General features: G+C 44.9%; 1 protein-coding gene and 1 pseudogene across 3 annotated transcripts; one reads left to right on the forward strand and one right to left on the reverse strand.

Annotated features, from left to right (window-relative positions):
- The first annotated feature begins 19,770 nt into the window (after window positions 1-19,770).
- Slc38a4 (solute carrier family 38 member 4) lies at window positions 19,771-88,363 on the forward strand. 3 transcript variants are annotated; one of them, XM_037197409.1, is made up of 16 exons: window positions 19,771-19,886; window positions 60,988-61,227; window positions 65,371-65,461; window positions 65,986-66,101; window positions 68,690-68,763; window positions 69,158-69,250; window positions 71,543-71,624; window positions 71,711-71,793; window positions 71,909-71,967; window positions 72,727-73,002; window positions 73,129-73,208; window positions 74,317-74,417; window positions 77,466-77,590; window positions 83,335-83,479; window positions 84,466-84,563; window positions 85,868-88,363. In XM_037197409.1, exons 2-16 carry the CDS (start codon window positions 61,100-61,102, stop codon window positions 85,967-85,969), a joined length of 1,653 nt encoding a protein of 550 aa, XP_037053304.1. In that variant the 5' UTR covers window positions 19,771-19,886; window positions 60,988-61,099; the 3' UTR covers window positions 85,970-88,363. The 3 variants fall into 3 exon arrangements, with proteins under 3 accessions (XP_037053304.1, XP_037053305.1, XP_028715626.1); XM_037197410.1 differs by lacking the exon at window positions 19,771-19,886 and adding an exon at window positions 25,139-25,287; XM_028859793.2 differs by lacking the exon at window positions 19,771-19,886 and adding an exon at window positions 47,626-47,813.
- On the reverse strand, window positions 22,284-22,791 carry LOC114685180 (annotated as a pseudogene).
- Window positions 88,364-144,179: the final 55,816 nt, after the last annotated feature.

The following is a 144,179-nucleotide window of genomic DNA, read 5'->3' on the forward strand; positions in this document are numbered from 1 at the left end:
CTTTGCACTCTAGGGCTAGAGGTGGTAAGAAATGCTTGCAGCCTGCTTCCTAGAGAGAACTTGTGTCCCTGATGGTCTACAGACAAGGGAGCCCCACCTTCTCAGCCTTGTCTCCATCATACAGTTTCCATGATTCTTCCACAGCGGACACATCACAGACTATCATTATTCATCCTGAGATTTAGTGGACTCCCCTGAGGAAACAGTTCTTCACTGGCTGTATGTCTTTTTTTTTTTTGAGACAGGGAGACAGGGTTTCTTTGTGTAGCCCTGGCTATCCTAGAACTTACTCCTAGAACTGTAGACTAAGCTGGCCTTGAACTTCGAGATCTGCCTGCTTCTGTCTCCTGAGTGCTGGGATTTAATGTGTGCACCACCACCGCCTGGCTTGTATGTTCTTACGACCATTTCCAGAGCCTGAGTTTTGTTGTTTTTCATTTTACTTTGTGATATTTTTAACTAGGATTTTTATTTCCTTGGAGTAGGGCTGTAGAGCTCAACATGCCAATGTTGAAATAAGTTCTCACACTGTTTTTAAGTCTTTGGGGTGCGGCATTAAGGACATTAAGAATAATGTTTCCTATTCTCAGTGAACTCACTCATTGTAGTAGATTGAGTATGGTCTCCACGTTTGAACACTCAGGCCATAGGGATAAAGGCCAGGCTCAACCTGTCCAGTCAACCCTGATGGAGGTGATTCTGTACCATTTCCAGGTCCTGATAGAAGAAATCAGTGGTTTCCAAAGAAATCACCATGGTCAAGCCCATGAAGAGAAAAACTGGTCTTGGGACCATGGCTGTGCAAGTCAACTTTCTGTTTATGGCAACATCTGGAATAACCAGTTTAAAAAAAAAGGAAGGATTCATTGTGGCTCACTTATTAGAAGATTGCTCGTCTGTGATCAGTTGGCTCCATTGCTTTTGGGCCTGGGGCAAGATGGTGTATCAGGGCAGAAGCACATGGTAGAGGGAGGTGCTTACTTCATGATATCCAGGAAGCAGCAATAGACATAGACAGATGGTAGGTAGGCAGATAGATGGATAGATTAGATAGATAGATAGATAGATAGATAGATAGATAGATAGATAGATAGATAGATAGATAGATAGATAGATAGATAGATAGATAGATAGATAGATAGATAGATAAAGAAACAGAAAACAGACAGACAGAAAAGACAGACAGACAGAAAATAGATAGATAGATAGATAGATAGATAGATAGATAGATAGACAGATAGATAGATAGATAGATAGATAGATAGATAGATAGACAGATAGATAGATAGACAGATAGATAGATAGATAGATAGATAGATAGATAGATAGATAGACAGAGTAGATAGATAGATAGACAGACTAGATAGATAGATAGATAGATAGATAGATAGATAGATAGACAGACTAGATAGATAGATAGATAGATAGATAGATAGATAGACAGACAGACAGACAAATTAGATAGATAGGCATATACTCAATCTTCCAATGGCCTAAAACCTCTCACCAGGCCCTACCCGTTAGCATTACTTATAGTAACAGTATGCTGAAGAACAAGCCTAGGCTTTTCAAAGACACTTGCAAATCTGAACTACAGTAGCAGCCACAGCCTAATTGCTGTGGGCAGTCAACACCCATTTGCTACCACATGTTAAGTCATCCTAGACATGAATCCTCACTGTTGATGCTATATAAGGCCCAGGTGAGCTGTCCCCAATGAATAAGTTTGTATGCAGAATAAGCGACTAGTTTATTTTAAACTACTAAGTTTGGAAACAGAACAATCTGGTAGGTAGCATCAGAAAGCAAGACCATTTAAGAAACTCACTCACTGAACATAGTACGCAGCTCTCCATCAGGCTCACTCCTTTGTTCTCTTTTCTACACCGTCCTTGGTTTATCTGGAGAGCAGCCACACAGCAGGAGCTCACATGGAATTGGAGAAGGAAGAGGATTATTAATACTGCCATATCTACCACTTCACCATGGGTTCACCTTTCTCAGAATGCAGAGATAGGGGAATACTGATGAGTGTCAAGGATGTTATCATCTCCTTGGCTAAAGAGTAACCAAGAAGCGCGATGGTGATGGCGCACGCCTTTAATCCCAGCACTCAGGAGACAGAGGCAGGCAGATCTCTGTGAGTTCCAGGTCAGCCTGGGCTACAGAGTGAGTTCCAGGAAAGGAGCAAAGCTACACAGAGAAACCCTGTCTCGAAAAACCAAAAAAAAAAAAAAAAAAAAAAGAAAAAAAAAAAAAAAAAAAGAAAGAAATCCCACACAGAAAAATAAGACATCATAGTTCAATTTATTGCTTGGCAACAATTTCCAGTTGCATCCAAGAGCCCAACATTTATGTATTCTGGCCACATCCTAACAAACAGTGTGACTTTAGGTTAGTCTTACCTTTATGAACCTCAGTTTCCTCATCTATAAATGACGAAATTAGACTAAATCATTTATAAGAACTCTTCCTGCTCTAGAGTTTCCATTTTGTTTAAAAACATGAATCATCCCTCTAGCACTGTTAGTTCAACCACCCATTCACTAACTAGAATTAAGTAGATGTCTACAGGCTATGTGCTAAAATTAAAAGGATGAACAAGATGTGGTCTCTTATCTTAATGAGTTCATAGTTATTAAGAGATAATATAAGTAACTATAATGTAGTTTAATAAATGATATTAAACATGCACAGAACAAATTATAGTTGACTCAAATGTTTGCTCACATCTCCCAGGAATAGTGTCTTACTACAAGCACAGGTCCTCAAGAGAACTCACTTTCATAACAAAGCCATTCCCATAATAGTCCACTAGTCCATAACTCTCAGTGAGTTAATCCACTCATCATACAACCTCCCTCTGAGAACCTTCTCTCTCAATATGGCTCCACCAGGACCCAGGTTTCCAGCACATGAAGTGTGGGGAGTATACTCAAGCCTTAACTCTAAGCAGAGTCACTGGTCTCTCTGTTGTTATTAACTATTGCCTTCTGCCATCGGAAGTCGGCTTCCTTTCCATCCTAAGCAAGTACCTTCCTTGGGCTTTCTGTGCCTAAAGACTCTGTAAGTCTTTATTCATATTCATAACCGCTTCGAAATCTTTCCTGATCCACACTGTATTTTAGATGACAGTGCACAGACGTGAACACGCGGCACAGCCTACAGGTAGCACGACAGCCTGGAAAACATTGTTCCCAGGAAGTTCAGCTGGTCTGAGCCAGACAGCTCAAAGCTCTGCCTCCTTCCAAGCCACTCAGCTGGTCTGTGCTTCTTGTAGACAGCTTGTTTAGTCTTAGAGTGTCATTCAGCAGTTTTTAAGCCTATAGGTTTGGGAGGGAGGGGTCTAGTGTGTCTGGTCAGTTTCAGAGACTTCCTAGAGTCACTGAATTGTTTCCTTCCTGACCTTAAGCAGCTTCCCTGCAGGATGAAATGTTTCACACACACACACACACACCCTTAGAACATCCTATTGCTTCACCTCCCTGTAAACATTCTCTGTCTCAAGGAGCTGTCTTCCAGAATGGAAGGTTTTAATCTGGAGGAAGTTGCTATGAAACAGCTCTGTTTTCATCATAGATAACCTGTCATGCCTTATCGGGAAGACCCTCACCAGAAGCCAAGACTATCGGACATCTCAAGCTTCCAGAACTAGGAGCTAAGTAAACCTGTGTTGTTGTTTTAATTATCCAGCCTGTAGTATTTAGTCATAGCAACAGAAAATGGACTAAGACGCTAAATACTTACTACATGCAAGGTACCATTTTATTGTAGGTTAGGTATTTTTAAATTCTATACATGACAGCCTCATGAGGTACATTATTGGTACCCTAATTTTATTGCTAGAATCATATAGAACAACTTGCTTAGGTATTAAGTAATGGGAGCAGGGACAAGCCCAAGCTGTGTGCTCCTGAGGTGCTGTATATTTGGATGAAGAGTCTCCAGTGTGGTCATATACGAAAAGTTTCTTTTTAAACTGGGAGATGGATACATTTGATCTACTAGCAAAAGGGGGAGGTGTTTAAAATATTAAAATAATTTGATATGATAAGGTAAATAGTGTTGAAGAGTTATGCTTAACCTTCCTACTGTAGCCTAGAAGAGAGAAGGTGAGGTGTTCTGGTGCAAATGCTGGGTGGGCCTCTGTCTATCTCTAAAATAGACCAACAAAGCCCAAGGCTCATGGACTAAGTCATAATGAAGTCAACTGCCCAGGAGGTACCCAGGCATCTCACGATACTACACAAGAGATGCTAGTTTGTAAGCGCTTGTGCCACAGGGCTATTGAAGAGCATCAAAGATGGAAAGAAAGAATGCACGTTCAAAGCACCCTGGGAAGGACAAAGCACAGGAAAGCGTTGCTATCATCTATAAGCAGCACATACAAACTAGAAAAAAAAAATTCATCACAAAAATATTCATTCAACTTTCCATCGGTATTTCTCTTACCCACTGTTTTCACTTTCACAACCCTTTGTCTCGGTCACAAAGCTTCCTCATGTGTAGTTCCATTGGCAGGTCATTAAGAGACCAATCCTGGGACTAATTTGATGAAATCCGAGTGTGTGCCATGGAAGTGCACTCGTGGGCCAAAAGCAGTCCTTGACCGGATACCAAAGTTCTGAGCTGTTCTGTAGATCTCTGATCTGAAAGCCCCAGGTACCCTGTCTTAACTGAGCCTCATCTGTTTGGAGACTGCACAGCTGTGCATCTCCATGTTCACGGTTCACCAGGTTCCACGTTGGTCTGCAGGAAACCTCTGTGCCCTTCCTCTCTGCTGGGGGGAGCACAGGCCCTTTGGGTGCACACTTTATCCTCAGTTCACCTGTGCCTGGTGTGACTCATGGTATCACTCATGTCTGCCAGGCTCACAGGCGATGGGCTCGTTCATCATGCTTGTACTGTGTCTCCGGTGGAAAGAAGTCACATGCTGAAGACATGTTCATGGAATATATGTGAAACCCCATCTGTTTACTTTGTGAAACAGGAGATAACAGGGAACCATCTTGTTGACTCCACAGGTCCCTCCTCTTCCCCACGTGTGTGTTAACAGCCTCAGTACTTCCACAAAGAAGGAGTCAAGTGGGATGCCAAGAAGGCACCTTGAGAATTCCCTCCACAATGTTGACACACTTTTCTGCACAAGGTTGGGTACTTAATTAAACATTATCACTAGGACAGAGCTCCAAATCTCCTCTTAGTGCCAAATGACATGGAAGAAATACTCCAAATCATGAAATTCTTACGTGTTTTTGGTCAGGGAACTCTGAGGAAGACCCCATTCTTTAAACCTATAAACATCATTTCCCCAATTATTTACCATGTCTTATTAATTACCTCAAGGGCACAGCTGGGCCTAATCTTTAGTGCAGGGGAGTAGATTCCTCCATTGAGGAATAGGAAAAGTTCCAGGAGTTATATGTAGGTGTGTTCCTCCTCATCACAGAGAATCTGAGATGGTTTCTCAGATGCCTGAGGCCATCAGCCTGACATTAGCAGAGCAGTATACCCATCCCCATCCTGTCCTCTGTCCTACCCCTCCCAGAATCCTATCCACCCTGTGGTTCTCATGCCATCGCTCAGGTCTGCAGACCTACCAGTACACGCTTTCTCTTCAGATTCTCAAAATGCTCGAGATAGGTCCCATGGTGACCAACTAACTCTCTTGTCACAGCTCAGTCCCAATGTATTGTGCTTATGTATAAGCTGCCAATATGCAATGAGAGGACATGATGTTCCCTGTATCTTTAAATTAAATTTTCCTATCAAATTATTTTTATGTCTTTCCCAAAGCAATGATGACAGGTATTTTTACTAGGAGAACAAAATTCACATAGCAACTGCCAGCATCATGACTGAGCACCCCCAGTCCATCTGCCCTTTTCCCACCCAAAGAGAATTACAAAAGTTCTTGACTAAAAGCAGAATTTGACTCCAAGGCCTTAAAGGGTGGGAGGCATTGCTCCTTGGTAGCTACCTTAAACATCTTCAGGAAGAACTGAAGTCTATTTAAGAAGCTTGGCACCAAAAGGATTGACTTCTTTGGCCCACCACCCAGGGCTGTGTGTTAGGGGGTAGCTGAAAGACCTCCAAGTCTGTCTTGCTATATTTTACCCAGCTAATACTCGGGAAATCTGGCAAGTACAACACTTTACGTAGACTATGGAATGATTGGTGTCCTGGCTAGTTTTCTGTTGACTTGACACAAGCTAGCGTCTTCAGAGAGGAGCAACCTCAGTTGAGAAAATGCCTCCATGAGATCCACTGTAGGCCAGCCAGCCAGTAGAGCATTTTCTTAATTAGTGATTGATGGGGGAAGGGCTCAACCCATTGTGAAGGAGCCGCCCCTGGGCTGGGGGTATTGGGTTCTATAAGAAAGCAGGTTGAGCAAGCCAATTGCAGCACCCCTCCATGGCCTCTGCATCAGCTCTACCTCCAGGCTCCTGCCCTGCTTGAGTTCCTGTCCTGACTTCCTTCAGGGACCACATGTCGGCCAAATAAGCACTTTCCTTTTCAAGTTGCTGTGATCATGGTGTTTCATCAGAGCAATAGTAGCCCTACGACAGTTGGGGTTTCAGTTAAGGGATCTTCTGGATCTTCATTTGCTGTGGGCTGTTTTGCCATAGCGTAATAGCAGGGTACATGGTTAAATACTCCTTTTTGTTAAAACAACTAAATCAAAATGTTCAAATCTTCCACTAAAAAAAAAAAAAAAAAAAAAAAAAAAGTCTTCAGGAATAACAACAACAACAACAACAATAATAGTTGCTCTTCTTTCTCCATAGTGCTAACCCCTAGTCCAGCCTAGATTCAACAGTTAACGAAAAATGTACTGGCCATTTTGGCCTTGGATCTTGTCTCTGTAGGGAATGCCTGGCCCTGGCCCCTTTTCTCCCTTGCCCCCAGTAATTTTTGTCTCTTCCTTGTGTAGAAAACTTTTAGGGCAGGAGGGGATTTGGGCAGGAGGAAGAGGGACAGGAGGAGGAGGAACAGGAGGAGGAAGAACAAGGAGCTGAGGGCCTTATCCTTCCTAATACTGCAGCAGCCCATCCAGGTCATGGACCCTTCCTTGGAATGAATCTTGAACATCCCTACATGTCACACTCTGGGTGTGGAAGGATGTCCCTCTTTCAATTTTTCCCAATTGTCGTTCTGATTCACTGTGCTAAGGGAGATGCCAGAATATAGGAGGAGATGCTCAGATGGACGTAGTTGGTCTGAAGGTGTTGGGATGTTCTGAGTGAGCCCTTTAGACATGCTCAGAAGTGATTGAAAGTGCTTTGAAAGAGAAGAGACAGCTTCTGCTGTACTTAGATCAGAAATTTTACATATATATGTTTATAAGTAAAATTATATTATTATATCATGTCTTTCTAGACCATAAAAAAGCATCGTATTAGCCTACATTCAACTTAAGGTGAAACTTCATGTATTAGAAGAGGTAGGCAATACAGAGTTATAGGCAGCATTTAGACATTTAAAACATTTTTATTATAATTCACATGACAAGGTGCTGATAAAATTTCGGTTTTCCTAAAGCATCTCCAGTGTGAGGTTGTTCTAACCGAAGTTCATTTGGTCATTTACCGTCCTTCTCAGGCTCATGTCACTTCCTTTTGCCATTGAAACAGGCAAAAGTCATGCAAATTAATTTCATTGCCTGCACAACACAGCTGTTCTTGGTAAGTGAAAATGGAAATGAATGCTTTTCTTGCAACTCATCAGGGCTCTGTTTCCTCTCTGGTCATTTCCTCCTAAGGCCGAGGTCAGGAGAGGCAATCTTCTGATGGATGGTTTGCAGCCGAGAGCTCCGGTCCGTGACTTTCCCTGGGTGTCATCACTTCTGCCTTGCCCCATCGCGTTCTCTCTCCGGGCACAGCTGTCTCTCAGAGCCGCCCCGACAGTGCCATCCCAGTCTAGGTGAACCCCACATTCAGGGATCCCACCTTGAGTCACTTGGGTTCTCAGAGTTGACAATGGGTTGGTTTCTTCATATTTTTCTCCTGTCCAAATTCTTTCTTTGCAGCTTGCCCTGGGCCCAAGTATTCTTGGAGACACTGGCACCTCCCATGGTTCCCGATGCCGTGATCAGAGAGCTCTGTGGAAAAACATTCTATGGGAGCAGCTCTCCTTCACTCTCTCACCCTGCCCACTAGGATTTCCAAGTTCATCCTGAAGGCAGGATGTGTAAGTTATACCCAGGTTAGGTCATGTTAGACCTCATAACAGCATACTATCACTGGACCCTTCAGGTTCAGTGTCTGCTGCCACCCTCAATATATTCCCCTCAAATTTACTTCCTCAGTGGGTGAGCCTGGTCTATATAGTCCTATTCTTTTTTCCAGAGCTAAGGACCGAACCCAGGGCCTTGCGCTTGCTAGGCAAGTACTCTACCACTGAGCTAAATCCCCAACCCTATAGTCCTATTCTTAACAAGGACAAGAGCCACAGAAGAGCCTGTTACAGCCTATCTGTTCCTGCGGCACACTGCTCAGATTTTGATTCTTTAGGCCTAGGGCAAGATTCAGGAATTCCTTCTCCTCACTCAGTGAGGGGGTGGGGTGGGGGAGGAAAGCCTGCTTCACAAAACTATGGCTTGTTCCGGCCAGTTGGCTCCAGCATGCTGAGTGAAATTCATGGGCCTGGTCTCTGGAGGCTCCCTGAGAGCTGAGTGAGGAAGAGAGGGATTTCTTAGCACCCATAAACAGGAATGAGCCCTGAACACCAAGAACTTAACTGAACCTAGGCCGTTCACTGTCGTCGTCGTCGTCGTCGTCGTCGTCGTCGTCGTCGTGAGGGCTTTTGGAAAGGGCAGAAACTGGCCTTCAAACAGGCCCAGCTGGCAGCAGGAGCTTCTAGAATTTCAAGAGATAAAGACGTGTTTTCTAAACTGGGTGACACTTGAGATCGGTGGTGCTCAACCTTCCTAATGCTGCGACCCTTTAATACAGTTCCTCGTGTGTGGTGACCCCAACCATAAAATTATTTTTGTTTCTACTTCATAGCTGTAATTTTGCTACCGTTATGAGTTGTGATGTAAGTATCTGATATGCGGCCTCGGTCATTTGATCCCTAAAGGGGTCACGACCCACAGCCTGAGAGGTGCTGCTTTGGGTTGATGGTGGTGTGGTTGGTGTGTGTAACTAAAATACAGATTCAAAGGCCACAGTTCAAATTACTAATGAAGTGTCTCCGTTAGGATGAAGTCTTGGGGGTTTTGTTCTACTTCGTGGTCCAGATGACTCAAGTCAGCCTCTGGTTCCCTTGTCTACAGTTGGAGACTATAGAGTTATGTACATTTCTTCCCCATTGCTTGGAATTCCATAGAGATTCATTCATTATTTGGTCTATAAAGTGATCTTATTTTGCTGCTAAAAATACAGGCTTTCACTCACCAACCTAAGACAGAGCACCTGTGTGGCCTGGGCAGGCATCTCCATGACGGGTAAGGTGACCTGCTGACGTCCCACGCAACCCAAGTCAGAAGCTCACTTTTTAATGAAAGGGGGACCTGCAGGTCCCTGGCCCCCGTTTTGGGTAACTGTTGCCTTGCTTGCGGACCTTGACCTTGATATTCTCCCAGTGTTAATTCCCTGCCAGATTCCACCCTCCTGAATGCTGAAGGGAAGTTCCTTGTCTGTGTATCCTGAATAATGGGCTTAGATGCAAGATTGTAAAACATCAGTAGCGAACTTCTGCCCTCCAGGGTCCTCCCATTGTGCTGTAAGCCTGTATTTAAGACCTCCTACCCCCTTCAAGAAATTACATTCGAATATATATATATATACTCGAATGAATGAATACTGCGAATGTAATCTATGAATACCACAAATGTGATTAATATCATGACTGTAAGTAATGAAAAAATACAGGCTTTCCTCAGAAAGCAGCATCTTTCTAATATTAAATAATAGGAACAATTAACATCAGCTGTAGCAACTGTGCTTTGGAGAAGGGACATTAGATGCACTCAGACATAGTCTCCATGGGGCAGCTTTCCTCATATTCCTTCACGTCTACCCTTTAACCCTGGCCTCTCAGCTATCTCTTTACTCAGCATGCTTTATTTCATACTTCTCTACTAGAAGGCAAATGCTTAAGAACAAAGGTGTCTTGTGTCTGTCTTTTCCTCCAAAGTATTGTTTAATCACCAATGGGACCCTAATCTGTTCACCCCTAAATACCAGTGGGTCTCATGCCTTGCCTCCCAGTGGGTTCTGTGTGGAGAGGGATGGCAGTGGGGTAAGGGAAAGCTAAGGACCTGTTACATAGATGTCTAAATGGCCGTCCCCAACCCCACTGGGGGGTGCCCCGTAGAGGCAAAGCCTCTCTGCCATCAGGAAGAGTGTATAGGCTGCCATGATATAATTCTTGCCCACGTTTGCTCTGTAGGAAAGCAGGAGAACTCTTATGATGCCTTAAAGCTTGCCTGCCCTAAATATTCAATCTACTGAGACCTAAATAAGATTAAAAACAAGAATGACTTGGTTTTGGTCTGGACAGTATAAAGCAGGGCACTTACTTTTACATTTGGGTAGAATAATCTTTCTCTCTCTGTGTCTCTCTGTCTCTCTCTGTCTGTCTTTGTGTCTCTGTCTCTCTGTCTCTGTCTCTGTCTCTCTCTCCTCCTCTCCAATGAGGTGTCTGCAAATACCAGGGCCATCAGAGTAATAATCCGAATGAAGCAAGAAGGAAATCGGTTCAACAAGGCTCAGTAGCAGGTGTTGGTTCAAACTTCTGGAGCAGTGGTTCTTGCTCAACCTGTGGGTCTCAACCTCTTTGGGGGTCGAATGACCCTTTCACAGGGCTCACCCAAGACCATCAGAAAACAGATACTTACATTATGATTCACAACAGTAGCAAAACTGCAGTTATGAAGTAGCAACTCAAATACCTTTATGGATGGGGGTCACCACAATGCGAGGAACTGTATTTAGAGGGGTGCAGCATTAGGAAAGTTGAGAACCACCATTCCAGAGCCTGATACCAGGCAGTTTATTGTAAGCATATTTAAATACGATACAATTTGGGGGAAAGTTTCCTGGTGTAACATAATCCCTTGTGCACAAGGAGACATAATGACACTGAAACTCTTCTCTGAGTACATGCCATTTCTTGCATGAAGATGGGTTCTACAGATAGGCTGCATGTGTTATCTTAAGGGCCTGGGGGAGGATCTGGTGTGGTCTTAGTCATGCAGATAGTGCAGAGGTCACCTGGGATATCAGCCACCTTTGGTCCTGGTTGTGGGAGCTTGGAGGAGCCCTGGGCCATACAGATAGCACAAAGGTCACCTGGGCTATTAGCCACCCCCAGTCCTGGTTGTGGGGACTTGGGGGAGCCAGTTATGAGATGGCCCTCCAGATAGACCAGGGGTTAGCTAGGCTCTTAGCCACCTCCACCCCCAGCCTTCTGTGTGGGGAACAGGTCATACGTCTTTTTCCTTGCTGACAAACCCTGCGTGTCTAACATTCTTGGCTTCCCTAGTACCATCTTCGATCAGAACCTTTGGGATCTCAGCATAGCCTCTTTCCCTCCTTCCCTTCCCGTGTGTGTGTGTGTGTGTGTGTGTGTGTGTGTGTGTGTGTGTGTGTGTGTGTGTTGTGTGGTGTGTGTGTGGTGTGTGTGTGTGTGTGTGGTGTGTGTGTGTGTTCATGTGTGTATGCATGTGTGTGTATGGGTGTGTGGTGGCCAGAGTTCAATCTCAGGTGTCTTTTGTAGCCACATTCTACCTTTTTTTTTTTTTTTAAGAGGGTTTCTCATTCAACCTGGAGTTTATCAATTCACCCGCACTGGCGGACCAACAATCTCCAGGCCCCTCCCGTGTAGCTGGAGGGCTTCTCTCCAGGTTCCCCAAGCCCCGCAGTCCCACAATCCACTTATAAAATAATCACTCAGACACTTATATCACTTATAAACTGTATGGCCGTGGCAGGCTTCTTGCTAACTGTTCTTTTATCTTAAATTAACCCATTTCTATAAATCTATACCTTGCCACGTGGCTGGTGGCTTACCAGAGTCTCTACATGTTGCTTGTCCTGGCGGTGGCTGCAGTCTCTCCCCTCCTTCTTCCTGTTTCCCCAATTCTCCTCTCTCTTTGTCCCGCCTATACTTCCTGCCTGGTCATTAGCCATCAGTGTTTTATTTATATAGAGTGATATCCACAGCACTTCCCCTTTCTTCTTTTTTTAAAAAGGAAGGTTTTAACTTTAACATGGTAAAATTACATATAACAAAACAATTACCGAGCAAGAATTATAGTTACAATATTAAAGAAGATGTCTTATCTATCTTATATTTGTGAGTTTAAGGTTTTATAGCTAACTTATCTTTTATCATAACTGAGGAAATTACGACTATCTAGTCTTCAACCACATCAAAGACCTGAGAAGGAACATAATGGTACCTGAGAAATGGTAGATGGATGCAAGCAACTTTCGGGAATCTTGCAAGAGTAGACCAAGACAGCTGGCAGCCTGGACAGTCACCTAATGTTTCTCAGCATTGTTGGTGCATTCAAATTGGCTACAGGCCTAGAGTATCTGACAGACCATTTTTAGAAGCAGGAATTTTAAGAGACCATCTTACCCTGTCTTGGCAGAGTACAGTGGTCGCTTTCCTTGTGTCCCGCTTGTCCAGAAAGGACAGCATTGCATTTGTACTGCCAGCCATCAAGGCAAGGGCAGTTCTTTGCCCAGTAGGCCATTTTGTGCCAAAAAGACAAACTTCCAAATGGAAATGTCTTAGAAGCCCAACATTCTCTCGGGATCAAATTGGTGTAGCCAGGAGCAATTGTGTCTCACGTCAACAGAATTCTAAGTTATTTAAATGCCATATTCTCCAGGTCTATGAAGTGTTTGAAGATTACCTATCTATCTGAAATATATCTATGTATACCTAGAAGACTTAACTAACATGGCTACAGATATGATTATCATAGATGACTAATTATTAATCTATTTTTTAATTATCCATTACAATTTTAAATGAATTACACAAACATAATACCTCAAACAAGAATAGAAATATATATATACACAGTACAACAACATCAACCTCAAGCCTGTATCAACAAACCAAAATTTATACCAATGCAAAACATTTTAAACATAAACTAAAATCTATACCAATGTAAAACATTTTAAACAAGTTGTTCTTTAAAAGTAGGTTCATTAATCTACCCTTTTATCTTATCATCTCCATATCCTCCTATATATCATATCCCCTTTTGTTTTTTAGAAAGAGATCACATTTATAATCAACCTGTTTTAAATAAAAATATTGGTTTTTCTCTGTCCCACACCAGAGGGCTCTTCTGATTTGGGACACAAGAATCACTTAACCATTTTTTTTTTTTAAAGCAATATGTCTGGGTTTAGAGGGGGAGTGAGCCAATTCCACCTCTAAAGCCAGCTTGGTATATTTGGGAATTTGGGCGTAGCATCTCTTACTACTTCCTGCTGGAGGGGGGCGCTGTATCTTATGGGGACGCAAAGAAAATTTTAGACCTATGGGGTAGTCCGTGAGGCTGTATTGTGTGAACCAGTTGCCTTGAAACTGATCTGGATGTTGGATCATCTGGGCCATGGTGTCATCGGAGTCCTTTCAGGGGGTCTTGGCTGGTGAAACCTGATGTATCTTAATCTGGAACAAGTCCACAGCCTCTGGCTTTCTGTGGAAACAAAAGCAGAACCTCTTTTCCAAAGTAACATATCCTTATATCCAAATTTTGAAGTCAAGGTACCTTTAAAATATACATTTTGGCATAACTCAACAGGTTTTGTAATCAAATGTTTTTCTTTAGTTATGAATATCAAAGAGAACATAATCCAGATTCTCTGTGTGGTAGCCATCTTTATGTGGCTTATGTTTTATATTACCTTGAGCCTTGAGCCTATTGCTTTAAACTGTACCATTGTAAGCCTGAAACGGCACTGTGGCTGCTGGCTCCGCCCACTTCAGCTTCCCAACATGGCAGTGGTACGTTTTCCGCCAGCTCTGGGAGTCATCAAGTCTCAGAAATAGTGGGTCTAAGCTTTTATCAAAGCAGCGTGTAGCCCAGAAACCTCTTTTTTTTTTTTTTTTTTTTTAAATACTAATAAAGACTAAATCTACCACACAGCTTAATTTGTCGCTGGCAGATGCCTCATTTCCGCCATACTGCCGGTCAAACGCACCCGCCAGGAACCCGCCAGTGTCCAAACTTGCGTTTTGCCGCATCTAGCTGCCATATGAGACAAGAAGCAGGAACCTGGTTTTGGCTCTGTTTAGAATTGGTTATTAAATATTCTCAGGTTTAAGGTGGAAACTCGAGCCGTTGGGCGCCATTTGTAGCTGGAGGGCTTCTCTCCAGGTTCCCCAAGCCCCGCAGTCCCACAATCCACTTATAAAATAATCACTCAGACACTTATATCACTTATAAACTGTATGGCCGTGGCAGGCTTCTTGCTAACTGTTCTTTTATCTTAAATTAACCCATTTCTATAAATCTATACCTTGCCATGTGGCTGGTGGCTTACCAGAGTCTCTACATGTTGCTTGTCCTGGCGGTGGCTGCAGTCTCTCCCCTCCTTCTTCCTGTTTCCCCAATTCTCCTCTCTTTTTGTCCCGCCTATACTTCCTGCCTGGTCATTAGCCATCAGTGTTTTATTTATATAGAGTGATATCCACAGCACTCCCGTCTTTGCCCAACCTTGAGGTTTCAAGTGATGCCTGGCGTTTTATGTGGGTGTTCAGGATCCAGACTCAGGTACTCATGCTTGTAAGGCAAATATTTCACTGACTGAACCATCTCCCTGTCCCCAGGAGAGACTTTCTTGCCTTGTAAAAGAGACTAGGACAGTGAAGAGGCATGCTGGGATCGGAAGGAGAGGAACATCTAAGGCGGAAGTTAGAACAGGGCATCAACACCAAATTCTGTTCTACGTGCTTTCCTGCTTGTCACCAATTTAACTTGCCTAGAGGTGTGATTAGCAAGAGATCAGGACCCTGTGTCGTGGGATTGTTTCAAAGGGAGAGCAAGGAGACCGAATCATGAGTTAATGGACAGAAGACACAAAGTGATGAGGATGTTTGGAATTTATATCCAGAGACCCAAACGTCAAGGCATCTTGACAAACTCACTAATTCATTCTGTTGACTAGGAATGGTCGAATTTATCCGATTGGATTTCCCCTGGATGCTATGAATTCAGTTGGTGGCATGGAAATTGGTGGCATTAAGCTACCAGCAGAGCCATGAGTTCAGATACGACTTTGTCCTTTACTCGTTAAATATTGCAGAATCTTGCAACACTGCTCTCCTCGCATGCACAGCTTGCTGCAATTTGTCAACACTGAGAAGAGATGTGGGGCTGACTGTAAATCACAGTCTCAAATCGACTTTCCCATGGTTTTGCTTGTTTGTTTAAGGTTTAAAGGAATTTCCCTCAGCTTTACGTGGTGTACCCTTCTTAAAACGGAGATACCCAAGTTCTCCACATCAGACCCAACTCTCTCAGAGACCCTCTCCAGTTCAACTTCTTATTGCTCTAAAACATTCTCCAAACTCTTTGTGGAAAGCTGGGGTCAAAAACTTCCCTTGTCTTTCGGATCAATGGAAGAGTCCACATTAGAAAGACCCCCACCCCTTCCCCCCACCCCCTACACATACACACACACGTGAGAGCATTTCCCCTCGGAGGGCAGAGGGTGAGTGAACTGCGGCGCTCAGTCGGATGAGGCCACCCAGGCAGCCTGGCAGGAGGGCAAACATGGAACCTGTCCCACTTTGACCCTGTTTGGACGCATGTGCTTGCCAGGCTCTGGGGAGACTAAACAGCGAGCCCCTGAGCAGGTGAGGTGTTCTTCCTGGCCCAGAGGCCACGGCTTCAGAAGGATGGGCTGTGGGCTCCCACCACCTCGGGAGTGCTAGCCCTACAGAGCTGCCTCTCACAGGCCTGTGTGAGCATGCCGAGCCACAGCCGGCCGGCCGAGTCCAGCAGTCTCACACTCCTCGTGGATGTTCCCGTGCCGGAGCCTTCCCTTCAGAACAGTTGTGACGTTTCCTACACATCAAGTACTTTCTCCTAACAAATTACAGTCTCCTTGAGGACAGAGCTGCACCCGTTGACACGTCCTCTCTCACGGCTTTCAGGAGGCCCCCCGGTCGGTCAAAATCGGTCAAAATCGGTCAAAATCGGTCCACTCCGTCCTCTCTCAAGCCTTTCAGGAGGCCCCCCGGTCGGTCAAAATCGGTCAAAATCGGTCCACTCCGTCCTCTCACGGCTTTCAGGAGGCCCCCCGGTCGGTCAAAATCGGTCCAAATCGGTCCAAATCGGTCCAATAGGAGAACCAGTGAGTGTGGTTTTCAGAAGAAAGGGATGGGGGAGGAGCCACAACACACAAAGCCGAGGCTGCTTATGGCCTGACAGAGTCCGGAAGTCCCAAGGGAAGGCAGCAGCTAAGGGACCTGACCTCTTAAGAGTGATCTTTTAAGCCAGGCCATGGTGGCGCAAGCCGATAATCCCAGCACTCGGGAGGCAGAGCCGGGTAGATCCCTGTGAGTTCGAGACCAACCTGGTCTACCGAGTGAGATCCCGAACAGGCACCCAATCTATACAGAGAAACCCTGTCTAAGAGCGCCTCTTTGTACTTTAACTTTTTTATTTCCTGCTAAAAGCACTCTTCTGAGAGGGCTCACCCTCCGAGTTTGCTGGAGGCTCCTGAGTGTATGGGCTCTTGAAGGCTGACCTGCGAGGATGAGAAACAGAATAGGGAATTCTGGTGGGTCAGTGGCAGTTGTGTGGAGGGGCAGTGAGGTGAGATTTTGAGATTCACACTCCTCCATGTTTGGGGTAGGTTAGGAGATTTCCCCCTTCCTACCGAAGCAGTATAAACCCCCCATAACCTCTGCCAAGAGAAACCACCCTAGCACTAACGTGAGCTCAGGCTTGAGGGGCGAGGAAAAGAAAAGGTGACAGAACCCCATAGCAAGGGTTTGTGGGAAGAGAAGGAGTGCTGAGAAGCACTGAGGTATGGAAGGACACTGGCCATGGGAAGCTGGGGACCACAGAAGGCTTTATAATACCAGCGGTTAGGAAGCATATGGTGGGTGCCCTAAGGGTCAGAGCCAGAAAAGAGAGTAGAGGATTTGGTGCATTTGACTGGTGGTTTGCACGCAGAGTCGCTTCCAGATTTTTGAGTGGAGGTGTTTTAAGCGGTGAGGCCTTACACAGCAGATCTCAGCTTTTCTATCTTCCTTCTCCAGCACCAACGGTTTCTTTTCCTTTATCACCCAGTGAGTTTGTTTTTTTTTTTTTTTTTTTTTTTTTTTTTTCGAGACAGGGTTTCTCTGTGTAGCTTTGCGCCTTTCCTGGAACTCACTTGGTAGCCCAGGCTGGCCTCGAACTCACAAAGATCCACCTGGCTCTGCCTCCTGAGTGCTGGGATTAAAGGCATGCGCCACCACCGCCCGGCCACCCAGTGAGTTTGTGATCCTGTCTGAAAAGAATTTATTCCGGGCAAGCAGTGTAGGGCAAGCGGTGTATCAACTTTTATCCTGTATTTCTCAGGGAAACCAAGTCACTAGAATATAACTCATTTATCCCAGGGTGGTGACTGTAGAATTAGGGTAGACGCTGTCTAACCCAGAGCCAGTGAATGATCTTACACTAAACCAAAGTGTGTTTCAGAGAGTGTGGTCCTTCAAGGACATTCATACCACTAGTCAGTTGATTTCCTGTCCCTGCGAACACCGGTTTAGACAACGCTTGAAGAACTGGGTCATTGCCGCATGGCCTTTCATGGTCAAGTCTTCATGGAGATGTAGGCTTTTGAGTTGCCTCAGACTCTTCCACACTGCTGTGAGGTCTTCTGCAGCTCCGTTGATGAACAGTCACCACAAAGGATGAGTGATTCGAACTTTAATCAGAATGCCACCGCTTTATAGATGAAACCAGCACCATTTTCCTCCAGTCCACAACCTGATTCACACTGCCAGCTTCTATAAATGAATAACCCATAGTTTCCTACTAAATCAGGCACTGTCAAGAGCTTTTGATCTTTTTTTTTTTTTTTTTTTTTTTTTTTTTTTGGACTAGCTAAGGTACAGATGCCCAGAACTGATTAAATAAAGGGTTTATTAAAACGTTGGCTGGAGAGATGTCTCAGTGTTTTATAAGATCACTTGCTGCTCTTGCAGAGGACCTGAGTTAGATTCTCGGCCCTCAGGTGGTGGCTCCCAACTGCCTGTAACTCCAATTCCAGGGAATCTGAAACCATCTTCTGGCCTCAGGGCATCGGGCTTGCTCACGCTGTACAGACATACATGCAGGCAGAACACCCATATACACAAAATAAATAGAATTTTTTAAAAAAATTGAGAAAGGAGCCGGCGGTGGTGGCACACGCCTTTAATCCCAGCACTTGGGAGGCAGAGGCAGGCAGATCTCTGTGAGTTCGAGGCCAGCCTGGGCTACCAAGTGAGTCCCAGGAAAGGCGCAAAGCTACACAGAGAAACCATGTCTTGAAAAAACAAAACAAAAAAAAAATTGAGAAAGGAAAGAAAGATGGATGACAGGATTTTTGTTTCTTAAAAGTTGGGTGGTTGCGTGCCGGGTGGTGATGGCGCACGCCTTTAATCCCACTGCACTCAGGGAGGCAGAGGCAGGCGGATCTCTGTGAGTTCGAGGCCAGCCTGGTCTACAGAGTGAGTCCCAGGAAAGGCACAAAGCTACACAGAGAAACCCTGTCTCGAAAAACCAAAAAAACAAAAAAAGTTGGGTGGTTGCTCCTGTCGGGAACTCTTCCATCCCTCACTCCTCATTATCAAAAACCCTTGGGTTTTCTCTCTGCTGATATTTTGCCTATAAGCCCGGCTTAGCTTTTAGTGTGTCTCAGGTTGGGCACTGAGACATTCAAACCCGCTTGCTGCCTCTACCTCTTTTCTCCTGTTCCCCCCTCTCCCACCTGTGGGTGACTTTCTACAAATTCCTACTTACATTTCATTAAAGAAGAATCAACAGAGAAATACTGTAGTTTAAATAAAAATCCAATTTTACCAAGCTGAAAGGGACTTCAAAAATGATTCTGCTACGTTTTAACTCCGCAGAATATGAACTTCTTGCCAGGAGAAACGAAATAAGTGTCTTCAGAATTCAGAAAGCATTTCGTGTCCCCGGTGAGTCTGTTAAATCCTCTGAGGGCAAGTCTCCATTGGTGAACCCCGTACCCCCCCCCAAAAAAACCCTGATGACTATTATTAAATAAACACGAGCTTTCTTTGAAATGAGCTTATGCTTAGTATTAGAAAATGGCTTTATAGACACACTTTTCCTTAAGATGATAGGTAGAGCCTCTGACGAGCAGAATATGATTACACCTTCATGTGTACTGGGGATCATAGTTGTTCGGAGCCCAGGAAGAGAATTACCGGAAAGGTTCTTGTTATTTGTTTTGAGTAAAGTGATGTTTACCGAAAACTATTTGTTTGTGTTCTGTCTGTTTTTGCTTTACATGACAGCTTTGTGGTCTCTGAACAGAGTTGTATACTGAATACGCCGAACACTTTCACCTACTTAAAGATGGATAGCAACAGACGTTCCTGTAGGCGGGAAATTCAGAAATTCAAGATCATTGGTGACAAGGGACATGGGAGCCCTCTAAGAGAACATTTAAACAGCTGGCGTCCACCTGGAGGATGCTCTGTTGACATCTCAGGTTGCCGCCCTGCCATTGGCGGCTGGGCTGGAAGGGAGGGTCCACAGGAACTAAGACTTGGATGCTGCCCCTATCACAATATGGAAATTTCCACTCTTTAGGGAGCTAAAGGAAGGGTCTCTCCGTCTACTCTTGACCGCCGCTTCTCTTGGATTCCAACCCGAAGAGGGTACGAGAGACAGTCGAGTGAGTGAAATGTATATTTTCTCTTACAAATGTGTCAGCGTGGAAACTTAGGGAAACTGCGTGGGTTTATGTATGTGTGCGCGCGAGTGGGAACAGACGCACGTGGGCAGAAAGCTCTCCAACTTTTCTAGGGTCTGAATTTGTTCTAGGCAACTGCAAACTAATGGGTTATTTTAGGCTAAAGACTAGAAACTAAAGTAAACCAGGACAGACGAAGGGAAGCCCTTGACCGCGATGCACGGTGGGTCGCCGTTCCCGCATGGCTGCTGGTTAGGCTCAGATTTGCCCAGGCTGGAGGTCCCTCGACCCCCCGGGATTTCTATCTGGGACCACCTTGCCACCAAAGAGGGTCGGACCCTTTCATGGCGATCTCTGCACTGCTTGGAATCGGGCCAGCAAGGAGTTACCGGAGTCGAGTCGCTGGAACCGTGCTCGTGCGGGGTTGGGGGTGGGGAGTGACGGACGCGGGTACAGGGTTTAAAATAGACTCGAAGTCTCTTGGTAGTTAGCTGTCCCAGGGTGTGGGGGCTTGGGGTTAGAAACTCGGTGGAGTCGTTGTTATGAGTCTGGAGCAAATTGAGGGTTTTCCCGGGACTGGCATTGCTTAGGATCCCAGCCTGTTTGTTTGTTTGTTTGTTTGTTGTTTTTTTAAATTTCACATGGGATCCTCTTGATCTGCCGCTCTGGACAGACAGCAGGCACCCAAATCGGCCATTAGTGTGAGGTCGAGGGCATCGGGAAGGGAAAAGATCATGAAGTGGGCGCGGGAGCATGGAAGAAGGAAGAAGGTGGGAGGGCATGGGGAGGAGACGCGCCGAGACAACTTTTCCGGGCAGTGAGCGCGGAACCGGGCGGCCGTCTCGGTCTCTGGACCAACCGTCCGACCAAGCTGGCTCTTCATCTGAGTGGGGATCTGGCCTAGTGTTCGTGGGGACCTTCGGAGAGGGAGAGGCAGAGAAAACGCCCTTTCCACGTGCCCCGGAATGCGATGCTTCTGGGCTGCTTGACCCAGTTGAAGCAAGCGGGGCCATGATCCAGTTGAAGGAAGGGGGTCGAACTGACCCACAGGGATCAGGGATGTATGGTGGGTCGGTGTCAGTCGGTCTAGGTGGTTGCCCGAGCGACTGGAGGGATTCCAGGCTCGGAGAGTCGCCTGCATTTCTTAACCTGTAAATAGGCACAGTGATAGAATCTATCCAATGAGCTAAAGTAGTGATAAGACCACCCAGGCAGCTAAGACTCCCATTTTCAGAGTACCTAAATACTTAATAAAATGGTTCTCAACCCTTGGGTCGCAACTATCCAGGGGATTTTGCCTTTTGTTTGTTTTCTTAAATCTGTCTCCCCGTCACTTTACACAAGACCAAGCAATTCCTATTGTTCAGAAATATTTGTTGAATAATGGAAGAGTCTAGCGGAGGATAAGAAGATGGTTGTTTTCTACAGCAGAATTTGCTTTTATCAGAGGGGATGGGGAGGCGGGCATGGCTCAAGCCTTTAATTCCATCACTTAGGAGGCAGAGGCAGGCAGATCTCTATGAGTTTGAGCACTTCATAGGATTTGGCTTTGGAAAGGGTTAGGAAGGGTCAGAAGACTACGTGAATCTTTTTTTTTTTTTTTTTTTTTTGAGACAGGGTTTCTTTGTGTAGCCCTGGCTGTCCTGGAACTCACTCTGTAGACCAGGCTGGCCTCAAACTCAGAGATCCAAGTGCTGGGATTAAAGAGGTGTGCCGCCATTATCCAGCAAGACTAGTAGGAGTGGTCCAGGTAAAGAATCAGAAGAGGTGAGGAGGGGGACTGATCGTGGACAGCCCAGGCTGAGCAGGAGACAGGAGCCGACGGGAGACGGGAGTGGTTGATGCTCCGGAGTGCAGATGGCTCTGTGGAGGGAGGAGGGCTGAGGAAGGTCCTCTATGATCCCCCTCGGAAGTGTCTATTGGCTCTGTCCTCTCTTGAATTTTGGAAGTACTGGCCTGTATTCACAGAAAACAAATAGCTGAATATGGAAATTAGTAAGCTACTGTGTGGGCTTCACAGTACATCCCGCTCCGGCAGCACGAGGAACTTTTGCAGGGCCCTCTGTGGGAAGCCCAGTTTGTGTTTCCGGTTGCCTGAGGGGTCCGTGTAGCATAGACATGCTGGCGCACAAAAAGATGTCTAAACAAATGCTACTTTCTGTGTTTATATGGAGAACTGGAGGGTGTTTTCTGTCCTGATTTTAGTTTTTAGTGGTTTTATGATTTACCTCAGTGAGCTCTACCCAAGTCACGGTGTAAAAATATTGTTTAAAATATAGTGAAGTAGGAAATGGATACCATCCTTCTACTTCCGCGGACATTCACGGCAGGTAAGCTTCTGGCTCTTCAAAATACATTTTTTTTTTCTCGTGAACAATGTAAGTTTACGTTATTTATTTAAGCCATCTCCTCTGGGAGCAAAGGAATGGAAGATTGGTGTAATGGTCACCTTTTGATACAAGGAAAGATGCGCTTTCGTGGTCCACACACAGAGTAATGGTCCACACCAGTGCTGGGGTCCCTTGCCGTCTGGGGGAAGGTCCAGGTTCTCTTTACTCGTCTTCATAGCCCGTCGGAAGTGGGTTCGTATGAGGGTTGTGGAACAGGGTATGGTTACCATCTCTCCCCAGGGGAAGGGCTTGGTCCTGATGCGGGGATGGGGGTAGGCGACGAACTCAGCCCTCTCGTGCTCTCCTAGCCCCGACGCGAGGAAGGCGTTGAGCATGCTCACTGCCACCCCGGGCAGCGCCACGAAGTAGGTGAGGGCCTTCCACATGCGAGCTGAACCCTCCTCGCCGTGGGAGCCACTCGACGTGGGCCGCCCCACCCGTGGGAGGGCCAGGCCCAGCAGCCCGGACACCCGAGACGCACACACTGCCGCCACCATCTTGGAACTTCAAAATACATTTTTAAAATTAGCTTCTGATATCAATCCTAAAGGACCTTTGGTTTTCAATTTTGCCTTTTCTCTGGGCTCAGGGATCACCTTGCCTCTGTGCCACACCCACACTGGTGAGCTCTTTGGGTGGGAGGTTAGAAGGTGGGAATTCAGAGTTAGAGAAGCATACAGATACCCTGGGATGTTTCTTTTACTGGATTAGACATCACACTTCAGCCTTAAATCTTTGAGCAGGGATTCTTCATCTGTGATGCAGGACCGTGGCGCGTGTCTTAGCGGATTATAAAGAGTGAACAATTTATTCATTGTGGGACGCTTGTGCTGACTTCTGGCACCACCCTAAGCACTCAGTGTGAGATGGCTATTGTTTAGAGAATCCATTGTTTTTAACTACCTGTAGCATTATTTGCGATGTTTAAACGCTAAGTGTGTGTGTTTGGTGGAACTGTGTATATGTACTGGCACGTGGGTGGATATGCATGTGTGTTATGGAGGCCAGAGGTCTTTATTCTTTGAGACTGTTATCTCTCAGTGAACCAGATCTCTCTCACTGGTTTGCTACCCTGGCTAGCCAAGAGATCTGAGCATCTGCCTGTGCCCTCTTGTCTTCCGGTGCTACAGTTATGGGCACGGGTGGCCGTGCCCAGCTTTTATGTCAGTGCTGGGGATCCGAACTCAGGTACCTGTGTTTGCACGACAGGCACCTTACCCACTGACCCATCCCTCTCTCTAGCCGGGCCTTTCAATGTTTGTGCATTGTGTGTGTACGTGTGTGTACGCTTTTGATGGGATGTTTTCCTCTGTGTTTTGTGATTTTTTTTTTTTCCTCCCCGGGGAAATAGGAAAAATGTCTATTCATCTTAGATCAGGACCAGTGATGGGTCAAAGCAGCGATTTCACCCCAGCTTCGCTTCGGGAAACAGTGAGTTTACTGGGACGATTTATTGATGAGAGAGTGCTTACAGGAATGTGGATGAATGAAAGACAGCTGCCTACTGAAAAGCCCACCTTAGCATGTGTAAGGACTCCTGAAAGCTGTGTGTCTGGCTGGAGCTCCCTGCCCAGTTTGTAGGCAGTTCTGCGGAAGAGTCTCCTCCCAGCAAATGCTTACTGTGCATTCTAATCTTGGGCAGGAGTTTGTGAATCTGGTAACTTTCCGAGCTCCTCAGCCTTCCAGGTTTTCTTAGGTTCTGGAGCCTTGTAAGTCTGCCCCTTCCCTCCTAGAGAGAGCGTTTCAGTTCTGAGGGAAAAGCTACGCAAAATAAATAAATAAATAAATAAAAAATGGCCACAACTAAAATGAAGGGAATAAAGGAGAAAATAATAATAATAAAAAAAAGGACTGAATAACTCCCCTGATGGACAGTCCAGCCTAGAGAATGATGCCATTTCCTGAAGGATTCAAAGGCAGTGTGTCCTCTTAGCTGGCCCTTCCTGCTTTTGATCAGTCAAGCACACATCTGTCTTTCAATCTCCAGCCCCTCAGTTTTCTCTCCTTCTAGGCTCTTGCTGACTGCTGTTCCCCGTCGGCCTTCACATTCCAGACACTTGGTACATGTTTGTTGAAGGAATGAAGAAAGGGAAAACCTGCTTCTTTTTTCCAACAGTGTTTGTTCTTCAGATAAGCACTTTGGTATTTAACTCCTGAAGGTCCAGGCAGCGTATGAGTTCATCTGCTATAACACATGGAGCCAATTGCTGCTGACCTTGAGGAGCTCCCGCCTGAGCTGTGTCACTTGGGTGTCCTAGGTTCAGTCTGTGGCTCTTCTGCTTCATACTAGAATGATTTGGGGGCAAGTTAGTCTGACTGCTTCTCTGTTTATCTGTGAAACCAGAGAACACACCTGGGTTCCTGCCTCAAAGGACCTGTGGGAAGCAAACAATTTTACATTTGCAAAGCACTTGGAGTCCTGCACAGGGGGCATAGTAATGCTGGAGCTGTGGAAGCTGAAAAAGCTCTAGTGTTCCTGCTCCACGTAACAGTAGTGAACAGCTCCTAGCTTATAAGGACGCTGCACTTGAGTCTAGCAAACACTGGGCGCAATGTTTGCCCCGGGGCCAGCTCTCTGCAGGCAGCCATGGGGCGACCCAGACTGACCTAGACTTCCTTGTGCTAAGCCATTGAGAGTCTTGGTGTCCCCACCTTACCTTCCTCCTGACCCCTCCACTCGCCCGGAGAGCCCACTGTTTGTCCTGCCCTTTTTACTTTGCATCATCCGCTCTTTTTACACGGCCTGTTCCTCGGGACAAGGACTTTGTTCTTTGTTTTGGCATAATCTTATAACACCGGGCACACTCTGGGTGCTATAAAATGTCGAAGAAGAAAAGGGAAAAACGCAATACACCTGGAGGCAGCTTTGGCCCACAGCTATTTACAGGGCTGCTCCTCTCCCGGCAACATCTGAGATGTCTCCGAGCCCAGCATGAGCCGCAGGGTGGCGCGGGGAGGACCAGAGTCTCTGGCTGGGACACTGCCTGTGACAGGTTCGCCAGCTGCTTTTGCTATGACTGGAGAGAGGGGCCAGCCTGGGAGGAGGGGCACGGAACTTGGCAGGGCAGTGCCCGGAAAGACCTGCAGAGGGGTGTGAGGGAGGCGTTCACTGGACACAGAGGCTGGAGACTCCTGCCCTAGCTTGGGTCTTGTTTGTCCACATGGGAGAGACCTGTTGCACCCAGGCAGGGCCTCCCTAAAAGCTCGAGGACCAGACTGACCTCTGCCCCTAGGTAATCTCACCTAAGGGTTGGAGTTTCAGCTGGGCTTTGTGGGCGCTGCAAAAGCATCCAGTTGACATAGTATTAACTGGACTAGAACTGCTTTGTTCTGGTCCGGGAAACATTGACTCTGCTCTGGCTATCTAAGGAATTTTGTTGTAACAGTACACTTGAGAAACAGGTTGGATACTTCATTGGCACGAGTTGCTTTGCTACCATTTAATTATTCTTTCTGCAGAAAGCAAACGGGATGGGGTGGGGTGGGGAGGGGCCTGGATAACTTCCTCCTCCTCCTCTTCCTCCTCCTCCTCCTCTTCCTCCTCCTCCTCCTCTCAGAATCGTTCTCCCCTCCCTTCTTCCTGCTCTCTCCCACCGTGTGCTGGAGATTGACAGCAGGGCCTTGTGCATGCTAGGGTTAACACTGGATCACAGAACAGCATCTCCAGCTCCCGGGTTTCTGTAGTAGCTGCATCGGACACACTTGAACATAGCATCAAAGCCAGGAACTTGACATTGGTCGGATGGGTGTGGTCTCTGTATCATATCATCACACATAGCTGTGTGTAACTGTACCAGTCAAGATACAGAACTTGCATGGCCATAAAGATGTGGCCTGTGCTGCCTCTTTATTGGAAAGTCCATCCCACACTGCCCCCGAAACCCCTGAGAACTAGGTATTTTCTCTTGTTTACTGTGTCATGTAAATGGAACCATCCTGTATGTTCTTCTTGAGATTAATTTAATCTGCTGTATATACTGCTCTTAAGATCCATTCAAATTGCTAAATAAACCAGTAATTTTGTTTTTTTTTTCATTGCTAAACAATATTCCAGGTCCTTTCCAATGGTGCCACATTAGACACAAACAAACTTGTGAACATTCTTGTGCCGCTCGTCAGTGGAAGCTGCAGATGCCAAGGGAGAGAGATCATTTTCCAACAGTGCCCAGAAGAGTTAGGGTCCCTCCTACTTTCAGCCAGCACCAAGCGGACGGCTGTACACCCCAGTGGGGGAGGGGAAGCTACCCGGTACTGCCCCCAAAGAGTCTGGGTTTTCACCTTGGAGTTTTTAGAGCTCCACATCTGGACTCCAAACTGTTGTCAAGTCATAGACAAATAAAACACCACGTCTGGAGTCTGACCCAGCTTGCCTCCGTGTGACGGCACTTCTTCAGCCAGAGAGCTCTGTCGTGACAGTTTCTGTCACCAGTTAAATGCTCCTTAGTTTACACCTGTGGGCGGAGGCAGGGTGGCGGAGTGGTGATTGCACAGGCTAAACATGGCAGACTGTCACCGCCCAAGTCACATGGAAGTCCTTTTATCAGCCAATCTGCCTTTTCTTTACCCTTCCACGTCTTACCCAGTTTTTGCCTTATTTTTATGTTTTATTTAGAGTAAACTTTAGGGACTGGTCATTTTCCACTGCTCTTCTGGATCATAACTGCTGAGGGGTGTGTGTGTGTGTGTGTGTGTGTGTGTGTCTGTGTGTGTGTGTCTGTGTCTGTGTCTGTGTTGTGTGTGTGTGGTCAGGAGGCCCTCAACCTGTGGCAGGGTAGTTACCTCAGTCCCATAATCTTGCTGCAGGGAACACCTGTGGTAAGTGAGGGCTGAACAAAAGGCCCACTGAATTTCAATTTTCCTATTTCTTGTGTTCAGTGATTAATTAATTGACTAATGATGACAGCCAGCCATTAGGACGACATGATAAGAAATGCAAGTTTATTGACCACAGTCCTAACATCGCAGGCTTTGTTTTTTCTGGAGCATGATGGGAAAGATGGTTGGTTTGGAATGATGGTTGGTTTTTCTTTTAAAGCATTTTATTTAAAGAAAAGAAACAGTTTTCCGAAGTAACCCTGAAACTTCACAGTTACTACATCAGTGTGGACAAAAATCAAGCATAGGCCAAATGCAACCACCCCATTTCAGGCAAAGTAGACCCTTGCTGTTTTAGCAATAATGGGGTCAATCTAATGATTCCTTTTCTCCTGCTGGGACCCCCACTTTCTTCCTGATGAGAGCAGGGACCCAAACATCACAGTGCATGGTCTTTGGGTACCTCCTTTGTGTTGGATGCTGGATAGTTGGTCAACTTTCTGTCCAAGTGTCAACATTACCTAAGACGATAAGCTTACACAAAGGACTCATTTTTGCCTCACAGTTCCGGGGTTTGAAAGAATGATCTCTTTTCCCTATTGCCTTGGGGCTGTGCTGAGGTAGAGCAGCATGGTGTGGACTCTTGTGGTAAAGATACTCGGCCCAAAGAAGCCAGGGAGGAAAGAGGCCTAAAGAAGCTGAGGTCCCAAGGTCCCCGGTGAGGGCTCCTACCAGATCCACCTTCTAAAGGTTCTACCGCCTTGAAATAGTCCCAGCATGCTTCAACGAGGCCATCAGCACCTGGAGTCAAAGTGGTCTCCCCACTCAAGTCTGAGTGCTGAGACCTAAACAAACCATCTTTGGATCTGTAGCTCAGAGCATGGAAGGGTTATTATCAGTGTCGCAGGTAAGAGCACTAATAAACACACCTTCAGTAATCTCTCTTTGTTAAGTGACTGGAAATCTGTGTTAACACCTATGTCCGGTCAAACTCTAGTTTTGGAGTGGGGTCCATGTGGAGATAAATGAATTTTACAATGCTGTTATCGCTGTTGTTAGTGTGTGTGCATGCTGTTGTTAGTGTGTGGAGGGGAAAGGATGACTCTGATTATTTGCTCCTGTCCTCTCCACCGTGTAAGTCTTAGGGGTTGAGTTCAGGTGGCCAGGCTTGTGCAGCAGTCTCCTTACCTGCTTAGCTAGCTCTCTGGTCCTCATGATCATATAAATAGGAAAATCCTAACGACTAACCACAAAAAAAAAAAAAAAAAAGTGTTACAAAATAATTTCCATCAAGTTACAGGCTAAGAAGTCAGCATATGAGCATCAGCTATTAACTACATGACATATGTATACCCAAAAAGAAGGTCCCAACAGCAGCAGCAGCAGCAGCAGCAGCAACAAATCACCCTTAAGACAGCACTTGAGTGTTTAGGCATAAAGTTAGGCAGGAAGATCAAAGGTCTTGCACATAGAAAACATTGACAACAAATTTTAAGACAACCAATTAAATGGAAACATATCCTGGTTTCATGGATGGAACCTTAATGTTACCAAAATGTTCATAAGACCCAAAGTGACAGAGTCCACCCTGGTCCTCTCAAATTCCCACTCACTTCAAAACGAAACAACCACAACAAAAAGGAAAACCCAAACAGAATAGAAGAAAAAACAATCCTGAAATTCATATGGTATCACAAAAGACTCAAAATAGCCTGAGTGACCTTCAGGAAGAACAAAATTAGAGATACCATACTACTTGACTTCAAAATGTTTTGAAAGTGTAAGTAATTAAGACTCTCCAATGCTTGCCATGTAGATAGCCACGTAGATCAACAGACTAGAACAGAGATCCCAGGGTTAAATCCAGGCAACATGGTGGGTTGATATTCAAGATGACTGATAATAAAAAAAAAAAAAAAGATGACTGATAATGAGACACACTGGAAAAAAGATTGCCTCTTCAGTAAACAGTGTTGGGGAAAGTTGGTAACTACATAGTAAACAATAAAATTGTGTTCCCATCTCATACCACACACACTCAAAATGGCTTAAAAACATGACTGTACGTATGAAACTATAATCTTAGAAGAAAACATGGGTTAAAGGTTTTTTGACGTTGGCCTTGGCCTTCAGAATGACATCAGAGAAGCACAGGGAGGAAAAAAATGGGGGGGAAAATAAACCAGGACTGCAGTATCCCAAGAAGCGCCTCTGCGCAGCAAAGAGAATAGGAGAACAGGACAACGCAGAATGGAAGAAGGTGTTTGCAAACTGCATAGTTCATACGTGTCAGTATCCAGACTACATAAAAGAAACAATCCAACTGAAGATGGGCCAAAGACTTGAGCAGACAGTTCTTGAAGGGAGGCACACACCAGGCCAGCAACTCCATGAAGATGCTGGCCTGCCTACTCATCAAGAAAACAGAAGCGTGGTGAAGTTTTGCCTCACGCCACTCAGAACAACTGATTCAGGAGAACCCAGAAGATGGCAAGTACTGGCAGGGATATGAAGAAAGGGAGACTTGGCCATTGTTGCTGATGATATGAAAGTTAGGGAGGGCTTCCCCCATATTAAAAATCGGCCTGCTTAGCAGCCCCACTTCTTGGTATTTATCCGGAAGACTTGAAGTCATGTTCTCCGACAGGTAGCTGTAGCCTCATTTTCATGACAACAGTGTCCACACTAACCAAATTATGAGACACCCTGTTTGTCCATGGACAGGTGAATGGTGGAAGGAAACGTGTCTTTGTGTAAGGTTAAATCTTATTCAGGCTGCCATTTTGACAACGTAGAGGGTACTGTGCTAAGTGAAATACACCCAGTTGCCAAGGCAAGTCCTACAGATTCCACTTGTACGAGGTACCTGAAATAGTTCAAGACCTTAGCCTTGAACGTGCTAGAGGGTTCCTGGGGATATGGGGAAGAGAAAGGTGGGGGACTGAACAACTGATGAGAAGTCGCAGCTCTGACAGACCTCAGGCTCTGCTCTGCAGGCTTACACCTGCGGAACCCTCTAAGAATCATTAAGGTGTTGTCACACTTTAAATGAATCAGCACTTGCTTGATCTTATCTAACATTCAGATAGTGTTCAGATAGCCCTGATATTCCTTTTCCTCCACCCCTCACCCTGTTCAACCCTTAGTTCATTGGAGTCAGAATCCAAGCAGGGCTCTTGATGGTGCTTGATGGGCCTCTCAGGTCTCTTTGAATGCACAGGATCTGCCACCCCACCCCCGACCCCTGGCAGTTTATTTGATGATGGAACTTAGTGATTTAATGGCTTATAGCGTTATCCACATTTTGAAGAAAAGGAAGAATTTGCCTTTCTTTAGCTTGTTGCCTGGAGGACCATTCACCCCAGAGTTCTAATTTTGCCCAACATCGTTCCTATATTAAGTGTGAGATTCTCTTGACAGATCTCCCCCAGGATGCTGCTGACCTGGAGTGCACTTTGAATCCAGTTTCAAAATGTTCAACAGAGGTGTTTGTTGAATTTTCCCAAAGATTGCAAAACATAACCAGTAAATGCAAGGTGTTGTTTGGGCTTAAGACTTGTGCCATGTGGCCATGTTTTAAAAGCACTTTTATGAGTGAAGGTACTGAAACATTTATCCTGAAAATGGAGACTGTATAATTACAGGAGGGGGGTGACGCTTTAGATGGTGTAAGATTGGCCATGGTTAACTGTACCATGGTAGAGCCTATGTAAAAGTGCAGTATTTTATACTATCTACTTTTACACAAATTTGAAAATTTTCACACTAAAAGAGTAAAGCTGAGTCACACTACATTATCCAAATTAATGATGCATTTTGGGAACCTATAGTTTTGCCAAGGATCGTTTAAAAAAGAAAAAAAAAATCATGCCTTAGGAGCAATGAACTTGCTTTCTCACGCTGCAAGCATGTTTTGCCTGAAAACAAGTCAGATTTCAACTTTGAAATAAGCATATAAATATACCAGGATGGAAAAAGTGGCTTGGAATGGGTAAGGCTATGACTCACACACAGGTGGTTGCAGACTGTACTTCAGTTGGGGTGCTTTTGGATAAAGGTTTGGAGGCGTAACAGTTGCCCAGGGATAAGGCTTCAGGTTGCTGAGGAGGGAGCAGTCTCCCTTGAGGTAGGGTTGGCCATTTGTGTCCTGGGATGCCATTTTTCACATTCAAAATAAGAGATCTGCCTTGAGGGGCAAAGGAACAAAAACCTACTTATCCAGGCCTAGTAGGTTAATTAATAAAAGTTTCCAGAAGTTTCTTCATACTAAGCAACCAGCTTAGTCCAGTTCCTGGGCTCACATCTGGAGGGAGGATGTGCAAGCGCCAACAGCTTTAGTCTAGAAGATCTGGGTAGCACCAGATGCTGGGGACGAAAGCTTAGTAGTGGAACGTTTGCCTAGCACATCAGAGGCCCTGGGTTCGACCTTATCATTAAAAGCAGAAGGACAATGGCTGACAGGACCACACCCCAAAAGTGTCTCCCAGTGTGAACTAGCCATTGTCAGAGCTCTGGGTGAGAGAAACCAGAAACGTTTTATCAAGCAAGAGATGGAAAAGTAAACTACTTGTGTTTATTATTGCCATATTGAAGTACGTAAAGAAACTAAAGCTGTAATTCTGTCCCTAATCTTTCAGGAATTTGAGGCTCTAATTTCTCTGCACTGTAACTTCCTACAAAGTCACTCCAAAATTACTCAGAATGAATAAGAAAAGTAACTCATCTGATAAGACTAATAAAAACCACATGTGCATACACACACATTTCAAAGTTCTAATTTCCATCTTTGTGGAATGTTTCATTTTGTAAATTATTAGATAAATAGTGAATGAGAATACATAATAGTTTTTTGATTCCTTTATTCTTCACCAAAATAGACTGGAAAACAAACACACAAACCCTGCAGCAGTAACATACACAGGCAGAGGTGAAGAGGTCAGATGTGGGAGTTGGTGGGCAGGCGGGGTTGGGGTGGGCTGGGGTGGTGCTGGGCTGCCTGACCCGACAATAATGCGGAAATGATTTCCCCATGATAAACTGGAAGAAATGTCCTCTCTCCGTACTTGGAAATATAATGGGGTTTTTGTTTGCTTGTTTTTAAAATCTCTTCAAGTTTTACCTTTTGCAAATAACAGAAAACATTAGGCAAGATAAGACATTCTGTTTACATATACTGTTTTGTTTTTCCCTAAAGTGAGAGTCGCTAACCCAAATCAGGGGATTACTCTGACTGTGTGCTCCTGATCACCATCCAGATATACTTAACATTCAGATTCTATTTGTTTAATCAAAACAACAGATAAAAGAAAGATTTTAAAATCATATGGTCTGATAGTAAAATATCTGCAGAATAACTATTTTACACAGATAAACTAAACTGAATTTGTATGTTTCTTTAAAAATATTCCTCTAGTCTTAGAAATGCACAGGTTTGAGTTGCTGTTGCTAAGGCAAGTTCATATATTTTTTTTAAATATCAGGCCAGAGAAACAGACAACAGCAGTCAGAGTCATTAGACAGCCACTCAGGGAGCCCTCCCCTTACAAATACATATATTTTTTTCAATCTATAAAAGGTTAACTATTCAAGATGTGAATCCGGCCAATGGCTGGAGGGTTTTAAAGCTTATCGGGGAAGCCTTTTGTCCCAAGGATCTGTTAGCATTCTAATTGTCAGAAGTTGGGGAATGATTCATGAAATGTTGTCCTGAAGGCCTGGCGGGCGGTTCAACTCACCATCTGGATTTTCGCCAAGGACGTGGAATGAAATGTTTGAACTGGAATTCAGTGATTTTATGTGTAGTCAGTCACTCAAAAAGAACCTACTACTTAGGAGCAGGCTGGTTTTCTTTAAAATACTCTGTCAAGGCTTGCCACTTTATGGTCCTTACAGAGTCAAACTACATGGTCAACACTAACTGATATGCAGTTAGCTTTTACTGTGCCTACCTCAGATTGCATTTTAATATTTTTACATAAATCATTTCATTACTATACACACACACAGGGTGGAGAGAGAGTGGGCAATATTTTCAGTAACCACTTACAGTCTTTTACTACATTATTTCTGCTCTCAAATCTACTTAATTCACGCATGGTATCTCATAGGTGATTATTCTCAAACAGCATTAGCACATGTAACATATTTCTTTCATTAAAGGATCTTGTGCTGGGCTTGTCCCACTGGGTCGACACCCAAAGTGGATGGGACCAAGAATGATGGCTCGGCAGCCTTAAAGCTCGGCATGCAAGTGACATGGACTTGGGCATTTAGAAAATGTGTCTTCATTCAGCTTTGGATCTTGAAGTTTTTGTCAGACTCAGCGAAAAGAACGATAACCCCAAGCGAGACCAAATACTCCCCGCCCCAAAATCTGCCAGGACATGTGTGTGTTTAAACACTGCTAAGGACAGGTTCCTGGGTAGATTTGCACCCCGGTGCTGTTCTGTTTCACGTGTTGGTTAATATTAAACAAACTCACATTGCAGCCCATGTCTTGTTACAAGGTTGCTTTCTGAGGTTCCGTGGGTCAGGGCCAAAACCTGTCCTTTTCCAAGCTGCGCCAATCAATAGCTGAACAAGTGAAGTCATTAAGAGTCCGCTGAGCAACGCAGAACTTCCAAAGCAGGAGGTGTCATAACTTAGCACCCACTTAGTCCTATTATCAAATTTACAATCATCTCTTAACTCATATAAACAAACAATAAAATACCTTGTTTAGTTAGAATGTAAACCTGCATAAGCTTGTTAGATCCAGGTAGAAAGAGAAAACTGAGGTTCCAGAATATTTACAGGGTTTTGTTTACTTCAGAAACACCTTTTGTTGTTGTTGGGTTTTTAGTGGTTTGTTGTAGCTTGATTTTTTTTTTTTTAATGCAGTCTTGCTATGTAGCCCAGGCTGACCTCAAACTTACTATTTCTGCCTCCGTCTAACCTTGGGATTATAGATGTGTAGCACTATGCCCCAATTAACAAAGCCCTATTAAGCATGTGTGTAGGGCATCAGCAATGCGGACAGTTCTTTAAATGCACATACAAATACACAATCTTCCCCACTCACCAGAGGCCCATCTGAACACTCTACAGATGTTAATTCGGTTAATCCTCATAACGGAAGTGTGAGGTAAGCTTATTGTTTCCTTATAGGAGAGAAAACTGAGGCCTGGGAAAAGGCAAAGAGTACAAGCTGCTCGGTCTGTATATTACTTGTATGTACTGACCGTTTGATATTGGATAACCAATTGATGTACTCCCCCCCCCCCCCCCTGGCCAGGAAAGCTATTTCTTTCTCCTGATCTCAGCATCCTTAGTTGTTTGTGGCTCTTTGTGTAGGGTTGAGCCACAGCGGGCTTCCCCAGCCACATTAGCATGTCTGTTGCTTTTGTTCAGCTCACATTTAGGCAGTCGTGTCGGTGAGACTTTATGGGTGTAGCCTGACATTCCTAGGAGACACAGTCTCACGACAAACTCCCAGATCCTCTGGCTCTTACAATTTTTGCAACCTACCTCCTTTCCAAAATGATCCCTGGGCTTTAGGTTCAAGAATTGTATTGTGGATGTATCAGCCGGGATAGGTAGGGCTCAGCCGGGATAGGTAGGGCTCAGCCCGGATAGGTAGGGCTCAGCCGGGATAGGTAGGGCTCAGCCGGGATAGGTAGGGCTCAGCCCGGATAGGTAGGGCTCAGTAGGGATAGGTAGGGCTCAGCCCGGATAGGTAGGGCTCAGCCCGGATAGGTAGGCCTCAGCCCGGATAGGTAGGGCTCAGCCCGGATAGGTAGGGCTCAGCCCGGATAGGTAGGGCTCAGCCGGGATAGGTAGGGCTCAGCCCGGATAGGTAGGGCTCAGCCGGGATAGGTAGGGCTCAGCCGGGATAGGTAGGGCTCCACAACTCGGCATTTTCCTGGGTTGTGGTTTTCTGGAATTGTCTCTGGCCATTGAAAAGAGGATTTTCCTTGGTTAGCGGCGAAGACTACACTAATCTTTGGGCATAAGGACACAGATTTAGAATGTACTTAGGGAATATACTGGTTTAGTAAAGTAGGTTCTCCTCCAAGATCCAGCACCTCACTCGCTCTGGGCAGTTGGCTGGGTTTCCGGTATGATCTCCCTCTTGCTGAGCGGGCCTTGAGTCTAATTAGCGAGCTGCTGGTGACCACCAAGGTATGTGTACCACCGCTGTACCCTGAGGGTTACTGTGCCATGCTTGTGGTGAGGTTCATAGGCATCATAGCTGGGCAGGACTAGTGGCTGCCTCCCTCCTTTGGAAGCTTGCATGGTTCCTTCTGGCACCGTGAGAGCTAGTCCTCGGGGAGGAGACATTCTGCTCTGGGACCTCTGGGCCCTGTGTCTGAAGTGCACGTGTCTTCAGCAATAAGACCTTACCTTCCACCTCTGAGGGCAACCAGGGCAATCGCAACAGTCTGTAACGTTTTGGGGTCTCTTGGACGACGCAGACCAGCGACTCAGAGGAGGGCTTCTCATGCCTGGTGTTGGGGTTTTGATCAGATAGTCTATGACTCTTGGTGAGAGCATCGTCAGCCCAGATGAGAAAATTTCATTTAAACTGTGTATGTATATTTATACACAGAATTGCGTGTAAGTATTTTAGGTAGGTCGTAATAGCATGATTCCTTAAAACTGTTTCAGACTTGCTGTTAGTTTATTTTCCTTCTGGATTTATCTACCTCCCTCTTCCCTATTAGAGCTTCCCATCATCCCCATCTCCCCCATCAGATCACGTGGAACCTCTGACGCTGTCCATCCCACCCCAGCCTTGCACATCATTTTATACGTGGGGAGATGAAGGCACCGAGAGACTCCTTACACGCTGATAGCACAGCTAATAACTGACGGGTAGTTAGAGCAAATTTCTTCTGAGTCAAATCCAGTTCAATGCTTCGCACCAGCGTGAGTGAGCACCAGAACGGAAGAGCCCTGCTTGGCCGTTCTCCTCCTTGGCATGTCCGACCCCACCTCCACTGGATTAGAAGTTTTAAACAGAGAGAGATTCAAACAAAAGCAGGGGACTTCCTGGGGAAAAAGTTAGTGTTGAAAGCTGTGAGGAGCCCTCCAAGAAAATGCTATTAGCTTTTGAAGAGAAAAATATAAGCCAGGCTAGGTGGGTCTACATGAAAAACATCTTTTTTTTTTTTTTTTTTTTTTTTTTTTTTTTGAGACCCCTGTAGTGGTATTTGCTCTGCCCATGACTTTGGGCTATATGGCCCAAAGGAGGCGGTGCTTCCTCTCTCTCTCTCTCTCTCTCTCTCTCTCTCTCTCTCTCTCTCTCTTTTCCTGGAGCTAAGGACCGAACCCAGGGCCTTGCGCTTGCTAGGCAAGCGCTCTACCACTGAACTAAATCCCCAACCCCCGATGAACATCTTCTGTACTGGTAAAGATCAAATGATCCATCTGACAAAATCGTAAGTCAGCATTCCATTCGTTACCGGTCTCCCTATCTGGCATCCTATAAGAGGGAATCAGAGAGAACCATATCGGAAGGTAGGCATGCTTGCTGAGTTAGACATTACAGTTACTGAATACTTTATTTGTATGATTTACTCAAGCAGCACCATTTAGATGAATTTCAAAATGATTAAGATAAATAAATGGAATTATAGATTCTTATTTAAAGATAAGTTCGACTACCTAGGAAAGAACAGTTTTCTGTAATTAAAAGCCAATTCCTATTTTAAAAACGAAACACATTAGGAAAGAAAACAACAAAAACAAAAAACCAGCCTGACTCCTGAGCACTTACTAGTTCCTGATCAACACACAGGGTGCTTATGTTAAGATCAAAGTGGTGAGCCGGGCGGTGGTGGCGCATGCCTTTAATCCCAGCACTCGGGAGGCAGAGCCAGGAGGATCTCTGTGAGTTGAGCAGCTGGCTACAAGTGAGTCCAGAAAGGCGCAAAGCTACACAGAGAAACCCTGTCTTGAAAAAACAAAACAAAACAAAACAAAACAAAACAAAACAAAAAAAAGATCAAAGTGGTGGATGCTCAGCAGAAACTAGACATGGGTTTGTGAATGTTGGTTCTTCCCCGGGCCAGCTGAGTGTGCGCAGTAATTCCCTACAACGTCCAGTTGTGGACCGAAGCATTCTGGGTGGGTTTAAGGTGGATGCCTAATCTGCGATGTTCAGTAATAGATGCAATGCAATAAACCCATCTGTAGCTTAAGTGGGTATCTCAGGACATACTGTGTCTCCCTCAAGGGGCCTCTCTGCCATACAAACCCAAGCTCTTCTCTTCTTGACCAAGTGTATGGCACAGAGATCTCGATGGTCCAGACACAGAGCAGAGACCCTGTAGTGGGTAGCCATTCCAGCTTTAATCTGGAAGTTCCAACCCCCACTGAGGCTTCAGTAACTGTCACGCCTACAAGGCGGGGCCAAGGGAGGACCCTTAAGACCCGAGATCCGGATGGGCGGCTCTCTTGGTTCCTGGACCCTGGACGCTGGAGGTAGACCAAGCAGAGTTCTCCAGAGAACACCACCGAACTGCGCTACACCTTTCCCAGACCCTGTAACCTATCCCTTCATTTGTGAGTTACCCCACAAAATGAACCTCCCTTTTAACTACATAGAGTTGCCTTAATGATTTCACCAATAAGACCCAAGCCAGCACAGGGTTGCTTTCCCAGGAGAGACTCAAGCTGCAGGCAGGTAAGGCAGACTCATGCTGTGCTGGTGACGTTCATAGTCCACACTCACTCGCATCAGTACAGCCGGCAGCAAGCACATTTTCTTGGCATGTCTGAATTCTCGAGCTCTGGGTGGTGCGGGTGGGTTAGATTTTTGTATGTACTGACTTGAGTTGAACAACACCACGAAGTCCTGGCGTTCACAATCCCGTGTGATCCCTCCAGTGACCTCCCCATCTGCGTTTCAATACTGCAGATGCTCCTGGCGGCCAGTAGCCCCTCTTGCCTCCTTGGAAGGTGAATGCTGGTTTTCTGCCCGCAACCTGCTCTCCATGCAGTTTCTCCTGACAACCTTTGTCGATTCCTTCAGTTTCAGCCCATCTGCCATCTCTTCTAGAATGTTCATTCTGTCCCTTTCAAGTTAAGCTGGGTGCCATACTTCTTCCCTCCAATGGGTATTTCCATACTGTGCTACATCGTCATGACCTATTTCAGCAACAGATTCTCTTAAGAGAACCGATCTCGAGGACAGAGACTGGGTTTTTGTTTTTGTTCAGTATTAGTTACTGAATGAGTAAATGGAAACAAATAACTCCTTATTATGTACCACAGAAACTGATTATTGTGCAGTATCACAAAAAGGTTATCTCCGTTTGGGGACAGTATTTTGACGCCTGCTGGAGTATCACTTGCAGACAGGAAATCTAGCCTTTCAGAAAAGAGTCGAAGGCGTATAATTTGATCTAGACTTGAATTTGCTCCAAGACGCTGGCTGGTTGGTCTTTGTCAGCTAGAGTCATCTGGATAGAAGGAACCTCACCTGAGGAATTGCCTCCATTAAGACTGGCTGGTAGACACCTCTGTGAGGCATTTTTTTTTTTTTTTTTTTTTTTTTTTTTTCGAGACAGGGTTTCTCTGTGTAGCTTTGCGCCTTTCCTGGAACTCACTTGGTAGCCCAGGCTGGCCTCGAACTCACAGAGATCCGCCTGTCTCTGCCTCCTGAGTGCTGGGATTAAAGGCGTGCGCCACCACCGCCCGGCGAGGCATTTTCTTATTGGGTGATTAATATGAAAGGGTCCAATCCAATGTCTGTGGTGCCACCTTTGGGCAGGTGGTCCTAGGTTGTATAAAAAAAGTAGACCGGACAACCATGGGAGCGAGCTGGTAAACAGCACTCCTCCGTGGTCTCTGCTTCCGTTCCTGCCTGCAGGTTCCTGCCCTGGCTTCCTCAGTGATGGGCTGGGAGCTCTAAGTTGAAACCCATTCCTCTTCCAGGTTGTTTTTAGTCACTTGTTTATCACAGCCACAGAAGTAACAACAGGACAGATGTTCATTCAGAATATTTTTCAAAAAGAAAGTTTGATAGCTCAGTACCTAAAATATTCTCATTAAAAGTAGAGGTTTCATGGCTGATGCCTGGGAGTGATCAGCAGTTTTGGGAAGAAAAAAAAATCTAAGAGAGGGAACTCTTTGGTTTGGGTTATTTTTGTTTCTAATTATCTTCATTGTTTTCTAAAAACAAAAGAAACCCATATTTTCTAAAGGTTGATCAAAGGTATAGATGAGACAAAAGGAATATTAATCCACCTTTCCATATACTAGAAATAACCACTTGATATACATCATTTCAGACATTTTCTTCTTTGCATACATTTTTGTTACATTTATAAGTTTTTTAAAAAAAGAATTGATGATGTGTGTGTATGTATGTATATATATGTATGTATGTACACACAGATGTATTTGGGTGCTGGAGGAGGCATGAAGAGGGCATTGGATCCCCCAGAGCTGGACTTAAAGTTGGTTGTGAGCCATTCAGTGTGAATCAGTTGGGAACCAAACTCGAGTCCTCTGGAGGAGTAGCAAGTGCTTCTTAATCACTGTGCCGTCTCTCCAACTCCCGCATTTATACATTTTAAAATAATGTTAGGGATAGAACATGGTATTATTCGATTTTTATTCTTGCATTCTATCAGTTATAATTTCCCCCTTTTCTGAACATACAATCTGAATGGTTGCTGACATATGCTTCGTCCTGTGGCGCTCATCAGTCTTCCTATAGGTTCAGCATTCACTTTGGCCTTTCATAGGGGGCTCTGATCTTGGGGAGCTGCTGCATTTTAGCGTATGGCAGGACCCATCGGTTAGAATTGTCATTGTATGTCTTATTGCAGTCTTATAAATAAGTTCTAAAGACAGGTTTGGATGAACAGCTTGAGTCAATGCCTTTAATAAAAACTTACATTCATTCAACATTTATACAGTGCCAACTATAGCCAGGCACAGTCTATTATTAATCAGAGTAAATAAGGCAGGCTGTTTATAGCTAATTTAAATTGGCTGTCTAGACAGACTTAAACCCATCCTCACACCTAAATATACCATCTGTCTGGGTGACTCCCATCTGCTGCTGTCCCACTGAACAGGTCAAGACATTTTCTTGAAGATTAGTTCTATTGATTTTACACCCAGCCCTCCGGGGTTATAATTCTTAACTAAAGCAACCCATTAAACACAAAAAGCTGAGTTATGCTGCCACCCTGGACACCCCAACTCCTTGAGAAGACAACAGTATGTCAGTTGGTAGCCCTGTGCAGGGCTCTGAGTGCAGTGTGACCACACCCTGGAGTTGCTTGAAACCCCGCAGGGGAAATGATCTTTGTATCAGAAACCTGTGCTGATACAAAGATCGTCCATTGAAGAGACTCACCTCAAGAAATACTTCCCAGTTCACTGATATGGAGTTGAATAAACATCAAGAGCCCTACGTCTGCCCCCCGCCCCGAGGTTCCTTTGAATGGTGCCGTCCAGTAGGCATGTGTGTTAGTTTTCCGTTGCTATGAGTAAGTACCTGAGACAATCAACTTAAAGTATAAAACGTTCCTTCTGTCTCATGGTTTGAGATGTTTCTTCTGTCTGGGGTCCTTGGCTCCGCAGCAGAGCATCATTCAGGGGACCCTGTGGCAGAGGGAAGTGGTTCACCGCACGGTGAGATTCAGAGAAAAGAGGAGACTGTAGGCAAGACACATCTTCATAGTCCCTGTGCCCCACCTCCTCCACTTAGGCCCCAGCTTCAGCAGTTTCTACTACCTCCAGGTAATCCATTCAGCTTTGATTTACTCTATCAAAGGGGTTAATCCATTGATTAGGTCATAACCTCATGATCTAGTCATTTTCCAAAAGCCCCACCTTTAAACACTGCACTGGGGACCCAGCCACAATCCATGAGCCTTCAGTGGTTCATGTCCGAACTACAACATCAGAGACTTCCTTATTTCAGCATTCTGGCTGGGATGCTAAAAAAGTCAGCCTGAGCACAGGTCTGGCCAGCAGGGACGATGAGTCTTCTACAGAGCAGAGCCACACTATCGCTGAGTATGATGATGGCCCAGCCCCTTCTAAAGGAGCTCCTCCTGGAGCACCTAATCTACTCACTCAATAACAGCCTACTGGGTCACAGTTTGGAGAACTGTCGAGGTCTCCCAATAATACCAGGTTTACCAGGTCCAGTAGCTAACAGAATTGCACAATTAAATTGCTCCTCTAGAACATTTGTTTTCATTAAGGACGACAACAGGGAATGTGAAAGAAAGCAATGGGAAGTAGTGTACCACAGCCTGGAGGGAATGTGATTTTCTTTTTCTCTGAGCACTAGCTGTCATTAGTAGGAGAGACAGCCGATTCAACTCAGCTCTACCAGTACGAAGAACCACTGGACTGGGTGACTAGTTGTTCGGGAGATATTGCTCAAATTATGCATCCTTTAGCCATGCTGTTTTATCTAGTAGGCATTTGTGTATATAATGTATGTGTGTGAAGTGCTTGTGTGTATGTGTGTTCGTGCACACACTCAAGTGCATGCAAGTGGCGGTCAGTTCTACCTTCTACCTTGCCCAAGACCTCTTCTTTGTTGCTGCATATGCCAGGCCAGCTGGCCTGTGAACTTCTGAACATCCTCCTTCCTCTACCTCCCATCTGTCAGAGGAACATCAGAATTACAGGAGCACAGACTGTGCGCCCGTCTTTCTGAGGTGTGAAGTCAGGTCCTCACTCTTGTGTGGCAAGCACCTTACCCACTGAGCATCCCCACAGCCTGTTAATAAGAATTTTAAAGGCTAAGAATCACCATTTAAGCAAGCTTTTAAGAAGTACGGTTTAGTTGAGGGGTGGAGGTGGTGGCGCACGTCCTTAATCCCAGCACTGGGAGGCAGAGGCAGGCGGATCTCTGTGAGTTCGAGGCCAGCCTAGTCTATAGAGTGAGTTCTCCAGCCAGGGCTACACAAAAACCCTGTCTCAAAAAACAAAAAAAGGGTACAATTTAATATTTAATATTAACATTTAGAATTTCCATATCTTGTCTAAGCTCCTATAAGTTTCAAAGACCCCATTGCTTTTATTCACCATTATCTACTTGAGTGGAAGCCTAGAATAATTTCTGACACTTTTTTCTGTGTCATTTCAATGTGAGATAGAGAAATGAGATGTATAAGAAAGATCTGTTTCATAGGGGAAAGAGAAAATACCAAGGTTATATACTACCTTCTAATGAGTATTTCTGTCAGCTGAGGCTAAAGACAATTTTCTACTTAGGTCGGTAGCAAAGTCAATAAATCTGTCAACCTTTACCAAACCTGTTTGCTAATTTTGCAATGTAGCTGTTGGTTATTCAAACATTCCTAAAATGGCCCATTGTATAACCGTAGAGGTGGTGTAGGGCAGGTTGAAGGGAGGCAAATGCCATCAAGTTCACAGTTTTCCCCAGAGTCCCATCAGGTGGGAGCAGTTCCCTTGGAGCATTTAGGATGGAAAACCAGCCTCTCCCATCCTGGGACCTAGGCTTAGAAGCCCTTTGGGGGTCTCATTTTCGGGAGGATCATAAATTTGGACTTTTGACGACTTCACCAAACGAAGCTGTCCATGCAATAATTTACGTGTGTGTGCTGACGTTAAAAAAAAAAAAAAAAGGATGGATGGATGGGCCCCACATCTTTGCAGTCTTCTACTGGACAGATCAGGAATCTGGAAGAACCAGTAGGAGAACTTTTACAAAGTTGTACAACATACAGGTGGTTAAAATGAAAAAAATGTACTGAAATTCTAAATCTTCAAATAGAAACATCTGCAATGCACTACAGTTTGGAAATTCTGTTTCAGATTTTGTTAGATCTCCTGCTTTCAAAAAAAAAAATCTAGTAGGCCAACATTCCATGGAGGCTTGACATGTTCTCCTGGAGGGGAGCTGGGGATGGAGTTGGAAGAGAGGTTCCGTGGCATGCACGAAGCCCTGAGTTCCACCCCCAGCACTGAATAAACTGAGTATAATGGTGTTCTCTTGGAATGCCAGCCTTCAGGAGAAAGATGCAGAAGTGTCAGAGGTTCTAGGTCATCCTCAGCTCTATAACAAGTGGGAGACTAGCCTAGGAATGAGACCCTGCCTCAAAAAGCAAAGAGGAAAACAACGGAAAGGCAGGCAGAAAGAAAAACAACCTCTTCTGTTTACAGTTAATGTGATGCATGTGGTTCTTTACAGTAATGTTCAATTTCGTCTTCTGTTACTTGTTTTTTTATTATGTAAGTTGAGGCAAAGAATATAGAGCCTGGGAAGATACCCGCACAGGACACGTGCACCTTTGCTACCCGGCAAGCGGTGAGGAGAATGCGGGGCACACTAGAGACAGCTCGGTTCACTCTTGCGGTAACATGGGCAACACAGAGCCCGGCCATTTCAATTTTATAGGAACATTTTGGTAGCATTTCTTTGTGGATTTTCCCCCTTTTTTGTAAGAGCCAATATTTCACAAAGTGAGAGAATGATGACTCTGGAGTACCAGAGCTGTGGCATCCCAAAAGATCAATATTCTCTTCAGTACACTCAGTCTGGAAACCAGAAGGCACATGGCAGAGAAGCCGCAGAACGTTGTTTCCTGCTGAATGTTGGGAGCTTCCACGTGTGGGGACAGGCTTGGTACACAGGTACATTGGGTAGTCATTTACCTGCACCACGAGGAAAACACTTGGACTAATGCAAACACTGAAAGCTTGGCCTCTACTTTGTTACAGTTTGAGCTGATGATCCTGAGGGCTAGAAATGACAAACAGTAACTCGTCTTGAAGATTTGCACATCGTGAATACAGCATGGTATAGAGAAGTTAAGTAAGTCCGGCATGCTGGTACAGGCCCGTAGTACCCGCACTTAAGAAGTAGGGGCCGGGGAGTCACGAGTTCAAGGTTACCCCAGACAACATACAGAGACTCTCTCTCTATAAACAAGCAGATAAGTTAAGTAAGTACATCACATATAGCATAAAAATGTTGAAAAAAATGAAGAAAGGTTGGATAACATGAAGAGAAATTAAGTGGGAGCAAGAAAAACAAGTGTGTACTTGTAAGTAAAAGAATGGACTCGAATGTTACAACATTATTAAAAAAATAGACGACTTGGTTTTTCAGTCACCACTATGGTTGTGTGTCTTCCTTGAATTCGGCTGTAACCGGAATCCGTTTCCAAGTATTTTGATCCATGACTAAAATAGAAATGGATACAGTCAAGATGAGACCAGGAGTTATCTTCTGTATTGCTGCAAAATGCCGAGGTGATCAGGCTAAGGTTGCTCTGGGTGTTTTTTGTTTGTTTGTTTTTTTGTTTTTGTTTTTGTTTTTCATTGTCGATTGATTTTCAGAAGTCCCTTTGAGGACACTGTTGAAGCTGAAATTTCAAACTTGAAACCACTTGAGTGGTTTTGAATGTGGGCGAGGCAAATTCTGATTCCACACATTGATGTATTCTACGTCTCTTTTGACTCAGTAGTTTTGTGCTTACAGTTCATGACATCCTCTTGGGGTGCACATTCTAGTATCTTCTCTGTTGGAGAATAATAGCCAAAAGTGAATGGAAGCCCTTTGCTGTGTGAGGGAAAGATTTGATTTCATGTTTTCTGGTTTCTCCTAATACAGAATCCACAGCTTGAATCGTGAGCTAGAAAAAAGTGATACTGCTGGGCGGTGGTGGTGCACGCCTTTAATCCCAGCACTTGGGAGGCAGAGCCAGGCAGATCTCTGTGAGTTCGAGGCCAGCCTGGGCTACCAAGTGAGCTCCAGGAAAGGCACAAAGCTACGCAGAGAAACCCTGTCTCGGAAAAAAAAAAAAAAAAAAAAAAAGTGATACAAAAATCTTAAGGAAAAAAAAAAGCCAAATTCCTGTTGACTTCAATTTGAATTCTGTTTGCCTTCCTTTCAGACAGGCCAATGACATGAATCCCAAACTGTCATGTCAGTCATCCTTATCCCCGCCTCCAGCTCCGCCCATCTCTTCTTTGCATACTCCTCTGCAGCTTTATTGTGCCCTTTCCGGTGATGGCAAAGCCCCTCATCATAACCATCTGAGTTCCCAGACTCAGGGGCCTTCCATCTGGATGGCTTCATTGCATTGTCCTGTCCTGTCAGAAGGCTCCACTGTGGCCTGAAGGGTTCTCACGTTGTCAGAACATGTCGCTTTTCACTCAGGATGTCTTTGGCCTTCTCTCTGCCCACTGGGATCTCAGATGGCCTTTCCTCTTAGCCAGGGGCCCCAAAGCTCCCTGAGAACTTCCTGGATGACCTCAACCCCTAGCAACTCCTCATTTGACAAGTCCCAGAGGACACCGTGCTAAATCTATTAACTGTGCCAGAGCCTGGGAAGCCCAGGATGTCTTCATGTGAACATGTGTCCTCAGTCCCAACCCTGTGCCCACGTAGACCAAAGCATCTGCCCCCAATTGGGCAATCATTTACTTGTGAGCTCTTTTAACGAGGATCAGTTAAAGTGTGTGTCACCTCATTATCCAGATTTTCCCCACTAGCCACCCTTATAACCTACATCACTTTTACTTTTTTATTTTATTTTTAAGAAAAAGTCTCTCTATGCAGCCCTGGCTGTTCTCTGTCCTGGAATATACTGTGTAGACCAGGCTGACCTTGAACTCAGAGACCCACCTCCCTCTGCCTTTTAAATACTGGGATTAAAGGTATGTGCTATCATGTCTACCCATCATGTTCACCTGTAAGAGACCGAGTTTGTGATCCATTACCTCCTTCTATAATGATTCTTCAACCACATTAGAACATGACTGAACATATTGTATTTACTATGTTTTAAATATCAAAACAACATAAATCTACCACCAGACATATGTGAAGTTACACTATGGCTTGATTGTAAGAAATAATCAAGGCATTAGGTGATCACGTGTAAGTCCTGTTTTCTTAGAGAAGGGCAGTTTTTCTGCCTTTTGTCAAGGCCAGACCACACACTTTCCTTACTAATTTGGCCATATTTCAGTGCATGAAAATGGTCTATGAAAATACAAATGGTCTAAGCACAAGCCAGGGCCTTGGCCATTTAAGCTAGTTTCCGTGGGTTTGACTTTAAGTCAATGTCAGAAACTTTGTGATTAGAATTTTGCTACATAGAGTGGGTTGGAATTAAAAAGCCCATGGAAGTATGTTTGTGGTTTTTAACCTAACATACTAATTGCTATAATTACTCATTACACTTAAAAATAAAAATGATGATCAAATGTTAAGGAAAGCAAAATGTTTGAAGTATATATGTGTTTATCAGCTCCCTATTTACTACAAAGACACTGTACAGTAAAGTTCTATCGGAAGTACATCTAGGCTGGCTCAGTTGGCCAACTGGGAAATGGAATTTTGCTAGAAGCATTTAATTTTCTAACAATTACCCCAAATCTTTGCTTGCTTATTCTCTCCTTCATTTGGTAACATTGCAAACAGGATGAAATTTTAAATTGGAAAGATAATAATTAAATAATGGAAACAGTCATTGGAAAAGGATTTTTTTTTTTTCAGATTTCCCTGAAATTCATGAGTAGTATTCTTTTCTCCCTGGGTTACAATACCTCTCATCCTGGGGGTGGGGGTGGGGGCAGAGAACAAAAACAAAACCAATAGACAACTCTAGAAGTGAAGACCACGCTGTGACAGGTAAGAATAAAAGTCATCACCGTAGAGCTCACAAACCAAATGGGCAGGCGGAAAAGGAAGAGAGGAGTGAGCAGCCCATGAGCCTCCAACGCTGCGTGTGTTGCATCAACTTGGGAATTTCCTAGCCAGAGGACACTGTTTGGTTTTTATAGGAACAGGAGTTGACGGACTGTCGTGACAGATCGTTGCTTCTGATTGGTTAGGAGGTTTATTTAAGCCATAAATATTTAAAAGGGAAAGAGCCTGAATCTGGCTTGGTTTTCATTTCTTCTCATCTCCCTTTCAGAATGTCTAGTTGATAAATTTCAATTGAAGATAAATTATTTGCCAACACATTTGCACTCCTCCTCTGGTGTGTGGAGGGCTAAGGAGGTTGGTTTCTTCTAAGGAGGAAATCTATGCATTTAGAAATTCTTTAAAAACATCCCACAGCTTGTTTGCTCAGCACTCTGCCTCTGGCGAGGCAGCAGTGGTTGACAATGGGCTACTGTCCCCACCTCCTGGCACCTTGAGTACTTCAGTACTGGTGGAGGTTCTGTCTGTCATTCTGTAAAATTTCCTCTGAGTAGGTCAACAATGCAAAGGGAACTAATGCTCCTGTGTAGCCAGTGACATCTGTACATTCTGTGACATTCTACAGTGTGACTGTTTAATGTCTGTTACGTTTTGCTTTACATTGTCCATTCATAAGATGTGAAAAATGACTGCCTCTTCATCCATCCGCTGGCCACACAATAGTGTGAGTGCAGCGTGACACCAAAGTAAAACTTTAATAGTCGCTTCGTTGTATAAAAGCCAGAATTCTAAAAGTAAATAGAGCTTGGTGTGACCCATGTTTCAGCCAAGTGCACAACAGCAAACCAAGTTCACATCTCTCTTTCAAGCTGACGCAAGCTGGAACTGAGGGAGGTGTTGGGGCAAGAAGGTGTGGGTGTTGATTGGCTTGTGTCGTTCACTCCCACTGGCCTTTAAATCATTGTCTTGCTTCCCAAAAGTTTAGATAAGTCATCTCTGTGACAAGGTCTGCCATCCCAAACAATTCATGAAAGACTGCACAGGACTGGATAAATAATTAAGGTACAGTTGGCTTTACATACATGTTCACAGAGTGACGGTAGTGTTGGCTTTCTTCTCTATATTGTGTTGATTGCTTAGTCATTACATACATGTTCTGTGAACATACATGTTCACAGAGTGACGGTAGTGTTGGCTTTCCTCTCTATATTGTGTTGATTGCTTAGTCATTACAAATTAAAATGTTTGAAAGTGCTACATTGAGAACCTTTAAAAGATCAGTTTGATATATTATCAGACATCGAAATTATTTATCCAGATACCAATTGCAATTTCCTTTTGCAAATGGTTGGTCTGATCAGAAAATTGGACAGCGGTTAACAGGAAAAGGAAACACAGCAAAACCAGCCGGCAGTTTCACGACTTGTGGCTTCCGGCAGATCACTGACTGTAATAAAAGTTATGAAGAGAGACAGAGCTGGAGAAGTCCTGTCTATGTAATCAAAGAATGTCCCATGAGTGGAGGTGGGAATGGATGTTTGCCCTATCCACTAAAGAAGGAGGAGGAGGAGGAAGAGGAGGGGGAGGAGGAGGGGGGGAAGGGGAGGAGGAGGAGGAGAAGGAGAAGAAGAATTTGAAAAGACTCATGTCTTCCCTTATTTTTAACTTGACCATTTTCCAAAGAACTTTGCTTGTTTGTTTGTTTTAAAGAGTAAAGTCATCAGAAGAGCCTCTGGGATAGAGTAAATATAAATAGAACTTTAGGTTTTGAAGGACTAGAATCGGTGGTGTAGAAACAGCTGTTCTCAAAACTAACAAGGGGCCAGGGGCTTTTCACAGCCATGCATTAAGCATTCGGTAGAGGAGCTAGTGATGGTTTCCATGAAAAAGACTAAAGCAAAATCAAGAGTGTTTTGTAACCCAGTGGAAACATTCCAGACTCGAAATATGTCATAGCCCTGGGCAGTGATTTACAATGAACCTCTTGACAAGTTAACGAAGTTAGGTGTGTTTTCTAAAAAAGATTACAATTCTTTTAAAACCCAAGAGCTTCTGGTCTAAAGTTATACTTTAATTATTTCTAAAATTCTCTTCATATTGTTTAGCCTCCTAAAAAGTACAATGTCAGCATTTAGGGCTGTGATGGTCAGACTTGAAGGGTTTCTTTAACTGTGTCTTACAGTATGTGCCAGAGGTTGAGATTGTTATTCTTAATATATATGTTGTTTTAATGGGAGTGAAATCATGTATTTTGGGGAGAAAATAAAAACGGTCTCTCCAGAGGTGGCCTTGAATCTCTTCTGGGATGTAGACGGTTGGGAATGTACTGAATTCACAGTCATGGAGGGTTCTTAGATAGCACTCATTTAATCACATGGCATCAAGAGGTTCCTTTGACAAGGTCGTATATGTATGTTCCTCCCTGTGTGTTCCATAAGATGGCTGTGGTACAAGGAAAATGAGGACTAAAGTGTAGCTCTATGACCATGTCTTCACCTGGAAAAAAATCTATAAGGAAGAAAGCATATTCCAATTTTATGAGTGGTCTTTTAGTCCTGCTGTTAGCAAGCATATCATATTTTTATTTTGAGACAGGACTTCACACAGCAGCCCATACTAGCCTAGAACGCACTCTGTAGCCTCAGCTGGCCTCACACTCAAAGCAATCCTTCTCTTGGGTTTACAGTCACGTGCCGTCCCTCACCTGGCCAAGCATGTAATCTCTGTGGAGGACAAAGCCTCAGCACAGGGGCTGTTCACTGGGACATTTTTCTGGTTCTTCCTAGATGCTATTTCTAAGCTGTGTCTAAGTATGGGACAAAGAAAGAATACTAAAATATTGAAGTAAATATGGGAGGGTTCTTTTCCGAGAGCCCCCCTGGCTGTGTGTGTGTGTGTGTGTGTGGTGGACACACATAGTGACCACAGGTCAACACTGGATGTCTTCTTCATCCACTCTCCACCTTGTTTTTTAGATAAGATTACTCACTGACCCCATAGCTCATGGATTTAGCTAGACTGGCTGGCCGATAAGTCCCAGGAGCCTTCTTGTCTCGGCCTTCTTGGTGCTGGATTGCAGACACCCTCCACCATGTCTGGCTTTTTTATTTGGGGATCAAACTCGGGTCCTTGGGTTTGTGCAACAAGCACTTTATGAACAGGGTCATCTCCCTAGCCCCTCAAAATCTCTCCATGGAAGGTAATTCCTGTGAGAAACAGTGAGTCAGATAACCAGTTTGTTTTGCTATCTACGTGTGAGTAGGAATCACTGGGGAAGTTGAGGCGCTTTAACATGCAGGTAATATTAGATTGGTTTTCGTGAAAACACTCTATTCATTTCTCTGAGGTACATTTTAGATGTGACTTTAAATCAGTTCCTCCGATGGAAGATAATTTGGCCTCAAGTTGCGTGGGCAGCTGCTACTCACTTGCCCAACCCAGGGGTCACTGCCACGTTGGCTGTCTGCTGCCGGTGCCAGGCTTTTGGAGTAGACTCGTCAACACTGAGATGGTCTGAAGGACCAGACCAATGGCAGCGGCGGCAAGCCTACCCTGACGTCACTAGTTCCCCTTGCACTGTCCCTTATCAGGGAGGGCAAATGTTTGCAGTCCCCACAGAAGGTCGTCCCTCCAGCTCCTGATGACTCGGGACAGTTTTGTTTACCATTTTCGATGTCTTGGTTTGTTGACGAGCCACAACATTTGAGACATTTCTCATTTTGAGGAGCTCCCACCATGAATTTCTTCCTAGCAATTCAAAGGAGAAACCCCAAGCGCGGTTGCTAACCAGGTTTGGATCTGAGGGATTTGCTACTTGAGACACCTGCTAACAAATGCGCTAAACTGAAAGTCTGCTAACATGACAGCCCCAGTACCACTCTTAAGTTTTGATTTTGCATCTCCACGGGTAGAGGATTGGTACCCGAGCTGCTGAGCACTGTGTTGGATGATCTCGCCTGTTTCTCTAAGACTTCTTCATGTCACGGAGAGACTGAGCTAGAATGGAAAGGAAGGCTGAAGGAGAGAAAATTCTGTCTAAAATCTGACTTTTAGAAGTGTTCAGCCGGGTGGTGGTGCGCACGCCTTTAATCCCAGCACTCGGGAGGCAGAGCCAGGTGGATCTCTGTGAGTTCAAGGCCAGCCTGGGCTACCAAGTGAATTCCAGGAAAGGCTCAAAGCTACACAGAGAAACCCTGTCTCAAAAAAAAAAAAAAAAAAAAGGAGAAGGAGGAGGAGGAGAAGAAGCAGCAGCAGCATTTTAGGGGCAATGAAGCTGTTCTTTCTCTTGGTAATCAGATAAACTTGCTGCTTAATTTTGAAATATTAGCCACACACACCCTCTAAAACTAGCAGTGTGTGTACCCATGTCTGTAATGAATACAATGTCAAGTTGCTTTGGTGTTCGCAGAATATAGTAACAGCGGGCACCATGCCAGATGCTCGGGGTCTGTGGTGTGCAGACCTGGCACCCACTTCATTCCCATGAAGCTTCCTCCCTAGTTGGACAGACAGCCATTAGTCAGATAACCACACACGTGCAAATGGAAGCACAGGACGAGACGAGCCCTGCAGGGGAAGAGAGCGTGCTGTGAGAGCGCGCGAGGTCTAGTTCAGGTGTGTGTCTCGAAGGGGCGTTCCAGACACGGGGCTTCTTAAGTTGCCCGAGTTGAGCTCCGGAGATGCCTCCTCGGAAGTACAGGGAAGAGATTTCCACGCAGAGGAAACAATGTGTGAAGAGGTTCAGAGGTGGCAGTGGGGGCTGCAGGATGCTCAGTGACTCCATGAATGTCAACTGTGATCGCACATTGGCGCCAAAGAGTATGGAGTCTAGAAAGTTCTGGGGGCATCACTTGAGGTTAATAATCTAGAGAGACCACAGAGGTGGATGTGCTCTATGTTGAAAGAAGGACGGATAGGACTTGGTCATGGGGGATAAAGAGCAGGGACTCGGGGTGTCAAGGTTGAAGCCCAGCTTCATCCAGTGAGCACCCCGTAAACAGAGTTGCTGTGTGCTGAGTCAGGGCTCACATTTAGACCCACAGAAAGGGGCCTTCTCGGCCCTGGTGTTTGCCAGCATTCTTTTCTCTTACTCATGCCCCAGTGTACTGATTAGGTCAGTAAATATTTAGTCAGAGAAAAATAGCAGTGATGGTCACTGTGCTATATATAAGTTTTCTGTTTCCAATCTCTTTTCTTTAGTAGACTGTGTGCCTTGAGTTCAGGGCTCTGTCTAAGTCAGTCTCTGTGACTTCCAAAGTTTCTGGTTTGTATTTCATTCTCCACATTTATTGAATGAATGAATGAATGAATGCCACTGTGAAACACTTTCATGCTGAAGTCTAGTTATGTGACTTAATATGAGGTTACACTTGGGCAGTGATGATGTGACCAGGATCCTTCTAGATGCTTACTCTGTGCTCCAAGCAATTGATTTGAAGTATTCCGTGTGCCACAGTGTTCTGATGCTGTTGAATTGTGCTTGGTCACTGGTAGACCTTTAAACTAGATCAGTAATCAGGTATTCAGAGATGAAAATGGGCTACACATTTTGTGAATGCTCCTTGGTGATGACCAAAATCAGGATCGGAAGCTGAGGACTCAAACTATTATGTGGGGTATATCACTCTCCAAAGAGAATTAAAAGGTGTTTTATACATAGTAAAAAGCACTATAAACAAAAAGTTCTTTTCCCACCTTGCTTACAAGGCTTGCAAGAGTTGTGAAAACATAAGGCCCTTTTTCAGGGTGTCTAAGGTAAAGCATACATGTTAGCATGTATGTTCAAATGCAGGCAAAGACGGTGATGGGAATCTGATTACTGGAAGAAGGAAAGGGATTTGAGTTTATCGAGGACCTCCTACACACTAACCTTTGACCTACATTATCATACTTAAACTCTGATGATGCTGTTTTTGTAGTAAATGATATGACTCCCATTTTTCCAGAATCGGGAAGTCATTGGTTAGAAGCCTTCAGTCAGGTAATGTGGCCAAGACTTATACCATACCTAGTTCTATTTACCACCAAAGCTGGAGTTCCTGTTCCCCATCCAGGCTTTAGTTCTCTGTGGCAGACAGAGCAATAGCGTGAAGGCCACTCGACATGTATGTCCATTCCTCGTCTGTATAGGCAACTAGAGCAAGATTGGTACCCACCTCAGAGGGCTGCTGTGAGGATCACCTGGGGTGATATCTACAGTGCCTTCAAATGGACCCCACTTGCTGTACACACAGAGTAGGTACTGTGTGAGGTTTGGTATCTTCTGGTTTCGATCTCAAGATTAGCATGGTTTTAGGTGAATGATGTAATAAGGTGAAATGAACTTTAGCTGAGACTCCTGAACTGTGGGCAAAGGTCTCAGCCATGAGCTTCCACAGAGGAGCCTTCTCTGATTCTCAGACCAAGTTGGTCCATGTGATAGAACTTCTTGCCATTCTGTAGACGGGAAAGCTGAGTAAGAGATGGGTCGAGGAGGAAAAGGCCATTTCGGCCCCTGTGACTGGCAGATGCAGTTGGTCTAAGGTAACAGAGAATTCAGCGTGTTCCTCACACTATAGACTAGTGTAGCTATGGCTAATTCATGGGGAGAATGCGGGACGAGACAAAACCAGGGACTGGAGAGACAGACCAGGTCAACCGTAGTGCCGCATTAGGCTTGTGAGAACGTGGACGGCATTAACAGGCGTTCAGCGGAGGGAGGATATGACGAACTCCAGAAGTTCACTCTGTCTTGTATAATATTTGAGGGACCAGCCTTAATATTATACATCCCAGGGGCTCAGGAGAGAGAACTACTAACGGCGTGGACTATTTTTGGGAAATAGAATCTCAGCACACAGAGCTTTATCGTCCACTTGCTTTAATTCCTCTAGCATAACATCCTTTATACACAGCTTCAGTTCTGTTCTCATGTCTAGCTCCTTTCTTGCCTGATTTCTCTCTATATTTATCTACTGTCCCCTCTAGGTTCTATCTTAATTCCTTCATCTAGTTCTATCTCTTCTAGGTTCTCATCTATCTAGTTCTTTCCCCTATCAGCTCCTCTCTCCTCTCCTTCTCGCTCATCTGGCTCTTCCTCATCTTGTTCTTCCCCATCTGGCTCTTCCTCATTTTCCATCTCATTCCTCTAGTCCTCTCTTTTAGCCCTTCAATCTAGTTCTTCCCCATCTCAGTTCGTTCCTCTCAAGTTCTTACCCATCTTGTTCTTCCATTCTCTTTTCTCTTCTCTCCCTGTGCTCTGGAAGTCCCGGTATAAAAGGGAGGGTCCGAGCTAAATTGTGTAAAGCTATTACTTAACGTCCACCTCTCCTAGGCAGTGTCCCCTTGTGGAATTTACCTTAAGTCAGCAGACTTGCATGTGGGCGGTTACCATTGTTAGTCCTCGGAAGCTGGGTGCCCCCCTGGGCGGTGTCTCCTTGTGGAATTTAAGTCAGGAGACTTGCAGGTGGGCTGTTATCATTGTTAGTCCTTGGAAGTTGGGCACCCACCTGGGTGGTGTTTCCTATAGTCCTTGAAAGTGGCTAAGGGAGATAATCTGATTCCAGAGGAAGCCTTTCCTGGGGCTGTTCTCCAAATACCTGGAATGTGTCTGTCCAGAGAGTGATCAGTCTACACTGTTAGTCCTTCTTAGGGAAAAGTCAATTGGAAAAACTATGAAGGCACACATGATTTTCATAACAGAAGACAGCTGATATATAACAAGCCAAGTAACACCAAAAACTCCTTGGGATTTGGCTTCCTCTGGAGGAATTCCCTGATCCCTCCAGGTAGTGACTTTGCCATAACCAGCTGAGTTCTTATGATAGAGTCCTGCGGCCTGCGGCAACTCTGCCTTTGTGTGTTTGGGGAATGGCTAGGGGGGAGGCAGGCAAGAGCAGGCTCAAGCTCAGTTAGGACATGTCTCCTTGGACAAGTGATGGTGGAAGAGATGGGACGAGGTAGACCAGTCAGAGGAAAACCTGAGTTGCTTTTAAAATCACCTAGACTTTGTAAAGGACTGGAAGTCTCGAGAGTAGACTCCTGCTTCTGGTTCATATAGTTGCACCATGTGGCAACATGCTTAGCGTGGCTTGCGGTAGATGAGGAGGAAGATTTTTAGGCATATGGAATTTAAATGTTGAGATATGCAGGTGTCAGGCCTCCGGTCACGTGGAGGCACAACTTGGAGGTAAAGCCTGGGCAAAGAGGTGGCTTGAAAATCTCCTGTGTATGCATTAAAAGTCAAGGACACAGGACGAGTGGGCGGTGAGCAGTAGATAACCAAATAGTTGATAGATGTGGTCACAATATATTATGGGAATTGGTTCATGTGATAATGAGGACTTCACAGGTTCCACACTCCGTCATCTGTAAATGAAAGAACTAGGAAGCCTAGCTGAATAAAGGATTCTAAGGCTGCAGGCCTCAGAGCCAGGCAGCTGCTTGCGTCAGCCCTGGGTGTGAAGGCCTGTGAACCAGAAACATAGTGGGTGGCCAGGTTAAGGAGGGGAAGTGAGTTTGCCCTCCCCCACCTTTTTCTTCTGTTCAGATTCTCGGGGTACTGGTTCCGGCTCACAGGACGCACTGGCGCAATGCCTTCTATACTGGCTCTGTTGATTCAAATACTAATCTTTTTTTCCAGAAACATATTTGTGGATACTCTCTTTGAAGGACAATGTCTTACCAGCTTTCTGGCTATCCCTTAGCTCCATTAATTTCACAGCTAAAAGAATCAAGCAGTGAGATTTTAAAAAACAAAAGCAAAAAAAAACATTGTAAAAGGCAAGCCCATGGGCAGAATGACAAGTGGTAGCTAGTGATATCATCAACCCATGCCTTGAAGAACTCAAGGAAACCCGGAAGGAGGTAGAATTGGGAAATCGGAGCCTCGGGGTAAGTGCTTTTTCTACAGGGTGCTCTGCTGTAACACCAAGTCATGTCATCATCTTCAAAGAGGAGCCTGGGTCACAGGTGACCAGGGACAGTGTTCAGCAAGGAACCTCACTTGGGGCACTGTAGTCTGCTTGGGCCGCCATTTTTTAAAATGTACCCTTTTTGGAGAATTTCATATATGAGTACCATATTTATATCATTTCTTGCCCCCTCGCTGGTCTAACTTCTCCCGTGACCCTCTCTTTCTCAAGTTCATGACCTCTTCTATAGTTTTAACTGTTACACATAAATACAAACATTTATTTTTTAAACATAAACCTGCTGAGCCCACTTAGTGTTGCTTGAATGAACATTAATATGTTAAGGGCTTGTCCCTGGAGAAGACTGATTCTCCTTCCCAGCAGCCACTGATGGCTGGTAGCTCTTCCTCTGTGGGCAGACTTGTGACATTTCTGCTATCTGAGATGGCATGTCAGCTGGTGTGGTCATTATGTGGGTCTTGTTTAGGCAAGCCTGCTGTTGAGATTTCGTGGGTGCACTTTCCCTGGTGTGTCCAGAAGACACAGGAGTCCTGGCTCTCTGGCTCTTACAGTCTTTCCTCCCCTTCTTCGGTGATATTCCTTGAACCTCAGCATCTAGGGTTTGCATTGTAGATGCCCTGGTTTGGACTGTGTGTCCTGTGGTCACCAATTCTCTACATTTTGACCAGCAGTGGATCTCTGTAGTAGCCTCCATTTGCTGCAAAAAGAAGCTTGTTTGGTAAAGGTTGAGAACTGCACTTCCCTTGTGGGTGTATATTAGGATCTAGAATATAGTTAGAAATGGTATTGGCTTAGGAAAATGGTGGCCTGCCAATTTTTTAACCTTAATTCTGTAATCTAGTCCACAAGGAAGACCTGCAAAGGACTCTCTGTTGAGTCCTTGGCCCCTGACAACAGAGAAAGAATGTACCAAGCAGGAACGGAAGCCCCAGCCCCAGGGGCAGCTGTACCTACAAGTGGGCCCTGCAGGGTGTTTCCTCCCCGCTCAGGCCCCCACACACACACACATACACGCTGCAGAGGAGCTGCTATTCAGCAAGGCCAGCAAAGGCCCAGGCAGCATTGAAGCAAGCCTACAGTGCCCGAAAACCAGCTACCTGACCAAGTCCTGAAGATGCCCATTCAATGGCGTTAGGAAGAGTTTGGAAAATATTATGTCCATGAAATCAAACAACAAAAAGAAGACCCGAAGAATGAGGAAGAGGGGGGGAAATTATCAGTGGAAATTAAAAGCATGTCTCGTCAGGTCCAGAAAAACTAGGGACACCCGGTTAACTGTGGTGCCTACTAGCATACCAAAGTGCATGCTGGCCTCTCACACCATCACACATTTCTGTTACAGGGGCCATGTTGCCAGGCTGCCATCCTGAATCTTCTCACCCTGCCCCCTCCCTACCCTACACTTCTCCAGCTCAGACTTCCTTTCCCCCAGCTTCTCATTCCTATATAATCCTGCCATTTTGGCTATGTGCTCCCTTGGCCCCTCTCTCCTGGTCCTCTCTTATCTTCCTCTGTTTCTCTTCCTCTCTCACTCTTCCCCCTCCCCTACTCCCCCCCCCCCCATGGCCATGTTTAGTCTCCTCCTTTCTCTCCCTGCTCTGGACTCTTTCACACGCCCCTTGGCTCTTCTCTCCCTCAGATCTACAATAAAAACCTCCCCCCTCAACCATAGCTTGTGAGGTCATGTCCTCACTTTATACGTCTGTGGCTGAAACCCCCGCTTTCTACGTCGGGTGCAGGGGCGTCTGGAAGAGTCCAGAGCAGAGAGCGAACGTGGGAGACTGAACCTGCCTGAGGAAAACACTGAACTGTTAGCTAGGTTGAAAATAAAAGAGAGACATAAAAGTCATGTTCATTGTTTGGGAAATTATACCTGAGTGTGGACCAGTAGGATAAAGACATGGGAGACATAGATGGACAATGGAGCGACAGCTTGATTAACGAATTTGAAGTTGAAAATATCCTCAGGTGAAGATGTATTTAGTACGAGTCAGCTTCCTGTTACTGTGACAGAACACTGGAGGTAATGAGGTTAAAGGGGAAAGCGGGTATTTGGGCTCAGAGATCAGGGCTTTCATTGCATGGCCTTCTTATTCTGGACCTGTGGGAGTGCCGTGCACACCCAGCACGTGGCAGAGGAGACTTGTTTATCTCTGCTGTGCCCAAAGCAAACAAACACGGGAGGGGCGGGTCCTTCAAAAGCCAGCTTCCGGTGTTACAGACTGGCAGCCAAGCCTTCCACACATCGCCCTGGAGGGACATTCAAGACCTCAGTGTCCAAACACAACGGTTTATTATGCACACAGCAAACTGGAGAATCGGCCGTTTTCACACTCATCCTCGCTGGCCGACTGGGACCTGGAGCTCACTGCTGCCTCCTAGTGTCTCACAGGAGTGGTACACAGCCCAAGAAAAGATCCAATTTCAAAGCATACTTTCTCCTGAGGGCAGGTGGGTATTTCAAGTCTCAGAAACATTGTAACGCCATAAACAAGGATCTATCTGCAAAGGGAGAAGTTGAGCAATCTGGACCAAGAGGCCTGCGATGCAGGCTTTGGATAAACATAGGGGAGGAGAAAAGACGGCTTTAGATAATGGCAGAAAAAAAAATGTGTTTCTGTCCTGAAGAAAGCTACATGTCTTGGGATTGAACTGGCCCTCTGTGTGCTGAATACCAGGGATTTTAAAAGCTACCCACATCTAATTCCACCCTGATTGTTTTAGTTTGGTTTTTGTTGCTGTGATAAAGCACCGACATGGGGAGGAAAGATTTGATTTCAGCAGGTTAAAGTCCATCATGGACGGAAACCGAGGCAGGAGGAATCCTGGTTACTGGCTTGCTCAGTTACCTTACTGATTCAAGCCAGGCTCAGTTGCCTAGGGGTTACACCACCCACAGTGGGCTGCCCCCCTCCCCACAGAGGTTAACAATTAAGAAAATCCCTCACAGATTTGCCCATAGGCCAATCTGATGGTGGGGGGGGGGACGGACGGAACGACGACACACAATCCCTTATACGAGGTCCCTGCTCCCTGGTGTGTGGAGTTAACTCTGGCACTGGTGAAAATTCAGATCAGTGTAAGAAGAAAAACCTTTAAATCAATCAGCAAATAATGTTAGCTACAAAGACACGAGAAACGAACTAGCCAGCAGAGGGCTGGGGTGGAGGGAGAAATGTCTTCAACACCCGAGGGAAAATGAGTCTGAATCTGGAATTCGCGCAAGGACGTGTGAAAGCAAAACAAAGTTGTTTTCCAGCATGAAAAACAGCTCGGAAGTCCTGTTATGAACGAAGGCACACGGCATGAGAACAGCAGCTCCAGGCGGTATTGCAGCACAATGCAACCTGACTTGATGAAGAGACGAGCTGAGTTCGGAGGATGGGCCGTTCATAAAGGAAGAAAGGACGGGAACCTTGCTTTCAAAATCCTGCTCTTGTAGGGTCACGTAGTCAAATGCACCACTTGGGTTTCTCAGGCACGCCATCCTCACAACGGGAAAGGCGGTACATGGCCGCGATTGGTCCTGTGTGGAAGCAATCTGTAGGTAAATCGGGACAGATTTAGTAGTTCTGTAGAGCAGGATGAAACGGGTCTCCACACGGTAACCACGTTTCTTTACCTGACGGAACTGAGAATGGGGGTAGAAGAAAGCCCACCCACTACCTCATCATCGCCACCCATGCACGGTTGACTTAAATTTAGAGTGGCCGCTCTGAGGAACGGAAGCAGAAACCGCTGAGTAGCTCCGGTCTGGAAGCGAGACTGGGCAGCTGTGACGGGCAAAGGGACCCACCGTGCGCAGTTTCTGTTTGTCTGTTGCTTTCTAAGCATCTACATTTCTCCTTTCTGTGTCCCGTATGTGTCTTCTCTTGACTCTATCAGACGCACTTACTCTGTCTTGTATTGATAAAGGATTCGTTTCACCCCTCTGACTGGAAATGCATGTCTTCTTTGAAATTCTGGGACAATGGGCTGGAGAGGTGGCTCAGAGGTTGAGAGCACTGACTGCTCTTCCAGAGGTCCTGAGTTCAATTCCCAGCAACCACATGGTGGCTCACAACCATCTGTAATGAGATCTGGCGCCCTCTTCTGGCCTACAGGCATACATGCAGGCAGAACACTGTATACATAATAAGTAAATCTTTTTTTTTTAAAGCCTATTTTATATTGCTCCGTGACTTGGGAATCTCGTCCTTTTTTGTGCCTTACCGACATTCATATTAGTGTGTTTCCACGTATGTTTTGAACTTCATAATTTGGGGGTCTTAAGCTCAAGTGTGTGAACTGCCTTCCAGATAGGCTTCTGGGATTGGTGGGGGCATTCTCCTGGGCAGGCTTCATGTTTCGCAGAATTTGTGGCTTTTTGAGTTCTGGAGCAATTTTTATGGTTGTATGCCTGCTCAGCGTGGGCTTAGCAGATGGGCAAGTCTCGTATTAGAATCGCTCCCTTCGAGTACAGCCGTATTTCTGTGAGTATACGGGCACAACAGCACCTCGATGCCTCTAACTGTGAGCTTTTCAGAAAATTCCCATCAATAACACAGGATGATTTGTGGTATTTTTAGAAAAGGCACATCCAGCCAGTCCCTCCTCATCACTTCACAGTTGAGGAGACAAAGTCCAAACAAGTTGTGCTTGGACCCAATGACTTAAAGACGGAGCACAGTATAAAAGACGCATCTCTTTGTAATTAACATACATTTGAATTTGATATAAATGATGTGTAACACTGATTCAAAGGTAAACCCGTGTGTTTATTTTCTTAGTAGTTTCCACTGTGGCCTGCATTCCAGGCGCCTAGAACGTGGCTTTCTAGGCTCAGTCCTGCCCAGGGCTACATCTTATCAAGCGCATTGGCGGCTTGAACTCCTTCATGCTCAGTTAAATGAAGGCATCAATGTTCTTTCTAGTTACAGCCCATGAGTTACTTGGCAGATTTTCCTTTGTCAATAATTTACTTTTCCCCCTCCCCTCTGTTTTAAAAAAGCATGCAGTCTGCTTACAAAGACCTAACTCTTCCTGATGACTGTCTGCCACATTATGGGATTTTTTTTTTTTAATTTATTCCCATGGTGAGTTACAAAATACCCACCATGTTCTTTTCCTTCCCTCCCTCCCTCCCTTCTTTCTTTCATTCTTTGTTTCTTTTCTTCCTTTTCTTTTTGTATTAGGTGAGGGAAACTGTCAGGGCATATTTTTCACGAGGTTTCTAAGAACTTCATTCCTTTCTGTGTTTTACGGAAGCGCCCACAAAGGGGATTCAGATCCATCGATCCAACTCAAAGCCAATTATAATGGTGTGTTTTGTGCTCTGTTTCCAGAACAGGGTGTTCTGAACGTCAACTCGGAGTGGAAGAGCCTTAAACTGAAGGTGCTGTGTATTATTTACACTGAAGAAGCTCTCGTGTGGACAGGAAAGCGCTGACAGGTCACATGGACCCCGTGGAGCTGAGCAACGTCAACATCGAGCCTGACGACGGGGACGGGGAGAGCAGCAGCGGAGAAAGTATTCAAGACAGCTACACGAGGATGGGAAGCCCTGAAAAGGCAGCCATGAGCAGGTAGGGATGCGAAGCGGCCCGGCTCTGTGGACAGATGAGACGGGCCACGGGCTTGGAGAGCCAGGCAGGGTCTTGGCAGAATGGTTGGATTGATCATGGATAAATGTGAGATAACAATGTTGATGTTAACACATCAACTCTCTGGTCCTTCGTGTGACTGATTGGAAAATGAAGATGCAATGTCCTTGTCTCCGTTGCTAATGTAAGCCATATTTCACCGACATTAGCCTGTTGTTCTGTTTCCCTTTTGGGGGGACCCTCCCCCAGATTCTTCTTCCTTTGACTATGCTTTCAATGTTGTGTGACTCCAGAGGGTTTTGTTGTTGTTTGGTTGGCTTTGGGCTTTTTTTTTTTTCCTCCAAAAGCATATCCTGAGTAATATCATTCAAAGACTATCGTGGGGTCACGTTAAATATATGGCATATTCTCAGCCTGTTAAACCGTCCATCTGAGTTTCAGGTCATTCTGTTCATCTATCAACTGCACTAACCTGTGCAGCTCACCCGCCTCATTTCTAATAAGGACATCGTTGTCAGCTCCTTCCCACTGTCGGGAAGGGCAGTCAGGAGGGAACAATGCTCTTCCTGTGGATGGTCCTGGTGCAGTGAGTTTTAGGATTGTTGGACTAGGAAGGGGTAAATCGAGGCAGATTCTGCTAAACTCAGTGGCTCCTGAATGTGGTAGAACATGGGGCCCTGGCGTCTGCAGAGTGGTTGCTCGGCTTAGGGGGAGATTAATCTTCATTTGGGCTCCCATCCAAGGGTGGACTAGTGAACTAACGTCTGCTTTTCCAGGGTAGAAGTAACTGTTCGGGATGTAGGGCGATGTTCCACAATTCTGTGTTCTTTTTCTCTACATTGTGGCTCTCAGTATGCTGGCCTAAATGTGAGGTGCTTTTAATTCTGAAGGGAACGCGCACAGGTGTGAGTGCTGTGGCGGGGGGGGGGGGGGGGGGGTGGGGGGGGATGAGCTGAAGGGGATCCAGTCCCAAGAACAGCCCTAGAGTCCACAGTGGATGCTGCTGCTCAGCTTCACATTGTCCTAGCTACTCACAGTGACATACTTTCTAACTGTGAGCTCATGCATAAGATGTCATTTTAATGGATGGGTTTTGTCCATCTTTGGTTTAGAATGAATCTGTAGTTGTTCTTTTTTTTTTTTTTTAATTCAACGTACTGTAGCCTTTGCTTGAGGTCATTCTCCTTATGTTTTCAGTAGATGTTGCGCCCGATGTTAAAATATTTAACATGCTGAGGGCATTTCTCACATATTCTGTACAATCTCAGTCTGTTCTGTGTTTGCATCTCATCTTAGGCCAAAACAAGAGCATTGCAAATGCCTCAGAAATAAGTCATACACTTACTTTCAAATTCTAGGTTTTAAAAGCCACTCATGGGATGGAGATTTTAATTTGCTGAGGAAAATAAAATTAGCATGTTGGACACACTGCAGGTTAGATTGTACTGGAAGAAACACTTGTTTTTTGTTTTTGTTTTGTTTTGGTTTGGTTTTTGGTTTTTTTTTTGAGACAAGAGTTTCTCTGTGTAGCTTTGGAGCCTTTCCTGGAACTCACTCTGTAGCCCAGGCTGGCCTCGAACTCACAGAGATCCGACTGGCTCTGCCTCCCGAGTGCTGGGATTAAAGGCGTGCGCCACCACTGCCTGGCGACACACTTGTTTTTATTGTCCTTTGTCCTATTTTAACCTATCATCTCAGGTTCCAACTGTGAGCATCATGTACCAGCTCCCTACACAGCTAGTGTATTAAACACGGACTGTTAAACCACAGAAAGGTAGTCGGCAGACATGAACACAGAAGGAAGCCACAGCCAAGGGCACCACGTTTCATGTGAGAAACAGGGGGCAGAGCGTGTACACTCAGGACTATTGCTCTGTGGTTCTTAGAAACACATGGAAAGCTTTGTGAGTGGGCTGTTGTGTTGGAGATGTACTTGTGTAGACACCGTGTGTGTGTCTGTTGTATTGTGTGGGTGTGTCTGTTGTGTTGGAGATGTACTTGTATAGACACTGTGTGTGTGTGTGTGTGTGTGTGTGTGTGTGTGTGTGTGTGTGTGTGTGTGTGTTGTATTGGAAATGTACTTGTATTGACACCGTATGGGTGTCTGTTGTGTTTGAGATGTACTTGTATTGACACCGTGTGGGTGTGTCTGTTGTATTGGAAATGTACTTGTATTGACACCATGTGTGTGTCTCTTGTATTGGAAATGTACTTGTACTCTAGTGTCCGAGAGTCACCTTACAGTGTCTCTTCCCCCAGATCATTTGCTGTGCCTCTTCCCTGTCAGCGTATTTTCAGGATTAGCTCCTATTATAAAAGGCATTTTGGGGGCTGGAGAGATGGCTCAGAGGTTAAGAGCACTGGCTGCTCTTCCAGAGGTCCTGAGTTCAGTTCCCAGCAACCACATGGTGGCTCACAATCATCTGTAACGAGATCTGGTGCCCTCTTCTGGCCTGTAGACATACATGCAGACAGAGCACTGTATACATAATAAATAAATAAATCTCAAAAAAATAAAAGGCAATTTGTAAGGCTCTCCTGGAGCAATTCAGCTTTCACTTTATTTCTAAGGGCTATCTTCCTAAACCATTCTCCAACTGTTTGGTTTTACTCTGGAATGTAAGAAATGCCTTCAAAACCACAAAGTACCAGCTAGGAAGGCCTTTCCAGAAACAGGCAGAATTGAGCATGTAATAGAGCCACGAAGGCTTGTGTTGTCTTTTTATAGGGAGAACTATAATGGTAGAGCTGGCCTCGCTGGTCAGGCCTCTTGGAAGTGAGACTGGCCCCCTGGCCACAGCGTCACAGCTCCTGGCATGTGGCTGCTGGAGCTGACCAGCACAGGAAGGGAGTGGCATCGGTGAGCTCGTGCAGCCTCCAGCCTGTGCCCAGGCAGACCGTAAGCACAATGAGCCTTGTGGATCACACCTCAGTCAATCAGTCAGTCAGTCAGTCGTCAGTCAGTCAGTCAGTCACTTAGTTATTCAAGACAAGGTTTCTCTGTGTAGCTCTGACTGTCCTGGAACTCACTCTGTAGACCAGGCTAGCCTAGAACTCAGAGATCCACCTGCCTCTGCCTCCTAAGTGCTGGGATCAAAGGCATGCGCCATCGCTGCCCAGCAGTTCTTGCCTCTTTAAAGTCTACTTTCTCTCTCAACTTTTCTGCCAATTCACTGGGTTTCATTAATAACTTTCTCAGTTTTACCTGTTATCCAATATCCAATAATAACCAAAATACATTTTCAGAGTAATGTGAACACACACACACACACACACACACACACACACACACACACACACACGTAACCAAATACAGCCAGAGTTACTATGCACCTATTTTCCGATAAGCAATTGCAGGCGTAGGCAGATGCCGCTGAAAAGGAGGAAGCAGCGTTGGAGTCCTGTTGGGACTGTGTGGTGCCCAGAAGGGCCACAGGTGGAGTCTGGCAGGTGGACATGCTCCTTCCCTTTCCTGACTGCAGTCACCTTGCCTTTAAGAAGGACCGCGGAAGCTCCTCCCACAGGGATATCTGGGGCATCAGATGAGAGGAGTGCCTGAGCGTATTTGTTACATCCGTGAAATTAGAGCGGGGTGTGGCTACAGAGAGCCCTGGCCTCACAGAGGGTTCATCTCTAGCACCGTTAAAAAAAATCAGGGCTGGAGAGATGGCTCAGCCGTTAAAGGCTAGGCTCACAACTAAAAAAAAAAATCAGTAAACAATAGTAAGAGCATCATCTCATCATGGCATGATGGTAGTTTTAAAAATCTCAGGACTGTGGCTCTGCACCCTCTCCTTGGAAGGGCTTGTAAGGGGGCAAAACTAAGCTCAGTCCATCTCTTTCTTGCATAGTCAGTGTGTGTGGGGGAGAATTAGTGTACATGGTTTTCAGCTGAACATATTACATTTCCTTCCTTATAACACAGTGTGCTTCCCCAGAACTGTTCATCAGGAGTTCAGTGGTTGGTCTAGAGGGAACACTAGCAGGAGGGAAGATGGAAAGAGCGTTTTGGACATTGTCTTCCCTGACACGATTCATTCGTTAGACTGCCCTGCACTCAAACACAAGTCAGAGCATTTACTGAGATTTTTTTTCCCCCGGCTTTCCTTTCCTCTGCTCCTCCAGTCAATTTGCTAACGAAGATGCTGAAAGTCAGAAGTTCCTGACAAATGGATTTTTGGGGAAGAAGAAGCTGGCCGATTACGGGGATGAGCATGTAAGTGATGGCTGCTTTCGGGAGGTAAACAGGCAGAAAGGTGTCTGATCTAGAGCGGTGTCGGTGGGAAAACAGTGTGATTGAAATTTTCCAAGTCTTCATCAGCACATTCTCTGTTTATTCAGGCCCTTACTGGAATAAAGGCTTGTTTTTTTCCCCCGTTTGCCATATGGCTGCATGAATCATTTATGAAATTTATTTGTTTTGTTTTGTTTTTTTTGAGAAATCATCCTAACCCAAATGCAATCTGCAGCCATTCGTTGTTTTCCCTTCTTTTTTTACTGCTCATCTGTATTTTTAATTTTTCCTGCGACCTATGCTGAAGCCAAGACTTGCATTCCATTCAAAATTAAATGTTCTTTCTGACTCTCTGAGTCATTGATGGCTTTTTCTCACTACGATGCTATCTTACTCTTCCGTTTGGGGAATACAGTCTCTTCCAGGAGACATAATGTGAGAAGAATAACCAAGGAAAGACTGGTCCTTTACAAACGTTTGCTCATACCACACTTCTTTTCTTCAAGCACCCCGGAACGACTTCCTTCGGCATGTCCTCCTTCAACTTGAGCAACGCCATCATGGGCAGTGGGATCTTGGGCTTGTCCTATGCCATGGCCAACACAGGGATCGTCCTTTTCATGTAAGTAAACACACATGTCTGTGTCGAGTGCCGAGCCTGGACATAACCCGACAACCTGATGCAAGTTGTGAATGAGAGTAATCCAAGAAAGTACTAGTAAATCGCTCTCTCTCTGCCACCCAAGGGATTATAGCCGGTGGGGTCTAATCATGGCACTTGCTCATTCGGCCATCTTTAATCAAGTGGCAGAGTGTTTATGTATCCAGCCACCAAGATGTTAGTGCAGCTCATCCGTCCACAGGATGAAGAAACCGCTTCCCAGAATAGCTCATCACTTGATGCTCAAAATAACATAATGTACTGTTCAGTAATCAGAAATATTTCTCCCCAAAGCAAATCAAATTCTTGAATAAATCTTAGGGAAAAAAAGCCTCATGTCATCTAAGAGCTCTGCACACCCCAGTCTTATACCTTGTGTCTCTAGGCACCAGACACCAATGCACTGGCCTTTGCATACGGCCTCGGGGCCTTCTTTCCTTTCTTCTTCATTTAGTTCACTTCTGCCTCTGTTCAGCTTAACCTCGGTGCTACCTTCTCTGACCTCTGTGACAGAGGCCAGTGTCTCAGACATGTGCCTCCACTGTCCCACGCTTGTGTGTGTGTCTGCTCCTTTGCTAGACTAAAAGACCCAGAGAACTGGCCCCATGTCTTCCCACACACCCTTTCCTCAACCCTAACCCAGTGCCTGGCATGGAGGGTATGTGTGGGTGCCTGAAGCTTATTTCTAAACCTCTGTGCTTCCTCCACACTTGGTCCAAGGCTGCCTGAGAGCAGCAGTGTCCCACAGCTGACTAATAGGATGGCTGCATAGGGTCGCCTGTGATGGACAACCACAGACGTTGGCATGGTTACACACAGTTTGGTGTTTTCCAAGACACGCTTATCAGTATCTGCACGAGCATGAAGTTGCACATTAGGAGTCATATGAACATGGAGCCTGGTCCCAAACACAAAGCTGGACAGCTAACTGTCTAAGAACGCAACGCTTATGCTTTAAATATGCTGTTTGGGTTCTGCCATCCCCTATGATTTGCTAATCACATAGCTATTTAAGGACTGAGGATCAGAACTATAAATATTTATCTTGTGTCAAATGAACTATTTTATGTATCATAGTCTTTAGCTGAACGGGTTTTTCTACCAACTTCAGTAAATTGTTTGAAACCAATTAGCTGCTTACCATCTGAATAGTGGGTTCACACTATATTTGCATATCTATATGCTTCTGTAATGAATACAACCTTTGAGACAAAAAAGACTGCCTACTCATTAATCATTCATGCCATTAAAAATAATTAAGAAATCATAACAGATCATTGATGAGCAGAAACAGAGAACACTCTCCCCAACCATGGAGCCATAGGTCACGTTCTGGAGAACATTGCGTTCCACATTTAAAAGGGAGGCTTCCTTTCATTTCAAGCAGGTTACCTTGACCTGAGTCATCACATCTCCAGACACCATAGAGTGTGTTCTGTGTGTCTGAGAGACGTTCAGCTGTCTCTCTTAGTTGGCTGTAAGTGACATAGTATTCCACTGAGTTCACTCTTAGAATCTGTCTCACAGCGAGCACAGGTGTAAGATGGAGGAATGCTCATTATTTTTCCCATGGAACAAAACTACATAATCTGAGCTACGTAGTTCTTTAAAAGCAGGTCCATTCATAGGGCATAGGGGAGTCAGCCATTGATTAGATGGTACAGGAAGACTGAGTTTCTGGGAAACCAGGACACATGTGGCTGCAGTAGCTGTAAGCAAGTAACCCATGTAACCCATGGTCTGAACGCACACATGCAGCAGTGATCTCCCTGGGGTTATCAGACAAGCTGTGGGAAGATGTGGTGCATTTTCAAATTTCAGATGTTAGTACTGTCCATTCATTATCTAGACAATGCTATTCACATTCTTTTTTTTTTTTTAGTTCGTCTGAGATAAGGTGTCATTATGTAGCCCAGGATGGCCTTGTACTAAGATCCTTCTGCCTCAGCTTCCCAAGTGTTGGGATTGCAGGTGTGTGCCACCATGCCTGGCTCTGCCCATGCTCTTCTTTTTACGCCCTGATTCTTGGTCTTGGAGAAATGTTGATCAGTACTAACATATAGAAACCATTCATACACTTGGTCGTGTTGAGGGTCCTGATATCAATGTGATTCCCTTTGAATATAAGCAAGGAATGCTCCTGCCGTCTGCGCTCACCCTCCTCTGCTTTCTATATTATACCTGACCCTCCAGCTAGCAAAGCACCTTCCAAACAGCCTTTTACTGCTACCTGTTGATGTACATGCACCATACACACACCTGGACGCTGAGTGAGTAGATGGGATGTGTTAGTCTCATGCCCATTAGCATCTCGGCTGTGAGATATGTTTCACCACGCTGTAAGAAGCTTCAGGTAGCAGCTAAAGCATGTGCAATATAGAAAGTCCTCGCTGGGTGGCAATCAAGAATTTCCCAGAATCCTCCAAATCCATCTACTTTTGCAAAGTAGACGGTTGAAGAGGCAGAATTATTGCTGTAGATTATTGCAAAGTTTAGCAGAACGATGTCTCGCCCGTTATGAAACTTGTCCACTTTCTGTCCCGTTACAGAATCATGCTGCTTACTGTGGCGACACTGTCTCTCTATTCGGTTCACCTTCTGTTAAAGACAGCCAAGGAAGGAGGTACGTTCCCTTTGAGTCCACACCTTCAGTCAAGAGGCTATCTTCCTGGTTTGACTCTCATCAAAGAACATCCCACTCGCAGGGCATTAAAGTGAGAATCAAGAATGAAAGCCAATTGGCCCAAGTTCAAGCCAAATAGGGGGAAGGAAAGATTTTTGGCAAATGGTCGGTGGGCTGCCGTGACTAGTGACACACAGCTCAGGTGAACAGAGCCATTGCTTCTGTTTGGAGAGTGGTGCCATTGCTCACTGGTTTCTGAGGTCTTGTCCTTTGGTTCTATCGTGCCTCTATACTATTTAGTTACATGCTTACTAGTCTAGTGTAGAGTTATGTAAGGAAGTGCTAGAGACATGAGAACGCTCCTCTAACACAGCAATTTCATCTTCCCTTCTAGGGTCTTTAATTTATGAAAAATTGGGGGAAAAGGCGTTTGGATGGCCTGGGAAAATTGGAGCCTTCGTCTCTATTACCATGCAGAATATTGGAGGTAAGGGGGGAACTTGCAATGGACCACTTGAACTTTCTGTAGGATGCTCGAGAAAATAAACAACAACAGAACTTCTGCCTACAAACAAACAACTGTATCCTAGGTTTTAAATCTCACCAAAGCCCCTGCAGCACCACCGAACCCACTGGGTCTTGAATACGCATGGGCTCTCCCGCTCAGCCCCACCCACAGCTCCCAGTGTGTCTTTCTTTATGTTCTAACATTCGAGTCTTGTGTAGACATCTCCAGAATCACTGGGGTTGTCTTTGGTTGGTTGTTGTTTGCTTTTTGTTGTCTGTGCTTTGTTTTGTTTTGCTTTTATTGGATCGGGGCCATAAACATCTAAGCCCGTTAAAGAACCCGCTCTCTATATTTATTTAAAAATCTTCGGCTTTATAGAGATTTCAACCATCATGCATTTCATGAGATCGCCTCCTGCTTGCTCTAGTTTGTGACAACTGAAATAAAGAGGCCTGGGTGCGTTGAGCCCTCAGCTCCCCAAGCTGAGCGATGGTGCCATCCATGGCTGTTCAAAGTGTCAGCACAGCCACGGCTAGCTTCCAGGGGTGGATGAAAGCGGGCTCTGGGTCAGGCCAAACACAAGCAGCGTGGCTTTAAGAGAGATTGAGCTGCAAACTCCCACCCCAGAAAATGCTCTCACTTTGGCTATTTCATGTGATTAGCGATCTGGCATAAGGGAAACCACTTACACTTCTTAAATTAGCAGCTCCACATTTAGAACACTTCAATTTTTCAACCCCCTAAAAACTTGGCATTCACCGCCGATGTTTTAACATTAGCAGGATGATGTTGACATTACCCGAACAGGCCTGTAGCACCCTGAATTTTCAAAGGCCAAACACATTAACGGTGGTGACATCACCAAGAGTCAGGAGTTAAGAGCTCTCAAATCGAACCATCCCTCAGCGAGCCAGCTCATCAGAAACACCTCCTGTTTACGCTCTGTAGGATTCTGCTGTGGCCATGGGCATTGTAAAGATTAACCAAGCCCTGTGGATGGGAGACACAGCAGCCATGGGAGAAACCATCTTGCTCTGACAATAGAGAAGAGCCGGTGACCCAGAGTCAGGGGCCTTGTGGTTTTTCAAAGTCTGCCCTTTGCAAGAATATGATCTTGGATGTGATTGAACTCCTCGCAGTCCTGATGTCCTAAACTGCAGGAGAGCGTGTGACATACACCTGTTCTCTGCAAGACTTTTCAGACGACCAAATGATGGCATCCACAGAACTCAATAGTGTCAGAAGTGATCGATGCCATTCTTACCTCCGCGCAAGCTTAGGGACTAATTTGAAACTAGTCAGAGTTCAGTGTGCACAACATAGATCCTGTTCGTACAACCACACCAGAAGGCTGTAGCTCATACTTAGAGTGTCTGTAAAACCGGCCTGTCCCTGTTGTGGTAGTGTGGGGACTAGAACCCAGATCCCTGTGCATGCTAGGCGATCATTCTACCCCCTGAACTACAGCCTCAGCCCTGTCAGGTTTACTTCTTTAATTGCACCCCTGACCATGTGTCAAATAACAAATTCGAATCCAATTGCACCGAACGGTGGACTTGGGCCTGGAGAGTTGCACAAATCCCTCCAATTGGAGGCAAAGCTGTCGCGGTTTACATATGTGTACAGACATGTATACAGGGAGAGGTTTTATAAATTTTATGATGTTTTCAAAATAGTGCAGGTGAAATTGGACCCTGTCTGTAATTTTTCTTAACCAATGAGAAACTGGAATAAGAGGGAAAAACCCAAACCCTTAACAGACAAAATGGGGGAGAAGCTGTTGTCTCTTATACTCTATTATCAGTCTAGAAGACTTTCAGTGGCCATTGCTCTGGGAGACCACAGAGGATCCGACAGGTGTCACTTGGAGAAAGCCGAAGTGACTGGAGTGCCCAGAGACCTGCCTTATCATTCTGCTATCTTGGTTTAGGCCTCCATCTTCTCTTATTGCAACACAGGCCATGATGACCCCTAACTGTGAGAATGAAAATGTGGGACCCCTAGATTCCCCAAGTCGTATCAACCAAGAATGAGCACAGACACTGTTAGCGGCAGCCCCTTGTGTACACACTGGAAGGACACACACGTCTGCTTTGAAAGAGAGCTGGGAAGCCTGGTGGAGTGTGAGGGGGCCTTCGCGTTCTGTCTTAGGGATGAGATGCTCACCTTTCCAAGGAGAATGAATGGATGTCCCGAGTGCTCTGACTTCTTACAGCTTGCACGGGGTGAGTGTGCACGCCACCACTAAGCTGACCCCTTTGTCCATTTCAGCCATGTCCAGCTACCTCTTCATCATTAAATACGAACTACCTGAAGTAATCAGAACATTCATGGGACTTGAAGAAAACACTGGGTATGTCTTAGCATTCTCTCTGCAATACCAAGCAGCTCATTCTGCTCTCTTTTCTGTTCCCAACGCCCTCTCTCTTTCTCTTCCAGGGAATGGTACCTCAACGGCAACTACCTCGTCATATTTGTGTCTGTGGGGATTATCCTTCCACTCTCTCTCCTTAAAAACTTAGGTATTAATTCACTAACTGAAAGTATATTTATCTTTACTTCATATTCTTATTGGCAGGCTTTTTTTTTTTTCCTGATGCTATAGTCACCTTCTGAAATATTTCTGCTAATTCCTAGGTTACCTTGGCTACACCAGTGGATTTTCCCTGACGTGCATGGTGTTTTTTGTCAGCGTGGTAAGTGCTCTGTTGACAGCATCCTTATAGCCTGGCAAGCATGTCATATTTCATTAGCGTCCCCGGTTTTGTCCAAGCACCTCACTGGCGTGAAACAGTTCTTACATCACAAGCAATTTTTATTGTATTCTAATTTGGAATGAGAAAGGGGGCAGTCCTGAGTTTAAAAACAGTTGAAGTAGAATGCCAAGGTCATAGCACATGGTGTGTTCCAGGCTCTCTGGGTGAACATTTAGACAAAGGACCATGGTAGAGGAAACAGCAGCCGTGAAGAGGCTGGGGCCATGTCTGTATGGATCAGCCATTCTCTCTCCACTTTCTACCCGTTAAGGGAGGTTGACCATAGCGGAATTAAAGAAGAAATCAACTCAAGCCAAGGAGATATTTCTTGAAATATCATAGATGCAAAAATTTGTAAATCTTTTCCCCCAAAGAGGAAAGAATTTTTGATGACTTGTGCCATGAATACTTGGATATAATGAAGAAATTATCTTTGTCATAGAAGAGCCAGAAAGGCCTGGAGTGGACTCACCAAAGCCTGGTGATATTGACTAGGACGTAGTACTGCCAATCATAGTTCAGCTCTTTACTTTGACAGAGGCAAGCAGTCTCCATGGCCCAGTAGACTAAGGAAACCCTCAACTGAGTTCTCTCACCTGTACCCCTAAGCCACACAGATGCATTTTTATTTCATTGTTTCCCCCTCAAAGCTTGACTTCTTTTGTTTTTGTTGTTTCAATTTTTAATGACTGGCTGTAGGTGATTTACAAAAAATTTCAAATACCCTGCCCTCTGCCCGTTCTGGATCACGATGTTGGAAATCTGACGTTCAACAGCACACTTCCCATGCACGTGATTATGTTACCCAATAACTCAGACAGCACTGATGTGAACTTCATGATGGATTACACTCACCGGAACCCTGCAGGGCTGGATGAGAACCAGGCCACAGGCCCACCTCACAGCAGCGGAGTGGAATACGAGGCCCACAGCGATGACAAGTGCCAACCTAAATACTTTGTATTCAATTCCCGGGTGAGTGACCGATCCACACCCCTCATGAGCCAAGCCCTGTGGTCTCTGAATTTTATGTCGTAAACTGAGATGCTCTGGAGTCGCCATCTACGCTGGACCTCTAAACATACGGTGTTTGTTTTACAGACCGCCTATGCGATTCCAATCCTCGCCTTTGCTTTTGTGTGCCATCCCGAGGTCCTTCCCATCTACAGTGAACTTAAAGAGTAAGGCAGCCATCATTTTAGCAACTCTCATTTGATTTGCAAATATGTTCACCAGTTCAAAGATGCTTCATGAGGAGGCACTTCCTGTGGCTTTCTGAGCAGAGATGGTTTGTGCCATAACGAGCCACTCACTGGTAATGTGTTTCACCAAGGTTTGAAGGAGTCCACATGCTGGGCTCTGCTTCCTCTCCAGTCCATCTATAATGGTTCAGGGGAGGATTTCTCACAGGTGGAGGAGATGGTGGGTGCATTGATTTTGGCAGGTGTATGGGTTTGGATGTGGATTTTGTTGAAACTGGAAATGACATTACTCATGAGAACCAAAACTTAAGAGTTAGGGCAGCCTTGCCAAGCAGCTGATGCTGCTTGTGGTCAGTTCCTTGCCTTAAAGGTATTCACCGGAGCAGATGGCCTTGTGTATGCAATGGGGACACTGGCTAGGTCCTACCAGTGCATAGATCTGTGATTCATTAATAATTGCTTTTGAGGTTGTTGACATCTCATTTGGTCTGAACCCATTCTAACAGCTGGGGTGTTCGACAATGATTATTAACTTTCTAAACCTGAACAGTGGTGGCACTTGGTCCTGTAAGTTCTGGTTTACCTGGAACACATTCAGCTATTTGGGGTCTTAGATTTACTTTGTGAATCACATACAATATGAACTCCATAAGCCTGGAGATGGGGTGGTGAGTGCTATCTATACTGGTTTCTAGACACTTTCATGTGACAATGTAACATTTTCTCAGTAGTCTGAGCTCTTGGTAGCAAGGTTTTGCTGATTCCTTGGGTTGTTTTCTTCATGGAACTCATCTCAGTGTGAAGTGGAAAAGCTTTGCCATGGGGGCCAGTTTGATCCTGGCCATTTAATGTAACCAAATTAGTTAATTACATTAATTTTCTGTGGACAAGCTTCCTTGACATTAAAGGAACTACTAGATTAATGGAACACTGTTTCAGAGAAATGAAAATAAATCTTCCTTAGCTCTCTGAGACAAATTTAGATAAGTTGTAAGCTTTGTGTCTACAGTCCAGTTTCATAATTTTTATTTTAAGTTATACTTAAAGAGGCTTTTACAATGAAGCTTGGTGTTCTTTTTCTTCGCAGTCGGTCCCGGAGAAAGATGCAAACAGTGTCCAACATTTCCATCACAGGAATGCTCATCATGTACCTGCTTGCTGCTCTCTTTGGCTACCTAACTTTCTATGGTAGGTCACCGTGTCCCAGTCATTCTCTTTGTGGTTAGACTGATAATTCACTTGGATGCATAAAATTCTTTTCCATTCCTTCTGTGAGTAGCATGGTCTATATGTAAATGGTACGTTCTTGATTAGCGCTCTAATTTAGCCTTGCCACTTTCTAAAGGAAATGGGCTCTGGATCCACCCAGCTAATAGATTCCAGCAATTTGTGAAGTCGTGTGTGATTTTTTTTTTTTTTAATTTCTCAAATTGTAGCTAGGGTGATGTCTCAGTAGGTAAAGTGCTTGACATCCAAGCATGAGACCCCAAGTTTGGATTCCCCCACACCCATATACAAATCTAGTCGTGGTAGTACATGATTGCAATCCCAGCACTGGGTAAGTGGAGACAGGAAAATCCCTGGCACTTGTAGGCTAGCTAACTAACAAAATCTATGAGCTGTGAGTCTGCGAGAGACCCTGCCTCAGAAAATAAGGTAGGAAAGCCATTAAGGAAGATACTCAACACCAGCCTCTAGCATCTACATACACACAAGTGTGCATGTGTATGTGTATGTTCACCTTCACACACATATCTAGACATGCACACATCGTAAATCCCTCTAAATTAAGTTAATTTCCTTTACATATAAGAGATATTTCTTTGTCTGGTTTCCCAGTCCAGCTCAGGCTAGAAACAACGAGAATAGATCCAACTACACATAGTAAAACTCTTTTTAGGGAAAAGTGGCTGCCAAGCAAAGGCAAAAACCCACAGTCCTCAAGTTTGAATCTGATTTCTTTTCTACCAGTCGGTTAAAGCTGGCATCTTAGAACACTGAGTAAAATGTCTGCTTCATTGTATTCAGTCCTGTTAGAGAAATAAATTCCTAAGAAAAAGGATATGAAAAAATTTCCCTCAATATGGGAGTATTTGAGATTATGTGTGCATGAATGTGTGTGTGTGTGTGTATATATATATATATATGTATAAATGTCATTGCCACAGTACACATTAAATATTCTGTCCGGCATCTTAACTGTACACAAAGGGGTTAGCATTATTTACTCATTCCAGAGAGAGTAGCCCAAAAGAGAAATTATTGCAATCAAATATGTGTGTTATCATATTTTCACACTAGTCAAGGTGTCAACGCAAATAGACATTTTTAATAAACACCTTCAACTTTTTTTTTGAGTTTTGTTAGTGTTTATCGCAAGACATGCAACACTTTGGAAAATCTTTCAGTTATTTTAAAATAGAAAAAGAAATGTGCATATAATACATGCACACGGAATTTCAAAAACTGACTGCAAAGCTGTAAGTGAAATGGTTCTTCCTCCTCTTGGAACCTCAACTTTTTTTTTTACTGATTTGGCGAATTAAATGGAGTGCATGACAGATTTGGGAGGAAATGTCTCAGGAGGCGGCCATCATTGCTTAGGTGTCTTTTCAGTTTGACTAATATTTGACTACTAACCAAGCACTTGCCCTCAGTTTGGCATTAACTTCTCACTGGTTACAGGCTGGTGAAAATCAAGATCAATACCCCTGAGTGTATTTGTAGCCCTCGTCCCCCATCTCATCTTGAGAGGAATAGAGGGAAACCGGGCTACATATGACTTCACATGCATCCCTGTGTACCTCTCATGTCTTGATTTCATATGTATCTCTGTGCATTTGGGTCTGGCTGTCTTCAAAGAAGGCATCAGAGAAGTCTTAGAATAAAATGACAGGGAGGGAGATCCACTTAAAAATCACACTTTCATCCTTGGATGCTTTTCTAATGCACTTCGTAAGACACACAACCCTTAGAACCTCAAGAGGTCCTGAGCTGGGATGGCCAGCTCCTGTGTAAAAGCCGGGTATGGAGGCATGTGTCGGTAACCCCAGTGCTAAGGACCAAAGAGGCAGATCCCAGGGCCTTGCTGGCTGGCCAGTCTAGCCAGAATGGCAGGCGCCAGGTTCAGTGAGAGCCCCTCTCTCAAAAAGTAAGGCAAAGAAGTGACTGAGGAAGACATCTCAACATCAACCTCTGCCCCCCATAAATGAATGCACACACACACACACACACACACACACACACACACACACACACACACACATACACACACACACATACACACACACACACACACACACACACACACACACACACGAGTTCATCAGGCCTAGAGTTTCCACACTGGGAGCAAAGAAGCTGCGACAGACAGGTCAGAGGATGGAGGTGGACAGACAGACAGGTCAGAGGATGGAGGTGGAAAGACAGACAGGTCAGAGGATGGAGGTGGACAGACAGACAGGTCAGAGGATGGAGGTGGACAGACAGGTCAGAGGATGGAGGTGGACAGACAGACAGGTCAGAGGATGGAGGTGGACAGACAGACAGGTCAGAGGATGGAGGTGGACAGACAGACAGGTCAGAGGATGGAGGTGGACAGACAGACAGGCCAGAGGATGGAGGTGGACAGACAGACAGGTCAGAGGATGGAGGTGGACAGACAGACAGGTCAGAGGATGGAGGTGGACAGACAGACAGGCCAGAGGATGGAGGTGGACAGACAGACAGGTCAGAGGATGGAGGTGGACAGACAGACAGGCCAGAGGATGGAGGTGGACAGACAGACAGGTCAGAGGATGGAGGTGGACAGACAGACAGGCCAGAGGATGGAGGTGGACAGACAGACAGGTCAGGGGATGGAGGTGGACAGACAGACAGGTCAGAGGATGGAGGTGGACAGACAGACAGGTCAGAGGATGGAGGTGGACAGACAGACAGGTCAGAGGATGGAGGTGGCGTGGGCAGGACAAGCTGGTGGAGCTGAGGCTTTTCCTTCCTTTTAACAGGAACATGTCATCCTGGTTTCTGATGCTCTTTGTAGCAGACAGAATTATTAGGGTACAAATCATGTCAAGAAGCTTAGCAGGCCTTCATGCTCTAGCTTTACAAGCTTCAGGACTCTCTGAATCCCCAGGCCTGGGCCTCTTCCACTGTCCTGTGCCTCCATCATCATCACGCGTTTCTATGAGTAGCCGGCGCTGACTCAGCAACTCCCCCCAACTCTTCATCTTGCAGGGGAAGTTGAAGATGAGTTGCTCCATGCTTACAGCAAAGTCTACACATTTGATACCCCTCTGCTCATGGTACGCCTGGCAGTCCTGGTGGCGGTGACACTAACAGTGCCCATTGTCCTGTTCCCTGTAAGTACACCGCGTTCTGAGGATCGGTGCGTTGTTCTGACTCAGTGTGGATCTGAATGTCTGTGTGTTTGCAGTCGTGCGTCCCAGCCAATTATTATTTTCTCACAGAATTCTGGAGCCACTTAAAGTTGACCGCTTCATATATAGACACCGCAAGTCATTTTAGATGGTGTTTTTAAAGTGTGCGAGGAAACATGAACTTTATTTTTAAATTCAAAGCAGAAACGAGCAGAGCGTGGACTGCCACCTGTAAGCTAATAAAGTTACGAGCAGTTCTTCTGACTATGGAAATGTGAAAGCCAGAGCCACGAAGGCCACGCTGCGTCCTGCCTCCGTTTGGAAGGTATTTCAATTTGTGCCTCGGTTGGCTGTGCTGAGGTAGTAAGATCTAAAGGTCAGGTTATTGAATCTGACATCTAATGGGAAGGAGACTCATTAAGTAAATGACATACCCGAAGGGGGGTTTTGATCGCTCCCACCAAAATGGACACCTGCCTTCTGGCACTTGAGATGCCTGATCCTTGGCACTCACTAGTCAGGGTATCAGTTTACTTATCCATTTTAGGGGTGACAAAATGAGCGACCTAGCAACCAGCTTTGCCGTGTACAAAATGTTCGACACAAGACTCAGCCGAGGAAAGCAACTGAAATAGTGTGCTGTGGTCACTTTAATGAAAGCCTGTACACTGAAGCGTATTTTGTCACATTCCTCTTTCATGAGCGCATGAAATCAAATCTTTGTTGCTATCACGGCTAATACTTTACTCTTCAATAACGCCTGGCCTCTAATATATCTGAGAGCATTCTGAATGTCATACATGGAACATTAGTCTATGAGCTCAGGCTTGAGCCAGATGTTCTCAGGATGAGATTTCTAGTTGCTCTGTGAAAAGCATATCTGGAATCGTTGTGGGTTTGGGCGAACCAGAAACTCTTGTGTTGTTGATCGATTATTTTATGCAAGGGATCTGTTACAATCTCTGCCTTTGTTTTCCTCACCAGCCCTTGATAAGGTGTTTCTGAGCCATAGTCTTGAGAGATTGATGGATGTGGGGGTTGGTCACACAGCGTGTGGATAACTGTTAAGCCAATGCAAGGCTCACCATTGAAAACCCAAACCTCTCTTAGAAATTCTCATCCTGTATAAGAGTGAATGCCCTGGGCTGATCTGATCGTCAGGAACTACAGTAGTTTGTCAGTGTTAGAGGCCATTAAGGATGAAAATTGGCCATAAGACCCAACATCCAGAGAAGTAAACAGGGTCTACCATTTCCTGGGCGTGGCATGGTCTTTCACTGCCACAGTTACAGGGAAATGTGAACAGTGGTCACAGACAGAATGGTGGCCAGCAGAGAGGGGTGAGCCAACAGCGTTGAAAATGAAAAATGGTCTTTGGGTGAATCTTGCCTTTCCTGAAACATGTGAACCACCTTTTTCTAGTTTTTTCATGTGCCATGAATCCATGGAAATGAGAATCTGGACAAGTAAATCAAATGGCCATGAATGTGATGGTGACAAAGAATGATGACCTCTATGTCCTTCTAGTCAAGTTCTAAAAATAGTAGATCTAATACAAATTCTGATGTGTTTTTGACAGAATGGTAGATGTGGTGATATATTGTGTACTCTAATAAACTTGCTTGGAGATCGGAGGACAGAGCCAGCCACTATATTAAACATAGAGGTCAGGCAGTGGTAGCACATACCTTTAATCCTATCACTTGGGAGGGGATCTCTGTGAGTTCAAGGCCACACTGGGCTACAAGAGAGAAACAGAGCCAGGCAGTGGAGACACTTGCCTTTAATCCTGGGAAGTAATATGGCAGGACACAGAAAGGTATATACGGTGTGAGGAAACAGGAACTCACGCTCTCTTAAGTTTGCTTTGAGCTTAAGGCTGAGGATTTCGTAGAGGTAAGAACTAGTGGCTGGCTGTTCTGCTTCTCTGATCTTTCAGCTTTCACCCCAATGTCTGGCTCTGGGTTTTCTCTTTATAAGACCTTTTAAGATTCATGTTACAGGTAGATATTATGGATAGTGTTTTTATTCGTTTCTTGTAACTTGGGGCCAAGGATTTCTGTGAATTAAGCCACAGGCGTGGCTCACCTGGAGGGCCTGGGTCACCCGCAGGGCATGCCTTTCCTGCATGGTGTGGCTTACCTAGAGGGCCTGGCCCACCCAGCAGACAAGGCTCTCCGCAACAGCTTTCTTTGCATTCAGAAACACTTGACCCCCAAGAAACTTCTTTATCAGCCACAATATCCTCACAGACAGGTAACAAAGCAAACTTAGTCTGGGTTCAATTCTACCAGTTTCAGCTATTATTTTGCATTCTTCTTGCAGCCCGTGGTAACCGGCTCTTGCTTAGATGAGAGGATAAGAGTTGCCCACTCAGTTTTCTCTTATCCTCTTTGTCATCTCAGGTGTGGTTGTTTTTTTTTTCTTCTTAGCACAGTGTAAAGGAGCGGAAGTAGAGTGAATTGAGGCTAGCTTCCCATTAGCAGCTAGAGTCACAGGACTCTCCTTAGGTGTGGGTAGGCGGTCTACTATGGGACAGATGCACCTCCTTCCAGAGCGTGGATAGTGACATTTGCAACCATGCTTCCCTTCATACAGCAAGGACATGTCACCTCACAAGGACAGAAAAGCAAGCAATCTTTATGATTTCTCCTAAGTGGGCAAGCTCATGTGCTACCTGTGGCGTGTTCAGAATCACCTCTCAGACTTTCCAGCGCCTGCTGTTTCTTCTGCTCACAGAACAATATCCCTTTAGCATGTCCTGCTTCCAGGTCTCCTGTTCTGAAGCGCGCACAGACATAGACATAGAAATGTGGTAGAGTTAGTGTTCCCAAGATCTGACCCCCAAGCAATCCTGTAATGAGAAGAAGGCGTCTACTCAACAAGAGAATCTGGAGGTTGGGGATTTAGCTCAGTGGTAGAGCACTTGCCTAGCAAGCGCAAGGCCCTGGGTTCGATCCTCAGCTCCAAAAAAAAAAAAAAAAAAAAAAAAAGAGAGAGAATCTGTGTTTGTCAAGTGTCAAGTCAAGGCTGTCCCTTTCTACTTGACTTCTATAGCGCCTCCCGACAGGCTGTGCACAGGACACTCTGTAGGGCAATTGACATTCTACCCAGGAAGTGCATGGAAACTTGCTAATGTCATTCTGTGTCAGGAGCCCTGGCTGGTGCTGGGGACTTCCCCGATATGCAGCCTCTGACCCACATTTTCATATCCTTATCAGTCCGCATCAGTAGATAAAGGGACACATGGGGAAGGGGAAGGGCACAGGGACTTTGTAGGTAATAAGGCTGAGTTATTGTTATTGTCCTGGTGTGGGTGAACAGCTGCCCCGGCCTTTTGGATCCACTTTCTCATGAAGGCAGCGCTGTGACGTGGAAGAATGCCTGGTTTCCTTCCAACCCTCTTCTCACCCTCTCCAAGGCCACGATCAACCTTTTTCTTCCTGGCGCCATTGCCCTCTTCTGGGGGGTATTGATGCTCCACATTTCCTTCAGTCCTGTGAGAGATCCTCACTTGCCATAAGAACAAAGCTTTCTCTGTTCACTCCAACCGTGGTCATTTATCCCTGTACATTTTCTCTCCTCTCTTTTCAGTAGGGCCAAACCTCTACCTACCACGTGACCTTGGGAAACTGTGTTCATTCTCAGAGACCCTGGACATACAGGATTGCCCTTGACTTGGCTTTTTGTTTTTGTTTCTTTGGTTTAAACTGAATGCTTTCATTTTAACAAAAAACAAAAAACAAAACAAAACAAACAACAACAAAAAAAAAAACACAGAAGCGTGGCATCTTCACGAAACATGAAGCTGCATGCAGCTTGCTTTCTTTGTAAGTTTCCCCGGTCAGACATGTCCTTGAGCAGCACACACCATTGGAGATAACTTACTCCAAGTCCTCTAACTCCACCTCTGTGCACAATATCTGACAGGCATTCATCACAGGTCACAATGCAGCCCGTCCCAGCTCCTGGGAAGAGTGACATCAAACTCCTTCCCTTCCTTGAGGTACTTTTCGCAGCGAGCTTCCTATTTTTCGCTAATCCAGTTTTTAAAATCTTTCACAAAGTTGCTCTTAAACCCTCGGCGGGGCTGTGCAGTCTGCCGTTCTAGAAATGGAACTCCCTTTTCACCCACACAGATGGCTTTCATTTTCTGTGAACGGTATGAAAGGAATGCCCCAGGAGAAACTGCAGGCGATTTAGCTTGCATTTTTTCGGGTTGTCCATACATGTTTCAAAACGGAGCTCACATTTGCTGTCCTGCAGCAAGTTCCTGTCCCCGCCGCTGCCGCACCATGAGATTTCGAGACTGAACTTTTTAGGTGAAAATCGATCCCATCACTTCTGAACTTAGGAAGCCCCAGCTTCCCCGAAGGGCTGGCTCACTGAAAGGCCGATAGAATAATTCTACTAAGTCGAAAAGAGTGTCCTCCTCGAAAGAGATTCCAAAGATCAAGCATGTTTCTGTCCAACCCCAAAAGCTCTCTGCCCCTCTCCCACAGCGACCTCTTTGTCTATTTGAGTAATTTGCGCCCCCTGCAAGCGGAGCCTCTCTGGAGCCTTGGCCCCGTATTTCAGCTGCTGAAATGGGTCTGGAATCTGTGGAGGGCCCCCGAAGGGAGTGAAAAGATTCCTGCTGTCAGTTTAATTCAGCATTTACTGAGTGCCTGCTAAGTGCAAATGACTGAGCAGGACCTCTGAGGAATGTTGGGGTTATTAAAATCCCACTGTTTATCTTTTGTGGATCTGTAATCTATTAATGGGGGGGGGGCGGCAAAGCAGGAAACACAAAAGGTATCATCACACACACACCCCCCCAAATACCAGTGGGAAATGTTAAATAAAATGGAAAATAAAGAAAAAGCCAGGTTTGCAGAAACTGCTTCACGGTCCGTGTTAAGTCACCTCAGTGTCTAGGTTCAACGCCCAGGCAGGTCTAATGAGCATAAGACACGGTTAGCTATCACAAGGGCTTCCCTATCTCCTAGCTGTATGGAGCTGGGCTTTGTTTTTGTTTTGTTGTTGTTGTTGTTTGTTTTGGTTTTTGAAGACAGAGTTTCTCTATGTAGCCTTGGCTGTCCTGGAACTCATTCTGTAGATCAGGCTGGCCTGAAACTCACAGAGATCCATCTGCCTCTGCCTCCCAAGTGCTGGGATTAAAGGCATGCGCCACCCCCGCCCGGCTGAGCCCTTATTTCAATTTCTTCTGCCCAAGATTATTTTTGAACAAAGAATTCTAAGATCCAAGGAAAGCGGTCGCATGATGTGCAACCAAGGAAAGATCTCACTCTCAGACATCCCAGATCAGTGTGACGTTGGCACACGACAGGAAGGGACTGAATTCTGCTGAATTGTATAAACTTATGATAAATGCTACTCCGTGTGTGTTTCCACAATGAAAATGTGAGGGAAAAAAAAAAGCCTCAAGATATATATATATATATATATATATATATATATATATATATTGGCGCAGGGTTTGGGAGTGGTTAAAATAAAAGCAAAACGTTTTAGACTAGAATATTTGCAATCATAGCAAAAATTAAAAGCAGTCCAGCGGTGGTGATACACGCCTTTAATCCTAGCACTTGGGAGGCAGGCAGGGAGTTTCAGGCCAGCCTGATCTACAGAATAAGTTCTAGGACAGCCAGGGCTACACAGAGAAACATTGTCTCAAAAAAAAAAAGTTAAAGAAGTGACCATGTCTTTGAACATCCTCCTTGCAGATTCGGACCTCAGTGATCACACTGCTGTTCCCCCAAAGACCCTTCAGCTGGGTAAAGCATTTCCTGATTGCCGCAATAATCATTGCGCTCAACAACGTCCTGGTCATCCTTGTGCCCACCATCAAATACATCTTTGGGTTCATAGGTAAGTTCCAGAAAAGCCTTTGTTTGATTAGTTCGGACTTATGCCTCCTTAAATGGCAAACACGAAGACAGCACTGTGTCCCTCTCAGGCTAATAAGAATCCCATGAGCCCCTGCTAGGCTCAGTGACCACACTGGCCGTGTTCTCTGCCTCTTAGCTGATGTTGGCATTCACCTATACCCTTTTGTCAAAGTGCCCTTTCAAGAGATCAAGAAGCCGAGCCTCAAATCAAATCACATACCTTTTGGTAGACACAGGATTTGAGCACGGGCCATAGCTCTGTCTTCAAGGGAAAAGTAAGGGTTGACTACCATAAGCTCACTCGAGTCTGTGAGTGCCAGCTGGGGTGTTCAGGATGTCTTTAGGGGAACTGGAGGATGATAGCCCAAAACATCTCATTTCCTTTAACCACATGGTCTGTTGGTGCATTTAATTTCTTAGTCCGGACAAAGGGTTTTCTAGATTTTCAGGGTAGAATGACTTTTTAACTTTTTTTTTTTTTTTGAGACAAGGTTTTTTCTGTGTAGCCCTGGCTGTCCTGGAACTCACTCTGTACACCATGCTGGCCTCGAACTCACAGAGATCTGCCTGCCTCTTCCTCCCAGTTGCTGGGATTAAAGGTGTGCGCCACCACTGCCAGGCTAGGCCTACGATGACTTTTAAGAGAATCGGGTGTGGACAGGAAGCTTGAGTGTTGAGTTCAGCCCCCCGAGTGTGTAGTTATATTTCTAAGTCTTTGCAACTTGTATTGTACTGCTTATTATAGTTATACGTACATAGCTATCATGTGAGGCATATTTTAATTTTCTTTATGGAGACACATTCTAGAATACATAATCAAGATGAACTATGACTTAAAGTTGCTTTTAGTGCCGAGAAAAACAAAACAGCGTTATGTTCGTTTGTCCTGAAGCATGTGCTTACAGATCCCTGCTTCTCTGGGCATCCACTGTGAGACACTAACCTGCCCTGCATCCCTCTCCTCAGGGGCTTCGTCGGCTACCATGCTGATCTTCATCCTTCCAGCCGCTTTTTATCTCAAGCTTGTCAAGAAGGAACCTCTTAGGTCCCCCCAAAAGGTTGGGGTGAGTAAGACTTAGAATGTCCCCTACTGTAGAGGAAGTCAGAAAACACATGCGGTTTAGGGAAAAAATGAAACAAACAAGACCCCACAATAAGACCCAAGAGCTGCACATGCACTGCACAACGGTTGGGGAGGAGAGGATGTGTGACATTCAGAGGATTCTAGGATTTCAAGTAGCAAATATCTCAATAGTGTGCTGAGTTCTTCTATGTGGCCAAGTGCTGCCCTGGTCTATTTCCCCACGGGCACGCATGCTACATGCACACTGGCATCCCGTGCCAGGCTGGATATGATGGGACATTACAGGAGGGTCCTGGGCTCTCTCCCGGTGTGGGCAATTTAGTCCCGTTTGCTAGATTCACATGGGCAAAAATGGCTTTCGTTTCCCTCCTACCAAACCCTGTATGCTCTGTAAAAAAATAGAATCAATCGTTTTTCAGTCAGTCTTTTCAGGTATAAAAATATCGCCTTATTAAACTATGGTGTGCATATTTCCTTTCCACAATACACACTATAGAAACATACATCCTAGAAGATATTTTCCCCATAGTAAGTATCGGTGACCAGTTAAAAGTGTCTTCTAGTAAGGCTTGGAAAGAATGCTTCTAAATCCAAGTTTGAGTCTTGAAGTCATTTACCTCTGGGGGTGCCCAGGGATGTAAGGGCAGCCTGATAGCAAAGCCCTCCCGTCATCTTTTCCCCAAACTTGCACTCTGTGTGTTCCCTCTGGCTTGGGTGTCTGAAGCAGTGTACCCTGAGGAAAACACTCATCGTGGCCCGACAGGAAGTGGGTAAACTCATCCCCTAGGCCTTCTCCTGCTGCTCTCCAACGGGTAGAATTAGAAGACTGGTCTATGTGGAATATTTAAGAACCCTTCCAGTTAAAATTCTGAAGTATAGATATTCTCAATATCCCTCCTTATGAAGATACCTGTACTTCTGTCTTTTTTCAGAAATGGCCAACATACACTGGCCTTTCATTTATTCATGTGATTTGTGAGTTGTATTATACGTGCCTCTCTTACTACGTCAGGCTCTTTCCACCCAAGAGGTCATGAGTCTCCATCTATCGCTTAATTTTTAGTAGTCCCCATATTTTCCTGTACTGAATCAATCAGCTGTTACTCTCTTCTCAGCCCTTATGCTATTTGTTTTCAGTATGTTTTCCCTCCTTTCCCAACGAGGCTCTTAAATCGACGTTTGTCACTGAGAATAGACAAGGTAGATTACCACCCTGTGACACTGTCCTAAAGCAAACTGTGTGGCCCCGTCTCTGCTCCCTAATGTGCTCCCTCTGGATTGCAGGCTTTGGTCTTCCTTGTGACTGGAATTATCTTCATGATGGGAAGCATGGCGCTCATTATAATCGACTGGATTTACAACCCTCCAAATACCAAGCATCACTAATCCTGGGGAAAAGCTTTTCTATTGGAAATGGCTGAAATTATGCTCCAAAGGACATTTTAGTTGCCTTGATTGGGATGTTATCCAGGGAAAATAATGAGAAGATTCTAAAGACAGTTTCTAGTTCCATTGCCTGACACCCATGGAAGAGGAAATGATGGGTTTGGTCGGGATGGCAAATGCATTAAAGATCTGTGGCACACCTTTCAACCCAGGCCTGCTAGTGCGGTGTGTGATGCCCAAAGTGTGTTCTGCAGTTGTGCAAGCAGAATCCAGGTGGCTGTGTATCTTGGTCAGCAGACAATACCATTCCCCCCCCCCCCCCGTTGCTCACTCCCCACACTTCACCACCCCAGATTAACAAATAGTTGTAGTCACAGAACATCAAACAAAAAATGCCCCAGTGCAAAGCTGTGATCACTTAAGGCCATCTCCCATCCTGCACCACCACTAAGGGTCTGTTGCCTGACTGAGGCAGGCGTGTATCTTGGGAACTGTTCCTGTGAGGTCCATGAATGACAGATACCAGTCTAGAGTGCTACGTTTCAATACTAAAAGAGTAGTTTGCCCAACCTTATTGGGCAACCTTATTGCTTATGACATTGAATTAGTGTTGATGGGTTTTTTATGGTAAATGTTAAAACATCTCATTTAATTGGGGGGGGGTATTTAATTATCAAGAAATAACATCAACAAAATAATGCTTTCAGCTAAACTGCCTAGTGAGACAGCATCTGCTTTTTCACGTTGCTCCTGGTATTTTTGTCGCACTTTTGTCTTTGAACAAGGCTTGCCCTCCTGTCTTCCATTCTCAGGCATAATTTTCAGAAGACCGTAATTCATGTGGAGACACACTACCCAGTATTGTTTGATACATTTGTATTTGATAAACATTCAGTGCAGGAAACTGTGATTTTGCTATGTTTGTGTATATATAATCTCATTCTGTAGTTATCAGAATGTTGACATATGGTACATTGGATTTTTATTTTTTAACATGTGTAGTTTTCTTTCTTCACAGTCGAAACATTTATATTATCGGGTTGGGGCAGGGAATTAAGCTAGTGGTCTCAAAAATCCATGGGTATGTATCTGTCCACTGGAGACACATAAAAATTAAAGCCAAAGGTGTATGTAGTTCAGTAATGCTCCTCACTGTTTACAACACTGTAATCGCCTATGGGAACTTAGCAGAGAAAGGGACTCCTCATTTGTAAATAATTTCCAGTACTCGCATTGGTCCTTGAGTTTAGCATGTCTAGAATAGGACTCTGCTCCTCTTAGTTCTAATGGGGATTTGCTGACATTTATCTGTCATTAATATAATGTTAAGTGGTCAGAAACAAATGCACTAACATGACATGAAAACACAGACCACCATTCTTTTTTTTTTTTTTTTTTCTTTTTGGTTTTTTTCGAGACAGGGTTTCTCTGTGTAGCTTTGCGCCTTTCCTGGAGCTCACTTGGTAGACCAGGCTGGCCTCAAACTCACAGAGATCCGCCTGTCTCTGCCTCCCAAGTGCTGGGATTAAAGGCGTGCGCCACGACCAGCAGACCACCATTCTTGTTCACATCCGTAGATGCTTACACGGGATGGAGTTCAGTTGCTACTCACTGCCTAGAATTCAGGGCATTCACTACTATTTTTGTTTCCATTATTTGTTATAGACTTTATATTTCAGTAAAACCCGAGTATGAAATACACGTATCATACAGATAATGATCATACTGTCATACTAAAACAGTTTTTCTGCAGTGTGCCTAAAAAATATATTTTTGTTTTATGTATCATTTTCTGTAGTTATAATACTATAAAATGGTGTGTTTTGTAATAGAAATTGAGAATTACTAGAAATTATCATAACTTTTAAGTTATCATGATTTGGGAGAGAGATTAAAAAAAAAAAAAGCACCAAATAGCATCTTTAAGATGTCTTTCCATTTTCATTCACCCAACAAATAAACCAAGATAGGAAGTGGAAAAGGTATGTTGCAAATATTAAGTATGTTTAGTCCAAACATATTTAAATGTAAATATAAAAGGTTAATTCAAACATATTGGAGAACTGTAAACTCTGTATATATTTTGAGTATTTTACATTGAGAATGACTAACTTGAAAGCATCCACATTTGTAATTACATAACTATTCAAGAGCAATATGACAGCGCCAAAGACTACAGCACCGCTCTCTCGCGTGGCCATCTTCAGGGTCGGGGGTCGCACAAGCTGCGGAGCCGGTGTGCGGAGTACCTTGTTCTGACAAATTGAACCCATTTGTAAACAGATACAAATTTTATTTTCTTATATCATTTGTAAGGTGGTTCGATGTACTGGGAAGATTTTTTTTATTACAGAGACTGTATATTGGTATATAATAAATGAACTTTTCAAATGACCCGGCTGTGATTTTTCTTCTCAATAAAGAAGGGCTGGGGGATATTATTTGTATGTGAAACGAAATTGAAAGTCTAAATACCGCCCATTTCAAACTGGTGCACATTCAGTATGCATCTGCAGAAGGTACAAGTGCCTCATCCCCTGAAGGTACAAAACACACTGATGCTCTCATCTCACACATGTACACATACTATTGCTGTTGTGACAGATTAGCACACATTTAGTGGTGTGAACACACACAGGAAATTTAAAGCCAGGTGTGAGGTCGCGTGCCTGTCATCAAGTACTGGGAAGCAGAAGCAGGAGACTTGTCAATTTGAGGCCACCCTGGGCTACACAGTAAGGTGCAATCTCAAAGACGTCAGAGGATATCAATAACATTATTTTATTGTGGAAGTCAGCTGTCCTAAAATCAGGTGCGGGGTGGCTCTGCCTCTCTCTGGAGTTCTAAGGTTGGATCTAATCTATTCCCTTGCCTTTTCCAACTTCTAGAAGCTACCTTGATTCCTTGGCTCCTCACCTCTTCTCCCATCTTCAAAGTTCACAATGCATGGTTTTCCAATTCAGATCTCTCTCTCTCTCTCTCTCTCTCTCTCTCTCCCTCTCCCTCTCCCTCTCTATCTATCTATCTATCTATCTATCTATCTATCTATCTATCTATCTATCTATCTCTCTCTCACTCGCTTTAAGGGTTCTTGTGACTGCATGGGGTCCATCCAGATAATACATACAGTATCCCTTTGTAAAGATCCCTAATCACATCCATGAAGTCCCCTTGCCTAAGCTGTAAGGACTAAGACACGGCCGTTGGCGGGGAGGGGCAGGGGCAGGTCATTCTTTCTACCACACACATCTGCCAGCCTATACCACGGACAATGCTTGCGTTTACTTGTGTGCCTGATATGTGTACAGGTTTCCCCAGATACTGCAGATGTCTCTGAAGTATATAAAAGGAGGTGAAAGATATATTTTAGAAAGATGGTCCTAGCCACTGGCTGGAGAGGGAAATGGGAGGGAGCTAAGAAAAAGAAGAAACTGTAGGCCTGTTGTGGGCCACTGAGAACAGCAAGATCCCTTCTTCCCATTGGCAAGTTCATGCTGCCTTAAACTAAAGAAGTGCTTTTGGTCAAGAGTCTTGCAGATACACATTTCTCTGGTCTGTTTCTTTACATTTGAGTAACCTTTTTTTTTTTTGGTTTTTTCAAGACAGGGTTTCTCTGTGTAGCTTTGTGCCTTTCCTGGAACTCACTTTGAAGACCAGGCTGGCCTCGAACTCACAGAGATCTGCCTGCCTCTGCCTCCTGAGTGCTGGAATTAAAGGTGTGCACCACCACCACCCGGCGAGTCATCTTTAAAAAAAAAAAAAATTAAAGGAAGATTAAACAGAGGATGGGATGTAGGCTGACTAATATCGTGATATATATGATTCTAAGTGCCTCGCACATCTTGGAAGCTCAGAGGCATCTTGTAGGCTCTTTCAGGAAGAGGTGCTTGCCTACACTCCTGGAGTTCTCCAAATGTGAGTCCAATATGTAGAAGAGCGTAAAGGGACATCCCAGTGAGAGCAGTGGCCTTTCTTCTGCATCAAGAAGCACTTATGACAGAAAGGTAATTCTGTGAAAAATATAAACATCTATGATGTCGAGACAGGGCTGGAGCTTGCGCCTGGAGCTCAGGTAGAGGCTGGTGAATCACAGAGATCGTGCTCTGTAAGTGCTGATTAAACGTAATAACATCTATGATTCTTAAGCAGAAATTAAACATTGACCCATAAGATTTATAGTTTACATATGAAAAATGAGAATACTTTAATAGTTATATTTTATATTTTCATATAACATATGAACAATGTTATATTTTATGTTATAAAATATATGTTCTATTTTATGTTTTATGTTATATATTTCTTTTACATAGGAGCAATGTTATGTTATATTTTCCTTTACATGTATACAGGAGTTTTAAATTAAAACTTCTGTCTCAAGTTGTAAAAGTCCTCTTTTCAGTAATTAGATTTTTTTTTAATTCCAAATCTAAAGAACATTGCAGCCTGGTGTGGGAAGATGTCTCTCTTTTCCCACAAGCACCAGAGAAACTAGTTCCTATGGGCTGGAGCCTCTTCCACTAAACTTCTGGGACAGAAGGGATTTGGCCACTATGAACTGCTCAGAAACTTAGTGCCTGGGACTCGTCTGTCTGCTCAGAGACACTGAAATATCTGGAGTCTACTTGCTGGGGGATCCTGTCACACTGAGATCCCAGAGAGCAAAATCTTTGTATTCCTTTCTTCAAGCTGGAGACACCCTTCACCAGTAAAGACACCTACAACCTGGCTTGGGGAAAGCATTTCTGTGTCCCAAGCATCATTAGCAAGAATCCATGGACAGAACAGAATCACGAAAACTAAGCAAAGCAAATAATATAACAAAGATTCTTAAAATTAAATTGCAATTAGTACTAGGTGCCACAAGAGAGGTAAAAAACTGTGTGCTCCAATGAAGGACTGAAATAGACACGTGACATAGACTGTCTAGTCTATAACAGAAAGTCACCTGTCACATCAAGAACAATAAAACTACAATTTAGCCGGGCGGTGGTGGCGCACGCTTAATCCCAGCCCTTGGGAGGCAGAGCCAGGTGGATCTCTGTGAGTCGAGGCAGCCTGGGCTACCAAGTGAGTTCCAGGAGAGGCGCAAAGCTACACAGAGAAACCCTGTCTCGAAAAACAAAAAACAAAAACAAAACAAAACAAAAAACTACAATTTAAATGAAAAAGGAGGCCTGTCTAATGCGAACACTAAAATGAATCAGATGACAAGGATTTTGAAGGCACCCACTCTAAAAAGTTAACAGTGAATCTTAAGTTCATTTTGAAAAAAACTAACATATTCTCACAAGGAAAGTGATTTTTAAGAACCAAACAAAAATAAAATGCTGCATTGAAAAATACAGCAGCAGAAAGTACAATCTGTTGAATGTACCAATGGTAGGTGGAAACAAAAGCAACAATGAACTCAAGTGAATTAGTATCTGAACAGCAGGAAGAAAGAAGATGAAAACAAAGGATGAATCCCCCGAAGTACAATGAGGCTGTGCTGTTGTGGGACAAAATACAAAAATAAATTCCACATTTCTGTTATGAGATTTCCAGAAGGAGCTTAAAGCTGAAACCTACATATTCAAAATGCTGAGTAAATCCCCAGTAGCATAAATGTCCCAAAACTGGTGCTAAATTAGTAGTCTAGCCTCCGAAAACCAATGTCAAGGAAATCTTGAAAATATTTTGAACCAAAAAAAAAAAATCAGCCGGGCGTTGGTGGCACAAGCCTTTAACCCAGACTGGAGCAGAGCCATGCGGATCTCTGTGAGAGACCAGCTGGTACAAGTGAGCTCCTAGCATCTTCAAGGAAAGAATGAGAATTGGCGCTGCAACTTTTATACCCAGCAAAAGCATCTCTCAGGCAGCAAAGTAAAATAGCTGTGTTCCTCCAAAAAGAGAAATGAAGAGTATGTTGTAGACCTTCTGAAATCATTAACTATGATAATAATAAAATGTTAAAAAAAAATTTAAAAAACAAGTTCTTCAATCAGAAAGTCAATGATAAAAAAAAAAAAAACGTTGGAACACAGGAAAGAAGAAACAAAGGAAAAACAAGAAATATAGGTGATTATAATAGAAAGAATATCTTTTTCTCTGTGAACTTCATAAATACATTTTTTTGAGACAGGGTCTCACTATGTGGCCCTGGCTGCCCTGGACCTTACCATGTAGACCAGGGTAGCTTCAGACTCACAGATTTCCACCTGCGTTGGCCTCCCCAGTTCTGGCATTAAAAGTATGCATGACCACACCTGACCATAAATACATTTTTATTTAAAAAATGAATCATCATCTGGTCCCAAAGCAAAATTTTTAATTGGGAAGGTAATGGTTTGAAATAGAAGTGATGGTCCATATTACATTCAATTTGGATGATATTGATACCAGTAGACTATATTAAGTCACATACATAAACATAAAAATACACATAAACATGACACAGAAGAGAACCATTACTTTAAAACAACAATACAAGTACATAGTCAGACCAGGCAGTGGTGGCACACACCTTTAATCCAGCACTCGGAAGGCAGAAGCAGGCAGATCTCTGTGAGTTCAAGGCCAGCCTGGTCTACAGAGCGAGATCCAGGACAGGCACCAAAACTACACAGAGAAACCCTGTCTTGAAAACAAACAAACAAAAGACATAGTCAACAACATAAATAAATAAATAAATTTAGGGGATTACAAAAATACGTTTAGATAACTCACTAGAATCCAAGAAAGTAGAAGGGAAAAAATAAACCAAAGAGAACGGATAATAAAATAGCAGACTTAGGCATTGACATATTAATCACTACTTTATTGGCAAGTGTGATCTAAATATTCCAATCAATAGTGATTGGAAGAACACATAAATCTACAACCTAATAATTATGTGCTGTTTGTAAGAAACTGACTTCAAATTCAATGACCTGGGTAGGTAGGAAGGAAAAACATTTTTTAAAAAAAGATATACTTAGAAAAATCAATGATAGAAAAAGAATGTCTGTATTAATTAGATGACAGAGGAGCCAAGGAGTATCATTTTGCCCCTATCATGTGCATAATACTAAAAAGATCACCTCGGCAGAGAGAGGGGGCCATCCTAACACATCCTGTCATGTCCTACCACACAACAGAATTCAAGACCCTTCAAGCAAAAATTGGCAGACATGAAAAGATATAAATAATTCCACAATTATAACTGAGGACTTCTCCAACCACCTCTCCAAAGCTGAGAGAGTCACTAGACAGAGTCATCAGAGGGGCTGGGAAGATGGCCCAGTAGGTTAGACATTTACTATGCGAGTATAAGGACCCAAGTTCAAATCTCAACATCCACATAAATGCCAGGTGGTCACAATTAGTATACCACTGTTGATATTCCCAGAACACCTTGTGGTTTCTGTTTCTTTCTACTTAACACAGACCACACTGGCTCATTCCTTATCCACATACTCCTCCAGGCTGTAAGCTGGTGAGGGCACACTCTGCCTGTCTTGCTCATTATTGGCACACCCAGCCACTTGCATAGCACTAGGCTAAAGTAGCTGCAACACACATTTCTGATGGGTGACTAGATGATTTCTAGTGGCCCCTCTCCTGTTTGGTATCAGAGACAGCCCATCTCTTCTGACCCATAAAACCATGGGAATGTAGTTACAGGTGACTTCTGTTCCACACAGCAGTGAACACCTCATCAGAGCTCAGGGCCAAGCCCAGGGCAGCATCTCTGAAGGCAGAATGCAGGGCCACTGAGGAGAAGCTTGTAAAATCAGGAAGAAGAGGCTGGAAAGACGCCTCGGTGGTTAAGAGCATATTTTGCTGTTTCAGCTCACAACTCCAGGGGATCTGATGCCTCTGATCTCTATTGGCACGTGCACAGACACACAACTTAAAATGGGCCTGGCAAGCTATCCCCAATGGTGCAACAGTGGCACTCGTATCTTGGCAGTAACCAACAGCTCTCTGGTTGGACCTAAAACCCACTCAATACCTGGTACTAAAACCTTAGCCAAGAACCCTTGGCTAGAGAGGTCAGAGGCTCTGGAGGAGATGTCTCTTTTGAGGCTGGGTATCTCACAGCTCCAAATGGGACATCTATAACAAAACCTAAGGCTCAGGAAACTTCCTGGAAGAGGGGCCAGAAAGATGGTAAGAACCTGGGGATCAGGATGACTGCTTGGTGATAATGTCATTTAACAAGACAGGGATGCTGCACCCATGAATTCTCAACAATGTGGCTGCCTGCACAAGACCCACAAAGACCACACCAGGTGACATGCCAACACAGATGGAGGAAAATTTAACAAGGTCGTTTCTAAATGAACAATGGTAGTGATGGAGAAAGAGGCAGCTTTTCCCCCCACCCCCGGGGTGGGACTCCTCCATTCTTAAGTGATCAGCCTTCAACACCTGCATAGATTTTATGTATATATATGTAGATGTATGTATATATATGTATATAAATGTATACATACATACTGATAGGATAGACAGATATATAGATAATGATAATAGATAGATAGATAGATAGATAGATAGATAGATAGATAGACAGATCCAGATATAAGAATATAAAAATGAAAGTAAATGTAGACGAGAGATCAATGCGAGACAGGGTGGTTAGGGTCGTGGCAGGAATTGGGGGGTAGAACCATGCAATTATAGTGAATTTACGTGTGAAATCAGCCTGCGCTTACATTTCCTTCCTTCTTAAGGCTGGATGACATTCCACCTGGACACACTGTGTTTTTCTTATCCATTCTTCCTTCAGTGGACAACAGACCTTCTCTACCTCGTGGGGATAATACCCCAGTTACCGTGGTTCTTGGCATCAGATGCCTAAGAACCTCATTTCCATCTCTTGGCTACAGGTCTAGAAGTGGGTCTCCTGGATCACATGGCAGATTCCATTTTCATTTTTTGAGCAGTCTCCATCCCACCTTCCATGGTGGCCATGCCATTTTATATCCACAGCAACTTGGTTCTTATATATTCATAAATTTTAATATGTCTGACAGTAATTGTCTGTATAGTATGGACATTTTCTTTAAGCCTTTCCTGGTTTTTGTAACTTTCCTTATAATGTCTATTTTACATAACAGCACATTGCTTTGACCTAGTCCTTCATATCCTTTCTTTCTCCTCCAAACCCAAGGACATCAAAGCATTGTGTTTTAAACTTTTAAGTATATCTAAAATACTTAGATACTTATCAGTAATTTGTTTCTGAATGTGCTGCTAAGAGGAAATTGTCTTCTTTCTAGGTAATTAGAAGTTTTCTCTGGTTTGGGAATGTCATTTCTGTCCTATGGAATTCTTACACGGAGCAGATGCTTTTGCTGCAGTTCCGTGGACTTCTGACTTCTGAGCTTGAGTGGGAATAACCACATAATCTTCTGCAATCCTTCAGCAAGCATATAATTGAATGCTTTGGAGTGGGCAAAGTCAGTCATGATCCCAATTACACCCAAGAAGGGATTTGAAATAAATGAGAACACAGAGGCTTCCTCAGAAGAGATTAAGATCGACTTGGGAGCTATAAAACAGGCAGATAATTACTTAATGGTAATAAGGAACACCACCAGCATCAACCCAGACTGCACACATGCGCAGAAGTGCTGAGTCACCCACTGTGGGCAGAGGTAGCTTCCTGGGAAAGGAAATCCTGAGTGATGTTCAGAATGTAGGGAAGGGTACGGCTTGGCTAGGAAGTGTAAACACTTGGGAAGGGAGAGCAGCGGAGAGAAGGAAAGGGGAAGCCGGAGGAGGGAAGGGAAGAAAAAGGATTGAGGGATGGAGAGGGAGGGCTGGAGAGATGGGGAGAGAGCGAGAATCCCATAAAGCGATTGCTCCAATGAGCACATCAGATTGTCTAGATGAGAAGCGTGGCTGAGCATGAGAACTACAAGCCTTACAGACAGAAGCTGCCCGGGTTCAAACACCTCTTGCCTTTATGAGCTTAGAAAACTTCCCCGACTTGTCTGTGCCTCAACCCTCTCACCTCCATATTCCAACTACTGTGAGTCAGTGTGTATAAGGAGTCATCATGGTGCCCATCCCCTCCTAAAAGTCCTCACTTTCAGCAATTGCATGATCTGGAGGCAGGATGCGGAAGGAGGCTCAGATCTCTGAGGGTGATTGCACATTCTCAACCATCACATCCTGATGTTTGCAATGCCCTCACGGAAAAGCATCCATCACACTCACTGTACCTAAGTCCTTCCGTGATGGCCATGAAAGCCCTTAAGTGATCTGTGGTCGGTCAAGGATTCAGCCATTGTCGGACCCAACAGAACTCCATCTAGTACCAGTGTGAGCCTCAGCTGACTGCCTCATGGACTCCATCTAGTATCTGTGTGAGCCTCAGCTGACTGCCTTATGGACTCCATCTAGTACCTGTGTGAGCCTCAGCTGACTGCCTTATGGGCAGCAGACCATACGTCCCCACTTTCTAGGACAGCCCAGTTTGTGTATCAGCTGTACCTGTATCCATGTCTAGAGTTAGAAGACAAATTTGACAGCCAGCGTGATGGTGAGTTTTAATTGTCAACTTGGCACTCTCTAGAATCACCAGGGAAGATAGTTTTAGTGATGGGTTGTAGATCAGGTTGGCCTGTGGGGGACTGTCTTAAACTTTAATTGAGATAAGAAGACCTTCCCATTGAGGGCAGCGTCATCCCCTAGTTTGGGGCCCTGGCCTGAAAGAGTAAAGAAAAACTGAGAAGTAAGCATGTTATCTTCATTCTCTCTGTGGGTGTTTGTTTGTTTGTTTGTTTGTTTGTTTTTGGTGGGGGGTGTTGTTTGGTTGGCTTGGTTTTTTGAGATAGGGTTTCACTGTGTAGCTCTGGCTGTCCTACAACTCACTCTTTAGACCAGGCTTGCCTCTGACTCACAGAGATCCACCTGTTCTGTCTCTCCAAGTGTTGGGATTAAAGGCGTGCGCCACAGCACTTGGCTTTCTCTCTCAGCTCTTAACTGCGAATGTGACTAGCTGGCATCATCAAGCTTTGCCTGTGATCTCTGCAGTGATGGACTGTAACTGGAATTCTGAGCAAAGACAACATTGCCGTCTCCGAGTCTGGGAGTTCTCTACACCGTGTCCATCACATGGGCCAGTCCCCGCAGAGGGAAAAATGGTGATTCCTGTATAGACAGAAAGACCACAAAACAGCCTCTTAAACCAACGTACTTTTCCTGAAGTGCAGGAAAAGACAATAGCTGATATCTATGAAGACCACAGACGAATCAGATTCAGGGGTTCCTGCTCAGAATCCTGGACCTGCACACTCCAAATGTGCAAGGACAGCTTTGGGGGTGAGTTTCCCAGAGCGTGAGCAGGCAGGCTCTGGCACGGCTGCTCAGAGCTGCTGGTACTCACCTCGGCCACCGTGCCCTCTGATCTCTTCTTATCTGGGTTAGCTGCTTTCGGATAGCTACAACTAACTTGCGCGACAGAAACAACTCAAGAGAGGAAATACTGATTTCGGCTCGTGGTTCCAGAAGGTTCAGCCTATCGTCGTCGTGGGGAAGGCATGGTTAAGCAGATTGGTTCACAGCATGGGGGGGGGGGGGCAAGCATCAGAGGTGGGGGATGGGGGATGCCAACACCTAGCTACCTTCCTTTTCTTACTCTTTTGATTCTGTCCCATGGGAGGCGCCACTCACTTTCAGGGTAATCCTATTCCTTCTCAGTTACACCTGCTTATAAATGTCCCCACAGACACATGTCACCAGTTTCCTAATTGACTCTAAATCCCATCAGGCTGACAACGAAGACTACCCGAAAGGCACTCTTCAAGGTCTAAAAAACACCTTGCGTTTATATTCTGTTTTAAAATGTCCAAGTAAAAATGCATGGGTGATGAATAGTTGTGAGTTCAGTTTCAATATATTCTTGGTGTTTTCTCGTGAATCCAGCCCCACTCTTGTTAAGCAGAAGCACAGGCAAGTATAAAATAAGGTACTTAAAACAGTGCAAAAGGAAACCTTTAGAAGAATGGAGTGTTTTTATTTACAATGTTTACATTTAATTACATGAAATTAGGCCCGATAATCCACACTGATTGGTTTCCTCGTAATACACTATCTACTATAATAATAGGATTTAGACTCTCTGTCCTAAAGCCAAGATCCCCTGCAGTGTTTTTCACTCAGGGGCAAGATGGAGAAGAAATAAGTCCTTCTTGGATAACATCCAAGGCAGTTTAATCCCTGAAATGCTAAAAGAAAATCACTACAGGGCAAGAAGGGCCCAGAGTGTGGCTGAAGTATGTCAATTGGAAAGAAGTAGACACAAGAGAAGCTTCAGACAGTGCCCAGATTGTGTCTGGAAATACTTAGCATGCTTTGCAAATTTAACTCATAGTGAAGTCAAAGAGAGTAACATCAAATGTTTCTAGAAATTCCCACTCTTAAGACAGGAAAGAAAGCCAAGGAAGAGAAGGGGCTGGGGGTGGGGGTGGGGCGTCCACCAGAGAGCTGAGAGAAAGAAACGAAGTTGTCGAACAGAATGAGGCGTTCAGGGAAAGTGTGGCTCCGGAGGGGGGACCAGGCAGCCACCCATCGGAAGCCAAGCCCTCTCAGCACCGGCACCCTGGGAAGCATGTCCTAAGACCTTCCCGGGCTCACGAGAAGATGAGAGTGGACCACAGCTGCCCAGGGCCTGCTTTTTCCCACTGACGAGCAGGGCTGGCTAGCAACGATGAAATAATAACCAACGTGGATGAGCATTGCCTCTTCCACCCGTGCTCACCCATGCTGCCTTATGCTAAACGTATTTCAGCCACGTGCCACAAAACAACAAAACAAAAACACAACCCTTGCTGGGACTCTAGTCCCTTACAGATGACACCCATGCTGCTGAGCCCCAGGCAGACTTTATGTAGTCAGGAAATAGATGGGAAACAGACGAGAGACTATGTTCCCTTTTTTCCATGTACTTCGCATAGTCACAAAGCGTGGGCCAAATGAACATGTGCAGGTGTGATTTGGAAGGTTGAAAGGCATGGAGTGAGGTAAAAAAGCTGTTTCCATAGAACTCGGTGTCACAGAGGTGTTTGTGTATCGGCTCTGGGAGAAGCTGGTCACTTAGGACCATGCCAGCCTCTGTGGGTGTGGAGAGGGGCAGGGCATGGTTTCCCTGGTCAGCCTCACGGCAGAGGCTGGGAAGAGGAGCTCGACACCAGCAGCGGATGTGGTACTGCCTGTTTCCAAGACACAAGCTCCCTTGTGTCAGAGGACCTGTTCGTTGTCCACCACGCTTCAGTGTCTATTCCTGCAAGCTCAGCGCAGCTGCATCTTCAGCCTCCACTGCTGCTGAGTGCTCCATTCTCGAGACCATCCAACTCTCTACCAAGATGGCCTGAAGGCTGCTGCTTGCTACTGAATCTGCACCATGCTGCCTTGCCTGACTGGTTATCAAAATTTGCTGGGTTGGAGGATGGTGGAGACCCAACCACCACTATTGAATAAAACATTTAAAATTCAAAACAGGGAGCATCGCCGGGCGGTGGTGGTGCACGCCTTTAATCCCAGCACTCGGGAGGCAGAGGCAGGCAGATCTCTGTGAGTTCGAGGCCAGCCTGGCTACAAGTGAGTTCTAGAAAGCGCAAAGCTACACAGAGAAACCTGTCTCGAAAAAAAAAAAAAAAAAAAAAAAAAAAAAAAAAAAAACAGGGAGCATCAGAATAGTTCACTAAACTGCTACCTAGATGAAGAAAGCACCTACTTTGTTTGTTTGTTTGTTTTGTTTTTCTGAGACAGGGTTTTTCTGTGTTGTTTTAGAGCCTTTCCTGGAACTAGCTCTGTAGACCAGATTGGCCTCAAACTCACAAAGATCTGCCTGCCTCTGCCTCATGAGTGCTAGGATTAAAAGCGTGTACCACCAAAACCGAGAAGTACCTTTTAGCTAGAGTTTTCCTGCCTTGCCCACAGTCAGGACAAATCTTTGTCACCCGCCAGTCCCACAGCCGCTCAGACCCAACCAAGTAAACACAGAGACTTATATTGCTTACAAACTGTATGGCCGTGGCAGGCTTCTTGCTAACTGTCCTTATAGCTTAAATTAATTCATTTCCATAAATCTATACCTTGCCATGTGGCTCGTGGCTTACTGGCATCTTCACATGCTGCTTGTCCTGGTGGCGGCTGGCAGTGACTCCTTCTGCCTTCCTGTTCTTTCTTTTCTCCTCTTTGTTAGTCCCACCTATACTTCCTGCCTAACCACTGGCCAATCAGTATTTTATTTATTGACCAATCAGAACAACCCACAGCAGCACCTACTTCTTTTTGTTTTTTCTTGGTTTTTAGAGACAGGGTTTCTCTGTGTAGTTGTGGTGCCTATGCTAGATCTTGCTCTGTAGACCAGGCTGGCCTCGAACTCACAGAGATCTGCCTGGCTCTGCCTCCATTTTTTGGATCCAGCAATGATAGAATGGAGCCCAAGCCTTTCCTTCCTTCTTTCCTTCCTTCCTTCCTTCCTTCCTTCCTTCCTTCCTTCCTTCCTTCCTTCCTTCCGTTGAAAATAAGTTTTCTTTTAATAATTTATTTATTTTTATTTTATTTGCACTGATGTTTTGCTGCACATATGTCTGTGTGAGGGTGTCAGATCTTGGAATTACAGACAGTTGTGAGCTGCCCTGTGGGTGCTAGGACTTGAACCCATGTCCTCTGGAAGAGCAGTCAGCGCTCTTAACTATGCTCTTAACCACTGAGCCATCTCTCCAGCCCCCAAAATAAATTTCTTTCACACAATCTCTTCTGATTATGGTTTCCCCTCCCCCTACTCCTCCCAGACCCTTCCCACCTCCCTTCCCATCTGGATACAAACCTTTATGTCTCATTCGGAAAACAAACAGGCTTCTAAGGAATAATGAAACACAGTAAGATCAATAAAAACAAACCAGTCTGAATATGACACAACGTCCAAACAAGAAAAAGAGCCGAAGAAAAAGCACAAGAAACACCTAGACTCAGAGACACACACTTTGCACACACAGACATGCCGTAAAGACCCCCAAACCCAGAAGCCATAATTTATATGCAAAGTACCTGTAAGATTAAAAACAAAAACAAACAACTAACTTAACCTTATGAGGCAAAGATTTCCAAAGATGCTGTAGAGTTCATTTGTGTTGGCCATCATATTCATCATACGTGCACCAGCCCTGGGGTGTCAAGAAGGTGACTCTGGTGTCCTCCATCCCTTCTGGCTCTTACACTCTTTCTTCTTCCTCTTCCCCACAATCCCCTGCGTACTGACGGGGAGGTATTTGTAGAGACCTCCTGCATAGGCTGAGTGTTCCAAGGTCTCTCTCTCACTCCCTGCATATCGACTGGCTATACGAGTGCCCATCTGCTGCAAGAAGAAGCCTCTCTGATGATGACTGGGCAAGGCATGGATTTTGTTCCTTTTGGGGGGATGGAGAGTCAGGATTTCATGTCTCGCAGACTGGTCTTGAACTTGCAATATAACCAAGGATGACCTTGAACTTCTGTTCCTCCTGTGTGAGCGTCTGGAATGCTGGGATACTAGGCATGTGTTACCATGCCCCATGTGCTCTTTATCTAAGTACTTATCCAGTAGGTGCAGTGTAAACGAGGCTAATTAACAGACACATTCAAGGAAAACATGGCATACGATAAGAGAAAGTTACTAAGCAAATTACTTTCTTCTGCAGGAACCATGTCAAATTCAAGTTAAATTTTTTTTTCAATGCATTCTGACACCTTTGGGTGAGGATGTCTCTTTGCTTACAAGCCTGTTTGCACATGCCTGTGCAGTAGCAGACTGTGCTAGATGCATGCTGTTGGAATTAATACAACATACTTGATGGGCTTGTCATGTCTGGAAGCAGGAGCTTCCTTTTCTGGTGCTCAAGGCACGTAGCTGCTTGTTTCCGTTCATTTCTTCCTTCCCAAAAGGCTTAGCGCATCAAGGAAACTGACAGCTCATTTTTCAAGAACTTGGACGTGTCAGAGTTGGCAAGAATGAGCCTGTCTCCTTCACGAAGGCTGTCTCCCTGGTCCTTGATTCAGCTTTATTTAACCGTACAGATAGTCATCATTTGACGCAGGTGTAAAGGACCAGACAGGATGCCCTAGGGAAGGACCGTGACAAAATTCCTGCTATCAGAAGCAGTAGTACGGAGATATATTACACAAATGCCTACAATACAAAGTACCGTGAAGTATCGCGAAGGATGCTTGAAGTGCTAAGTGGGCGTGTCTTGGACGAGGACACTCCGGCTGCTGCTGGAAGATACGGTGGCACCCCTGTGCACATGCTGCAGACAGAGCACCTGCACCAAAGTGTCCTTTGGATGAGCAGGCACTCAGCCTGAAGCTGGTTCTCAGCTGGAAAAATGGGCAGATCGATCTGCCATCCTATGTCAAAGAGTTAGGCTGAGGATTACGTCAAACGTTCAGTCTGAGTTTCCTCAGCGCAGTCCCCGCAGGCAACATGGGCTTGGCAAACATTAGTTTCTCTGACTTTGGCGATAGCTTTGGGTTGGTCCCCAAAGGCAGAGGATACAGAGACAGAGAATGGACGGACCGTGGGTGTAGATGCTTTGGGCAGGGAGAGCTCAAGAAGGCACATGGTTGGGAAAAACATTTTTCTCAGGAAAGAGCTAATAGTCAAAATTTATGGTAGGGAAGAAAAGAGAGGGGCAAGGAAGACGGGTGTGCTGGAGCCACCCCAAAGGGATGTGGTGTCTGAAGGAGCAGAATGGGTCAGTAAGCCTGGGATCTGGAGCCATGTCTCTTGGGTCCAAACCATTTCCACCATAAAGTAATGCTGGTGTTGAGTCTACACTCAGATGCCCATTATCAGAGAGGGCAGAGAGAGAAGAGAGAGAGAGAGAGAGAGAGAGAGAGAGAGAGAGAGAGAGAGAGAGAGAGAGAGCCGTGGCCATAGTCCCTCCCTGCAGGCTCAAAGGTTTTAGCTTTTATGAAGCAAGAACTGTGCCTGGCACACAGTGAACACCCAATAAACACTAACTGGCTCTATTCAGCCTGCTGAAGTATTCATCACGAGGGGCCATGGCCAGAGGGCGTGTCACGAATGTCCCAAACACAGGAAACTAAGCCTGCCTTCACAGGTTGAGCAAACGCTAGAGATTCAGAACGCTCCAAAAATCTGTGCACATTGACACAGCGTCCTCAGTGGAAAATTCCACAGCAGGGAGCTTTGTTTATGCACAGAATTATTTTTAAATTTTGTAAAGTTATCTCTGACCAGCGTGTAAAGGTATATGATACCTACATGAATTTCATGTTTGATTTGGTTGCATCCCTAAAAATGTTTTATCATGGATATGCAAATATGCCAGAATCTAAACTATGTAAATTCTAGAACATTTTAGATGAAGATACCCAAACCACAATAAGGTAAATGGGTCTTCCAGGTCTGAGAAACAGACCAAATTATTCAGCTGAGTGTCCTAGTCCGTAATTTCTTAGCAAAAGATGAAGAGAGGTGGCCTGTACCCTTCGACTTCCTGTTCTTCGGCTGATGGTCAGAGGCTGTTTCAATCCCAGCCAACTTGCTAATGCATAGATCCCTCCAGGACCATTCCATCCATGAGCTGCTTCTTTGGGGCTTTCACAGTGGAGAACCACGTATTCTGATCTTGAGCAAGAGTGTCTGAGCTGTGCTCCTACTCCAACAACCAAAAGAAGTGTAGACGACAAAGAGGAGCCAAGGCGGCCACACAAGTCTCTGACGATTCACAGAAACCTCAGCCATTTCCCTCTGGATTCTCAAGATGGTGACCGCACAAAAATCACATTCTGTGGCCCTTCAGAAGGTTTGGCATAAAGGAACCAGGCTGGTGTTTAATGACCATCCATGTATAATTCTAGAGAATGCAGATTTGATAAGGAGAAAACTTTACCTTAACAGAAAAGCCAATGCAAACAGTATTAGAACTGGCCAGGAATGGAATGTATGCTACCATCCGAAAGTCTGGGCTATCACTGGAGATACGGAAACAGGGACTGGAGGACATTTGTCAACTATTTTGCAGGTGGGATTTCTGCATTGGGAGATGGTGGAATAGACAGAGGGTTTGCCCTCAACTAACACCCACCAAGGTTGCTTCTGCTCCTCCAATGGCCCAAACTCTTAAATATTTTCATTTTATTTCATAGAAACCCAGAGAGTTAAACAGTTCTGTTTCTAAGATTCTGCAAAGCATCTTGGGAATCATACAGCTCAAACTCACTATTTTTTTTTTCCTTCTTGTTTTTGAGACAGAGACTGGGGCACAGTTGCTAGTTGCTTTTAAGGTCACCTGGTTTAGCAAGAGGCAGTGCCGTAACACAAGCCCACGACCTGGAACTCCAGCATAAGCTCCCATCTGTTCTCCCCCATCCTATCCACCCTACACATACACCATGTTGATGATACTCCTAAGCCACGGCTCTGATGTGTTGGGAGCATGAAGGTCCTTACCCACATCTCTCTAGGGAAACCAGTGATGTTAAGCACACAGGACTGTCTTCTCAAAGGACGTAAAACCTATTCTTTCACACAGAAGAACTGGAAGTCATTAACAGCCTGGCGATCTGCGTTATCTGTTAGGCCACATCAAGCTCTCTCAACCAGGACCAGCGGTGGCTGGGAATCTAAATGACCCTTATATAATCTGTATGGGCCACCAGGGGCTCCCTAAAGTCTAAATGACCCTTATATTATCTGTATAGCCAGAGTCTCCCCCAAGCTCCCACAACCAACACCAGAGGTGGCTCATAGCCCAAATGACCTTGACACTATCTATATGGTGGAGACCAGCCTGTCTCTAGAAGCCATCTTCTTGGAAGAAGTGACATGTACTTTGAGATGTGTTTTGATGTAATTATGTCTCCTTGTGCACTGGTGATTGTATTACACCAGAAGACTCCCCCCCCCCAAAAAAAAATTGTACTGTGTTTAAGTATGCTGGCAAAAAAATCGCCTGGCGTCAGATTCCCGAAGTTTGATCCAGGCTAAGTCAGGCTGAACTGAGTTTCCATCCTCACCTCTTCACAGATCATGTCACTGTTGGCTGTGATGCCTGAAGGAACACCCCCCCCCCGCTGCCCCCACACACACTGATTATGTCATTGCAGCATTTAAGCATGCGCAAAAGCTACCTGTGTTCTTTGAACACATACTTGAGATTCTCTACTACAGTACTGAAGACTAGACCTTGGGGCCAGAGGAACGGCTCAGTGCGTAAGAGCACCGGCTGCTCTTGAAGAGGACTCGCTTTCATTCCCAGCACCCACACAGGAGCTCATAATCACCTGGAACCCCAGTTCCAGGGGATCTGATGCCCTCTTCTGGCCTCCTCAGGAACCTGGCAAACCCATGCAGGCAAAACACTCATACACATAAAAATAAATAAATCGATTTTTTAAAAACATTAGGTCTTGATTTTTTTTTCTCCCATTATAACCTCAGTACTAGCTATTTCTATATCCTACATATTCTCATTTAAAACTACAGGTATGCTAAACATGGCAGGTTTGATGAAAAAGAATTACAATTCTCAGAGTATTCCTTGCTGCCTTCTTCCTTGGCAGGGTTTCCTGAGCAGCTGGTGTTGAGCATCACGTGACAAACCTCAGAATTACAAGCTGGTCTTGGGGGGGAACTTCCTGCTACCTCTAGAGAAAGCCAGGGTTTTTCTAGGTGTGTGTAGTCAGCTTCGGAGATCGATCCCCGCCCTCTGTTACCATGGCCCTGTGTGCTCCCCCCACCCTGCCCCCTGCTCAGGGGCTGGGTTCCCTGACCCACTTTTAACAGCTTCCGGGGAAACAAGGAGGTGACCCTTCTAAGTCAGTTATAAAAAGACGGCAACTTTTGACTACAGGAATGCCCCTGGTCGCTTGTGCTCTGGGAAGCATGCCACCACGTTATAAGACACTTCTGGAGAGAGGTTATGTGGCAAGAAAAATGACACCTCCGACAGACAGACAGACAGACAGAGCACAGTGGGGACCTGAGGTCTGCCCAAAGTGTGGAGATGACTGTAACGTCAGCCACCTTGACTTCAGCCTCATGGGACCTTGAGCCTAACGCACCATCCATGCTTAGATTCCTATACGCCCAAAGGGGGAAACGGTGTTGGTTGTTGGAAGCCGTAAACTTGGGAGGGGTGATTATTACTCAGGGATGGATGAGCAGCACAGTGGGAGGACCCTGCATTTCAGTCCTCACGACAGTTCACAGTTCCACAAGTCCGCTGGATTGTTGTTTTGGCATGGGCAAGTTTTATCTGATCCTTCCTGAACTCTTTAGGGCTCTGCGGCAAGCTCATGATTTTGATGGTGACTTCATGGTTCTGAATGGCCCTATCCACATCTAATGGCTAGTACTCAGTGGCTAGGAACACCACACCTCACCCCAGTCATCTGAGACAAAAACTCAGAGGAAAGCCCCACCAGAAGAATACAAAATATGTAAGAGGGTGACAAGATAGAAGAAAGGGAAACCTCAGTCAAAGAAAATGTTAAATCTAAAAAAAAAAAAAAAAAAGAAAAGAAAAGAAAGACTTCAGACACAAAACATCCAGGAAATCTGGGACTCTATGAAAAGATCAGATCTATGAATACTTAGGAATAGAGGAAGGAGAATAAATCCAGGTCAAAGGCACAGAAAATATTTTCAATAAAATCATAGAAAGGAAATTCTCTAACCTAAAAAAGGAGGCACTTTGTACATCAAAGTTCAAGAAGCAGACAGAACACCAAATAGACCGGGAAAGAAAGTGCCCCCCCATCAAATAATAATCAAAATGGTAAATGTACAGAACAAATAAAGAATATTAAAAGCTTCAGGGGGAAAAGACCAAGCAACAATTACAGGCAGACCCATTAGAATAACACCTGACTTCTCAGTGGAGATGATGAAAACCAGAAGGGCCTGGATGGATAACTCTACAAACTCTAGAGACCACAGATGCCAGCCCAGTCCTTTATAACCAGAAAAACTATCAGTCACATAGATGGAGAAAGAAAAATATCCCACAATAAAACCAAATTTAAGCAGTACCTATCTACAAATCCAGTTCTACAGAAAGCACTGAAAAACTTCAATCGAAACGCTTTATCATACCCAAGAAATAAATAACCCCAGACCAGCAAACTGAAAGGATAGAGGAAACCCACAACATAACAACAAAATAATAGGAATCAGCAAACACTGCTCATGGATGTCTCTCAACACCAGTGGTCTCAATTCCCCAATAAAAAGATGCAGACTAACAGAATGATGCAAAACCAGGTTCCATCCTGCAGCATCCAAGAAACACACCTCAACATCAAGGATAGACATCACCTCAGAGTAAGAAGATGGAATGAGGTATGCTTTGTCTGAACATTTTTTTTCTTACAGATCTTTTGCTTATACATTTATTGTTTTTGATTTTGTTTTATGGGTTTTCTGTGTGTGCAAGTGTGTGTGTGTGTGTGTGTGTGTGTGTGTGTGTGTGTGTGTGCATCTGTAAGTGTTTTTATATTTTTCTTTTGGCTTTTTCTTTTTGTTTTTGTTTTGTCCTGTTCTGGTTTGTTTTTATTTTATCTACTTTTTTTTTTTTTGGTTTTCCGAGACAGGGTTTCTCTGTGTAGCTTTGCGCCTCTCCTGGAACTCACTTGGTAGCCCAGGCTGGCCTCGAACTCACAGAGATCCACCTGGCTCTGCCTCCCAAGTGCTGGGATTAAAGGCGTGCGCCACCACCGCCCGGCTTATCTACTTTTATTTTATTATTATTATTATTATTATTATTATTATTATTATTATTAGATGCTCATTTGTGTTCTACTGAGAGAGAAAGAAAGGATGTGGATTTAGGTGGGTGGAGAAGTGGGGAGGATCTGGGGGAAGAGAAACCTTAATCAGAATATACTGTATGAAAAAAATCTATTTTCAATTTTTAAAAAGCCGTGAGCTAATACTGTATAACAAAACAGCATCACAGAGAATTGTTCTCCTTGTTTTCTGTAACTGTGCAAGGTTTTGTCCCAAATTTCGTTTTCCAGAGGAGGAATCTGGTTCTCTTGAGTACGGCTTATGTAGGCTCACTCAGTCAGCAAATGACATAATCAGAACCATGCAGTCTTCTCTCTCCAAGTCACATTCCTTGCATTTCATCACATTCCCTCCAGGCCCTCACAGCTGCTTTACATCTCATGTAGGGAAAGCACTGAATCTCTCCCATGAGAACAGCACAGGAGAAACACAATCTCCGTGACTGTTCTCTGTCCCTTGCAAAATTGAAGAGGCCAGCTTAAAAATCTGTTCACGAGTTAGACCACACGGCATTTTGAGTATATGGAAACTCACAAATACAAATACATCATGGTAATTAAAAATTAACCCTGAAGAGCAATCAGGAAGTCCCCTTAATGTAGGAGAAATTCTACTTCTTTTGCTGGTATAAATTCGTTTATGCATTTGTGGTTATCTTAGGGTGTTTATTGCTGTGAAGAGACACCATGGCCATGGCAACTCTTTATAAAGAAAACATTTCATTGGCGTGGCTCGCTTACTGTTCAGAGGTCCAGTCCTTTACCATCAAGATGGGGATCATAGGGGCTGGAGAGATGGCTCAGAGGTTAAGAGCACCGACTGCTCTTTCAGAGGTCCTGAGTTCAATTCCCGGCACCCACATGGTGGTTCACAACCATCTATAATGAGACCTGGTGCCCCCTTCTGGCGTGCAAAGTTACATGGTGGCAGAATGTTGCATACATAATAAATAAATTTTTTAAAAAAGATGGGGAGCATAGGGGAATGCAGGCAGACACGATATTGGAGCTGAGAGTGCTACATCTTACAGACAACAGGAAGTCAACTGTCACAGTGAGTGAAGCTTGAAAAAAGACCTCAAAGCCCACCACCCCCACAGTGGCACACCTACTCCGACAAGACCACACCTCCTCCAACAAGGCCACACCTCCTCCAACAAGGCCACACCTACTCCAACAAGGCCACACCTCCTCCAACAAGGCCACACCTACTCCAACAAGGCCACACCTACTCCGACAAGACCACACCTACTCTGACAAGACCATACCTCCTCCGACAAGGCCACACCTCCTCCAACAAGGCCACACCTCCTCCAACAAGGCCACACCTACTCCGACAAGGCCACACCTCCTTGTAGTGCTACTGCCTTTGGGGGCCCATTTTCTTTCAAACCACCAGAGTGGTCTATCTTGTCTTAATTTTCTTAGCAAACTTTCCTGTGTTGTCTTGAGACAGAGTAGGGTTGTACAGCTCAGACTGGCTGTGCACAACTAATCCCCCTGCCTCAGTCTGCTAAAAGCTAGGACTGCAGGTGTGGAGCACCACACTTGGTCAGCTCTTCCTTACTTTACAGGTGGCCTTTGCAGTTACACATAGCTTTGGGCTTGCTGCTTCAGCCATATTCTGTAAGGTTTGGTACGTTATGCTGTTATTTTCTACAGCTAACTCTACACTTGTGGGTGTATAACATGTAAAGTGTGGGAGGAAAGGACGGAGCATAATGGAAGAAATATTTATACATTCTAAGAACTGTATTATTGCTTTATGCTTTTGCTCTTCATATCGATACTTATGATTCTTTATATTTTTCCTTGTGTGGTTATGTTAACAACGTTGTTTATTTCCTCATATGGTTCAGCTTATGACCTTTCATTCCAGTTTGAAGGGACCCTGTCAACATTTCTCTAAGGTAGGTCTGCTGCTGAAAAAAAAAAATCAGTTTTAAATTTTTGTATCTGAGAAGCCAGCTGGACCATCAATTTTTTCTGACCTTCATCTTTTCTGTGTAGTTGGCTTTAATGTCAACTTGCCACAGACTAGAGTCAGCCGGGTAGGGAGTCTCACCTGAAGACCTGTCCTGCCTGCCTTGGGTGGTGTGGGAAGACCTACCTTTGTTGTGGGCGGTGCCCTCTGCTAAGGGTGTGGTAGAGGGTCTTCTCTCTGACCCTCTTATCTTCTTGCTACTGCTGTTGCTGCCTCCACTGAGAGCACACGCAGCAATGGGGACTGGAGACCAGTAGCTCTCCAGGAAGCTTCTGAGCTTCCAGCACCAGATTAGGACAACTGAAATACGCCACCTGTGGACTGAGTAATTAGCTGTTGTCATCCCCCCCCCCCCCCCCAGTTAGAGACAGCTACTGTGGGACCACTCTTGTGCTGCAAGCCGCAGAAAAATGTAATGGAATTCAGCTACTATCACAAAAGCTATTACTTGGAAAGGTCAAGGACTTTTCCAAAGGTCAAGCCATGGCTTAAGAAGTCTTGGTGATAGCTGAGCTTTTGTATATATATTAGCTGGTTCCTACAATGATTTTCTTGTGTGCTTCCAAGAACTCCTAACAGTGTATTTATCTAAAATACTTACCAAGCATCCAAGGCCAAACCATCTCCTGAACTAAGGTAATAAATACCCTTATGGAAACACCACCTGTCTCCTAGGTCAGGCGGATAGCTTTATTTCTTGTGCAATTTACATTTATATCAGGGAAATGAGGCCCAAGAACTTACTAGACACACCAGACCAAGAAGAATTGTAACACTTTCACCTAGACTCCATACAGCGATGGACATGTAACCCTGAGATGGCAGCAGCCCCTGTGGATCTGTCATTGACCCCCTGCTGTGTGCTTCAGGCCCAGAACTCTGGACCATACCTTGCTTGGTTGGATCCCCACTGTTGATACAGTCTACTCAACTGCCATCTACTTGTCCTCCTGTCCATCCCTCTGGGCCTGCTGTCCATCCGTCCACCCATCCCTTCCTCTGGTTCCAGTCCTGCCCTTGCAGCTCTGCATCTGGGCTCAATACCACAGCTTCACTCACAATCTGACATGCAATGGCTTGTCTCACTCACAGTCATATAGCTTCTCCAGCTTCCGGTCCTCATCAGGACAGGTTCCATTTGTGTCCCTATCAGCTCACCTGTTTCTCAGGACTTCTGCAACCTCTTGAGCTCTTTTGTGGCCTCTCAACCCTTTACAGTGTGTGTGTGTGTGTGTGTGTGTGTGTGTGTGTGTGTGTATATACACATTTATTAAATATATGTCTATATATTTATTAAATAGAAATATATTTATGTAGCATTTAAATATATATATTTACTCTGTGATTAGTAGTATGCAATCTGAGGGTAAATATTAATAATCAAGATTAAAATAAAAACGTGTTTACTTCCTCCATGGTTACTATGGGAAATGGAAATACCTGGCAAATTTCTACCATTAAAACTCCTCTATCTTGGGGCTGTCAAGAGAGCTCAACAGTTAAGAGCACTTGCTGCTCCAGGTACCCTCATGGTGGCTCACAACATCTGTAACTCCAGTCCCAGGGGATCTAACGCCCTCTGCTGGCCTTCTGAGGACATCAGGCATATATTTGTTGCACAGACTTAACATGCAGGCAAAAACATTCATGTAATTTTTTTTAATGTATATACCTTAAAAATGACAGTACCAGCCGGGCAGTGGCGGCGCACGCCTTTAATCCCAGCACTTGGGAGGCAGAGGCAGGTGGATCTCTGTGAGTTCAAGGCCAGCCTGGTCTACAGAGTGAGATCCAGGACAGGCACCAAAACTACACAGAGAAACCCTGTCTCGAAAAAACAAACAAACAAACAAAAAATGATAGTACCTTTCAAATACATTCCTGACACTGTGGAGAGACACAGAGGTCTTCATCTATGTTTCTAACTAGCACACCCATAACACATTTCAGGAAATGTTATGGGCCCTCCAGAACATTTAAATAAGTACATAGAATTGTTTCCTCATAATTCAAAAGAAAGTGTGCTGCCAATGCCTTTACTATATACTGATTTAAAGAGAGAGAGAGAGAGAGAGAGAGAGAGAGAGAGAGAGAGAATGAGAACAAGGAGATGCCAGGAGCTCACTGATTGACATGGAATTCTTCTTGAGGTGTGTTTGTGAGTGAAATAAAATACAGCTTGGATTCTCAGGGGAAAAGTCTAACTTCAAGTATTCTTCCCACTGTGCTTTATACTTTGAAACAGGCGGTCAATCCCGATGTTTTCAAATTTCCAATATGTTAAACAGTACGCTGTCAGCTCAGAGCTGATGGAGACACCACAGTCACACTTTATTCTGGTAAGCCATTTCTACCTCGAAAGAAAACAGTGAGAGTCTGATTTTACTCACTTTACCCTGTTCCACAGGAAAGCCTGAGGATGTGTCAGCAAAAGAAAGTCAGGGCAGAACCTAAAAGAAAACCATCTAAAAAAAAAAAATCACTGGATATAATTTCATTTCCTTTCTATCTCTTAAGATGTGAAAATTCTAAGAAATTACTTTAGAAAGATAAGTATGAGCAAGAGAGTATCAATATGGTGAGAGACTACTTGCAAACCTTCCCTCAGCTCACTTTCACAGGTTCTCACGCGTTCCCTCCTGACCCTCGACACTGACTGCTCTCTTCATTCACCTGCTGAACATCACAGCTAACACCATGATGTCTACGCCTTTAATAACCACCGGAGAGCCACTGCAGACGGCTGGAGGGCGGAGAGTCCAGGACCGACGTGAGCTACCATGTGCCCGGCCACTCCCCTGACCCCCACATTAGATTTCAACCACAGACTTAGAGTCACCATTTGCTAGTATCCTAAGATTTGATGCCACAGTGAATCTGGATCATGTATCCTATTTATTTACAATAGGAAACACAGAAAAACACAAGTTTCACTGAAGAGATGTGTTAGGTTTCAGCAACTCTGTCAATTTTTGTTATTTCATCATTTTGCTGTGAAATATTTTACAGAAATACGTCTGATACTTAGTGTTGTGGTGGAAGATCCACCTCAACTCCCCTCCCCCATCTCTTTCCCCAAACCCGGTCCTTCAAAGCCCGCCAAACACAGCTCCTCCCACAGAGAGGCTCAAGACCACTCCCACAGGGTATTTAAAGAGACCTGGTTCTTCAGGTCTCTCATCCCGGCTCCTCTCTGGGGGGCCAGATAATCACCCAGGAATGCTTTACCCATTAAACCAGGGCTTTTTCTAATTCAGTCTGATTTGGTCTGATATGGATTGCTGCATAGGTGGAGAGGCCTATGGGATGCAAAAACTTACCACTTAGCACTTGATTTTGTCATTTGTCACAATTGTTTACACATACACCATATCCCATCTCTGTCTTTTCCTGTCTCCCCTCCCAAATGTTTACTTCGGGATATACTGTCTAAAACACCGGCCAATCAGATTTAACAAGACATGCTGTTAATTCTCTATCTTCAATTCTTACTTGAATCTCTCCAACTTTCTCAACAGTATCATCTGGAGAACTCTTTTGTAATTCCAGATCTATTCTAGAATTCTTCTGGAACTTGACTCACTTGGTAGTCCAGGCTGGCCTCGAACTCACAGAGATCCGCCTGGCTCTGCCTCCTGAGTGCTGGGATTAAAAGCGTGCGCCACCAACGCCCGGCAGAATTTTACATTTTGTTTTGTTTTGTTTTTTGGAGAAGTGGGAAAGATGAAAATGTGTAGCTACACTCAATGAATTTTTAACATTGTTGATTCAATACTAAAGTGTTTTAACTCAATATTATTAAGATTATTAAGTATTTTATACACTAAGATCTCAGATATAGAACACAAAGCAGAATCAAACAAAAAAAAATGTTTAGAAGCTTGCTGTATGTCTGTAAGTCCAGAGCTTGCTGTATGTCTGTAAGTCCAGAGCTTGCTGTATGTCTGTAAGTCCAGAGCTTGCTGTATATCTGTAAGAAGTCCAGAGCTTGCTGTATGTCTGTAAGTCCAGAGCTTGCTGTATGTCTGTAAGTCCAGAGCTTGCTGTATATCTGTAAGAAGTCCAGAGCTTGCTGTATGTCTGTAAGTCCAGAGCTTGCTGTATGTCTGTAAGTCCAGAGCTTGCTGTATGTCTGTAAGAAGTTCAGAGCTTGCTGTATGTCTGTAAGTCCAGAGGTTTATTTTTGAAGAATTGGAGTTACAAAGGCCTCTGTTTAAGATAAGATTGATTGATGTTTTCTCTGTTGCCTGGAGACCAGACTTATTGATCTAGGCTTCATTACTTTATAACTAATGTGGAAGGAAAGGAAACAAAGCAAACAGGAATGGGAAACTACACAAGCTGATGCAGATTTCAAGGTCATTTGCTCCCTCAAATGTTCAGAGGGAAATGCACCAGGCTAAGAAAAGTGGAAATGTCACCTTGCCTTATTAAAATATTCTAAAGAAGTCAAAATCAGGTTAAAGTATTGATCCATCTACTCAGTTTAATAAACGTCTAACAAATGAGTGAAATAACAACAAAACATTAGAGAGTGAGACAAAGCTTGGGGCTCAAAACAGAAGCCCAGGCTTTGCATCAGACATCATCAGTGTGCTAATCTGCACCCTGCCCTAGAGGTCATGTGACTGTGGAAGGCAGTTTCTAGACACAAGTGACTTTCTCTTCAGGTTCTGATGCTCATGTAGGTAGAAAGGGCAGAGATGGCGGAAGTCAACACCCCAGGAATGAATCTCAACCAGTGAAGGACAGGAGCCGGAGGAGACCAGGGCCAGTGTTAGGGAGTTCCGTGTGTTCTATGGAAGTCTCACACAGTTCCTGGCACAAGCTAATAACTCAGTTGCTAATTTTTTTCCACTGGGCAAAGCTTCACCAGTGCTATGGTTCAGGCATTGAATCAATTTTTAAACTATGGAAAATGTATACAGAGGGTTTATGTGACAAGTGTAGAAAGGTTAACAGACCACATATCGAGGTAGATGATAGATATTCAATAGACTGGCAGGCAGGCAGGCAGACAGACAGGCAGGCAGATAGACAGATGATAGATGGGTGATAGATGATGATAGATAGATGATAGATGGATAGGTAGATAATACATATAGATAGATAGATAGATAGATAGATAGATAGATAGATAGATAGATAGATAATATATCCATACATATGCCAGGGGACTCTCTGGATACTTACAGAGATACTCTTATCTGAGAGAGAGACAGAGACAGACAGAGAGAGACAGACAGAGAGAGAGAATAGCTGAAGACTATAATCAAGACGTGATGGGTTGCAAAGCCTCAAAGGAAACAGAAGGCTTGGACAGTACAGGTGCACTAGAACAGCCTTCTTAGGGTCCACTGGGGGAACCATTAGGACAGAACTGTATCGAAATGAGAAAACTAAGAACTTTACTACCTCTTGATCTTGACGTGCTCTGGCTAATAGCCAGCATCATGACTTTTCTTTTTTTAATTCCCCTTTTCTGCTTTCTTTCTCTTACACCGTACTGCATGTGTGTTTACACACCTTATCTACGTTTACTATTTTATATGGCATTAGCATAAGAATATTATCAGGTGAGTCCCCCATCAGCCCTTACTGGATGCCGTCAGTTGAGAACATGGTTGAGCAGAAGCCCCTGTCTCATGATTTTATGGCTTCTGGACAGGCTTTGCAAGTCCAGACCTAAAGAATCCAAACAGCAATCATGAGATTCTTCCCCCAGAACACTGACGTTTAATTAAATATGCTTGGGGAGGGGGATTCTGACTACTGTTTTAAATTAACATTCACTTACAAGATCAAGAAATTCTCCTGCCAGGCAGTGCTGTGGAACGGTCTGTATGTCAAATTGCTCTGATTGGTCAATAAATAAAACACTGGTTGGCCAGTGGCCAGGCAGGAAGTAGGTGGGACAGGAGAGAGGAGAATTCTGGGAAGTGGAAGGCTGACGCGGAGAGACACTGCAGCCGCCGCCATGACCAGCAGCATGTGAAGATGCCGGTAAGCCACCAGCCACGTGGCAAGGTATAGATTTATGGAAATGGATTAATTTAAGCTATAAGAACAGTTAGCAAGAAGCTTGCCACAGCCATACAGTTTGTAAGCAATATAAGTCTCTGTGTTTACTTGGTTGGGTCTGAGCGGCTGTGGGACTGGCGGGTGACAAAGATTTGTCCTGACTGTGGGCAAGGCAGGAAAACTCTAGCTACAAGGCAGTGATGACATACGCTTTAATTCCATCACTCAGGAGGCAGAGGCAGGTGGATCTCTGTGAGTTCAAGGTCAGCCTGGTCTACAGAGCAAGTTCCAGGACAAGCTCCAAAGCTACACAGAGAAACCCTGTTAGGTACATGCACGGAGAGATGTGCCCAAGACTGCTCATCACCCCATCCCTTATAATGCAATAACATGGAAACAAAAGGTCAATTGCCCATTGACTAGATAATGGATTAATAAAATGATGAATAGTCACATAAGAAAATTTTATATAGCAATAAGAATGAACACACTATGTTTCATATGACTAAGATATGTCTTAAAACATAATGTTGGACAAAGAAGCTCAACAGAAAAACGTACATTGTATTATTTAATTTACATAGACACCATGAAGAGGCAACCTAGTTGACAAATATCAATCTGCAGTGTGGCATTAAGGGCAGGGATGGTGAAATACCCAGGACAGTGCCTGGGAGGAGGTGCACGGGGCTGCTGGGGGATTTGACCAGATTTTCCTTTTTGAAAATCTGGGCAGTCGTTTGATGGGTAACCCAACAAGATGTAAAATTGTGTAGGATGCTGCATATTTTCAAAACAGTTTAAAGAAGTAATGGGGCCAGTGAGGCGACTCAGTAGGTGAAGGAAGACTCGTTCCACCAAGCCCGATGACCTCCGGAACTTACACGGTGGGAGAGGAGAACCAAGTCCTGTAGACTGTCTTCTGATGCCCCCACACACTATGGTGCACACCTACCCAAGCACACACACACGTAAGTAAATATGTAAGTGTTAAAAATTAGGAAACACTATGCTAATCCTTATGCAGAGAGTAGGTACCATTTAGAAAATTCCCGACACTTCCAAGTTAAAAATCAACTTCAAAGAGTCGGATTTGGAGTGAAGAAGTTTCAGAGACAGTATAGCATATATGCTTCCTTTCATGTGTGGGCAAGGGTCATTTTATTAAATTGTTGACATAAATAAGCTTAAGTGCACGTTGAAAATTCTAGGCATCGAGAAAGCATAACTTAGTTGGTAGATTTTTTTTCTTAGTTGTACCTAAACTAATAGTGCATTTTTCAATAAATGCCTCCTTAGACGAGATGGATATAATGTGATTCAAGCTGTTGTTTATAAATCAAACATATCTAACCACAGGGTTTTGAAGGCGGACGCTGAGGAGTTAGAACAAGCACGCTGATATGTCAGAGCGGTGGCTATATCAATGGGAAGTTGAGTCAGAGCTCACAGTAGACGTTTCAAAGCCCAGCAAGCCTTCACTTGTATGGTGACTAAGCAAGAGAGACAGATTTAAAAAGCCAAGCAAAGGGAGACAGAGCTTAGAGATGAGTTGAAGAGAGAGCTGCGCCCGCTCTCTTCAATTTAGCCTATGACCACCGTTCACCACAGTTCTACCTGTTTGGGCTAATTCCATGTGCTGGTTATGACCGTCGACCCAGCAGCTGGGAGTGTCCACCTCCCGTGTTGTTTCTACGTCATCACTGTGCTTGTGTTCTCACGACTTCACACCATAAACCCGCAAGCCAAGGCGCGCCACATCCCTGTGTCCTCTATAGCACCAACAAATGCTAAAACTGTGATAGTCAACAAGGAGACAGCCCTCTACCGTGACCACCAAATTTAGTTACGCAGGGCTCTGCCTGCCTTTGCCAAAGACGCCAAGGAACCTCAAGACCTCCCAAACTCAAGTTGCCTTTGGACAAACACTGAGCTGAGACCCGTCTTCCAGGATATACCCATGGCTGGGGTTCTGGTATCTTCCATAGGCTTCCAGTCTGCTTCAGATCCGTTCAACGCCCACAAGCACTTCTGGGCATCCCCAGCAGGTGGCTCAGCTATGCCTAGTAACACATCCCTTCTGTGTGCCTCCTACCTGTGCATCCTCAGCCAAGGCCATCCTCTTTGGCCTTATCCTCCCATCAGATCCCTGGCATCTCAAGGAGTCTCTTGAGAAAGGAGCTTTGTCTCTTCCAGGGCTGTATCTGTTAAAGAACTACGCAGGCCAAACTGCTGACACACGAATGTCTCAGAACTTAAAGAAATGTCTCTTTCTGGCTTTAGTCTGCCTCCCCCCCCATCCCGCACCGCCCTCCCGCACCTCACCCATCCCCACCCCACTCCCACCCCCGCCCACCCCCACCAGCCCGCCCTGCCCCGCTGCCGCCGCCCATTTTTAGTCATCTACCCTATGGTGGCTTGAAATTGTCTTTCTCTTTTGACTCAAATGGGGCTCTGAAAAAAAATGTCCCCCACTCCCCAGCTTTGGAAGTTTGTAAGCAAGACGGTCCTTGGTGTCACCAACTGTCTCCTAAACCACTTGTACAAATGTCCTTTAAGTACACAGCCAGATGGAACACTTGATTTTAAATCTACCATTTCAATTTGGATACTATATTATGTTTGGATAATATTGTCAAGAATACACAGGTCTGTGTGTATTTCAAGGTTAGGTTGGTTGCTGGTGCCAGGGTGGCCCAGCCTATGAATGCCTGGCTACTCTAGGAAATCAGGACTGGCCCTAGAGTGGAGTGGGTTCTATGGTCGTTTTCCTGGTCAACTAAAAGCGTGTGAACACACCTATGGGCTCGCTCAGCCACTCTGGAAGTCACATTATCCAATTGGCTCAGGTTTTGTTACATCTTCCATGTCTAGGCTTTCCAAGTAAAAGCCTCCTCACGGACTGGCTGCTAGTTTTCTTCTTAAGCCAAGACATTATTATTTATCAGACCAATATTATTAATTATTGCATCTGCCATTATGCCCGACCCTCCTGGGACCCTCCACAGTCCCACAGCCACAGGCCTCTATAGAGCTCAGCGGGCATGCCCAGACATGCTCTGAAATTGGGAGTGTTTACACTAAGCAAGGCGCTGTCCTCAGCGAGGGAAAGGCAGGGCAGCAGACTTTTCCTTGGCTTTTGACGATCAGTTGTTCCCCTCAACTATTACATTTAAAAAGGCATCGTTCTGTGTTGGAAATGCATTAAAAAGTCTAAGACAACTAACTGCAAGAAAGACTGCATAAGACATGCAGCTTATCTAATGCTCGCAGGGTCGTCCTGTGAGAATGAAGGTTTTCACCTCATTTCGGAGACGCGTATTTTCCAGGTAAGGCGATGAATTCCTGCTCTGGGCACTCTCTCACGGTGGAGACTTGTAATGAATAAAACAATAGCATTTATGTGGTTTGGAAATCGCTCAGACGCGCACTTATTTACTTTGTGAGTTAAACACTGCCTCTGGATTGAGGCATGCGGTGGCTTCCATGAGAGCGAGGCTTGTGTCAAAAGACCAAAGGGCTTTGGGGGAGGCGGATGCAAAGTGCCCTCCCTGTCCTCGGGTGGAACCCTGCTCAGCGTTCTAGGACAGCTGATCACCGCTTGCTTCCACGGGCAAGACTAGGACAGCAAATGACACAGATCAGCCCACCAAACCCATTAAGTCAAGAAATTAAATCAGAATTAGGTAAGGGAGAAAGGAAAGCTTATTTTAAACTGAATTTTCCAGCGGCTCGTAGTCAAGTCAGCTGACTCTCTGACCCCCTCTGCTGGAAACTGGTGGTATTGTGTGGTTTGAAAATAGATTTTTAAAACTGGCCTTGCAAAAGTGTTATGGTTATTTTGAGAATTCCAATATTTTTCCTTTCAATTTCAGCCATAGTTTTTATGTGATTATCTTGATTTCATAATCTCTTCTTAGCCTCTGGAAAAGTAATGAATTATTCATCTCCAACTTACAATTCTTGAGACTAATTACTGAAGAAAAAGCTAAGACTTTCAGAGAGATTCATGTAGGCAGATACTGATAAATCGCTTAGGGTTTCCCTTCCGTTTTGTTTTGTTTTGATAACCAGGCTTGCTCAGCTAAATAACATTCAGTGATTTGTTAATTTAGACAACATTCACCTGGGGAAATCAAAAGCATTTACATGGCCCTCACCCAACACACCACTTCCCCTCCCTTGTTCCCCCCTCGGCTTCCCACTTTCCCCTCTGCCCCCCTGCCCATCCCTTCTCCTGTGCCCCCATGTACATCCATCCCCTGTGCCCCCATGCCCGTCCATTCCCCTCTAGAGAGACACTATACATTCCTTTCCAGCCAGTCAGCACCCCTCTCTCCTGAGTCTACAGCTGAGCATCTTAAATTGTCTTAGTGAGTGAGTTAAGCCTTGACACCAAGCCATAAACCGGTTGCCAACTGTAACCTTCTTGGGACATGGCAGATAATTCCACGAACATGCTGTACATTTCAAAGGCTGGGACGAACGCTTCCATCTCCATGATTTCATGTCAAACGGTCCCATGTCATCAACAGCCCATGGCCTGCAATTGCCATACCAGACCTGTGAGTAGCAACTGACTCACTTCACAGCGGCCCCAGGCTCCCGGGGCCCCTGGCATTTCCTTGACTTTGTACAGCATGCAGCCAGCCTCCTCTGCTTCATATGACCGAGAGGACACAAACAAGGCCATCCATTCAATAGCCAAAACCTCGGTGTCGCCGCAAACCAGCATGCCCAGCAGGGCGTCCACTCAGCAAGATTCCTCTTGGAAACCTCTCCCTGCCCTTGCCTTATATTCCAGCTTTGAACTTCTGCAACGGGAAGATTGGGGGAAAGGGCAGCCGGGGGTGGGAGGCAGGGGAATTCTTAGCTTCAAAACCCTCGCGAGATTAGTTTTTATGATACAGCTTTACACTAAGAGAGATTGTTTTCCTAGGAGGATTATGGGAACTAGTTTTTTCCTGTTCTCAAATCACAGTTGAAACGTGTGTGTGTGTGTGTGTGTGTGTGTGTGTGTGTGTGTGTGTGTACACGTGTATGTGCATATGTGTGGAAACAGAACACAACCTAAAGCGTCATCTACCTTTTTTTTTTAAGACAAGGTTTTCCACTGGCCTCAACTCACCAAGAAAGCTTGTGTGACTGGTGTGGTTGGCTAATGTCTTAGGGTTTCCATTGCTGAGAAGAGACACCAGGACCGCGGCAACTCTTACAAGGAAAACATTGAATTGATGGGTTCACTTACAGTTTCAGAGGTTCAGTCCATTATCGTCATGGCGGGAAACATGAGGGCCTGCAGGCAGACGCGGCACGGGAAGAAGAGGAGCTGAAAGTCCTACATCTTGCAGGCAACAGGAAGTTGATTGAGACAATGGGCGGTGTCCTGAGCATAGGAAACCTCAAAGCCCGTCCTCACAGTGACACACTTCCTCCAGCAAGGCCATACTGACTCCAACAAAGCCACACCTCCAAATAATGCTACTTCCTTTGAGATTATGGGGGCCGATTACACTCAAACTACCGCAGCTAGTGAGCAGCCAGGATCCACCTGTCTCTGCCTCCCTGGCACTGGGATTCCACCTGGCTTGTTTTGTTTACACGAGTTCCAGGGTTCCCCAGGCTCCCGTGGCTAGAATTTACTGCCTGGGCTATCTCCGAAGCCAGATTGTATTTGAAACCTTTATGCTTAGGATGCAGGCTGCCTGGCTCCGAGTCTTTAAAGAATTTCTGTACAACAGACAGTTGGATTCTGGAAAGGTGTGTGAATGCTGCTAGTATTTAAAGGAATAAATCGGTCATTGCTGAGGTTCAACTTAAGAGAATTCAGGAACTTAAAAGCTTATAGCTGTTGCTTCCTCTAGTTAGAAATGTGCTTGTTTCTAGTGTCTTTGTGTGTGTGTGTGTGTGTGTGTGTGTGTGTGTGTGTGTGTGTGTGTGTTTAATTAGAAGACAAGATGAGACTCCGTGGTCTTCAAAAACTGGTTTTTTTATTCTAATCCCAGGCCAGCCCCAGCCCCACTCCATCCTAGTAGCCCCTAACATGACTCCCGCTCACACACGTCCTCTGAACACCTGCTCCTAAACTCCAGTTGGCTTGGTTGCAACTTTCACCGTCCACACTGTAGTCCGAACATAAAGAAAGAAAAGTATGGATGCTTAGAGCGCCACACACTACTGTTTGAAAGTATTTAATTATGTCCAGGGGGGAAAGTGCCTGGCTTTTACCTCTTGACAGCTTTAGACTTTATCTCATGGAGAAATCCCTACCTGAGACCAGCAAACACGTCTTCACCAAGCAAACATAAATAGACCAAGTGTTCAGCTTAAGCTTGGAGGGTGGATGGCAGGGAAGGGAGTTAAAAGATTCCATAAAGATAAAAGATCTTGAGAACCCCGCACAAGCCGGGAGGCTACATAAGCATTACACTAAGAAATCCATGAGCTGATTCTCAAAAGACAATAAAATACTTTCACCTTTAATGATACATCATGGGTCTGGAAAGAAATCAAATGTCCATCAATAACACAGTAAATGGTGTTCTATTCACACCACTCAACACTACTAATAGAGGATGAAAAATCTACACCTCCATGTGCTAATACACACTAAAGCCAAGGATGCCATTAAAAAGAATGTGTGTGTGTGTGTGTGTGTGTGTGTGTGTGTAGCTTAGATTTATTAATATGTCAGACACAAGCAAAGTAACCTATAATATTAGAAATGCAGGTAATGAGTGCTCTTGGGGAGAATGATGACTTTTAAGGTGGTGTGTGATATTGGACATTCTTGAGATGCAGACGGCAATCTACATCCTCAATTGGTGCTTACATGGGTGTGTTGAATGTTTTAGTCTATCAAGTGATACATTTCTAAAATAATTTTAGTTACTTTTTATCTTACGTATATGAATGCTTTGTTAGCATGTATGTATGTACGTATGTACATAAACCAGGTGCATACCTGATGCCCAAGGATACCTGAAGAGGAGGTTAGATCCCCTGGAGCTGTCAGAGTAGTTGTGAGCAATGGTGTGGGTGTTGGGAATCGAACCCTCATCCTGTGCAAAAGCAATTGCTCAGTCATCTCTTGAGCCCCGTGTTTCAGTTATATGTTTTTAAATGTATCTATTCCAGTCAATATTTTAAAAAATTAAATCAAGGACAGAAAACAGAATGCATTAATAAAGAGAAAAGTGTCAAAACGTTGGTAACGCAATAGTTAATATTTGCTGATACTTATTGTGCACACAATCTTGTGCTATAAACACTGCAACATATAACTTCACAGTAAACCCAAGGAGTCTACTTATTAACCCACCCTATGAGTGAGGGGTGTAACTGCATGGCCAAAGGGTAGAAAAAGCCACTCAGCTCAAAGCTCATCTTGACCACAATTTTACACTGTCTTGGAATGACTCCAAATCTGAAAACACACCCCACTGTCTGTTCACTACAAGACACCCAGCTTGTTCTAGACCAGAGTTGGAAAAACTGACATGCAATTGCCAGCTTTTAGTTTGTATTTTTGTAGAAACATTCTTTATTATTAATGCTTTATCAGTACAATCATTTGATAATCTAACATTGAAAACACAGCATCCAATCCCAGGGAAGAACGATCCCTTAAGTTATATCAAGTTAGACTCTCAAGCCCATTACACTTTCTGTATTTTTCTCATTGTGTGAAGGACACTGAGAGCTTTTTTTATGGCCAATATGCTTTATCATAGATGTATGGCTCTAATATCCTAACCTAGCAAAGTAAAAGTAGCCCATGAGATCACTGAAATGTAAGCCTCCAAATTCTGAAGGAACAATTAAGTAAAGAGATTCCAGCCAAATTTAAAAATAATGACCAACATTTATTATTTTACAAATTTAGGTTTATTGCAGGAGTGAAGTTCAACGTCAAAATTCAGTCAGTCAACCACATGTTTCCATCCGCTAATGGTTGCTAGAAAGGCGTAGGTCAATAGACAATTGAGAAATCTCAGCAACATGCTAAGCTCTCGGCCAAGATCAGGTGGGTCGGATGGTGGCTGACTGATCGAGACTGGTTTCATCTGGAGAACTGGTTTCATCTGGAGAGGCTCCACTCTGCATGTGTCTCAGCTTCTTTGGACCAGTGAGCTAAAGAATGTTCTCATGTCGGTGGCAGGTGTGCCCGAGAGAAACACCTTGGGGTGTGGCTTCAGAACGGGCACACTAGCCTCACTGCCCCACTCGATGGTCCTTACTTGATTGGATCCAAAGTCAAGGAATGGAGACAGTAGTACTCTTCCCTCTCAGAGTACTGGGGGAAGCTGAAGGTCACACCAGGAGGGGAACTCTGTGACCCACAACGCAGGGTGGTAGGATGTCAGAGTAGATAGAGGTGTGCTGGAGCATGTGCCGGGTCAACATCTGAAAAAAAAATACGTTTCTGTTTACAGACTAATTTTAGAAAAGTGTTATTCTTTTCATCCTGGGGGTGAATCTTGATTTTCACCATTAATATACCCAATTTTAAGATGCGTGGGCATTATATTTGCATTTTAAAAAAGCACAAGCTATCACTTATTCAACACTGAAAATTCTAGCCAACTGAATAAGGAAAGATGAAGGGCAGGGAGGTGTGTGTATGGTCCACATTCCTAACTGGACTCTGGAGTTGGGTGTTTTTAGTCTGGAAGTTTTAGGTTTCAGGAATGTTAATTTACTATATATTATGTGATAACAGAAACTTGAATCGCATTCTGTGTATCAACAATATTTCTACATTAAAATACATAAAGTTACACAAAGTGCAACTATTAGGATTATAAACAGCTTCATACCCATTCACATTTATTCACAGAGTCTGCGGAACCCACCGGCTTTGCATTTTCTAACTGATTTGCAGATGAGAAACTATGGCCTATGAGCAAGAAGGAGATGATACCTAACTGCAGTTATTAAAAAGTGACTATAAAGTACCAGGAAAATAGCTAAAAATTATGACAGGGATTCACAACGATAAGTGCTTATCCAATAAGAAAGAGGCTGTTGTATATGCCAACAAAATTCAGAAAATATAATATATATAATTATCATAAGAGACTCGTGACCTAATCTTTGTAGTAAGTTAAACAAGCTATACATTTTGGAAGCAATCCTCAAAACTTTACCAAAGGATATTAAATCAACTAAAAGTGATTGTAAATAAATCTAATTAGACTTGGTGAGAAGGTGTTAAATTGTGTTGTTAGTTCATCCAGATTAAAACTAGCAGGGACGGAGATCTAGTTCCACAGTGAGAACTCAATGCCCTCACAGAGGATCTGAGTGTAGTTCCTCGTATGCACACCAGGCAATTCACAACTACCCGTAACAATAGCTCCTGGAGAGCCATATGTCTGTCCTCTGGGGACACCTATACGTTCATATGTCCCTTCTACACACAGACACACATGCACACACATGATTAAAAATAATCAAAGCAAGTCTTTGCGAGCTGGAGATGTGGCTTAGTGGCCAGGAGCACTTGCTCTAGCAGAGGATCTGAGTCCTGCTCCCAGCACCCACACGACGGCTCACAACTGTGCATAACTCCAGTTCCAGGGGACCCAATGCCCTCTTCTGACCTCCGCAGACACTGGGCACATGTGATGCACTTAGACACATGGAGCACAACTCTCATACACATAAAACAAGATAAAGAAATCTTCCAAAATTATCTTGATATCCTCTTAATTTCCTATGATTTTTTTTAACTTGATTTTAAAATCATTACAAATTTTATCAAGGTCAGGTGTAGTAGCCTGAACATTTAATCTCAGCACTCAGGAGGCAGAGGCAGGCAGATCTCTGGGAGTTCAAGGCCAGCCTGGTCTACAGAGTGAGTTCCCAGAACTGCCAGAGCTACATAGCGAGACCCTATTACCACTCGCCCCCCCTATCATCTGGAATTATAGTAATGAAGGGATTGAATTATAAAATCTTATTTCAACAAAATGTATACTACACAGTTATCAAAAGTTATGTGATGATACAGAAGTAAAACTACAGAGACATTCCTGTACTCCACTTGTGAGTGTTCAAACCCTTTACATTGATGGACAGGTCTGGAGACAGCATCTTTTTTGTTCCTTTTAATACACAACTTCATCTTTTAGGGGCTAAGGAGACAGCTCGGTGGTTAAAAGCACTTGATTCTCTTACGGAGAGCTTAAGGTCAGTTCCTAGCACCCACATAGCAGATAACAACCACATACAAGTCCAATCCGATGCCCTCTTCTGGCCTCTGTGGGTACTACATACACATGGTGTACAGATGTACATGCAGAAAATCACCCATACACATAAAAAAACAAAATAAAGCTTTTCCAGCTTGTGACTATCTTAGCATCACTCCTGTTAAATAGGAGAAAGAAAGAGCACCTTTTATTAGCTGATTCTCACAACTTACAATATTTTTTCATGTTCTCCTTCCCACCTGTGGCTGTGTGCTCCATGACTGCCTTCCCATAGCATTCATTCTTATTATATTGCATTGATTATAGAAAACAATGGATTTTGGTGGCCTTATTTTCACACATGCATGTAACAGACTTTGATCATGTTCCTCATTGTCCTCGTTTGTCCTTCTCTCCATCCCCTGTGATGGTCCCCTCTTCCTTAACAATCTCCCTTATATTATTTTGTGATTTTTGACAAGAATATGTTGTGTTCTGAACCTGTTACTAAATCAAATTTTCCCCAATCTACAGGTTTTCTTTTTTTTTTTTCAAGCTTAACTTAAATATTGTCACTTCTCACCAGAATTCTCTTTTTCTTCTTAATTCTGACAAATTATTCAGTTTTGCAAGCATACGGCAATTGCTCTCTAAACAGCACAGTGGTGATTTTGTGTGATTTTCTAGACCTTTCACTGCACTTACCCACATCCACACATGTCCTTGTTGCCGTGACCAAAGAATTGACAAGAACCACAGAAGGAAGGCTTACTGTGACTTACAGTTCAAAGAGACACCGTCCACCAAGGCAGGAGGGGGCAGGCCACAATGCTGTCACAGTCAGGAAGCAGAGCGTAGACAGGAAGTAGGACCAGACTATAAAACCATAAAGCCCTCCCCCAGTGGCCCCGCCTTCCTGAGATAGGCTCCACCTCCGAAAGGTTTCAACAGTCTTTCTTTCAAAACAGGTAGGATCAAGCGTTCAAGCGTGAGAACCCACGCAGGACATTCACACTCAGACCGCAACCATGTGTCTTGAAAATGTTGCTGATATGAAGGAGACTGAGAGGAAGGCTCCTCAAGCCAGCTGTGGTGGTCGTACACCTTTAATCCCAGCACTTTGGAGGCAGCGGCAGGAAGATCTCTGAGTTCAAGGGCAGCCCGGTCTATATAGAGAGTTCCAGAGAAGCCAAGACTATATAGACAGAGAAAACTTCCCTGTCTTGAGAAAATAAAAAATAAAAAATAAGAAAAGAAGGTGTCTACCTTATATGAGATTTGTTTTGTGACATAGTTCCTTCTTAAATAAATAAAAGTACATGCCCATGTCCAATTATATTCAGAAATATAAGTTGGATAAACCAGTTACCATGAACTTACCTTGGGGCTTCAGTCCTTCTCCATTGTCCAGCTTCACATACCAGATGTAACATTTACTACATACTCTCAGAGAGTCCTTTGCAAGATTTCTGTCTTGGTGACATGTCACAGTTCAGTTGCTCTAAGAACTCACTAATTCTGCTCACATCTTGATTTTCATCTTTGTTCCAAACACTAGAAAATTAGGAAAAATAAAAGCAAAATGTGCATTGACAAAGCCTTTAAGAATCTGAGAACCCACATTTTGTTGTGTTGGGCCCGTGTCTCAAGACCCCCCGAGCAAGACCACCACAGAGCCGATACCCGATACAAAACACACAGGGGTTTATTGATAACAAACAAGCCCGGACTTGGTCCATGTCCAACACTCCGACCCAGCGGGTGGAGGACGGCCCTGAGCTCTCAGGGTGAGGGGTTTTTAAAGGGAAAAACTGAAAGTCAGGTGGTACAAGCCTTTGCGTCATATGATTGGGTGAGGGTGTGACCTTTGAATTTACTGGTTGGGGTTACAGTTATCATTTTTGAGCAGGCCTGGACAAGTCCCAGGCTCTGTTCTTGAGCTGCCATGGAGGCTCGCTAGCCTAGCACATACTGACTGTGGGGGTTGACTCAGTGGCCCAGGCTCTGTCCTTGACTCATACACATAGCTCTAAGTTGGTGAGGGGTCCCAGACAGTAAACAACTGGCTGAACCTTGAGCAGTCAAAGTACGTGCAGAAAGGGAGCTACTGCAAAAACTATGTCATAGTCCTCCCAGAAACTGCTTGCTTAAGTCTCAGGAAACTGAAATTGAGGCCTGATCTCTGAGAGAAGACTGAGCAGCCTGTTACGGCGTCTGCTTGGTCCTTTCAATTGCAATATATTTGTACATTGTGTGAAGATGTGTCATTGTGATTGGTTTAATAAAAAGCTGAACTGCCAATAGCAAGGCAGGAGAGGTTAGGCAGGACTTCCCGACAGAGAGAAGACGTCGAGAGATGAATTTGAGGTGGGCGGATTTCTCCAGTGAGATGCAGAGCAAGTCAGACACACGGTACTGAGGAGAGATAAAGAGCCATGTGGCAAAAGGTAGATTAATAGAAATGGGTTAAAGTTATAAGAGCTAGTTGGAGATAAGCCTAAGCTAAGGCCAAGCTTTCATAATTAAAATAAGTCTCTATGACATTATTGGGGGGCTGGCAGTCCAAACAAAAAGTCCAACAAGGAACATATCCCTCCCTGGGCATCTCTTGCTGCAAGCCAAGATCCGGGTAACAAGCTGAGAGGGTCTCTTTGGGTCCATGTTTGGCACTAATCCACTGCAGGGACGGCTCAGCCTTTCTCATGACATGAAGACGAAGGCACACGGTTTTGTCTATGATGCAAAGCATCCTCTTGGAACATAGGCTAGTTGTCTTGCTGGGGTCAAACCACACACCTGCTCCTGAGTATAGATCACGGTAACTGCTGACCTACTGTGTGGCTTGCAGTGACTCAAGCCCTGGGCTCTGCCCTTCCTTTACTGCTAAGGAAATTCATTCCCCCGCATCTTGTCCTGGTCCAATTCTGTTTTGTACTATTTGCCAGGATTTACCTTTAGTGCGCCTCCTGTAAAGATATTGGGAAAGATTTCATTCTTTACTCAAGATTGTCAAAATACTTTGAATTCTCTTTGTGGTCATTTGAATGAAATTGGCCCCCATAATCTCATAGGATGTGGCACTTTTAGGAGGTTGGGCTTTGTTGGAGTCGGTATGGCCTTGCTGAAGTAAGTGTGTCACTGTGGAGGTGGGCTTTGAAGTTTCCTATGCTCAGGATACTGCCCAGTGTCTCAGTTGACTTCCTGTTGCCTGCAAGATGTAGCAGTCTCAGCTCCAGCACCAAGTCTGCCTGCATGCTGCCATGCTCCCTGTCATGATGACGATGGACTGAACCCCTGAAGCTGTAATCGAGCCACCCCAATTAAATGTTTTATTTATGAGAGTTGCCGTGGTCACGGTGTCTCTTCATAGCAATAGAAACCCTAACTAAGACACCATCTTCAAAGTCAACAAGCCTCATTTATAAAGACAAAACCCGCTTTGCTTCTCCAACAGTTTGTGTGTTTGTGTCTCTCATATTCTTTTCATCACCAAGTCAAACAGAGAAATGAGAAGGAGGCGGTCTCACATTCAGGAGCCTTCACAAGCGCGGCATCCGTCTGAGCCTGTGCCCATTTAAAAACTGTTTAAACGCCTGTTTGTTTGAATCACATGGAAACAGAGAATAAATCGATCATCACTGGCTGGAAATAAACACAAGTTGGCTAGGAAGGAACAGAAAGCCTGCTGAGGGCTGAGAATAGACTGGCTTTCTCCCAGGGAGCTCTTTCTCAGCTCGCTGAAATCCCAAGCAGTTTTATGTTCCACGCAAATCTGAGAGGTGAGGGCGGGAGAGCATCGGTGGAGAAAGACGTGTAAAAAGATCTAAAGTTACCACTGGGGGCAAGGAAGGGAAAAGACGGGACTATAATGTCTATCATTCAGGGTTTACTGCACTCAGGTCGAAAATATCAGTCTTGGTGATAGTTACAATACATAGATTTACCGAGCTCCCCAAGATCTTCTTTTGAGCTTGAGCTGCCTTTTCAGCGTGGGCTCTACCTAACCTGACCCAGCTTCTGAACTGAACTTGCTCACTCACCAGGCTTTTAAAGCAGTGGTTCTCAACCTGTGGGTTGTGACCCCCAGGGGTCACATATCGGATATTTACATTACAATTCACAACAGTAGCAAAATTACAGTTATGAAGTAGCCGTGAAATAATTTTATGGTTGGGGGTCACCACAACATGAAGAACTGTATTAAAGGGTCGCAGTGTTAGGAAGGTTGAGAACCCCTGCTTTAAAGCATATACCAGATGTTCTCTGTCCTTTGTTCAAATGTCTCAAAGCTGACCACACCCACTGGGCTCTCTGCTCCTTCTCTTCACTGCTCTGAGATCTGACCCTGCCTCTCTCCAGCTACATGTTCTCATCACCTTGACCTTGAAGTGTCAGTCAACCTCAGGGCCTTTGCATCTTCTCTTTCCCCAGATAGCTGGATCCACCTCCTCCTCTCACTGGGTACTTGCTTTGCTTAGCATCCGGTTTAAAGGAGTGCTCCCCTCTCCAGCTCATCCCTACTTGCCTTACATTTTTGCTAGCATTGGCCATGTGGTTTGATTTGTGTGATAGCTCTTTCCCTCTGGAATCTATGAAAAGAGCAGCCATGTTAGTTTTACTGTGACCCCCAACATGGACAGTGAGCACCCCATGACAGGCACACAGCAAACATTTGCTGGATGAATAAATCCAAGAATAACCTTGGTCAAGACATACATTTTCTTTTGTTTTTCTGTCAAATGTCAAAGCATCTTCATCTCCTTCTGGCATCCTAACACTTGGTACTATGTTTGCTTCCGGAGTTTCTGATCATTATATATATTTTAAAGTAGATGAAAAGTTTCTCAAGGAAGAAACCACCCATGCTAAGGGAATACATCATCACTTGTGCAGCAAGATGGAGCTAACCAAAGCCCCTTTTCAATTATTCTACATACATTCCCTCGACGATGTCATCTCAAATATCTAGACACCAGTCTTCTGTGGGGAAGGAGACCACATGTTTTCATTGTCCACATGACACTCTCTGACCTCCAGTTCTACAGTGATGAACCACAGCCACTGCTGAAGACTCCAGCTTGAAGTGGGTGAAGACCAGCTAATTCTTTTGATGTTACAGAACTCACAGCCTGGCCAATTAAAACACATGAGGACCCACATGCTTCCTTTTGTCTCCAGATAACTGACCCAAAGAAGGTTCCACCAATGCTGGACCCACGGGCTGCTTGCTCAGCTGACCCAGACTGTGCACAAGGCCAACATCACCTCCATTTTGTCCTGCCTCGCTGAGTGTTGTTTTCATAGACAACACTCTGGATAGCTTTAAGTATTTACCCCCGACAGGTATTCAGTTGTATTCCCACCCCTATTTTACACATGGAAAAAGCCTAGGGATATGCAAGAATTAGAAACTTGACCAAGAATGTTTCCTGTCTCTACGTCATCACTGTATTTTTAGGGTCAAGAGTACAGCAGCAACTCCAGCAGCTTCACAGCAGACAGTGGAAGCGTGGTGGTGTTAGGATCAGAGGGCAGAACCATCCTGTTCTTTCTTCACTCTGCCCTGAGGTCTCTTAGTTTCCCACTCAGAAAGCCAGAGGTGACCAAGGCGAGGCACAGGCCTGGTCTTCCTGAGGCTCCTTTCCCAACATACTACTTCTGTGTCCCCTTGGCACCTGGAAAATGTCTCTCACCTTGGGATCAGAACAGTAAAAGGAAACAAGACAGAGCTTAGGCATTCTCCTTCAAACTCTGGCTCTCTTACAACACACCACACTTAGGCTAGAGCTCCAGGAGCCTTGGCTTTCTGGCCTACGTGACAGGTTACCAACACAGAAAAGTATTCAGGTACCTCACACCTGGTATGTCAGAATTTGTCTGCGCTATAAAACACTAACAAAAGACACTGTTCTGTACGGGGTCAGTCTACTTCCTGTAACCAACTCTAAGATGAGTTACCACTAGGAGACACTGAACTAGCAGACTGGAGAGGACCACACCAGCAAAGGTGGCTTCTCCCTGCTGGGCAGAGCGTGGAACTGCCTTTGTTGTCTTGCTGGAATGGCTGTGTGAAGAGCCTCCTCGGAGAGTGGCCAGGTGGTGCAGGGCTGGGCAGGAGACCTGCGCCCATGCTGCGGGCGGGGCGCACATCTCGTCACTGGCTCCACAGCCACAGAAAGCCAATGGTCTTCCCCTGAATTTTCAAGTGATGTTATGGTCCGGGCTTGATCGGCTCCAAGATGCCCTGTGTGCTCACTTTCCTGACACGTAAGCTGTGTTTCCTTTACCTACAGCTGGAAGACTGCTTCTGCACGTCCGTCAGGTAACAGCTTTTCACCTCTCCCTTCCCTGACCCTGCTGGAGGAAAGATGAGCTCTCTCAGAGACTCCAGTGAGGTCACCCCTGTATTTTTCCTTAACGTGACACAGAAGCATTTCATTCTCCTCCCTCCACACTGAGTGCTCTTCCTCAAGTCCTGCTTCAGATTACAAAAGTCTTCCACAGCAAATACAGGAGACTATTCCACAACATTGAAGCCAATAAAGGTCACATTCCCGGAGGCTGATCTTGATTAGTATGTCCTCATCATTAATTATACAAACCAAGGCATTTTGAGCATAAAATTGGATGCTAATAATACTTAAGACAGGCACCAAACATAAACCAAGTTTGTGATCATTTGACGAATCTCTGTGTTCAGGAACTATTGAGACGTCTGTCTTAGGGTTTTGTTTGCAGGGGAGAGGGAGACTCCTTGGAAATGTCCTTATCATGAAAGTGTTCACCCTTATTCTGTACAAACAAGAGTGTCCTGGTCCCCAGAGCAAGCAGCCTCTGCCTCTGAGGAGATGGATACAGTTCGTTCTTTTTCTCTCTTCTATCCTATTTCTCACCACCCCCCCACATACACACCTTTCTCTAAGCCTTTTTCTGTGAGAAGCGACATGTCTGGAAGCTACATTTTGAAAGACCCTGTCCCAGGCTGGAGAGAGAGGGCCCTGTGGTTAAAGACAGGTACGGCTCTCAGGAAGAACCGAGCTTAGTTCCCAGCACTTGCATTAGGCATCTCACAACTGCCCGTAAAGAAGGCAGCTCCAGGAAGATCTGATGCTTCTGGCCTCAATGAGTCCCTGCATTCATGTGCGTGTACACACACTTGCACACACACACACACACACACACACACACACACACACACACTTAAAAATAATAAAAAATAAATCTCGTTTTTTAAAAGGGCCTCTCCCCTGGCACCCATCTCATAGGCAGACTCTAGGCAATCCTGCTTGTATTTTCTCTGTGATGTTTGAAATCATTCCTCTCTTCTGTTTTATATGTATATGTTACCAATGTCCTTTTCTAAGCAATGGTTATGATCTGTTTCATAACAACAAAACAATGCCACTGCGGTTATTTAGCTGACATCCCCTCAGAAGAATGGAACCTTGCCTCTGCATGTCTGAGGCGAGCACAGAGAGTACCGCTCCAGCTGCTGGAAGCAGTGTATTGTCACAGGTGAACAGAAGCCACGCAGACACACGCCACCGCTGTCACAGGTGAACAGAAGCCACGCAGACACACACCCCCGCCCCCCCCCCCCCCCCCCCCCCCCCCCCCCCCCCCCCCCCCCCCCCCCCCCCCCCCCCCCCCCCCCCCCCCCCCCCCCCCCCCCCCCCCCCCCCCCCCCCCCGCTGTCACAGTGAACAAAGCCACGCACACCCCCGCCACTGTCACAGGTGAACAGAAGCCACACAGACACATGCACCGCTGTCACAGGTGAACAGAAGTACACAACACATGCACGTCACAGTGAACAGAAGCCACGCAGACACACACCGCTGTCACAGGTGAACAGAAGCCACGCAGACACACACCGCTGTCACAGGTGAACAGAAGCCACGCAGACACACACCGTAAGAACAGAAGCCACGCAGACACACACCGCTGTCACAGGTGAACAGAAGTCACGCAGACACACACCGCTGTCACAGGTGAACAGAAGTCACGCAGACACATGCCACCGCCACTGTCACAGGTGAACAGAAAACAGAACAGCACGCACAGAACAGAAGCCACGCAGACACATGCCACCGCCACTGTCACAGGTGAACAGAAGCCACACAGACACATGCCACCGCTGTCACAGGTGAACAGAAGTCACACAGACACATGCCACCGCTGTCACAGGTGAACAGAAGCCACGCAGACACACACCGCTGTCACACGCCCCCCCCCCCCCAGGCCACGCAGACACACACCGCTGTCACAGGTGAACAGAAGCCACGCAGACACACACCGCTGTCACAGTGAACAAAAACAACAACAGCTGTCACAGGTGAACAGAAGTCACGCAGACACATGCCACCGCCACTGTCACAGGTGAACAGAAGCCACACAGACACAAGGGGCTTTGCCCAATAGTCGGTGTGCTCAATGGGAAGTTCCACTGGAAGGAGATGGGTCTCATGAGCCCATTTGAATATGGCATTTGCATATGCAAATGAAGACCAGATAAGGAAGGAGAGAGGAGTGAATAAAGGAAAAGGGACTTATAAAGACAAAAGGCAAAGAAATGGCTTGTTGGCCTCCTTGGACATGCAAACAGAAGTTAGGGTGCTTTCAACTTTAAAAATTGCCTTGATCACTTTGGGTATGAGGTACAAGAGATGATGATAGATATAGATAGATGATTGATAGACAAATAGATAGATGATGGATTGGTAGATAGATAAATAGATGATAGCATGTGCATACATATACAAAACAGAAAAGTACAAAACAAAACCTCTTCATCAAGACTCTGTGCTCCAATTTTCTAAGCCGTGACTTTCCTTTCTTGAACAAGAAACACTGGCAGTCTGGCTTGGTTCGCCTGCTCATTCAAAACAGAAGATCCTAAGATCCACCATTTTTAAAAGTCATCTGGGGTGCTCAGCGTGGTGACGCATGTCATGGTGGCGCACGCCTTTAATCCCAGCACTCGGGAGGCAGAGGCAGGAGGATCTCTGTGAGTTCGAGGCCAGCCTGGGGTCTACAGAGTGAGTTCCAGGACAGGCTCCAAAGCTACACAGAGAAACTCTGTCTCGAAAAACCAAAAAAAAAAAAGTCATCTGGGGCCACCAGTTCAGAGCTACAAAGGGTTCTCCGACTAGAAGCCAGCTCTTGGGAGCAACTTGCCCCCTGCCTTCCACACCAAGGCCCCTGGTGGGCAACGGAAGTTGAAAGCCACCTCTGGCTGTCCTCACTCGCCCACCGCAGTCACCCAGATGTATATTAGTGAGATGATTTCATCAGTTGTCTTAAATTACAACTTGCATCTATCATGGTAAAAATCAGCACTGCACGATTGGATTGGTCTAAACACCAGCCCAAATTAGACACAAGAGGTAGCTTTCCCTCCCTGTCTCCTGCCTGGCTGGTCCCGCAGCACAGAGTGTTCAGTGGACGGGAGCCATCGAGAGTCCTCTAGGGACCCCGAACACAGAACCTCTGTTTATAATTTCGGTTCCCAAACATTGCCTCGGAACACTCAATCCACAGTGAAACCCTATCAGTTAAATTAGTCGCCTCCAATATACCGTATTCGACCCCTTACTTTCTGGCAAAGGTTGAGATGAAGGCAGACAAAAAAAAAGACGGCAAACGTTTTTTCTCACAAATGGAGGTGTTATCCTCTTGTCAGAGGTACAGAGGGGTCAAGCAGCAGCAGCAAAACAAAAACCAGAATCTTCCTGAGAGCCGAAATCCAGCTCGGCTTCCCAGGGAGCAGGACGTGTGTTGTGCCTCCAGGCACTTGGACAGGGCAGCGACTGTGGATTAGCAGGTTCTCCGGGGTCCTCCTGGGATCAGGAATATTTGGCTGCCTTTTGCCCAGTTACCTGAAGTCATGACTCAGGAAGCAGGCTTGGGTTCCTCACTTAACACGTTCTTTTTAAAGCGCTGGAACTGACTCACTAAGGGGCCTTTTGTAAAGTCCTGAGCGCTGGTTGGTACAGATGTTACCCTCCTCGTCCCTGAAATCCTCGCTCGGTGGGTAGGATTTCCTCCACATGAAATGCTCTCATTCAGTGACTTCGTACAAAGGACATACCGCGTGAAGTTCCCCATAAAATCTAATAAATTGAGGAGGGAGGTAAAATCCATCACTGAGTCTTTTCTTCCAGACGAGGTGAGAGGAAATGACTCCCTTTTCCTGCAGTGCATTAACCCTTGGCATGCCGGGCTCCTTTCACCTTGAAGTAACTAGGTGGGCAAGCATGGCCAGAAGGGTGCTAAGGGTTCAGCGCCCACTGCCTAATAAACTGTAATCATTAAAACTGATTTTATCTTCTCACCAAACACATCCTATCTCAAAAACAGCCCTGAACTTGGGTGGCTTGTCTCGTGATAAGCCCTCCTGACCTGATAAGCCGCCTGACCTGAGGTCGCCCCTTGTTGAAGGGGGTGGCATTCAGCCACTTTAACTGTAGTGTCCAAGCAGAAACAAAGGACAATGAGAGTCTGTAGGTAAACCTAAATTCCAGCTAATGGAAAATCCCAGACAGACAGACAGACAATTCCAACGGCTTCACCATTCAGCCATTGTGAGACTTCCCCTTTAAAGACGGAAAGGCAAAGCACGAGAATGCTCCAGAACTGTATCATTTTTTTTGTCTTTTCTGCAGTTATCAGCCAATACACTATACTGCTATCTGCCTCTCACTGCCCTGGGACAGCACAGGAAGCCGTGTGGCCACGGCTTGACAGGCCTCTCCACAAAGGCCAGCTCTGCGTATGAGGTAAGGCATATTAGAAATGACATTTTATGACAGGTAGGCCCTAAAATGGGTTCTTTTCTAGAACATGTCCTGGTGGGGGCTTCTTCCCATTAGGTCGTTGTATACCCTTCTGAAAGAGAGTAACTCAGATGCGGGCCCCTCCAAACTTCCGTAAGAAAAAGGAAATATGTGAACACCTAGTTTGTCTCCTACATAGAATTCCTATCGAGCCCAAGAGCAATATATGTATTGGCTCATTGGACATTGAGCTTTCCCGGAGGAGAAGGTACCCCAGCTCCGATGACAGTATCAGCTTCCCTCATGAGAACTCACTGAGCTGAAAAACAATACCTCTGTCCGAGGCCAACACCCTCCACCAAGCATATTATTATCTTAAAAACCTATCTGATAAAACAACAACATTTGATCAAAATTCAGTTAAGGGTTGATAAGCGGGGACCTTCACAACTCGGTTTAGTTTTTCACATGTCCAAATTTGACCCAAAGTTCTAAGACGTGAATGTCAGCTACCCGCTCAAACAAAAACAGATATCATTACTGATTTGGCCAAGCTTTTTCAGCTCCACAGACTTGGGAATTTGCTCACAGGATTATACAGAGCCTGAAAGATTATCTAGTCTGTGGGGCAACTGAGGCCAAGACAGGTCAAGTGCCAAAGGTCATAAGAAGGCTACTCTAAAGCTCATTCTCCTGCCTTGAGTCCCAGGCTTCTGCTGTTACACTGTGGTGTATTTACATCAGCACTCTCCTTGGGAGCCATGCCAGTGTGTATCTACACTGTTTTCACAAACAAATAGTCCAGCATTCAGCAGTTATCAAAACAAAACAACAACAACAACAAAAGGATCCAGGAAATAGCTCCTTCTAAAGAAATATCATCTTGTAAAAATTAATATTTTATAAATCAAATCACCCAATTTTCTGCCATATTAAACACCTTCCACTAGCAGATGGGACCCATTAAACATGGCAGTACCCATGGGGTGGCTCCAAGGGGTGGCTACCAGAGCAACCAATCAGGGGCGTCCACAGGCGAGACAACAGAAGAACAGGGCAGAGGTGAGAGAAGCCGAGCCAGGGACCCACCCTGGGCTCAAGCTGACTGCCTGGACTCAGAGAGGCTGAAAGCGGCAAACACAGCGGCGGCCTGAGAACATCGGTGTTTTGAATGTCTTCAAATTACTAGAAACTTCTGAGTAAGATCCCCTCTCTTGCCCTGCCCTCGGGTGTTACATAACACTATTAAGTAACCTCTCTGTGACATTTCAATGGCCTTTTTGTAGTCTACAAAAACTTATTTTGATTTGTTTTCTAGGTGAATTAGGAAAACATCTAAACTAAAGGCATATGATGATTAAGCATTAAAAGTCACATCTACTTGAAGACATCCCCCAAACCAACTCTTTTCCCCCCACTGAACATCTGTAAGCTTAGGCGTGGGCACACACGCACACTCTAGACCATCTTACGAAAGATGTGGGCATCTAACCTACAGCCGAGCAAACCAAACGAGCAAAACTTGGGGAAGACAGTTGTGTCCATCCAGGGTAGACCATCAGGTAGAAGAGTCCACACAAGGGCACCGCCAAGTGTCTATGGTGTGAGGGTTCAAAGACACCCCATTCCTCCAGCTGACCTTCTCCGAGCCCAGACCTGGCCTGGCGGTTTCACCCGCGCCTTCCCGCCTCATTCCTCCCTCCCACTGTGCATCTGAGTCCTCTCAAGCGCTGGTTCTAAAACACCAAGCCTAAGACCGAAGACGATCAGAGGCCGCAGGTGCAGCTGCGCATCCTGTTAGATGGGTGGACGGTCTTGGAGAATAACAGAGCAAGCGAGAGGTGAAGGGGTGAAGGGTCCCCCACTGGATAAGGAGGTGGGGGAGAGCTACTGCAGTGAGGCCACTCTGGCATGGCCTGTGCAAAGTAGAGTGCTGTGACAGTCTCGGAAGGTGACCATGGCCAGCGGAGGAATATCACACAGGAAGAGCAAGAAGGACATTGGTGGCACTGGAAAGAGCAACTGAGGAGGTTGGGAGGGATGTGATCATGAGTTTCTGGCTAGCTGTGGGTTTTTTTTGGGGGGGGGGGTTGAGACAGGGTTTCTCTGCGTAGCTTTGCGCCTTTCCTGGAGCTCACTTGGTAGCCCAGGCTGGCCTCGAACTCACAGAGATCCGCCTGGCTCTGCCTCCCAAGTGCTGGGATTAAAGGCGTGCGCCACCACCACCCGGCTTAGCTGTGGGTTTTTATAAGAAGGATTTTTACAACAGGGATTTTTTTCCCCCTGATACAAAGCCACCAATGTTCCAGAAAAGCAAGAGCCGGAAGAGACTATGAAAAACCACCTCATAAAGAGTGACTCTTGGGGCTGGCGACATGGTTGGCTGAATAAGGGGCTTGCTTGCCAAGTAAGCGTGAAAGCTTACGTTTAGCTCTCAGCACCCACATGAAAAAAGGGCTGTGGTGGGATACATACCTGTAATATCAGGACTGGACAGAGAGAGGAGTGTCCCTGTGGACGGCTGACCAACTAGACTAGAAGAATTGGTGAGCTCCAGATTCAGTGAAAGACCCGGTCTTTAAAAAAGGGGAGGAGGGGCGGCGGTGGTGGCGGCGGCGGCGGCGGCGGCAGCGCATGCCTTTAATCCCAGCACTCAGGAGGCAGAGCCAGGTGGATCTCTGTGAGTTCGAGGCCAGCCTGGTCTACAGAGTGAGTTCCAGGACAGGCACCAAAACTACACGGAGAAACGCTGTCTCAAAAACAAACAAACAAAAAACCCTCAGGCCTCCGCATGCACACACAGAAATACCAGACATATATATACAACTTTAAAAAGACCAAGTCTCCTACAGAGATAGAAATGGTCTATGCGAATGGCGCGATTATATTTATATAGTTGTATGTGTGTAAATTGTATAGTTACCTAGCGAAGGTACAAACTACGTGTTGTAGTAGAGGTAAACCAAGGAGAACGGCAGGAGAGCTCACTGGTCCCTGTCTGTCTTTTTCATGGGGGCGTTTCCCTCTTCTTTTATGCTTACCCTCCTCTCTATGTTCATCCTAACCTGGCAGATAGTGACAAAACCCATCAGCTTTGTTCCCAAGGAAGTCGGGTAGGTGAGGCAGCTCAGTGTGGAGGACCCATGGGCTTCTAGCAGCTAAACCTCAGCCTATGCCATGCTGATCCTCCCAGGCACCGCCGGTTCCAGGAAGAACACAGCCCTCTGCTCAGCATGGAGAGCCTCGGAGGAGGGAGCGAGGGGCTGAGGCAGGGCACGGTGAACAGCCCTTATCTCAGCATTGTGAAGTGGAGAACAGGTGGAGATTGATACCACACCTCTTATCTCAGGAAGCCCACAGGGAGGAGGGAGTAGCTGCCTCTGCTAGTCTGGGTTCCTGGAGTTCAGTGTTCTTGAATTAACTGGGTAGAAGGGAAAAGATAAAGTTGAGTTTTACAGCTAGTTATGCAATGTAACACTTATTAACTAGGCTCTGAATGACACGAATCTCACTCCAAAGCAGGCTGGGGAGGAGACATTGCTTTCCTTAATTCCCGTATCAAGTGGATAATCTGCTGGCACACAGGAGAACCACACGCCTCTATTTAGGCTTTTATATAAGACTGAGCCAGGTGATTAGGTGGGCAGGACAGCCTGGTATGCCTCCCGATGCTCGAGGAGAGATACAAATGTTAAATCCCAGGGAGCAGGGAAGGGCTCTCTGAGAAGTCCCACATGAGATCTAGAATGTGCACATGGGTCATTTCAGGGGCAGTGGGCAGAGGTGTATCCTGAGGTCTTAAACAAAGGGAATAAAAATGTACTAACCTAAAGCCCTCTGCTAGCCTCCCAGAATGCTTCGCTTTCCCATAGCTCCTCCCCCAAACAGCAGGATGTGATCAGAATCTACTCAATCGCACCCCACCCCGTCCTCTTCCCTCTTTAGCTCATTGAATTCATTTGTATCAATATTTTACTTTGGAGAGCAGAGAAAATACCAGCACCTACAAGCCAGCCAGCCAAAACAATAGCATAGCCATGAACAGAATCGGAGTCTTCTTAGACAACCCATATTCAAGGAAAACATTCTTTGTGCGCCAGTTGTCTAAATTGACTCTTCATCCTCCACCCAAAATATATTAAATTTTGACCTTCCAAATGATTGTGGTTCTGTTGTACCAATGGGATTGTTTTTTATTAGCAAATTAGAAGTGGGGGTGGGGTTGGGGGGTGAGGATGAACACAATCTCCATAATGAGAAGGCGGGAACCAATGGCATGGCCTGTTGCAGCCTTGTCCTTAGATGTTGCTGATGTCTGCTCGAAAGGCCCAACCTAGACTGTTTTTATCAGTTGCCTATTTTTTTTAGACAGGGCTTTGGAGATTGTATACCATACCATCCAAATAGTGCTAGTGCTAACCAGGCAATGGGGACCGGAGGAGATGCCAACAACAGCTCTGGCCCTGTGTGTACAACAATTGTCCTCACAGCCTAGACCTCAGCTCCGTGTGGCACAGTCTTGCACCGTGGTGAGGAACTTCTGTCGGTCACTTTCTCTCTCTGTTATGATTTGCTTTGCACAGATGAAATCAGTAGCTAAGAATCAGAGATTTCACTGTGGCCCCTGCTCTGTCACAAATAACCCAGAGGGGGATTAGGAAAGACACAATCCAGAGGGAGTGACACAGTAAGACCCCTAGTCTGTGGAAGAATTGGCAGGGTCGGCCCAGATGACAGTAACTTTCATTTAGGATGAGCTCTATCAACTGAAATCTCTGGAGCTCAACTATCCAAACAAAGAGATACAGATCTCGAAATGATGGTTAAACTGATGTGATCTGCTATGGCAGGTTCCAACCCATCTGTTACACCACCCAAGGCCAAGTTAAATCCCGCACCGTGGGAACGATGCTATCTCCAGCCCTGGTTCCTAGATAAACACAAATGCCTGCAGCAGCACCAGGGCTCGGGCCCACTGTCAACCAGAGACGGTCCCTGAAAGGAGGGACGCTAGCAAGCTGCTTCTCAACTCACCTTCCAAGCACTTGAAAAATGTCAGACGAGCGTGCGTGCGTGCGTGTACATGTGTGTGTGCGTGTGTGCGTGCGTGCGTGCGTGCGTGCGTGCGTGTGTGTGTGTGTGTGTGTGTGTGTGTGTGTGTGTACACGCACACACGCCATGGGATTAAATTCCGGTAACTCAACAGGGTTCTGATTTGGTTTTTTGTTGTTTTTTTTTAAATAGTTAATCTAATTTATTTTCTTCAGATAAAACTGTTGAAGCTGGGTTGTTTTTTAGAGGACAAAGGGAACTGATATAAAGCCGAGTACCAGTTAACTAAAGAACAGCGTGACAGTAGAAAATAGTTCCACACTTCTGCTTCACCAGACCCTTCCTCATTGACCATCTCCCGATCACTGAGCAAAGTTCTTTTTGGAATTATGATGTCATCAGAATCATTCAGCTGTCAAAAATAGTTTTCCATCCAGCAAAGAGATAAATAATGTTGACGAACTTTGGTTTGTGAGCATTTGTGCTAATTAACCATGGATGGAAACCAAAGTTTCATGCATGAAAAAATGCCAGAGAACTGAATGTTTTCTTCAGGAATAGTTGTGTAAAAATAACCTGCCTTGGTTGAAATAAAATCAATGTTAAAAAACCCAACAGTGACTTCCAGTTCCTGGTCCAAGGATAGGAGGTCAGAAGTGACCGTTTCAGTCTACGGCCAGGTGAAGGACTAGACGGCTAAATTTCTATATCCATTAGAATCAGCGCGTGATGCCAACTGCCTCCCCCAAACTGAAGAGACACACGGGGTGCACAGAGGCTCACACGAGCTAAGCGGATCAACAGACACCTCATCTGGGGAAAGAGCTAACTCCGGAAAGCCTGGACAACTGATGATTTCTGAATGTTCAGTGTGGACTAGTCTGAGAGTTAAAAAATCCAGAGCGACTGTCAGTGAGTGAGAGAACCTCCTCTGTAGCTCTGAATTGCTGGAGTTCTGCCATGTCCTCAAAGTGAATATTGACAGAAAAGTTTCCTCTTGCTTAAGGGTAGGGTAATATACATCCAGCCTATTTGTACCCAACTCTGGCTCATTCTAGCCTTCCACTTGAGAGGAGGAAAAAAAAATACTCAAATTGAGTTTCTTCAAGGCATCCTATCATACCCTAAGTGATGGGGATGAGAGACTCACAACATTTTCGAAGTTCACAGTCCAGGGGAACAGGCTCACTACAGTCAGACCTAACTGCCGAACAAGAAAATGTGTCTCGCCGGGCGGTGGTGGCGCACGCCTTTAATCCCAGCACTCGGGAGGCAGAGGCAGGCGGATCTCTGTGAGTTCGAGGCCAGCCTGGGCTACCAAGTGAGTTCCAGGAAAGGCACAAAGCTACACAGAGAAACCCTGTCTCGAAAAAACCAAAAAAAAAAAAAAAGAAAAAAGAAAATGTGTCTCCCACATCATACCACGTATCCTCAAGGCCTACCTGCAGTGGTTCCCCTGGCCCAGACTTCACATCTGGTAATGGAGAATGACTGCATGGTGCACTAAAAGATGGAGCGCCATTTGAAGAGTCAGGACAAGCTGGCTGGGACATCCACAGAACTGGTGGACTCACCAGACTGAGGATTAAAACGACTCGGACTGAAGTGGTCAGGGCTCTCATGGCTGCAAGAGCCTATGAGCGGTGCGAGCAGACAAAAGAGTTCTAACAAAGAATTCAGGAAATGCTCTGCATCAAAAACTACAACAGGAGTGGAAACTGCTTTTTTTTTCCTGTGTAACTTATTTTTTTAAATTCGTATCCGAATACACTCTTCGTATCTAGTGATAGATTTCATAAAGAGATTTTCATTAAGTATGTCCCGCATTTTGTCAGACTTGCCCCCCACACCTCAAGCAGGCTCATTTCTGCTTTTGTCTTTATAGAAACACACATATGACCATATATAATTGATTTTCACATCCATATAAAATCCAGGACCCATATATGAGAGAAGGTGTGGTATTTGTCTTTTATGAGTTGAGCTTATGTTGCTTAATATTATGATCTCCACCTCCCTGAAAATGACATCATTTCATTCTTCATTAGGGAAAAAACAATCCAATTTGTATATATACCACATTTCTTTATCCATTCATGTGTGGATGGACAGCAGGTCTGGTTCCATAACTTTGCTCTTGTGACATCTGACAGAGCATGAATATCTGGCATGTATGAAGAACTCAAAAATCTTAAATACCTCCCCCTCCAAAAAAAATCAATCCAATCAACAAATTGGCTAATGAAAATGACCAACAGTTCTTAAAAGATGGCCAACAAACATGAAAAAAAACCTTCAACATCCCTACCCATCAGAGAAATTCAAATTCAATCTACACTGAGATTCTAGTTCACTCCAGTTAGAACTGCTAGTATGAAGAATGGACCCGTTAGCAGCTGAACACC

The sequence above is a fragment of the Peromyscus leucopus genome, chromosome 20, assembly GCF_004664715.2.
Source record: "Peromyscus leucopus breed LL Stock chromosome 20, UCI_PerLeu_2.1, whole genome shotgun sequence".
NCBI classification, from domain to species: Eukaryota; Metazoa; Chordata; class Mammalia; order Rodentia; family Cricetidae; genus Peromyscus; species Peromyscus leucopus.

Coding starts and splice junctions, on each gene's coding strand:
- Slc38a4 (XM_037197409.1), top strand. CDS start 61,100: ATGGACCCCGTGGAGCTGAGCAACGTCAACATCGAGCCTGACGACGGG. Junction 69,251..71,542: donor TACCATGCAGAATATTGGAG/GTAAGGGGGGAA, acceptor TGTCCATTTCAG/CCATGTCCAGCTACCTCTTC. Junction 74,418..77,465: donor TGGCTACCTAACTTTCTATG/GTAGGTCACCGT, acceptor TTCATCTTGCAG/GGGAAGTTGAAGATGAGTTG.